Source organism: Scyliorhinus torazame, chromosome 9 (assembly GCF_047496885.1).
Source record: "Scyliorhinus torazame isolate Kashiwa2021f chromosome 9, sScyTor2.1, whole genome shotgun sequence".
NCBI classification, from domain to species: Eukaryota; Metazoa; Chordata; class Chondrichthyes; order Carcharhiniformes; family Scyliorhinidae; genus Scyliorhinus; species Scyliorhinus torazame.
This window is the reverse complement of record NC_092715.1, coordinates 151,788,564-151,932,742: the sequence shown is the minus strand read 5'-3', so window position 1 is coordinate 151,932,742 and position 144,179 is coordinate 151,788,564.

Sequence of the window (144,179 nt, the reverse complement as noted above, 5' to 3'; positions counted from 1 at the left end):
TGGTCTTTCGAGGAGATGATGGACAGCATGTGACGCAAGAGACTCTGTCTCAACAAAGAGACAGTGCAGCACCTGTGCCGTATCCTCGCGCACTTCGTTGCCTGTGGAGGAGGAGGACACCCGCTCCCTGTGGCCATTAGGTCACTGCAGCTCTGAACGTTTATGCCACTGGTTCATTCCAGGGCTCAATCGGGGACCTATGCGGCATTTCCCAAGCCCGCATGTGTATCTCTGAGGTCACAGATGCCATGTATGCCCAGGCATCTGGCTATATAAATTTGGAGCTGGACCACCAAGATGTCCAGGCTGCAGGATTCTCTACCATCGCTAGGATGCCCCATGTCCAGGAGTAATTGATGGCACGCAGGCCGTCTTGCACGCACCGGAGCATCAGGAAGTGCCCTTCATTAACTCACTGAATGTTCAACTCGTGTGAGACGACCGTCTCCAGATCATGCACATGTGTGCACGCTTCCCAGGGAGTGTGCATGACAGCTACATCCTGGGACACTCGGAGATCCCGGGCATCTTCGAGGACCACCCCAGGATGATGGTCAGGCTCTTGGGAGATAAAGGGTACCTGCTGAGGTCCTGTCTGATGATGCCAGTGCAGAGACCAGAGACCGAGGCCAAGCCATGGTATAACAAAGCCCATGTTGCCACCCATGCTGTCATTGAGCAGTGCATCGGACTGCTGAAAATGTGCTTCCACTGCCTGAACCATTCTGATGGTGCACTGGAGTACACCCTCCAGAGGGTCTCCTGCTTTGTGGTGGTCGGTTTGTGGTGGTCTGCTGTACCCTCCACAACCTGGCACAGCAGTGGGCGACATTTGGAGGAGGAGGTGAAGGAACATGCAACCTTGTCTGAGGAGGAGGGGGAGGAGCAGGGCCAGAAGGGGATGGTGGATGAGCCCACTGAGGAACTGCAGCAGGAGCCGAAGCATGAAGGACAGATGGTCACAAGGGATCGGCATACCCAGAGGACCCAAGTGGCCCTCATCCTCATCTGCTTCTCATAGAAGGAGGCTTTGTCTGTCAACTCATCCCCTCCCACCCCTATTTCCCCTATTTCCCCTCCTTTGCCCCATTTCCCTCCTTCCCCCCACCACAGGGATGGCGTCTGTGGTGGATGTCATGATATTCAAACACACACACCAACAGACAAATCAGAACACACAACACCACAACCAATCACAGAAAGAGATAAAAGCACAAACACGACACCTGGTGGTCAGTATTAGCTGGAGACAAGGACAAGGACAGACCTGCTACACGACACACTCAGGAAGACAGCACGTGCAGAGTATCCAGAACGAACTGTATAAAAGAGTTAAAATAAAATAGAGTTGTACCACATACAACTGTGTTGGCTCATCTGTGCACCAGAGCACCCAACACCACAGTGGAGGCTTTGTGGGTGAGGGCTTTGGCTCAACATGTCCAAGGCCTAAGGCATCTGAGCAGGTGCTGGCCAAGGCCCTGGACAGGACTGCCCTCTTAAAGGTAGCCATGTGCCAGAGCCACCTGGACATTGCAGTGGCGCTCCTGAGCATGGCCCAGTCACAGAGGGCTATGGCTGAGAGCGGCGGCGGGATTGTGCTAGCCGACGTGGCACAGACACAAAGCGAGGTGGCCCAGTCCCAGAGGGAGATGGCATAGTCACGGGCTGATGTGGCACAGACCCAGAAGGTGGTAGCACAGCCAATGGGTGGGGATGTGGCGCAGTCCCAGATGGACATGGTCCACTCCCTGTGGTCCATGGCCGAGCTCATGCAGACCCTAGCCGAGCCCAGAGCGGGCCTCGAGGAGTGGCAGTGCCAGGTGGTGGGGGAACCTCAGTGGATAGCTCTGCTCACACTCCCCTCCCATTGAGTAGCCAGGGGACCAGCGGGTTTTCTGATGGATCAGGAGGTGATGGGGCCCGTGCCAGTGATAGATGCCGGAAGACTGCAGAACCTCGGACCCCCCCCCCCCCCCACCCCACCACTGTCCCTTGCACATCTGGTGGGCAGCAGGCAGAACAGGGTGTTGTCACGCCACCTGGGACACCCAAGCAGCAGCCAGGCCCATCCAGACACGGGTCGCCCCAGAAGACACCCGGCAACGGGGATCTAGGTCGCAGGGCGGCAATCACAGCAGGCCACCTCCACTCCTGCTGTACCGTCTGGGGATCCACCTAAACGTAGCGATAGGGCCCATAAGACCAGAAAATTAGACACCAGTTAAGTTGGCATGGGTGCAGGGCACAAATTAGTGACAGGGTCTAGGGCATGTATCTGGATATATGTTTTCACATTAAACACCTGTGCACAATGTTACAACCTGGGGTGGACGCAAAGGGGACGCGACTTGGGGGGTGAATGGGTGAACGTTGGGGGTGGGCTTGGCTCAGGGACCACAGTTCAGCCAGCGCTCACCACTCCGGTGGTACCCCATCTCCATCGCACCCCCATCCCTCCATACCATGCCCACCTCTGCCACCTCAGGGTATTGATGGGAGGGTGTGATGGAATGGGCAGCTCACATGCAGGGTTCACCCAGGAGGATGCTGGAAGGTGCTACCTTCAGGGGTCAGACATTGTCAGATGATGCAGAGCACCAGAGCTCATTGCAAAGCAGGTTGTCATCATCCTCCATCCCATGGACCAGGCCCGCTGTTGCTGCCAACCCAGGGCCCACATCCCGTACTGCGGCAGGTATGTATCACCGAGGGAGTTGCACGCGAGGGGTTGACTGGGAAGAGGAGACAACCTCCCAGCCAGGGGTGCGCCACGAAGAGGCCGGGAATCGTCGAGTGTGCCAGGATGAAGGCGTCGTGCACACTACCCGGCAATCGGGCGCAGACATGTATAATATGCATTTAATGGTCACACACCAGTGGAACCCCTTTCAGTTGGTGTAGAGCGGCCTATCATCTGCAGGTGCTCATAGGGCCGATCAACCCCTGGACCCAGGACATCTCGGCGACAGCAACGAAGCTCGCTGCCCGGGCATCCTGGTGGACTCGGTCCACATTGAATTGGATGTTGTTTCTAACTTTTGGTTGGTTCTTAATTTGGCTCAGACACAGCAGTAAATGTTGCCCATTGTGTCTTTGCTTAATTTGCTCTGTTTTATAACCTTTGCTCTAGAGTCGCCAGGTATCTCTATGATATCACCACAAGGTTCAAGTTCAAGTACTGATCAATAACTCAATACACGAGTTAGTAAGTTTCAAATCAAAACACATTTATTATACACAGTCAATCACTACTCATGCATAAAACCCTATTTACTAGACTATCTCTAACACTATAGGCCTATACTTAGCTTTGGAACTGGCCCACCAGGTCAGGGGAACAAATGGCCTTTTGTTCGGGTTCTGAGCCTGCAGGCTTCAAAGTTGGTATGGACTAGTAGCTAGGAGCACCTATCTCGTAGCGTGCGTTGACTGGAGACTTACTTGGTTGATGCAGCAACTTAGGCAGGTCAAGTTCAAGGGTTGTTTCGAGCTGCTGAGAAGTACAAATTGAACTTGGGGACTCTATTTTATAGTCCCCAGGGGCTTCACACCCTTTTGGGCGGACCCCGTACCTGGTTCCAAGTGATTGGACTAAGTTCTGATCACTTGGATCGATTTCTCCAATACTGGAGTTGTTCCCTGATCGCTGGGCGGTCCCTAGGTGTCCGTTGGCCTTCCTTTGTCTTGGCTCCTGCTGGCGCCGAGGAGTCTGGCTTGGCCTTGTTTACCTTAACTGTTTCCAATTGTTCCCGGGGATCGCTCATTAATATGCAGATGGTTGTTAGTTTCAGTGCTGTCTGGGTTTCTGTAAGTTCTGATACACAGGAAACTTTGCACCTGCTTGTTTTGCCTGTGTTGACTGAATTTCCCTGTAGTCTTTGTGGGTCACCATTTTAAAGTCGGGAAGTGGCCAACCCAGGTGGCTACAATGTATTATGCCAACTGGCCATATAGGGCACCATGACGGCAAGAATGCACCTGTGCACCACGCGCTGTAAGGGCTGGAAGGGCTCTGTGGTGTAGAAATGCAGGACGAGCATTGCCTTGACGGCCACCGCTAGTGCGCGTCCTTCCCGCGGTACCAGGTGCACCATGATCTGGCAGCTATGTCACACTGTCTCCCTGCTCAGCCAGAATTTTTGACGGCATACCCAATCCAGCAAGTCCTCAAATGACAAACGTTGCCGGTACAGACGAGGCCTCATGTGGTGCATTTTTGGCACCTCCTCTTCCTTGGCCTGTTGGACGGATGGCTCCCCATCCTCACTGGCTGCCTCCTGTTACTTTGGGGCAGGCTTCGCTGCTGCAGCTTACTCCTCCTCGAGTAGCTCCAGCTCGTACAACTGCAGAGCAACACCCAGGGGTGCAGCGACTAGCAGGAAGGCCACCATGTCCCCCCCACCTCCCCCATCCCCGCAACCGTGGCCCTGGTGCCTTTCACTGTTGGGCTAGCAGTACATTCCACGGCCCCCATCCAGCGCACTCATGTCGGGACTGCTGTGGACCTTGCCCATGACTGAGCTGCGTAATTCTCCGCCGGTGAATGGCAGCTGGTTGGGTGGGTGGTATGGTGGAGGTGGGATGCGGGGATGGTGGGGTGGGAGAGTGGGAGCTGGCGTGCTTGGGTGGGAGCAATCATACGGCTGATGTCACTCTGCAGAACCAGGCACCAGGGTGGCACCGTGGCGCAGTGGTTATCACTGCTGCTTCATAACGCCAAGGATCCAGGTTCAATCTGTCCATGTGGAGTTTGCACATTCTTCCCCTATCTGCGAGGGTTTCACCCCCACAACCCAAAGATGTGCAGGTTAGGTGGATTAGACACGTTAAATTGCCCCTTAATTGGAAAAAAAAAGAATTGGGTACTTTTTTTTCTTTTTAAAAAAGAACTGGTGCCAAGGTGGGTGGTCAGTGTGATGTGCAACAAGATGGCTGCCTTTCAGGCCACGACAATGGTAGTCCATGCCTGGACACCGCCCCAGTCCCATGGGGAGTCACCCCGGTCCCAGGGCACGTCCCCTGGTCACTAATTGCTACGTCCCACTAGCCGGGCCTGTGTCCAACCCGGCAGCCCACGGTCACGCCTCTCCTTTTCCAACCTCCTCTCTTTCCCTTATCACCCACAGCGTCTGTTTCTCGATTTTCAAAAGCACAAGTGAAACTCGCTGTCAGGAATTCCCCCCAGTGTAGGTGGAGAATCGCGGAGGCTCTGGAGAATACTCGCTCAGGTCTGCGAATGATGTGCCAACAGCGTTTACTATAAGTGCGGAGTGGAATGCATTGATACTGCTATCGAGGCACCAGAGAATTGTGATTTGGCGTGAACCAGGCGCCAGCCACGATTTCGGTGTCAAAACTAATTTTCCGCTTAATCGCATTTCTTGATTCTGGTGTCGGCCGATGGAGAATCCCACCAAGGAGTGTCCAGCCCACCACACTCCCTTCGGCCCTCCCATCGACCCTCGAACTAAGCTACACTTTATTCTCATCACCGTATACAATCCGCTAAAGCAGCACACATGGATCAGCTAGGAAGAAAACAAAGATTCTATTTATTCACAATATTACACTCTCCCGAAGGGTCTCCTCCCTGATCTGCTCCCAGGCCAGGGTTTTTATACGCCAGGGTTATTTCGCCAGGGTTTCCCGGGCGTCCTAGCCCGGGAACAGCCATCGAGGGCCGAACATGAAGCAGCCGGTGGAGCATCTTGCTGGGCTGTAGGCGCTGCAACGGCAGGGATCATGGACACTGCTAGCTCAGGCAATGGCAAGATGTCCATCTCAACCTTGGAATCAATGTCCAGTGGATCCTGCTCCGGCATTTCAGTGTCCTCTACATCCGAGACCGGTTTCTCTACAGTAGGTGCGTCCGGGACCAATGGTGGCGACTGGGACAGAGGTGTCAGTTTGAGTTGGAGGCGGTTTTGGTTCAAAACCTCCTGAATTGGATCTAGCATCTCTTGGATGTGTCCTCTGAGTGATCCACGTGCCAGTTCAATTTGCGTCTTTGTGCCCATATTTGATATAAGACTGGTCCCGTCTGGGCTAACACGACGCCTGGTGCCCACATGGCTCCTTCTCCAAAATTCCAGACACATTAACAATGGACGTAATAGCATAAGGGCAAAAATCATCTGGGCAAACATCAACCTCTCGATCCTGGCCTCGGTAGATATTCCCACCAATGTCCGGGAGAACTAAACTTAAAAGTATTCAAAGGTACAGCCCATCAACCATTTGGCTGGAGTGACCCCTATCATGGCATGTGGCATTGCCCTGTAACAAAAAAGGAACCATGCATGCCGCCTCTCCCAAGACCCTGAGGTCTGCTTCTTCATCCTGTTTTTAAAACTTTGCACCGTGTGTTCTGCCAATATATTTGATGCGGGGGGCTTTGTGTACATGTCGTAAAGCTGACAGCCATGAATGCCCCAAACTCCGCACTTGTAAATGCTGTCCCATTATCAGAGACCAGCACCTCCTGTATCCCGTGCTTGCTGAATGATTACCGCAGACATGGTGGTTTGAGCTGTCGTGCATTGCATTTTGTACACCTCCATTCACTTGGAGTGGGCATCTACGATGATGAGGAACATCGCTCCCTGGACTGTTCCCGCAAAATCGATGTGGAGACAGGACCAAGGACGGCCCGGCCATTTCCATTTGTGGAAGGGTGCCGCAAGCAGCTTCTCGTGATCCTGTCACGGGGGGCAAGCTGGGTCGTCTTCTCAATATCCGTGTCTATTCCTGGCTACCATATGTAGCTGCGGGCCTGGATGTCCATTGTGGAGGTCTTGTAAGAGCAGCGTTCATCCATGCTCGGGAACCACTATGCACGTTCCCAACAATATGACACCAAAATGACTCGATGTTCAACGGGGGAATTTTATTCGGTGCAGGCGGCCTAGCGGGAAGAGGCAGACGGCACAAAGCATCAGCGTGAGGTATTGCGGATCCAGAACAGTGTTCTAAAACATATTGGTGTGTCGATAACAGAAGAGCCCACCGCTGGATACTGGCTGATAAATGCTTGGTCTTCTTTAAACAACCTCAACAGGAGCTTATGGTCGGTGTAGATGATGATCGGCCATCAGTAGGCGTACTGTTGGAATTTCTTAACTCCAAATACCACTGCCATGCCTTCTTTCTCAATCTGCGCGGAATTTTTCTCAGCGTCAGCCAATGTGCGTGACGTGAACACAATAGTGCACTCCAACCCATCATCCATTTGATGGGCAAGGATGGTCCCCACTCTATAGGAGAAGCATCACACGTTAACAACAGGGGCTTGGTTGGGTCGAAATGAGTTAATAGCCGGGACGATGACAGTTACTTCTTCAACATCACGAAAATTGTTTCCTGGGACTGGGGCCACTCCCAACATTGCCCTTTCTTTAGCAGACGGTGGACAGTGGCGAAGTTTGGAATAGATTTTACATAGTAATTGACTAGGCACAAAAACAAGCGCAATTCGGTTGGTCCGAATGGCACTGGAGCCTGATAAATGGCCTGTACTTTGTCCTCCATTGGGTGTGTCCCATGACGGTCTACCCGATAACCTAGGTAGGTAACCTCTGTTACATTGAATAAGCATTTTACCCTGTGGAGATGGACCCCTGCTTGCCCAAAACAGTGGAACATTTTCCAGATGGTCCGATGAACCTGTGATCAGGAAATTGTCGAGGTACACCCCCACTCTTGGGAATCATAGAATCATCGAATCTCTACAGTGCAGAAGGAGGCCATTCAGCTCATTGATTCTGCACCGACCCTTCGAATTAGCACTCTACCCATGTCCACCCCAATCTATTCCCAGACCCCATAACCTAACCGGCGCATCCCTGGACACTGAGGGGCAATTTAGCATGGCAAATCCACCTAACCTATCTTTGGACTGTGAGAGGCAACCGGAGCAAATGGAGGAAACCCACACAGACATGGGGAGAATGTACAAACTCCACACTGACAGTGACCCAAGGCTGGAATTGAACCTGGGTTCCTGGTGCTGTGAGGCAGCAGTGCTAACCACTGTGCCACCATGCCGACCAGAGTACTCATGGATTGTTTTCCATTAACAGTTGGAAGATTGCGCAAGCGGAGGAACCCCGAAGGGAAGTCAGGTATACTTGTATAGTCCTTGGTGTGTATTGATGGTAACAAACTTCCTTGAATCCGGGGCCAGAGGCAACTGCAGGTATGCATGGTTCATATCCAATTTGGAAACAGTGTGACAACCGCTGAGCTTGGTTTATTGGTCCTCTATGCGAGGGATAGAGTAGTGATCCAGGCGGGAGATGCGGTTGACCATCATTTTGTAATTTCCGCAGATTCGGACATGGCACGACTGCTGCCGCCCAGTCAGAAACTGGACAGGGCATATTATTTTCAATCCTTCAAGTCGGTTTAGCTCTGCATCCACTTTGAAACGTAGTGCGCAAGGAACAGGCCGGGCAAGGAAATATATTTGCTCGCCATTTTGGTCAATGCTGATGCGGGCCATCACCCCTCTGATGGTGCCTTACCCCTCTTGGAACATGGTGGGGAATCTGGCCAAGACACCATTGGATCCAAGTAGGTGCATTCGGCAAACTCTTTGCCAGTCCAATCGAAGATGGCGCAGCCAGTCAGGGCTGAATAAACCCGGGCCACTGCCGTTTACAACCACTAATGGGAGGTTTACCATTTGTTGACCGTACTCCACCATGACCATCGCTGTACCCGCTATTGCCAGTGGTTCCCCCGTGTAGATAGGATGGCGGGCACTGGTGCCCCGAAGAATCAGCATCTGGAGGCTGGAATGAATACAGTTGAAGGTCCAACGGCTGACCACTGATACTGCCACATCCATGTCTAACTCCATTTGGGTGGAATGTCCATTCACTTGTAATGATAGCTGGATGGGGGTGACCCGAGACAAACACACGCAATGCAGCCTGCGATGGGCCTCCAGTTCGTCGTCCACATAGCAGGCCTGGTCCCTTGGTGACAGTTGCACCTGGCATGATGACAGGATGGAGGGCTCTCTCTCGGCCAGCTAAACTCCCGTGGCCTACTGTTGGTGTTCACCGGTTGGAAACAATATTCCCGGTCACTGGGAGGGCATTCTGCGGCATTCCGGGCCTCGGCGGCTGCACTGGCCTGTGTCCCTGCGGTGGGTATCCCACTGCCGGGTTTCTGCTTCCATGGCAGGAGCTGGGCAGCATGCCGTAAGGTGACCAGGGTTCAACACCGCCATTTCTCAGAGCTTCTGGGCCCCTTTCTCCGTGCTTTCACGGGAGATGACCAGCTCTGCGATGCGTTGCAATGTCAGATGTTTTCTTTATGTGCTGGCATCACGGTTTCCATATACAAATCTGTCTTGCAGTGATTCGTTAAGCATGGCGCCAAATTCTTAGGTTTCTACTAATTTTTGGAGGCAAGCCATGAAGTCGCTGGTCGATTCCGACTGGGTCTGAGCAGCCGTGTGAAATCGGAACCTTCGGACGTTTAATGGCGGTTGCGGGTCTAGATGCCCCTTCACTAAGGCCACCAACGTGGTGAACAACCAGGTATCTGGAAGCCCCCCCCACAAGCCAAAAGCAACACCATTGTCTGCCGCATTTCCCCGTCGATCTCATTTGTGCGAAAAAAGTACTGCATACTTTTGACATACTGTCCACAGTCATTGCCCTCTGCCTGAAAAGGCTCAAGTTTACCAATATGTGGCATGTCAGCCATGGATGAGAGACTTCTCTAAGCCCAGGTGAAGTGGCTCCGGCATGTCGGATCTGGTGCCGGCAGCAGCTCCACTTTATTCTCGTCGCCAGTGTAGAATCCGCTAAAATAGCGCACATGGATCAGCCATGTAGATTCTATTTATTCACAATATTAAACTCTCCACTCCCTGAAGGGCCTGCTCCCTGACCTGCTCCCAGGCCTGGGTTTTTATACTGGAGAGCTGAGCTCTCAGTTGAGGGAGAAACCCCACCCCATCATTACCGGGGGAACTCATATTTAGAGGAGGTTACCTGAAATCTAATTGTCCTTATCTTATGACCTTCCTGAGGGTTATAACAACCCCAAAGATGCTATCTGCCCTTCCTTCCTTGCCACTTGCCCTCCAAAACCCAGCCCTCCACCCCGTGTCCCCCCTCACAATCTCTTGGATCACTTCCCGTTCTAAAGGCCTGGGACCTAGCTGTCTCCAGAACCCACTGCTCTTTATTTTGCTTCTTCTTGCAGTCCCCGCAGTACCCACAACTGAGCCAGACACTGCTGAGACTGCGATAGCCATCAGGTTGGCCAATATTCTCAAGAGTGGGACTTCCTGTCCACTGATGGGTGGGACTCCCACTCAGGTAGTTTAGCTTGCCAGCAGGATGTTACGGCTCCGGACTGGCTTTTCAGTGCATCAGATCCTGGCCAACATTCCTTCTGGAGGGGAGGGTGGTCCCCTCTTCTGTAAAATCCAGTCTCGGAAAAAGAGCTGAACCCCAAAGGTGAGGTGAGAGTGACTGTCTTTGTCATAAAGGCAGCATTTGACCCCCATAAAATTAAAGTCACTAAAAGTTCGGGAAAAACTCTCCACTAGTTAGGATTGTGTATAGCTCAAAGGAAGATGGTTGTGGTTGATGAAGGTCAACTTTTTCAGCCCCAGGACATCACTGCATGAGCTTCGCAGGACAGAGTGACAGGATCAATTACATTTAGCTGCTTCATCAATGACCTTCACTCCATCATAAGGTCAGGAGTGAGAATGTTCGCTGATGAACGCACTATATTCAGTTCCATGTGCAACTGCTCAGATTATGAAGCAGTTTGTGCCTGCACACAGCAAGACCTGAAAAACCCTGCTGCTTGGGCTGATAAGTGACAAGTAACATTCATGCATAGAAGTGCCAGATAATGGCCAAATGACCATTTCCAATAATAAATTGAACCACTTGCCCTTGGCACTCAATAGCATTGCCATCACTGAATTCCTCACTTAACATCTTGGGGTCACCATTGACCAGAAGTTTATTTGGACCAGCAACGTAAATATTGTGGTGACAAGAGCTGGCTAAGGGTTTTCTGCAGCAATTAACTCACAAACTGGACCCCTTTGAGCATGTTCACAATCAACAAGGCACAAGTCAGGAGTGTGATGGAATACTTCCACTTGCCTGAATGAGCTTTGCTCCGTCAACATTCATGAAACTCAATCCACCTAAGAAAAAAATAGCCCACTTGATTGGCATTCTAGTCACCACCACTTAAGCATTCACATACTTCATCATTGTGCTGCACTTTGTAGCATAAGATGCGCTGCAAGAACTCGCCAAAGCATTTTTGTCAGCACCTTTGAACCTGCTGCCTCTACTCGCAAGGAGGTCAAAGGTAGCAAATGCATGGGAAGACCTCCTCCTGCAAGTTTCCTGCCACGTCACACACCCTCTAGACTTGGAAATATGTCACTGTTCCTTCATGTTGTTGGGTGAAAATCCTGGAACTCTCTCCCTAACAGCAGTGTTGGAGTACATACACCACATGCAGTACAGCGGTTCATGAAGATTGTTCGCCACCACCTTCTCAAAACCAATTGGGGATGGTAATAAATGCTGGCAATGTTGCCCAAACTTCAGGAATTTGTTTTTTAAAAATCAGTTACATGCTATAAAATCATAATGGCTTCAGCGGGCTAAAAATGAAAGTGTGTCAAACAGGAGGAAATAGGCACTTTTTGAGATCACGGGCGTCATTCTCCGACCCCCCAGCGGGTCGGAGAATGGCCGTTGGCCGCCGTGAATCCCGCCCCCACCGGTTGCCGAAGTCTCCGAAGGGAGAAAAGTCGGCGGGGCGTTAATGGCGCCACTGCCGCGGAGAATGTCACGGGTCTGCGCAAGGCAGACGATTTTCGGCCTGCCGATATTCTCCCTTCCGGATGGGCCGAAGTCCCGTCGACGTGAATCAAACCTCCTTTCCATCGGCGTGACCCGGTGCTCCAGGCTCACGCCGACCAGCGTGGAGGTGAGTGACGGCCTGGGGGGTTGGCTCTGGGCAGGAAATGGCGTGGCCGCAGTCTGATTGCGTGAGGAGAGGTGTGTCTCGGGTTGTGTGTGTGTGTGTGCGGCGGGGGGTGGGGTGGTTAGAGTAGGCTGGGCTCCGGGGGAGTGCCGGGAGGGGGTCCGTGCCGGGGTGGAGGTTGGGGGGGGTCCGTGCCGGGGTGGAGGTTGGGGGTTGGGGGGGGGTCCGTGCTGGGGTGGAGGTTTGGGGGGGGGGGGTCCGTGCTGGGGTGGAGGTTGGGGGTTCGGGGGGGGTCCGTGCTGGGGTGGAGGTTGGGGGGGGGTCCGTGCTGGGGTGGAGGTTGGGGGGGGGTCCGTGCTGGGGTGGAGGTTGGGGGGGGGGGTCCGTGCTGGGGTGGAGGTTGGGGGGGGGTCCGTGCTGGGGTGGAGGTTGGGGGGGGGGGTCCGTGCCGAGGAGGGGGATGGGAGGGCAAGTGAGTTGGTCCACCTGGCCAGGTGCCAGCCTCCAACAGTTGGACCCATGCGGTCCATGCCACCTGGCTGGGGGGAGGAGGGGATATGGGCAATGATGACATGTCGTCGTTCCCCTCCCCCCCACCAGGCCGTCATGTTTTCAAATCATCCAGCGATGTTGGCCGCCGTGGTGGCAGCCGCTCATGTCTATGTTGCCCTGGATGAGGAGGAGGAGGAGGAGGAGGAGGAAGAGGAGCGTGCCAGAGAGGCGGCGCAGGCTGCCGCAGAGGGGCAGGTGGCAGCCGCCCAGGCTGGAGGGACACCTGACCGACAGGACGAGGAGGGGGAGGAGGACGTCGCGGCCCCACGGCAACGGAGGCACCCGAGGGCGCCCCGTGTGTACCGGCCCCGGCAGTCATACCAGGACCTCACGGACCGGGAATGCAGGAGGAGACTCCGGATGAGCCGGGAAACCGTGGCACACATCTGCCACCTGCTGGCACACCTGTCACTGCGTGGCACTGGCGGGGGACACCCTCTCCCCGTGTCCGTCAAGGTTACGGTGGCCCTGAACTTTTATGCAACGGGGTCATTCCAGGCACCGAGTGGGGACCTGTCCGGCATATCGCAGACATCGGTGCACCGGTGCATCCGGGCAGTGACAGATGCCCTATATGCCATGGCGCACCGCTACATCCGCTTCCCCGTGGACCGGGCCAGCCAAGATGCCCGGGCCGTGGGCTTCTCTGCCGTTGCCGGGTTCCCCATGGTCCAGGGCGCGATCGATGGGATGCACGTCGCCGTGCAGCCACCTGCAGATAACAGGGCCGTGTTCACTAATAAGAAGGGGACCTATTCGATGAACGTACAGGTGGCCTGCGACCACCGCATAATGATCCTGCACACCTGCGCCCGTCACCCAGGCAGTGTACACGACTCATTCGTGTTGTCGCGGTCATCCATCCCCAGCATGTAAGAGGGACGCCATCCCCGGCTGAGGGGCTGGTTGCTGGGCGACAGGGGCTACCCATTGCGATCGTGGCTGATGACGTCTATACGGAGGCCACGCAATGAGGCGGGGAACCGCTACAATGATGCCCATGTAGCGACAAGGGGAGTGATCGAGAGGTGCTTTGGTGTGCTGAAGATGCGTTTCAGGTGCCTGGACCTCTCTGCGGGCGCCCTCCAGTATCGGTCAGATAGGGTCGGCCGCATCATTGTGGTGTGCTGCGTCCTGCATAACATAGCCCAGCAGAGGGGCGATGTGCCGCAGGCAGAGGAGGGAGGAGTGGAGGAGCAGCAGGAAGAGGCCCAGTCCTCCCCAGATGAGGGGGATGGTGGCAATGGTCAGGGCAGACGGGGTAGACACAGGCGGGTGGCTGTCCACCGTTACCGGCTGGCCCAGCGGGCACGGGACAGACTGATAGACGCCCGCTTCACTGACTAGATGGGCGTGGGAATCGGGTAGTATGGCCACAGACCGCACACCATGGCAACAGCCGACCACCCACACCCCCCACCCATTCACCCACCCAGCACCCTCACCCCCCTCCCCAACCCCACCCACCCCACCCGCATGCACACCAGCCCCCCCATTGCCGATCCACCTGCAGCAGAACGGGCCGGGCTCACACAGTTGCGGGTGGACGCGTGTCTATTGCAGGCCATGGAGGATGATGACAACCCGCCCTGCGATGAGCTCCTGGCTCTACATCGTTGGACTATGTCTGACCCATGACCACAGTACCACCATCCACCCGGACCATCCCTGCATGCGGCTGTGACACTGCAGCGCACGGTCCCGTCCTCTGCCCGGGGGATGTTGATGGCGGCCCGGGGGAAGGGGGCAGACTCACCTGGGGCTGAGGTAAGACCACCCCTCACACACACACTTGCGCTCAACGTACATGACACCCCAGCACACTTTGGACAGAGCACAAAGGCAGCTTCGGTAGGTGTAACATTGACTTTAATAACCAAAGGAGTTCATGCACGTGCCCTAGCCCCTAAAACTCATCTGTGCCCTGCACCCGTGCCAACTTACTCAGTGTCTAATTGTTTGGCCTTACGGGCCCTTTGACTACATCTACGTGGTTCCCCAGACGGTACAGCAGAACTGGAGGTGGACTCCTGTGATTCCTGCCCTCTGACACTGGATCCCTTTGGCGGCCGTTTCCTGGGGCGTCCTGGCCTAGATGGGCCAGGCTGCGGCCCGGGCGACTGGGATGGCGAGCTGCCAGCCTGTCCTGCCCGTTGCCCACCCGATGCACCTGGGACGGAAGGGGGGGAGTCCGAGGTGTCGCGGTGTACCGGGACCTCCCCTACAGAGGGAGCCGGGACGGACCACACCGCCTCCTCCTCCCTCGGGGTGCCCGATGGCCCCCAGGCCTCTACATGGGTGGGGGATGCGAACGGACTGGCCATCCGACGCCCCCCCGACATCTGGCGCTGCCAGTCCTGGAGGCCCGTGCTGGTATCGACAGGGGTCTGCAGGTTTGCAACCATGGAGCCCAGGGGGTTGGCAAACCCTGTCTGTGACAGTGCGACGCCGGCTCGCACATGGCCACTGGCGCCGATGCCCTCAGCGATGGCCTGCAGAGACTGGGCCATGGCCTGCTGAGACTGGGCCATGGCCTGCAGAGACTGGGCTATGGCGTTGAGCGCCTCTGCCATCTGGCGCTGGCACTGGCTCATGGCCTCCTGTGAGAGGGCAGCCATTTCCTGGGCCACAGACGTCGCCTGCACGGAAGGCCCCAGGCCTCGCAAACCGTTCCCCATGTCTGACACCGTCGCACCCATTGCCTCCACCGCGGACGCCACCCGTGCGGTGTCAGCCTGGGTGGCACGCATGACCGGCACCACTCCCAGCTCCTGGACGCGGGTGGACTCCTCCACCTGCGACCGCAGCCGCCGCAAGCCGCCCGTCACCTTCTTCACTTGTCTCCGGGTCGGTGGTTGCATCGGATCTATGTGTGGGTGTGGTAACTGCAGGAACCCGGGATCCATCTGGGCGGCAGATGTTCGCTTGGGCTGGGCTGCCTTCCGACCGCCCGGTCCCTCTGCTGCTCCTACCTCCACCTGCTGTACCAGGACGGCTGTGTTGTGCGCACCAGTGAGTGTACCAGACGCCTCATCACTAAAGTGCCCAACCGTGGTGAGTGTTTCTGCGATGGTGGAGGGTGTTGGTGACAGCAGTGGCGTTGTGTCGTTCTCTTCGTCCCACTCTGAGTCCATGGCACTTTGGGATGGGAGTTCGTCTCCACCCATCCACTCTGAGTCACTGTCCGGTATTTCGTCTTCCTGGGTAGTGCTGTCCCGGGTAGGGGTGTCCTGGGTAGTGGTGTCCTGGGTAGTGGTGTCCTGGGTACTGGTGTCCTGGCTCGGATGTGACGGGGGCCTGTGGCTGCCCCCCTCGTCGCTGGGTGTTCGCTCCCGCACGTGACGGGGGTGTCGTCTCCCTGTTGCTCCAGGTCTCTCCGTCTCCTGTGGTGTGCGAGGGGCATCCTGCGGGCGTCGCATGCTGGAGGGTCCGGGTCTCTCCGTCTCCCGTGGTCTCCGAGGGGCATCCTGCGGGCGTCGCATGCTGGAGGGTCCGGGTCTCTCCGTCTCCCGTGGTCTCCGAGGGGCATCCTGCGGGCGTCGCATGCTGGAGGGTGCGGGTCTCTCCGTCTCCTGTGGTCTCCGAGGGGCATCCTGCGGGCGGTCTGCATCTGCGGGGATGGGTGCTTGGACGTTTGGTCCTGCGATACACAATGAAGCATGCATAGTTAGACATCAGGCAGTGAACAGGTGATACGGGGGAGGGGGATATAGGGGAGGGGAGATATGGGGATGGGCTGTCGGTGGCTCACTCGCTAGTACGCCCCCGACCTCTGCATCAGCAACCTCCCGGTCCTCAGGTCCGCCAGCCAGTTCCAGGGCCCTTTCCTCGTGTACGGTCAGTGGCCTCTCATCAGCGGGCCCTCCTCCAGTCCTCACATGCTCCCTATTGTTGTGTGCGCGCTTCTCCTGTGGGGGGGCGGGGGTGCAGGAGTAAAAGGCAACAGTGTTAGGCAGGTATATGAATGCACGCCATCGGTTGCGCGTGCATTGCAGAGGTTAAGGTTAGGGCTGGATTCACTTGGGGATATGGGGGATATGGGGGAGGGGGGATATGGGGAAGGGGGGATATGGGGGATATGGGGGAGGGGGGATATGGGGGAGGGGGGATATGGGGGATATGGGGGAGGGGGGATATGGGATAGGGGGGATATGGGGGATATGGGGCAGGGGGGATATGGGGGATATGGGGGAGGGGGGATATGGGGGATATGGGGGAGGGGGAATATGGGGGAGGGGGGATATGGGGGATATGGGGGAGGGGGGATATGGGGGATATGGGGGAGGGGGGATATGGGGGAGGGGGATATGAGGGATATGGGGAGGGGGATATGGGGGAGGGGGGATATGGGGAGGGGGGATATGGGGGATATGGGGGAGGGGAGATATGGGGGAGGGGGGATATGGGGGAGAGGGGATATGGGGGAGGGGGGATATGGGGGAGGGGGGATATGGGGGATGGGGGGATATGGGTAAGGGGGGATATGGGGGAGGGGGATATGGGGGAGGGGTGATATGGGGGATATGGGGAGGGGGGATATGGGGAGGGGGGATATGGGGGATATGGGGGAGGGGGGATATGGGGGAGGGGGGATATGGGGAGGGGGATATGGGGGATATGGGGGAGGAGGGATATGGGGGAGGGGGGATATGGGGGAGGGGGGATATGGGGGAGGGGGGATATGGGGGATATGGGGGATATGGGGAGGGGGATATGGGGGAGGGGGATATGGGGGATGGGGTGATATGGGGGATATGGGGAGGGGGGATATGGGGGAGGGGGCATATGGGGGATATGGGGAGGGGGATATGGGGAGGTGGGATATGGGGGATATGGGGGAGGGGGGATATGGGGGAGGGGGGATATGGGGGAGGGGGGATATGGGGGAGGGGGGATATGGGGAGGGGGGATATGGGGAGGGGGGATATGGGGGAGGGGGGATATGGGCAGGGGGGGATGTGGGGGAGGCTCACCCTGCCTGCTCTGACGAGGTCGTTCACCTTCTTGTGGCACTGGGTGCCTGTCCGTGGTGTCAGGGCCACAGCGGTGACGGCCTCTGCCACTTCCCTCCACAGACGCCGGCTGTGGCGTGGGGCAACTCTGCGGCCGTGCCCGGGATACAGGGCATCCCTCCTCTGCTCCACCGCGTCCAGGAGCGCCTCCACATCGCGTGACTCGAACCTCGGGGCTGAGCGACGGCCAGCCATCCAGTCGGGTGTTGCGGTCGGGTGTTCCGGTCGGGTGGGGGGGAGCAGCGCGGCCTTATGAGCCATCACGCGTGCAGCGCGTATGACGCTGCACGCCGTGAACCACTGCGCAAGCGCGGATCCCGTTACGTCGCTGCTAGCCCATTTTGGGCCGGAGACTATCGACCCATTTTTCCGACGTGACGCAAGTCGGATTTGCGCCGTTTTTTGCGCCGATCGGCGGACTTTGCGCCGATAACGGAGAATTTCGCCCCACAAAACTGACTGATAATTGATTTTCCACTTCAGACAAGAGACATTGTCTTGGCCTGTGAGTGAGATTGGCAATTTAGTGTGAATTTGTGTGAAACCATAGGGGCTCGTTCTTTGCAGTGAACTTGCTCGGATTATGAATTGAGTCACAACTTCCCAATTTCATTCCACAAAGGAACTTTTTTTTATTTTTACTTTTCAAGTTCCCTATTATCTTTTTTTTCACTTCAAGGCCAATGATGTCAAAGCTGGGAAATCGAATGCTTTCCCATTTCGGGCACCTGTGCCTCGATTTACACGCTATCCAATCTTATTCCTTCTTGAAATCCAACACAAACCTCCCTTTTGCTATTCACAGGTTAAGGTAAAATTGGGGTTCTGGAGTGAGCATCAGATATAGAAGTGTTGGGCAATAATTTGTTGAATAGTGCTTTCACCGTAAATGATCAAGAAAATTTCAGGAATGCAAACCCAAATTTCCAAATTGCGCTGCTAATAGATCAGACTCCCAGTTGAGAGCCCAATGTCAAAATATTACCATAAAGAGTAAATCTCCCTCAGTTAATTCCCAGCAATGTTCATCAAGCTTAACCTCCGAACAAGGCACTATTCAAGATGTTGCTGCACAAGATTAGGGCTCATGATATTAGGTGTAATATTACGGCCTGAATTATGCAGTAGCAGTTGCATTATCAGGATCAGGTACATTGAGGGTTAATCTGGGACTGAGTAAAGTAACGCCACGGGTGATGTAAGAAGTCACCTGACCTGGAGATTAGGTGGGCAGTGCGGAGCTAGGTAACAACATATAAGGACATGCTATGGAGGCCTCTCCATGTCTGTAAGGTCTGCTGTAAATATGCATGTAGTTCAGTAATGTTGATAAAAGATAACTTGGTAACTTTTGTTAACGGTGTCTAAGCAGCACACACCATGGGAAGTGATCACTCAAAAAAACAGTAGTGAAGACATTTGCCGTCATTACTAATCAGAAATTAACAGCAACTTCTGGAGCTTGCGCAGGCACAGTTATAACAGACAGTGAAAGAGGCCTGTTCCAATGTAACCTGGCAGATTTAATCCCATGGAAGGGAATGGGTAGGGTGCATCTTTTCAGGTCTCCTTGTGTCAATCGGAGGCTCACTCCTCCTACAGCTTTGCTTCCTCACATTCTCCCTCACACCACTTGCTGGTGCCTGTTAGCCTATCCCTAGAGAGAACCATAGAACGGTCATGGGGTGGAAAGGGGTCATTCAGCACATCATGTCTGCGCTGGCCAGAAAAGAGAGACTAGCTGGTCATTTCAATGCCATTTTCCAGCATCTGGCCCATAACCTGGCAGGGGTGAATTGCTGGAATTGTATAAACAATGGTTAGGCCACAGCTGGAGATTTGTGTACAGTTCTAGTCACCACATCACAGCAAGGACATAATTACACTGGAGAGAGTGCAGAGGAGATTTACAAGAATGTTGACAGGGATTAAAAATTGCAGCAATGAGGAGAGATTGGATAGGCTAGGGTCGTTTTCCTTAGAACAGAGGAGGTTAATGGAGGTGTACAAAATTATGAGGGGCTGAGAGGGTAGATAGGAATGATCTGCTTCCCCCAGCTGAGGGATCAATTATTAGGGGGATAGATTTAAGGTGATTGGTAGAAGGATTAGAGGGAACATGAGGAAAGCTTTTTCACCCAGAGTTTTGGGCATCTGGAATTCACTGTCTAAGTTGGTGCTTGAGGCTGGAACACTCATTCATTTAAAAGGAACCTGGATCTGCATCTGATGGAGGGCCCCATACTAATTGAAAGGCCTTCACCTGAAATATTAAAGCAAGGTGAACCAGCTAAGCAGACCCAACTCGCCACGGTGCAGTAAAATAGAAATCACTGACCTGCCATAAAACCCATGATGAAAATCAGGCCCATAGGGCTGGATTCTTCATTTCAGAGACTAAGCGTTGACGCTGGGACAGAATCGGTGGAGTTTTACAACAGTAAAATTGGCAGCGGTCCCGGACCAATTCTGAAACAGTTAGTGGGCTAGCACTGGCACCACTGGAACATGAGCGATTCCACTGAAAACGGTGTCCAATTTGCCGGGGTTGGGATTGGCACTTGAGAGGCCGACAAGTCACAGCTGCAAATTAGCAGCCCATTCCCCACACACATTCATTCCAACCACCAGATGGCATTGGTTGTGCTTGAGCACGCCCATCCATTCAATGGGTCAGCTGGGGCCAGAGGATACCTTGGGGGGTGGCCTGGGGGGATACCTATATGATCCATGGCACTAAGTTCACAGTGGGCAGTCAGCAGTGTGCACAGCTGCATGACTGCCTTGCCGGCTGCGGCAATGGTGTTCCGTGCCTGTTCACCCTGACCCCACGGGCCATCTTCTGGCCGCACCCCGCTACTCCCTCCAGCCCTGGCAGAAGCCCCCCAGCCAGTGGCACAACTATCAGTACACAATAGCATTGTTGGACACTTTCCGTAACCCAGCGCCTGTTTTCTGATTTTTAAAACCGCGAGTGAAACTTGCTATCGGTTATTATTTCCGGCAGAGGTGGAGCATCGCGGGAGCCCCTCAGAATACCAGGTCAGACCCGCTAATGATATGCCAACATCTTTTACTCTTACTTGCAGAGCACGGCATTCTGTCAGGCGTCCGATGCAGCCACGATTTTCGCCTCAAGCACGATTCGGCTTTCCCGGTTCTGGCGTCGGCCGACAGAGAATCCCGCCCCAGATGTCTGGTGTTTGGAAAAATGAGAGGTTTTCTCATTGAAACATGCACAGAGACTTTGACAGGGTGGATTCTGAGAGGATGTTTTCCCTTGGCTGGAGAGATTAGAAATTGGGGCATTGGGTAGGATTTTTAAATATTTTTCAAAGTGTCGGTCCCGACGAGAAAACAAAGATAATCCCACCGGCACCATCGGCAGGAAATGGCGCTGTATATTCAGCCTCTTTAACGAAAACGTTTCTCTCCCCCTCCCATTTGTTTGCCCCGGTAAAATCTAATCTCTGCAATCAGTGAGTCACTCCTTTAAAACGCCTCCCCAGCACTAGTTAAAAGTCCAGCCAGGAAGGCAGAACCACGTTTCATGGAGGGAACTCACCAAACGTCTAGATGGTGTCAAGCAGAAGTGTGACATCCACTACCTGTGATCGGGCAGATGTCCAACACGCAAGGTCACCTGGGAGGCAGTGACTGATATAGTGGGTGCCAGCCCTCTCCATCGGAGGATGGAGCTACAGAAAGAAGATGAATGATCTTTGTTATGCAGCCAAAGTAAGTCTTCCCCCTTCAAGAAGGAATTAGATATAATTCTTGGGGCTAAAGGGATCAAAAGATATGGTTGGAAAGCGGGATCAGGGTGTTGAACTTGATGATCATCCATGATCATTATGAATGGCGGAGCAGGTTCAAAGGGCCGAATGGCTTCCTCCTGCTTCTATTTTCTACGTTTCCATGTTTCTATGTCTCCTGTTGCATCCCTAACACACTCATCATCCATCATACCTCCAAGGTGTCCTCTCTCCCAGCCACCTCACAATGCCCTAACACTTGTCATGCTGTCTACCCCCTCCCACTCGCCATGATCCCCCCAGTCGCTATTCTGCTCCTCACATCCCCACTGCCACTCATCTCCCATGCTTGCCAGACTTCAACACTATCTGACCTGGCAGGACTCCCACCTACACTCTCCCAATCCGTCTCATTGCAGGACAAACTTGAGCACAACCAGTGTAAACCGGAACCGCTCGAGTCAGGCCTGAGCTAAAAACCTAACGTGCTGTAAAATAAATGTCTTCATTCAAGTAGTTTGGAAATCTCTACTCCAGCAGGCTGTGGGTGTTCAATTATTGAATCTGTTCAAGGCTCTTACATAAGAACATAAGAACTAGGAGCAGGAGTAGGCCATCTGACCCCTCGAGCCTGCTCCGTCATTCAATGAGATCATGGCTGATCTTTTGTGGACTCAGCTCCACTTTCCGGCCCGAATACCATAATCCTTTATTCATTTATTCTCCAAAAAACTATCTATCTTTATGTCTTTATCTTTATCTTGAAAATTAACTTGGAAAACTAACTTACTTGAAAACTCTTGTACATTAATGGTGGAATCTTAACAATTTAAAAAATAGTCACTGGTCAGAAGCATTTCCAGTTCCTGATCCCGTACTTGATGGCAACACTCCCACCAGCAAACTCTACCAGGAGGCAGCCTCCTAATTGGTCGCCTCCATGACAACCATACAATTGTAGAGAGTGGGTGGGTTGCTGAGGTTTCAGGCCCAATCAGAGGACTTACAGGATTGGAAGGAAAGCAGTCCCACTGGCGAATGTGGACACTCCCGCTACAGGAGGGGCTTGATGTTTGAACTTTTATCAAGTAAATGGTGACCACAGCTACCAGGTAACCCCCTTGGAGGTGAAACCCCTCAATGACCCATGGCCACAGTTTTAACTATTAATGCCTGAAAATCCAGTGCGGGAGGATGTGTAAGTGGCCTTCCATTCCCCCCCGGCCAGACACCAACAAACCAGCATTTAGCCTCAGTTGGGATGCCATACGCTGTTGAGAAAATGCAGGCAGTGTCCCCAATCTACACACAATTGGGCACTTACATATTCAAATTGTTGATAAACAACTGCTAGGCCGAAAGCCTTTGTCACTTCCACCTCACCTCTGTTGGGTATTCATATTTGTTCCTGGTTGGAACAAGATCACTTTAAGAGTCTAATCATGTGAAGTATTGATGATGTCATCGTCCATATGCTTTGCTAACTACTTTCTCAATAAATCCTGCGACCATCAAAGATCTATGCATCATTTAAGGGCAGCACGGTAGCACAAGTGAATAGCACTGTGGCTTCACAGCGCCAGGGTCCCAGGTTCGATTCCTCGCTGGGACACTGTCTGTGCGGCGTCTGCACAATCTCCCCGTGTCTGCGTGTGTTTCCTCCGGGTGCTCCGGTTTCCTCCCTCAGTCCAAAGACGTGCAGGTTAGGTGGATTGGCAATGATAAATTGCCCTTAGTGACCAAAAGGATTAGGAGGGGTTATTGGGTTACGGAGATAGGGTGGAAGTGAGGGCTTAAGTGGGTCGGTGCAGACTCGATGGGCCGAATAGCCTCCTTCTGCACTGTATGTGTGTAATGACTGAGGCCAGGCCTTTGAGATTGGCCAATTAGAATACGCGTTCTCTGATTAGTGGCCCAATCAGGGAACCCTTTTCTTTGTATATAACAGGGAGTGTCAGATCCTCTGCACTCCCGGTGTAGACAGCAGACTGAATGGTCATGGTTGTTCAGCTGTTGGATTTGTAAATAAAAGCAGTTCTGGTGACGGGACTTCTGCCTCCGTGGACTTATTACAGTGGCGACGAGGAAAACGGAACAACCCGAAGAAAGCTGCTCGTCACAGCTGCTGCATATTTTTAAAAAATCAATTTAGAGTACTCAGTTATTTTCTTTCCAATTAAGGGGCAATTTAGCGTCACCAATCCACCTAACCTGCACATCTTTGGGTTGTGGGGGTGAAACTTCGCAGACATGGGGAGAATGTGCAAACTCCACACGGACAGTGACCCAGGGCCGGGATTCGAACCCATGTCCACTGTGCCGCAGTCCCAGTGCTAACCACTGCACCACATGCTGCCCCTGCTGATGCATATTGAGGGTAAGCCACTGACAGGCAAAATGCCTTTATTCGGAAAGTTGAACTCTTTTGACCCTGCAGTGGAAGACTGGGCCCAATACGTAGAGCGGATGAAGTACTTCTTTAGAACAAACGATATAATTCCGGATGAAAAGCAATTGGTCATTCTGCTGACCGCGTGTGGGCCAGCAGCCTTTGCCATTATGCGCAGTCTCACTTTTCCGGAAGCACCGGACACGAAAACGTTCTAGGAATTGACGAACTTAGTAAAAGAGTACTATGACCCTAATCCACCTCTGATCCTGCGAAGGTACCGGTTTTATTCAGCATTCTGAGACGCTGGGTAGTCAGTTACAAACTTTTTAACAAAATTAAGGCGATTAGCAGAGGCTTGCGAATTTGGCCTGACGCTAAATGAGATGCTCCGAGATCATTTGGTATGTGGAATAAATAATTTAGCAATACAGAAACATCTGTTAGCAGCGGCCGAGCTGGATTGCAAAAATGCATTGCAGCTGGCTTTGTCCTTAGAAAAAGCGACAAGCGGAGCGCATGAGTTGCAGGGTACTCCGATACAGGTAGACACCCATACCAGTGAAACTGAGTTAAGGGACTACCACTGGGGGATAGGCAACTGCATAGCCACCCTCAGAAACAGATACTAAGTTAACTCCCACTCACAGAAGCCCTCCCTAGCAAGGGAAAATTAGGTCCAGACAGATGGCTGCCCCTGCAGCCTTTCACCGGGCAAAATATTATAGTTGTTGCCAGAGATCGGAGCCAGAAAGTAGAAAAAAAAGCCCAAAACCAAAATCTTGGAGAAGGTCACGTAGGCCGGGGTACAGGAGGATGCATACCCGAGAAACCTCACCTACCTCCGACGAGGAACAACTAAATTGTGTAACGGTGGTGAAATCAAAACCCATTAAATTATCCATTAGGTTGAATGGACGTCCCACACTGATGGAAGTCGACACTGGAGCAGCCGTATCAGTGATAGGGGAAACAGTATTCAATAAAATTCTCACTGGACTCCAACCCTTATTCCTAACCAGGACCTCAGCAAAACTGAGGACATACACAGGCGAGCCACTGAGAGTGTTGGGCACAACGCATGTAACTGTGGCTTATGGAGAGCTACTGGTTAGGCTGCCTTTAATGGTAGTGAAAGGTGTGGGGCCAAGCTTATTGGGACAAAACTGGCTAAAAGAGATGCAGCTGGATTGGGTAAACGTTTTCCAGCTGGAAAATGGCCGCCTGAGCGAAGCCCTGTGCAAATACCCAGAAGTTTCCGAGAACGGCCGGGAACAATAAAGGGAGCAAAGGCGACATTGCATATACATCCAGAGGCAGTCGCTAACTTCTACAAGGCCCGACCAGTACCCTTCGCATTTAGGCAGAAAGTCGATATGGAAATAAAACAATTAGAGCATGAGGGAATAATAAAAGCAGTCCAGTTTGCAGAGTAGGCGGCACCCGTGGTGCCTATCCTTAAACCGGACGGCTTGGTCCGCCTTTGTGGAGATTTCAAACAAACGATTAATCGCTACTCTCAACTGGACAAATATCCAATTCCCCGGATTGAGGATTTGTATGCAAAGCTGGCTGGAGGACTCCTATTCTCAAAGCTGGATATGAGCCACGCATATCTACAGCTGAAGCTGGACGAAGAGTCCCAAAAATTCTCAGCGATAAAAACCCTGAAGGGCCTTTTTCAGTATACAAGATTACCCTTCGGGGTATCGTCAGCTTGTGCGATATTGCAGAGGACAATGGAGAATATATTGCAAGGGCTACCACAAGCCGCTATTTGCCTGGACGACATCCTCATTACAGGAAAAACAAAGGCAGAACACCTGCAAAACCTGGAGGAAGTCCTCAGGAGGTTTTCAGCAGCAGTCGTGCGCCTAAAGAGAGAGAAATGTGTTTTCCAAGCACCTCAAGTAACCTATCTGGGGTACAAGGTTGTCAAATCAGGGCTACACCCTTTGGAGGATCAGGTGAGGGCGATTAAAGATGCCCCTGCCCCCACCACAATCCAGGAGTTAAGGGGCGAAATTCTCCGTTATCGGCGCGATGTCTGCCGACAGGCGCCCAAAATGATGCAAATCAGTCGGGCATCGCGCCGTCCCAAAGGTGCGGAATGCTCCGCATCTTTGGGGGCTGACCCCCAATCTTAAGGGGCTAGGCCCGCGCCGGACAAATTTCCGCCCCGCCAGCTGGCGGAAAAGGCCTTTGGTGCCCCGCCAGCTGGCGCGGAAATGACATCTCTGGGCGGCGCATGCGCGGGAGCGTTAGCAGCCGCTGACGGCATTCCCGCGCATGCGCAGTGGAGGGAGTCTCTTCCGCCTCCGCCATGTTGGAGACCGTGGCAAAGGCGGAAGGTAAAGAGTGCCCCCACAGCACAGGCCCGCCCGCGGATCGGTGGGCCCCGATTGCGGGCCAGGCCACCGTGGGGGCACCCCCTGGGGTCAGATCGCCCCACAACCCCCCCCAGTACCCCGGAGCCCGCCCGCGCCGCCTTGTCCCGCTGGTAAGGTAGGTGGTTTAATCTACGCCAGCGGGACAGGCATTTTAGCGGCGGGACTTCGGCCCATCCGGGCCGGAGAATCGCGGGGGGGGGCACGCCAACCGGCGCGATTCCCGCCCCCGCCGAATATCCGGTGGTGGAGAATTCGGCAACCGGCGGGGGAGGGATTCACGCCAGCCCCCGGCGATTCTCCGACCCGGCGGGGGGTCGGAGAATCTCGCCCCAGGTCTTTTTTAGGACTGGTGACATATTATGGAAAGTTCATACAGAACAGAGCTTCCATCTTGGACCCCCTACACCAATTACTAAAAAAGGGGCAAGCCTGGGAGTGTTCCGCCCGCCAAGACAGGGCTTTCAAGAAGATAAAAAAACAGCTTTCCTCAGAGAACGTCTTGGCACACTACGACCCCAGGAAAGAGTTGGTGCTCACGTGTGACATGTCTCCATAGGCGTTGGTGCAGTTTTGGCACAGAGGGCAAAACAGACAGGAACTACCTATAGCATTTACGTCCAGGACGCTGGCAGCAGCGGAACGAAAGTACGCACAAATCGAAAAGGAAGGACTGGCTGTGATCTTCGCGGTGAAGAAATTTCTCCAGTACTTGTGCAGGCGGATATTCACTATAATTACAGACCACAAGCCATTGCTGGGTTTGTTGAAAGAAGACAAAGCAATACCACCAATAGCTTCTGCCTGGATCCAACGCTGGGCCCTACTACTGGCGGCGTACCAGTATCAGCTGGAGCATTGGCCAAGAACCCAGATGACAAACGCCGATGCACTAAGCAGGCTGCCATTACCGAACGGCACACCATTAGTACCCAAAATAGAGGAAACGATAATGATGTTACATTTCCTGGACACCCTTCCAGTGGCCGCACAAAACATTCGTTTCTGGACCCAAAGAGACCCGGTTTTGTCAAAAATAAAACACATAGTGCTAACTGGGGAGGTGGAATTCCACCCTTACTGAAGCAGAAGAGAGCAGATCACCGTGGAAGACAGGCTCCTGCTATGGGGGGCTCGATTAATAGTTCCAAGTCAAGGCCGTCGAGCCATACTGGCTGAACTACATCATGGGCACCCTGGAGTCTCAAAAATGAAGATGCTGGCCAGAAGCTATGTCTGGTCGCCGGGCCTGGACACAGACATAGCGGCATTGGTAGGTCGGTGCCAAGAATGCCGACAAGGGCAGAAGGTGCCACCGGCAGCCCCGCCAGGTAGACCATGGTCGCGACTTCATGTCAATTTTTCCGGCCCGTTTATGGGTTCAGTGTTTTTTATAATAGTAGACGCCAATTCCAAATGGCTGGACGTCGACATAATGAACCCTGCAAATTCAGCAACTACCATTGAAAAACTCCGCACCTCGTTCACAACTCATGGTATCCCGGAGGTGTTAGTTTCAGATAATGGATCAGTTTTCACCAGCCAGGACTTCACAAAATTTATGAAGTCGAATGGCATTTGGCACATAAGGACGGCACCATACCACCCGGCATCGAATGGTTTGGTGGAAAGAGCTGTCCAGACCTTAAAAGTCAGGTTGAAGAAACATTCAGCAGCATCATTGAACACCAAACTGTTGCTATTTGACTACAGAACAACCCCACACGCCACAATGGGAATAGCACCGGCAGAGCTACTCATGGGCAGACGACTCCGAACCCGGCTGAGTCTACTATTCCCGAATTTATGTGGCAGAATAGAGCGACACCAAGAGGCCCAATCCAGGGGCCACGACAACACTCGCCGTGAAAGGCAGTTCAACACAGGTGAAAATGTATGGGTCAGAAATTATGCGACTGGCCCCACATGGGTAGCAGAAACAGTCAAGACCAGGACAGGACCTGTGTCGTATGAGATACGTTTGGGAAAACATGTAATAAAGAAACACCTGGACCAGGTGCGGGCCTCAGATTTGTTTCCTCCTCCAGAGCTGACTGAGTCCAGCATACCAAGGACCGTGGAGAGTCCTCCCCGACAAACTATTCATGCCCCTCTGACACCAGTGGTGAGGACATCGTTCTCAGATATGGACACCGTGGATGATGCCGCAGCTGTACCCCTGCCGCCGGAGGAAAGGGGCAAACCGCCCCTCAGGCGCTCACATCGGAAAAGAAGGGCGCCTAGTCGTTATACCCCCCCTATGTTGGAGGCCGAAGTGGAGGAGCCAGACCCGGCGCAAAAACGAAGCAGGAGACCCGTGAGTCACGAGGACCATGGGGGCCTCCTCGGACTTTGGGGGGGAGGGGTGTCATGACTTAGGCCTGGCCTTTGAGATTGGTCAATTAGAATACGAGTTCCCTGATTAGTGGCCCTATCAGGGAACCCCTTTCTGTGTATATAACAGGGAGTGTCAGATCCTCTGCACTCCCGGTGTAGACAGCAGGCTGAATGGTCATGGTTGTTCAGCTGTTGGGTTTGTAAATAAAAGGACTTCTGGGATGGGACTTCTGCCTCCGTGGACTTATTACAATGTTCAATGTTCTATGTTCTAAATCCCCAAGTTCCTTTGTGCCTTCACACTTAGGGCAGGATTTTTCAGCCCCAAAGTCAATGGATTTTTGGCTGGGCTATCAAATCTCCTGCAGCAGGTCCCACTATAATGGGACTGGAAAATATCGGCCTCAGTACATATGTAAGAAAAAACAACGGCTGATACTTGCGGAACCCAAGGGATATTGGCATTTATAAGTAGAGGCATTCCGTACAAAAACAGGGAGATTGTGCTGAATCTTCACAAAGCTCTGGCTAGGCTTTGAGGCCTTGCGGAACCTCACTGCCTACCATCCTCGAGCCTGAGAGGTTTGACAAAGAGTAATCCAGACTAGAAATGTTAGCTCCGTTCTCTCTCCACAGATGTTGTCAGACCTGCTGAGATTATCCAGTATTTTCTGTTTTTGTTTCAGATTCCAGCATTTGCATTAATTTGCTTTTATCTGGGGTTTAATTCAGCTCAGACCAGTGGTATTAATATCTATGTGGTGATCCACTGTAATAGGAGATGTAAGGTAGGACCTGCACTCCAGGTTCGCTGGTAGCTCCTGCCGGCTGGCTCCGCCCACGGAGAACTGTATAAATATGCATGACCTCCAAGGCTTTTGTACAGTCACCCTCACGGTCCAGGGCGTAGAATTTAGTAACTTCCGCCTCTATGTCCTTCCTAATCTCTGCGCTGCACTCCTGTTGGGCCTGGACTTCCAGTGCAACCTCCAGAGCCTCACCCTCAAATTCGGCGGGCCCTTACCCCCCTCTTACCGTTTGCGGCCTCACGACCCTCAAAGTTGATCCCCCCTCCCTTTTTGCCAATCTAACTGCAGATTGCAAGCCCGTTGCCACTAGGAGCAGACGGTACAGCACCCAGGACAAGACCTTCATCAGGTCCGAAGTCAAGCGGCTGCTTAAGGAGGGTATTATCGAGGCCAGCAACAGCCCCTGGAGAGCCCAAGTGGTCGTGGTTAAAACTGGGGAGAAACACAGGATGGTCGTGGACTACAGCCAGACCATCAATCGGTACACGCAGCTCGACGCTTACCCCCTCCCACGCATATCTTATATGGTCAATCAGATTGCGCAGTACCGGGTCTTCTCAACAATTGACCTGAAGTCCACCTACCACCAGCTCCCCATCCGGAAGTCGGACCGGCCATAAACTGCCTTAGAGGCGGACGGTCACCTCTACCACTTCCTTAGGGTCCCTTTCGGTGTCACAAATGGGGTCACGGTTTTCCAAAGAGAGATGGACTGAATCGTCGACCAGTACGGTTTGTGGGCCACCTTTCTGTACTTAGATAATGTCACCATCTGCGGCCAAGACCAGCAGGACCACGATGCCAACCTCAACATATTCCTCCGCTCTGCCACTCTTCTCAACCTGACCGACAACAAAGAGAAGTGTGTATTCAGCACGACCCAGTTAGCCATTCTCGGCTATATATAGTCCAAAACGGACTTCTCGGGCCCGACCCCGACCGCATGCGCCCCCTCATGGAACTTCCCCTCCCCCACTGCTCCAAGGCCCTCAAACGCTGCCTGGGGTTCTTTTCCAACTACGCTCAGTGGGTCTCAAACTATGCGGACAAGGCCCGCCCATTCATCCAGTCCACCCAATTCCCCCTCGCGGCCGAGGCACAACACGCTTTCGCCCGCATCAGAGCAGACATCGCCAAGGCCGGGATGCGCGCAGTGGACGAGTCACTGCCTTTCCAAGTAGAAAGCGACGCTTCAGACGTCGCCCTTGCTGCCACTCTAAACCAGGCAGGCAGACCCGTGGCATTCTTTTCCCGCAACCTTCATGCCTCTGAAATTCGACACACATCCGTCGAAAAGGAGGCCCAAGCTATCGTTGAAGCTGTGCGGCATTGGAGGCATTACCTGGCCGGTAAGAGATTCACTCTCCTTACGGACCAACGGTCGGTTGCCTTCATGTTCAATAATACGCAGCGGGGTAAGATCAAAAATGATAAAATCTTGCGGTGGGGAATCGAGCACTCCACCTAGAATTACAAGATCTTGTATCGCCCCGGTAAACTCAACGAGCCCCCAGGCGCCCTCTCCCGAGATACATGTGCCAGCGCACAAGTGGACCAACTCCGGGCCTTACACAACAACCTTTGTCACCCAGGGGTCACTCGATTGTACCATCTGGTCAAAGCTCGCAATCTGCCCTACTCCGTCGAGGAAGTAAGGACAGTCACCAGGGACTGCTAGGTCTGTGCGGAGTGCAAGCGCACTTCTACCGGCCAGACCGTGCGCGCCTGGTGAAAGCTTCCCGCACCTTTGAACGCCTCAGCGTGAATTTCAAAGGGCCCCTCCCCTCCAGCGACCGTAACACGTACATTCTCAATGTGGTCGATGAGTACTCCAGATTCCCCTTCGCCATCCCATGCCCCAATATGACGTCTGCCACCGTCATCAAGGCCCTCAGCACCATCTTTGCTCTGTTCAGTTTCCCAGCCTACATCCACAGTGACAGGGGATCCTCATTCATGAGCGATGAGCTGCGTCAGTTCCTGCTCAGCAGGAGTATAGCCTCCAGCAGGACGACCAGCTACAACCCCCGGGGAAACGGGCAAGTAGAACGGGAGAATGGGACGGTTTGGAGTGCCGTCCAGCTGGCCCTATGGTCCAGGAACCTCCCGGCTTCTCGCTGGCAGGAGGTCCTCCCTGACGCTCTACACTCCATCCGGTCACTATTGTGCACCACCACTAATAACACACTCCATGAGCGTGTTTTTACCTTCCCCAGGAAGTCCACATCCGGGGTGTTGCTCCCGACTTGGGCTCGCTGCTCCAGGACCGGTCCTTCTCCGTAGGCACGTCCGACTCCACAAGGCGGACCCCTTGGTGGACAGGGTTCACCTGCTCCACGCCAACCCTCAATATGCCTACGTTGAGTTCCCCGACGGCCGCCAAGATACTGTCTCACTCAGGGACCTGGCACCGTCAGGTTCCACCCCAACACCCCCCCCCCACCAATGCGCCCCCCACCGCACCGCCAATATTGACCCCACCAGAGCACCCCCCCCCTCCCCTTTTCCACACAAGAGGACGAAGAGGACTTCTGCACGCTCCCGGAGTTCCCCAATGACTGGCCAGCATCAGCACCGCCACCACCGCCATCGGTGCCACCTCCACCACCGCCAGCACCGACTTCGCCGCCACCGTTGCGCCGCTCCCAACGAAGCACAAAAGCCCCGGACCGGCTGAACCTTTGACGGACTCCGGACCGTCAACATGGACTTTTTTCCCCCTACCACTGTACATAATTGCACTAATTGTATATAGTTTCACGTCACCCCCGCCTGACTCATTTTTAACAGGGGGTGAATGTGGTGAACAACTGTAATAGGAGGTGAAAGGTAGTACCTGCACTACAGGTTCGCCGGTAGCTCCTGCCGGCTGGCTCTGCCCACGGAGAACTGTATAAATATGCATGACCTCCAGTGCCCTGCCATTTCGCCAGCTGCAGCAGGAGGCCACGCATCTGACTGTAATAAAGCCACAGTTGTACCCAACTTTAGTCTTTGTGCAATTGATCGTGCATCAATCTATCCTGCCTCAATACTAAATTAAATAAGTCTGTGTTTTATCCTATTTCCCAATCGGGCCAAGTCCATAAATCAACATTGTTTGGAGCCAACCAACAAGCTCTCTCATACTCCTTTTCCTGAGCCAGTTTTATTGGCAGTCTTTCTGTAGGACCTGGGGATGTTATGGGATGGTTATGGAATTTGGGCGTCATTGGCTAGGCCAGCATTTATTGCTCATCCCTAATTGCCATGGAGCAGGTGGTGGTGAGCTGTAGTCCTTGTGGTGTACGTTCACCCACAGTGTTGTTAGGGAAGGATTTTGACCCAGTGACAGTGAAGGGGCGACAATATATTTCCAAATCAGGATGGTGGGTGGCTTGGAGGGGAACTTCCAGGTGGTGGTGTTCCCATGTGTCTGCTGCTTTTGTTCTTCTAGATGATAGTGGTTGTGAGTTTGGAAGGTGTTGCCTAAGGAGTCTTGGTGAGTTGCTACAGTGCAGCCTGTAGATGGCACACACCGCTGCCACCATATGTCGGTGCTGGAGGAAGCTTTTGTTTGTGGAAGCTTTTGATCATTTGGCCGAACATCTGATTATGTGGTTCAGTGTCATATGTTGGTTTTTAATGTTCCATGAAATGTCGAGGTTCACGACGGCGTGAAACGGCCCCTATCCCGACCGATCCAGGGCCCGATAATGGGCTAGGAGCGGGGCCACGTCATTTACACATGCCAGGCCTTGTCGCCGCGTAAAGGTGGCGCCGCATACATGATGCGGCCGGCGCCGCATACCTGGTGTCACCCGCGCATGCGTGGTTGCTGTCCTCTCCGAGTCCGCCCCGCAAGAAGATAGCAGACGGATCTTGCGGGGTTGCGGAAGAAAGGAGGTCCTCCTTCAGAGAGGACGGCCCGATGATCGATGGGCACCGATCGCAGGCCACCCCACATTAGTGGTACCCCCCGGTGCAGGATCCCCCTTCCCCCCCCAGCAGGCCGCCCCCCCCCCCCCCCCAGCGTTCCCGCGCTGTTCCAGACGGCAGCGACCAGGTGTGGACGGTGCCGGGGGGAACCCGCCGTTTTGGGCTGGCCGCTCGGCCCATCCGGTCCTGAGAATAGCAGGAGTGCCGGAGAATCGCCATTTTGGGTGTCTCGGGCGATTCTCCGGCCTGCGGCCCGCGGAACTCGACGGGGCCGTTCCCGCCGCTTGGGAGAATCGCGAGAGGGCGTCGGACTGGCGGTTTTGGCGGCCCAGGCGATTCTCCCAACCGCCGCGGGAGTGGAGAATCGCGCCCACGATGTAAATAGAAGTTGTTGTTATTCTGCACTGAGGTAACTTAGAGCTATCATAAATACAGTTATTCCATTAAAGTGTTAACTTGGTTTAATCATGTACAGGATTTTTTTAAAGTTGGAATGTGATCTTAAGATGGGTAAAATGAATTTACCAGCAGAGACAGCACTATCTAAAAGATCTGCTATCGATTCATCATAAACGATCAGCACTGACATCAAATGGTGTAGTTCCGAATGAGTATTGATCCCAGGTCATTGAAGTACCCATAGCTTGCTTGTTAAATTGTGGAATCATGTTATGGTGGAAATAATAAACAGATCTAACCACAGATCTTCAAAATATTTCCCAAGAACTCACCCTTCCAATTTAGCTCACATGTTACCCCTTCCTTCTGATCATTCTCCGGTGCCTCTGCTGTGCCAACTCGATCAGAGTCTCCAACTCTGGGGAGAAATAAGGGACACTTCACTGGGGGTGGAAGAAGTTGCAGGGTAAAAAATAGTCAACACTCTAAGTAACAAAGTAAATATGGCACCATTGAGAAGTAACAGTGCAGTGGGATTAAATTTAAAAGCATATAAGAAAGCTAGCAACTCACCAAGATTTTGCAACAGCACCTTCCAAATGCACAGCCTCTACCACTTACAAAGACAAGGGCAACAGACCCATGGGACACCACCAATTATACGTTCCTCTCCTAACCACGCACTATCCTGACCTTCAACTATATTACCATCCCTACACAGTTGCTGAAATCCTGGAATTCCCTTCCTAAAAGCTCTGCTCTTGAGTAACTGATTGTCGAGATCCAGGAACTGGCGAGCAACATGGCCTTGAACAACAGGAAGACCTGCATCATCCTCCACCACCTGCAGTTTACCATCAGCAATGCAGAAGAGCTCAACAAGCTGCTGGGAAATGTCCCAGGCCCAGGGCAGGGACCTCCCCAACACCCAGGCCATGTTATACTGCTGAACAAAACCGGACATCCCAGCCAGGTTTACACTTGAAGGTGGAATATCAGAAAAATGTGAAAAGATCATAGCAATGTAAAAATTTTAAATAAAAAATATACCTCCTGAAACATAAAATCACAATCTTGCGGTACACCCCCCTGGGTTCTTCCCGGATCCCAAATCCCCTGCCGTAAGTCAGTGACACCCAGCACCTAGCTCTCATGGCCTGGAACCTGTCCCTGACTCTCAGGCCTGCCAGAAACATACCTAGATGGGACTGTGTGCCAATCTCCCACCCCAGTCTCTGGGTCTAACCCATGCACTCCATAATGCTTTGGGCCTCCAAGCCCAAACCTCAAGCCTCGGCCTTCTGCCATCCTTCAAGCCCTGTTCCCCACAAGCTCTCCCCACTCCCCTCCAGTCTTGCTCTCGCCCTCCTCCCAGCCTGTCTCTTCTGCCCCCTCCCCCAGTATTTTCTCTCTCTCTGTCCTTCTCTGTGGTTCTCTGTCTCTCTGCCTCCCTCTCTCTCTCCCTATCTGTGTCTCTGTTTCTGTGTTTCTCCCAGTAATATGTCTCTCTGCGCCTCTCTCCCCCTTTCTCTCCAGTCTCCACACTCCAAAACTTACCTTGCTCTTGGTGCAAGAGTAGTTGGTTAGGTAGGGGTGGGGGTAGGTGGAGGAGTGAGGGTGGGTGATTGATCATAGGAGGGGATGAGTGTAGAGCGTATGAGCAACTGAGAATTGTGGGGGATAAGAAGTGTGGGAGCTAGGAGGAGGTGAGGGGCTGGGCATTTCGGTTTAGGAGGTAGTTATCATGGAGTGTGTCGTGTTATTCACCCTGGGGTAACACGGACTCAAACAGGATGCAGATGAACTGTAAAGCATACACCAAACATAGACATTTGTGCAATATGATTTATTGAACTTCTGTAACAACGCACACAGCTGGCTGTGGGTTGACACTCTACTACTCTAAGTGGTCTAACTCTAACTTACTAGACCAGGCTAGCTCTGATCCATGTGTATAAGGTGCTGACTGATATATACACCCTGACTGTCACTACAGTTGTCACCAGTGGAAAGAGGCGGAGTGCTGATGCCTCGTGTATTTTATAGTTGGAAGCCCCCCTCTGGTGTTCTGCCTGGTGATTGGTTGTGTTCTTTCCTGTATGTTGATTGGCTAACCTGGGTGTCTGTCACTGCCTGTTTTTACCTCATGCTGTGCATGGGTGCATATTATGACCCCCCCCCCTTTTATTAAAAACATTTGTTGTTTGCTTAGAGCATATACGACATATTTACAGATATAACTATTTACAGCAAATGGCGAGTGAAGGCATATGTACATGTAAGGTGTCTAGCATGCAGATACAGAACAATATGTACCAAGGAAATATTTATAAGTCCAATCTCTGGGGCTGGCGTCGGATCCTTGTTGACCGCCTGCGAGGTGGAGGTGGGGACGACGGCGCCTTGACAGGCGGGATTGCAGCCAGATTGGTGGCCTCGTGGAGCGAGGTGTCCGGAAAAGGCATAACGACAGCTGGAAACATGAGATCCGGTGGTGGGCAGGCAAGTTTGCGTAGTGCCCTTCTGTTGTGCCTGACGATGGATCCACCAGCCGTGCGAACCACGAACGACCTGGGTGCAGCCTGTCGAACAACAACAGCTGGAGCTGACCAGCCTCCACCAGACAACTTGATGCAAACAGCATCTTCCGGAGAGAGCACAGGCAAATCAGTAGCATGAGCATCGTATGTCAGCTTTTGCCGGTTCCTGAGTTGCTGCACCTTTTGCAGCTTTGGGAGGTGATCCAGGTCAGGTAAATGAATGGCCGGAACAGTCGTCCACAGGTCACAATTCATAAGGAGTTGTGCCGGAGACATACCGGTGGACAGAGGGGTTGCCCTGTACGCCAACAGCGCAAGGTTAAAGTCAGAAGCTGAGTCCGCAGCCTTGCAGAGCAGTTGCTTCACGATATGGACCCCTTTTTCGACCTTCCTGTTAGATTGTGGGTAATGCGGGCTCGAGGTAATGTGCTTGAACTGGTATAGCTTCGCGAAGTTGGACCACTCTTGGCTGTAGAAGCAGGAACCGTTGTTGCTCATGACCGTGAGCAAAATACCATGCCTGGCAAATGTCTCCTGGCAGGCCTTGATGACAGTCCTTGATGTAAGGTCGGACAGTTTCACCACTTCGGGGTAACTCGAGAAGTAGTCAATTATAAGCACGTAGTCACGCCCATTGGCATGAAAAAGGTCGATTCCCACCTTAGTCCACGGAGAGGTCACAATCCCGTGTTGCTGGAGTGTTTCTTTGGGCTGAGCAGGCTGGAAATGCTGGCAAGTCACACAATTGAGGACCATGTTGGATATGTCCTCGTTGATGCCAGGCCAATAGACAGCCTACTGGGCCCTGCGCCTGCATTTCACGACACCGAGGTGTCCCTCGTGGATCTGTTTGAGCACTAATCTCTGGAGGGTGCGAGGAATAACAATACGATCCAGCTTGAGGAGGATCCCCTCGACAACTGTTAGATCATCCTGGACATTAAAGAACTGGGGGCATTGCCCTTTCTGCCAACCATTTGCAAGGTGATGTATGACCCGCTACAGAAGAGGGTCCTTGGCAGTCTCTTCTCGGATGTTGACGACTCGTTTGTCTGAGGCTGGGAGGTTGCTGGCACACAGTTGCACCAATGCCTCAAGTTGGCGGCTGAATTAGGCAGCACGATAGCATTGTGGATAGCACAATAGCCTCACAGCTCCAGGGTCCCAGGTTCGATTTTGGCTTGGGTCACTGTCTGTGTGGAGTCTGTACATCCTCCCCGTGTGTGCGTGGGTTTCCTCCGGGTGCTCCGGTTTCCTCCCACAGTCCAAAGATGTACAGATTAGGTGGATTGGCCATGATAAATTGCCCTTAGTGTCCAAAATTGCCCTTAGTGTTGGGTGAGGTTACTGGGTTATGGGGATAGAATGGAGGTGTTGACCTTGGGCAGGGTGCTCTTTCCAAGAGCCGGTGCAGACTCGATGGGCCGAATGGCCTCCTTCTGCACTGTAAATTCTATGAAGTCGCTCTGTTCAAAGGGCGAGGTGATGGCATGAGACAGGGCATCCGCAATGATTAGCTCCTTGCCCGGTGTGTAAACCAATTCGAAATCATACCTGCGGAGTCGAAGGAGAATGCGCTGAAGCCTGGGCATCATGTCATTCAAGTCCTTGTGAATGATATGGACTAGGGGGTCTGTGGTCAGTTTCTACTGTGAAGGTTGGTAGACCGTAGATGTAATCATGGAACTTTACAATACCGGTGAGGAGGCCCAGGCACTCTTTCTCTATCTGAGCATACCTCTGCTCAGTGGGAGTCATGGCCCTGGCCGCATAGACCACTGGAGCCCAGGACGAGGAGTCATCCTTCTAGAGGAGCACCGCACCAATGCCGTCCTGGCTGGCGTCTGTGGAGATTTTTGTCTCCCGCTCTGGGTCAAAAAACATTTGTACCGGAACAGTGGTGAGCTTTGCCTTTAACTCGAGCCACTCTGCTTGATGTATGGGTAGCCACTGAAAGGCAGTGGACTTTCACCAGGTACCTGAGAGCCGTGGTGTGTGATGCGAGATTGGGAATGAACTTTCCCAAGAAGTTAACCATACCCAGGAAGCGGAGTACCGCCTTTTTGTCTTCCGGGGTCTTCATGGTGTTGATGGCCTTGACTTTGTCCGAGTCCGGTTGCACACGCGGCTGGGATATTTGATCACCCAAAAACTTGATTGATGACATACCAAAGGAGCATTTGGCCTTGTTCAACTTGAGGTCGTTGGCATGTATGGTCTAAAGACCTGTTGGAGACGAGATATGTGTTCCTCTGGGGTCGTGGACCATATAATGACGTCATCAACATAAACCCACACACCCTCAATGCCCTTCAGCATCTGTTCCATGATCCTGTGAAAGATTTCAGAGGCTGAAACAATACCAAACGGCATGCGGTTGTAACAGTACCTTCCGAAAGGTGTATTAAACGTGCAGAGCTTCCTGCTGGACTCGTCCAGTTGTATCTGCCAGAAGCCACGTGATGCATCTAGCTTCGTGAAGAATTTGGCATGTGCCATCTCACTGATTAGCTCCTCCCGCTTTGGGATTGGGTAGTGTTCCCGCATTATGTTTTGGTTAAGATCCTTGGGATCTATACATATGCGCAGTTCTCCAGAGGGCTTCTTCACACAGACCATCGAGCTGACCCAGTCAGTCGGTTCCGTCACTTTAGAGATTATACCCTGGTCTTGGAGCTCCTGTAGCTGTGCCTTTAAACGGTCCTTCAGAGGAGCCGGCACCCGGCGTGGTGCATGGATCACAGGCGTGGCATCAGGCCTGAGTAAGATTTTGTAGCAGTACGGCAGCATGCCCATCCCACTGAACACATCCGGGTATTGTGACAGGATTTTGTCAATGTCAGCCTGAAGATTCGTATTGGCAGAGGACATGGCATGTACGCGCTGGACGAGATTGAGTAGCTTGCATGCATGGGCACCAAGCAGGGAAGCCTTGTCAGGCTTGATGATTTCGAATCGCAGTGTGGCTTTGATGGCCTTGTTGGAGACATGCAGGTGACAAGACCCGAATGCAGTAATGGCATTGCCATTATAATCAAGCAGCTGGCAGGCCGGCGGAAATTTTTTTGGCTGACTTTGGATGCGAGCAAGATCTGCTTGAGATATGAGATTGGCTGAAGCACCAGTGTCCAGCTTGAACCAGATGCTGCATTGGTTGACTTGTACGACAGCACGCCATTCGTCCGTAGAATCCACATTGAGGATGGGTAGGCATGTTGCTGAATTTGAGGAGGCCTTGTCATACGTGGTAATGATGCCCACACGATATGGGGACTCCAGGCAATCGTCCTCTGGATCCGTGGTGTTACCAGGTTCTGAATCCAGCAGCCCTTGCTGCACACTTCAAACTCGTTTGCGTTGGAACTGGGATCGCTGGCCCAAGATCGGAGGTGCAGACCTGCACAAGGCTGCATAGTGTCCAGGCTTCCCACAATTTAAACATCGCCTGCCTCTTGCAGGGCATTGCTACTTTAAGTGGGTGGTGCCGCAGTTCGGGCACATCATGACGTTGACGTCGTAACGCTCCGTGCTTCGTCGCACATGCGCAGTGCGGTCAGCCGCCGCTCGCACCAGCGCAGTGTGGTCTTCGGCCGCTTCGTTCTCCCGTCTGAGGTGCGCATGTGTGGGACCCCGGAAAAAACGCGCGAAATGGCCGCCTTCATCGATACTAAGGCGCCACATTCGGGCGATGGCCTGTACACTCTCTGCCTCATGGGACGCAAGTTGGTCCTGTTCTGCTGATTTAAGGCGGGAGTAGCGACTTTTCACCTGTTCATGCACTTTACACGTCTCGATGGCTGCTGGCGGGGTCATGTTTTTTATTTTTAGGAGCTGCTCCCGCAGGGCGGCGGAGTGGACCCCAAACACGATCTGATCCCTGATGAGGGAGTCAGCAGTGTCACCGTAGTTGCAGGATTGCGCTAATATGCGGAGATGAGGTAGAAAGGATTGGAAAGGCACATCCTTACCCTGAAGGCGTTGCTGGAAGACATGGCGCTCAAAGCTCTCGTTCGTTTCAACTTCACAGTGACTGTCGAATTTGTCTAACACGGCCTGCATCTTGGTCTTGTCCTCGCCGTCAGCAAAAGTGAAGAAATTGAAGATTTGGATAGCCTGGTCCCCCGCAGTCGATAGGAGCAGCGCAATTTTTCTGGCATCAGACTCATCCTCGTGGCCCAAGGCCTCAATGATTAGATTGAATTTCTGCTTGAAGACCCGTCAGTTGGCGCCAAGATTTCCGGAGATCTGGAGCTGTGGAGGCTCCTGGATCTTCTCCATGCCGCTGGAAGGCACTTGCTGGTCGTCACTGAATTATTCAAGGTAAATTACTGAGATGACGTAGACCCCTGGTACCATGTTGTGTTTTTCACCCTGGTGTAACACGGACTGCAACAGGATGCAGATGAACTGTAAAGCATACACCAAACGTAGGCGTTGGTTCAATACGATTTATTGAACTTCTGTAACAATGCACACAGCTGGCTGTGGGTTGACACTCTGCTACTCTGAGTGTACTAACTCTAACTTACTAGACCAGGCTAGCTCTGATCCATGTGTAGAAGGTGCTGACTGATATATACACCCTGACTGTCACTACAGTTGTCACCAGTGGAAAGAGGCGGAGTACTGACGCCTCGTGTGTTTTATAGTTGGAAGCCCCCCTCTGGTGTTCTGTCTGGTGATTGGTTGTGTTCTTTCCTGTATGTTGATTGGTGTCTGTCACTGCCTGTTTTTACCTCATGATGTGCATGGGTGCATATTATGACAGGGTGTATGGCGGGTTAGGATGGGGATAGGAGGCAGCAGCGGGTATTATGTGGGGGTATGGGGTGTGAATAGTCAGGCGCGGGGCATATGGAAAGGAGAGGTAATGTCAGGGGTTTAATGGGTATATTTCCATGACACCAGAAATTGAGAGGTGGATGTGTAGAGGCCGGCCCACAATAATTGCTTGTACTTGTACTAAAACCGCACTGCAGGGTCTTATTTAAATTTTCAGCAACTGCAGAGACTTATACATTTCTATCTCTGAGCACTTAAACAGCACTAGGCCCTTGCCATGAGCACAGTTGAAGCTAGCATATGGCATCATTCTGTCATTTGATCATCAATGATGTCAGCTGAAAGCTTGCAGGTAAATAAATGTCCCCTGTTTGATTGCTGTGTGAATTCATTTCAGGTCAGTTACTTCACTTGATCAATTTCAGGGGTGGGATTCTCCGACCCCCCCACCGGGTCGGAGAATCGCTGGGGGCTGGCGTGAATCCCGCCCCCGCCGGTTGCCAAATTCTCCGGCACCGGATATTCGGCGAGGGCGGGAATCGCGCCGCGCTGGTTGGCGGGCCCCCCCCCGGCGATTCTCCGGACCGCGATGGGCCGAAGTCCCGCCGCTGTCAACCCACGCCAGCCGGCGTAGATTGAACCACCTTTGGGACGGCGGGACATGGCGGCGCAGGCGGGCTCCGGGGTCCTGGGGGGGGCGCGGGGCGATCTGGGCCCGGGGGGTGCCCCCACGGTGGCCTGGCCCACGATCGGGGCCCACTGATCCGCGGGCGGGCCTGTGCCGTGGGGGCACTCTTTTCCTTCCGCCTTCGCCATGGTCTCCACCATGGCAGAGGCAGAAGAGACCCCCTCCACTGCGCATGCGCGGGGATGCCGTGAGCGGCCGCTGACGCTCCCGCGCATGCGCCGCCCGGCAAAGTCAGTTTCGCGCCAGCTGGCGGGGCACCAAAGGCCTTTCCCGCCAGCTGGCGGGGCGGAAATCAGTCCGGCGCGAGCCTAGCCCCTCAAGGTGAGGGCTCGGCCCCTCAAGATGCGGCGACTTCCACACCTTTGGGGCGGCGCGATGCCGGACTGATTTGCGCCATTTTTGGAGCCGGTCGGCGGACATGGCGCCGATATCGGAGAATCCCACCCCAGATGTCTGGGGCAAAATTCTCCCGAAACGGCGCGATGTCCGCTGACTGGCGCCCAAAACGGTGCCAATCAGACGGGCATCGCGCCGCCCCAAAGGTGCGGAATGCTCCGCATCTTTGGGGGCTGAGCCCCAACATTGAGGGGCTAGGCCGATGCCGGAGGAATTTCCGCCCCGCCAGCTGGCGGAAACGGCCTTTGTTGCCCCGCCAGCTGGCGCGGAAATTACATCTCCGGGCGGCGCATGCACGGGAGCGTCAGCGGCCGCTGACAGTTTCCCACGCATGGCAGTGGAGGGTGTCTCTTCCGCCTCCGCCATGATGGAGACCGTGGCGGAGGTGGAAGGGAAAGAGTGCCCCCATGGCACAGGCCCACCCGCGGATCGGTGGGCCCCGATCGCGGGCCAGGCCACCGTGGGGGCACCCCCTGGGGCCAGATCGCCCCGCGCCCCCCCAGGACCCCGGAGCCAGCCCACGCTGCCTTGTCCCGCCGTTCAAAAGTGGTTTAATCCACGCCGGTGGGACAGGCAATTTATCGGCGGGACTTCGGCCCATCCGGGCCGGAGAATCCAGCGGGGGGGCCCGCCAACCGGCGCGGCCCGATTCCCGCCCCCGCCGAATATCCGGTACCGGAGACTTCAGCAACCGGCGGGGGTGGGATTCACGGAAGCCCCCGGCGATTCTCCAACCCGGCGGGGGGTCGGAGAATGACGCCCCTGATGATGATTGAAAGTTTGCTTTGGAATGCAGAGTATCGTCTCCGAGTACAGAATTCTGCGCACAGAATTCTGTCAAAGGTTTCAGGTACGGAGAGTAATTAAAACAGAAAATGCTGGGAAAACTCAGCAGATCTGGCAGCATCTGTAGAGTGAGGAGCAGAATTACTGATTTGTGCCTTTATGACTCTTCAGAGTTCTGAAGAAGAATCACACGGACTCAAAATATTGACTGTTTTTGTCTCCACAGATGCTGCCAGGCCTACTGAGTTTTTCCATCATTTGTTCTTTTTCCTTCAGATTCCCAGCATCCGCAATATTTTGTTTTTATTTCAGATCTGTACCTGGGTCTGGGAATTGTTGTCACTCTGGTGTGAGTGCCAGGAGCTCATGGCCGCATGAGGGGAAAAGAAAAGCTTTCATTGGCATCATGCGGCATGATTTTACATCAGCGCTACTAACAATCATTGATACCAGCAATGAGATTTCATGAGCACAATGAGTGAGAGACAAGAAAGCCTCTATTTAAATGCACTGTTTATTTTTACTCACAGACACATATCAAAGAGAAGTTACATATTTCTGAATCACAGTTGAAGTGAATGAAACTTGACAGGTCTGATTTGGACTCTCTGAATCAGTACAACCATAAATCAACAATTGTCAACATTAATATGCACATTTTTAAAGATGTTATTCTGACCGCATTGCACTAGGACAGCCGATCTGCACCATTGTGTTAAGTCACATTTGTTATTCCATATTTCCTCTTTAGTTTACCTTCCTCATTCCTCCCTCAAGCAGACCGTAAGTTCTTGTTTAAACAGAGAGGGAGGAGGAGGAGTAGCGTAGCCTGGTCTGTGGTCACTCTGCAAGTTGGTTGCTGATTGACTGACAGAGAATGTAAAAGGTGGGTTTCAGTGTGTTCAAATGGATCCTGACTGCTGTGTTCACTGACAGCTGTGTTAATGACAATCCACAGCAATCGCCTACCATCTTTGACCTATCAAACCATTGAGGATGAACAACTTTGACAAGAAGTTCATGATCCTTGCACAATGTAGGAAGGAGCGAGGTAGTCACACGTCAGCTCCTGCAAATGGTCTCATAGTTGGAATAAATGATGGGAAATCAAGAGAGGATGTTGAGCACAATATTACACGTGTGTCATTTATTTTTCGATAGAGAATGTAAAATAAAGGCAGTGTTCAAAAGAATATACTTGTGCAGACGAAGGAGTCGATTCCACAATTGGGCAATTAATAATGGTGTAGAATGGGAGTGAGGGATGGTACACCTTTCATGTGATGCTATCAGTACAGATATTGTAAAATAAATTTCAGAATTCTTTCTGAAATTATAACCAATTTCCTTTGTAAATGTCAGTATGTGGTTGGCTGTCTTGAATAGATATTGCTTTTAATAGCTTGAACTGCAACCTTTTTCAAATCATCAAAAAAGGTGTCACATTTTTAAGAACAAAGCAAAAGGGCAGAACTCTGATATAGTATCTCATTAGGATGTAATGATCAAATTGAATTTCATGTTCTGAAGGTTTATGTGGAATCACAGTAATTTTATTCGAGTCCCAAGTCTCTCCTTTCATTTCGACTGACTTCAGCAGGAGGCTGGCAACTTGCCAGTAAAACCACACATTAGAAATGGCACCGTTTTCATATCTGATTGTATAAAATGACTACAGAAGAAATGCAGACCTGGCAAGTTTGTGGTTTCCTTATAAATTACTCTAACACTGTGTCCAATTGTATATATAATTTCAAATTTTCAATTTAAACTTGCTGCTGTGTCAGCTTTGCCTATTCTGATATGTCTAACGCATTTAAGTTAAAATGATGGGGATGGCATTTCATTACTTTGAAGATAATATTGTCAAATATATTTGCTGTAGGGCAAGAGCCCCCTCTTGCCATTGCGATCTCTCGGGTGTGCAGTAACTTCTCAATAGCCTGTTATTTTTTTTTGTTGCTCATACGCTTGCAGTAATATTTTTATAACTGTTTCAATTTTAGTGCAGTTGAACACAATCTAATATAATGTTAAATATATATAGAAAAGCAACCAAACTCGTATGAATGAGTGAAGCTGCTTTAGGAATTATTTTTCAGGATGCCAAGTTTAATTTTGCCTTCATAGTTTCTTCCATCTTCTTATTTTACCTGTATGCTTCTTTCTCTTTAACTGTGAGTAACCAAGTACAGCAAATGCTGCAAAAGCTCTTAATATTGTTAAAAAGAAACACTTAACTGTAAAATTGTACAGAATTCTGATGACAAGTGTAAATTTGTTACCAACATAGGTTTTCAAATGACCTGAAAATCTAATTAAGCAGGTCAATCAAGCTAACCTTGAATATACAGTTTAAATGTGATGCACTTACTACTCTTTAGTCAGCAGGTAAACCTGTTTGGATGCGTGTCGACCGCATCTTCAAGAATAGAGCACTGGAAGAGGTAGCTATTTCAACATGCTGACAGAATCACAGTTTTCAGGCAAGAAATGTTTTAACTATTTTCCATTGCAAGTCATTGGCCAAATTTCCTGCAAACAAATAACCTGACAGATAACTTGTTCTGCCAACCAAACTGTCGTGTTGGGTGTTCCGATACACAAACGAACCAACACGGTTGTAGATGGTACAACTCTGTTTTATTATTCTGTACAATAATAACTATTAACTTCTGGCTGTGGTTCGTATTTCACCAGCTAACCTGTGGACCCAGCCCTAGCACTATCTTAGTGAGGCACTCAGCACATGGTGTATGTCTGAGTGGCACGCTGTGAACTCTGTGCTCTGAGCTATCTGCTGGTAGAATCAACGAGAGCTGTGGTATTCCCTGTTTTATAGTGCGTGTGCTCTCACTGGTGATTGGCTGTGATGTTGTGTGTGTGTTGGTTGGTCCATCTACCTGTCCATCAGTGTGTGTGTGTGATTGCACCATGATATGTTAATATGGATATCATGACATCCCCCTTTTTACACGGATATGTGCCTACATGGTAATAAATATTGGTGTGTACTGAGTGTATGTGTGTGCAATATTTACAACATGCACATGAGGCTAAACTATATACAGAGGAAGGTGTCAGGTGCAACAGAGCAACGAGGTTGTACCACAAACAAAACAAGTGCAATCATCAAATATCGAAAGAGAACTCCTGGAATGACAAGAAACACGTTAACATTATTGCACAACAATTCAGTGAGTCCAATGTGCAAACAGGCTCATAAGTCCAGTCTATTAGGTGGGCAACGAATTCGGGTTGACCGCCTCAAGGGTGGGTCAGGATCCACCGGCTGAGGAATGGGCCTGGCCACGGGCAAGAGAGGAATAGGCAGAGTGGCAGGAAGTTCCACGAAGTCGACATCAGGGACAACAGGAGGGCGTGGCACCAGTGCATGATCACATAGCGAGCGTGGAAGCAGCCAAAGCGCCCGCCGATTACACCGGTGAATGGAGCCATCAGGCATGCGAACCAGGAACGAGCGGGGAGCCACGCGGCAGAGAACGTCGGCGGTTGCCGACCGGCCACCCTCCGGTAGGTGTATGTGGACATTGTCTCCAGGCGCCAGGGAAGGAAGATCAGTTGCCCAAGTGTCATGTGCCACCTTCTGCTGAGCACGCTGCTGTCGCATCCTTTGCAGTACTGGAGCATGGTTGGGTTTAAGAACATGAATGGATGGCACAGTGGTCCTGAGGGTGCGACCCATCAACAGCTGGGCTGGTGAGAGGCCTCTGGACAGTGAGGCCGAGCGATAGGCCAGCAGGGCTAAACATAAGTCAGATCCGGCATCAGCAGCCTTGCAGAGGAGCCGCTTCACAATATGGACGCCCTTTTCCGCCTTGCCATTCGACTGGGGATGCAAAGGGCTGGACGTCACGTGCGTGAAGCCGTATGAAGCGGCAAAAGAAGACCATTCTTGGCTCGCAGAACAGGGCCCGTTGTCAGACATGACGGTGAGCGGAATTCCATGGCGAGCGAAGGTTTCTTTGCATGCTCTGATGACAGCTGGTGATGTCAAGTCGTGCAGGGTTATGACGTCCGGATAATTGGAAAAATAGTAAATTATAATGACGTAGTCCCTGCCGAGCGCATGAAAGAGGTCCACACCCACCTTTGCCCAGGGGGACGTTACCAACTCATGGGGCTGAAGTGTCTCAGGGGGTTGAGCCGGCTGAAACCTTTGGCAGGTGGGGCAGTTGAGCACCATGTTGGCGATGTCGTCGCTGATGCCCGGCAAGTACACAGCTTCTCTGGCCCTCCGCCTGCACTTTTCAACCCCGAGATGGCCTTCGTGCAATTGTTCGAGGACAAGCACAGTGCATGCTGTGTGGGATCACAATCCGGTCCAACTTTAGGCGGACACCATCAATGACAGCCAAGTCATCCCGGACATTGTAGAATTGTGGGCACTGCCCCTTGAGCCACCCTTACGTCATGTGGCGCATCACACGTTGTAGAAGGGGGTCAGCCGCAGTCTCACGGCGAATGTGGGCCAGACATGCTTCAGTAGCCGGCAGATTGGCCGATGTGAAGGCTACTTGTGCGTCGACCTGACAAACGAACCCCTCCGATTCGGGCAGTGTGTTCACTGTTCTGGACAGGGCATCCGCGATGATGAGGTCCTCTCCCGGGGTGTAGACAAGTTGGAAGTCGTACCTCCGGAGCATGAGCAGATGCGCTGGAGGCGAGGGGTCATCTCGTTGAGGTCCTTCTGAATGATGCCGACCAGGGGGCGATGATCGGTCTCCACAGTGAACTGCGGAAGACCATACACATAGTCATGGAATTTGTCGATGCCGGTCAACAAACCCAGGCACTCCTTTTCAATCTGTGCATAGCGCTGTTCTGTGGGGTCATAGCCCGCGAGGCATAGGCGACCGGGGCCCATGATGCAGTGTCGTCCCGTTGCAGGAGTACCGCCCCAATGCCGGACTGGCTGGCATTAGTCAAGATCTTTCTGTCCCGAGTACTGTTGAAGAATGCCAATACCGGGGCGGTGGTGAGCTTGATCTTGAGCTCCTCCCATTCCTTCTGGTGTGCGGGCAGCCACTGGAATTCCGTTGTCTTCTTGACCAGGTGGCGAAGAGCCATTGTGTGCGAGGCAAGGTTGGGAATAAACTTCCCCAGGAAGTTCACCATCCCGAGAAAGCGTAGCACTGCCTTCTTGTCTGCCGGCTGCGGCATAGCCGCAATAGATGCCACTTTGTCGGCATCCGGACGCACCCCGACCGGGATATGTGGTCCCCCAGAAACTTTAGCTCAGTTTGGCCAAAAGAGCACTTGGCTCGGTTGAGGCGCAGGCCATGATCTCGTATCCGTGCAAAGAACGCTGGAGACGACTGATGTGCTCCTGTGGTGTGGTGGACCAGATGATGATGTCGTCAACATAGACGCGCACCCCTTCGATGCCCTTCATCATCTGTTCCATGATGCGATGAAACACCTCGGATGCCGAGATGATGCCAAACGGCATCCTATTGTAGCAGTATCTGCCAAAGGGAGTGCTGAAAGTGCACAGCTTCCCGCTGGACTGATCCTGTTGAATCTGCCAAAAACCCTTTGATGCATCAAGCTTGGTGAAAATTTTAGCCCGGGCAATTTCACTCATGATTTCTTCCCATTTGGGTATGGGATAGTGTTCCCTCATGATGTTATTGTTCAGGTCTTTCGGGTCGATGCAGATCCGGAGTTCGCCAGAGGGCTTTTTTACGCACACCATGGAGCTGACCCATGGCGTGGGCTCCGTGACCCGGGAAAGCACTCCTTGGTCCTGCAGATGCTGCAGCTGCTGCTTGAGGCGGTCCTTGAGTGGTGCTGGAACTCTACGAGTTGCGTGAATGACCGGGGTGGCATCCGGTTTGAGCCGTATTCTGTAAGTGTAGGGCAGTGTGGCCATGCCCTCGAAGACCTCCTGGTTGTGGGCGAGGAGCGAGTGGAGCTGTGCCCTAAAGTCTGCATCCGGGAAATCGGACGTGCCTTCTGGAAACAGAGTGTGTACCCGCTTAACGAGGTGGAGGATCTTGCACGCCTGTGCGCCTAACAGAGAGTCCTTCGAGGATCCAACTATCTCAAAAAACAGTGTGGCTGTGTATGAATTGTGTGCAACCTCGAGCTGGCAAGACCCCATGGCCGGGATAACGTTCCCGTTGTAATCAACCAGCTGACAGTGGGATGGCCGAATCGGTGGTTTGACCTTCAAGGTGTGGAAGGCTGACCATGCAATGAGATTGGCAGAGGCACCAGTGTCTAAGCGGAATGTGATTGGTGATCGGTTGACCGTTCAGGTGGCACACCATTCATCGCCCGGATTAATGCTGTGCACTGGCATCAGCTGGTGGGTCCTACTTGGGGACATCCGGTTCCTGTCTATTACCGCAACGCGGAAGGGTTCCCGGTCGTCGGTATGACCGGTCTGCACGTCGTCAGAGTATGACTCGGTGTATGGGGGCTGTCGCGCTTTGGCTGGACATTGCCGCTTTAAGTGTGCGGATCCACAGTTGCCGCACGTCGTGATGTCATGGCGTTTGTTGTGCCACCGCGCATATGTGGTGCGGTCCTGCGTAGAGCGCGCCTGCGCATCACGTCCCTCTGCGTCGACGTCCCCTCTTTTGGCACGTACAAGCGCGGGAGGCCTCAGAAAGCACGCAAAATGGCCGCCCTTGTCCGGGCCGGGAGGAACTCGATCGACTGGACCCGCTCGGCCTCGTAGGACCCATGCCGTGCCAATTCGGCCGCCTGGAATTGGGAGTACCGGCTGGTCGCGTTTTCATGGAGGACGCAGGTTTCGATGGCGGTGGCTAGGGTGAGACGCTTTATTTTGAGGAGCTGCTGGTGTAGGGTGTCCGAGGTGACCCCAAAAACTATCTGATCCCGAATCATGGAGTCGGAGGTGGCCTCATAGCCGCAGGACTGCGCGAGGATACGGAGGTGTGTCAAATAAGATTGAAAAGGCTCATCCTTACCCTGCAGGCGCTGCTGGAAGAGGTACCTCTCGAAGCTCTCATTAACTTCCACGCTGAAGTGTTCCTCAAATTTTAGAAGGACTGTCTTGTACTTCGGCTTGTCCTCGCCTTCCACGAATGCCAGGGAGTTGTAGATGTGGATGGCGTGTTGCCCTGCTGTGGAGAGGAGGAGGGCGATCTTCCTGATGTCCGATACATTCTCCCTGTCTGTGGCTTCTAGCAAGAGCTGGAAGAGCTGTTTAAACAGCTTCCAGTTGACGCCAAGATTTCCAGCGATTTGGAGCAGCTGCGGCGGGCTGATGGTGTCCATGGTGCAGGATGGCGGATCTCTGAAGAGGTGCAGGTAGGTCTCACAGTCGCTGGCGAGTTTCCAGACCTGGTATCATGTCGTTTTGGGTGTTCCGATACACAAATGAACCAACACGGTTGTAGATGGTACAACTCTGTTTTATTATTCTGTACAATAATAACTATTAACTTCTGGCTGTGGTTCGTACTTCACAAGCTAACCTGTGGACCCAGCTCTAGCACTATCTTAGTGAGGCACTCAGCACATGGTGTATGTCTGAGTGGCACGCTATGAGCTCTGTGCTCTGAGCTATCTGGCGGTAGAATCAACGGGAACTGTGGTGTTCCCTGTTTTATAGTGCGTGTGCTCTCACTGGTGATTGGCTGTGATGTTGTGTGTGTGTTGGTTGGTCCAACTACCTGTCCATCAGTGTGTGTGTGTGATTGCACCATGATATGTTAATATGGATATCATGACACAAACTGCACAATGTTGTTATGTCACCACACTCCACATTTCAGAACAACCAACAAATCAACCAATAACCTCACTTCAGATTTCTTGTAACCCAATACTCCACATTGTAGAACAACTAATACTCCACACTCCAGGCAATCAATATTCCACATACCAGACTTCCTACAGCCAGAACTCCAAAATACAGACATCTTGGAACTAATATTTCATGCTATAATTCCAAACATCTAAGTGAATTATATTCACTGAACAGCCCTCATTCATCGCTTTATTTAGCTCTTCAAATAATTCCCGAAGGCCGGTGAGTAATGATCTATTGTTTTGAATTTCATGCTGATTATTCCATTAAGTCAGAAAGTCTCTTTAGATGAGTACTGATAGCATCCTTTATAACCCTCTGAAACATTATCCCCACTTACGCTTTAATTGACATAACGTTGTCTTCCAAAGGCCTTTTGATAACGTAGCCTGAGATTCACTTGCAAATTAAAGTCAATGGGTTGGATTCTCCTTTTCAGAGACTAAGTGCTGACACCGAAAAAGAATCAGTGGTGCTCCACGACCACGGATGCGGCGCTGGTCCTGGAGCAATTCAAGCACCGACACCACGTGGAACTAGAGCAATTCCAATGGAAAACGGTCCTGGGGTCGGGATTGGCACTTGGGAGGCTGACAAGCTGCAGCCGCATATTAGCACTCCACTCCCCACGCAAATTCATTCCAGCCAACAAGATGGCAACCCGAAGAATGGCACCATTTCACAGATGCGGAGCTCGAGACCCTGCTGGATTCCATAGAGGAGAGGCAGGGGACCCTGTACCCCGGGATGGGAAGGAAGCTGCCGCCCGGTGCAGTACACCAGGGCACCCCTCCCCACCCCCACCCCTCAACCTGGAGGGCGACTGAACCCCTCCCGCCAGCAGTCTGCTCGCACCTCACCCGGCACCACATGGCAGCACCCATACTGCCCACCATGGCTAGCTGCCATGTTCACAAAGGCCACCAGTTGCCCCACTCCCTATGCTGCTGGCACCCGACTGCCTAACACTGTGCATTTTCAATCTCCACCACCCCCCCGCACACTTCCCCCTCCCCCCAGCCAGGAGAAGTGGCGCACAATCACAGGGAGAGAGAGAATGCTGGAGGGGGCCCGCAGGACCAGTGACCCCCCCACCCTCCACCACCATCGAGGAGTGATTGGCACTGGACCTGGCTGGTGGGCCCAGTGAGACGGCAGTCGCCTATATGGAGGACGGCATCGGGGAACCAAGTGAGCCCCCGCTGAGTAGTGGTGTGACTATGGCACGTGTGGCACAACCCCCACAAGTTCCCAGTATCACCCACCACCCTACCAGTCCACCACTTCCACACCACCCCACCTCCCACACACCACCCCAACACTAGCACCTCACCACCTCTACACCACTTCACCACCCCACCTTCTCCACACCACCCCTCCACCACCCCAACCCACGATCCAATCTTGCATCATGTGTTGTGTCTTGCAGGATCATCTGGCGAGGAGACAGGCCTCTCTGGTGTCCCCAAGCTCGGCCACAACCACAGGACACGTCGAGCGACGAGGCAGCACCAAACAGCGACGCCAGCCCCAAAACACCAGCAGCGACATCCAGGACACCATTCCAGCGTGGACACCGACTTTCCATCATAGCTGACTCCAGCACCATCCACCATCCCAGAGATATTCACCTTGGTTGAGTACTTTAGTGAAAAGGTTCTTGGGGCATTATCTCATGTGCATCACACGTACAGCAGTACATCCGGTGTAGGTAGGTACCCCCAAAGTAGCAGATAGTCAGAGGGTGGCCCAACCCAAGGGACTAGCCGCCATCCAGATGGGTCTTGGGCTTCTGGAAAGGGAAGTCCCATCGATGCTGGAGGCACAGACACAGAGCCATGGACTACATGAAGGGTTGTCAGCAACCATCCAGCACCTGCCGATGCGTTGGAGGCATCCAGCCACCTGCAGGGGTGGAGGGTAGTGCATGCCATGCAGGCCAACGCCGCATAGGTGGCGTCTGCAGTTGAGGCCTTGAGGACTAAGGTATCGACCATGGGTCAGGATGTGCAAGGCCTGGGCCACACTGTGCGGGTGGTGGCTGAGGCACAGGACAGGGCTGCCCTGTCACAGTTGGATATATACCAGGGCCACCTCGACATTGCAGCTGCGCTCCAGAGCTTGACCCAGTCATAACGGGACTTGGCAGCAGCCGTCAACACATTCACGGATCCCATGGCAAAAAAGCTCAGGGCGACCATCACCTTGATGGCCACCGGGAGCGGGTGTCCTCCCCATACCCCGGTGGTTCCAGGTGTGCTATGATACAGCAGATATGCTGTACGGTCCCCAAATCAGCCAGAGTCGTCGACGGCATGACCAGTCCAGCAGGTCATTGAATGACAGGCACTACCGGTCCACATGAGGCCTAATGCAGCATTTCCTTCCCACCACCTCCTCGGCCTGTTGGGGGACTGGCTCTGCAACCTCACTGTCTGGCTCCTGTTCCTCTGGGCCAAGTTCCGCTGCTGCAGGGTGCTTCCCAAATAGCTCCTACTCGTACAGCCTCAGCGCCTCCCCCAGGGTTGCGGCGGCAAGGCAGGTGGCAATCATTCCTGGTTGGATTTCAAAATCCATCGTCTGCAGGGAGTGAAAGGCAGACTGTTAGCATGATGTGTACCCCGTGCCCAACTAAGTCTAATGGGCTACATGGTGACCCGGCCTGCTCTGCAGCCCACCCCATACCTTCACATGTCCCCCACGCACCCCTCCTCCTCCATCCCCACATTCACCCCTGGCCGCTCCCCTGGCACTTGGGTGGGCCGCATGATGCCCGCTAGCTTGAGAGTGGGGGGTGTTTGGTGGGGTGGAGGTGAGGGAGAGGGAGGGGTAGTGGTGGGGGATTGGGTTGGGTGCACCATACGGTCGGTGTCGCTCTACACAACCACGGGCCATGATGGGCAGTCACTGAGGTGCACAGCAGGATGGCTGCCTTGCAGGCTGCTGCAATGTCGCACCCCTGGGAACATGTCCGACCTCCGCTCTCTCCCTCAGCAGCCACTACACCTATTTCCCGATTTTTAAAACCACAAGTGAACCTCGCCATCGGTAATTCCTCCTGGTGGAGGATCACTGGAGCCCCGTCGAATACAGGGACAGGCCTGTTAATGATATGCCAAACAGCATTTACTGTACGTGTGGCATAGAATGCATTCACGACGCTGTCGAGCCAGCAGAGCATGGCATTCACTCGGGTACCTGGTGCTGGTCTCGATTTTCGGCTGATGCACAATTCTCCGCCAAATCATGTTTCCCAATTCCGGCATTGGCCGACGGAGAATCCCACCCAATGCCTATTAAAAAGGATTACATTAGTAAGGTGGATTAGTAACTGGTTAATTCTAAGAAAATAGCGAACAGATCACAATGATGGATGATATATTGAAGGGATTCTCCAGTGATCCTTGTAAAGATTTAATAGAACTTAACGTAACTTGTAACTTCACTGATGAGTGGCAAATTAAGGTAATACAGACAAATACAAGCAAATGATTATACTGGAAATACAAATGAAAGATTTACAGAGTCCTTTATGTGAGATAGAATTTGCAAAAAGTAAAGTTGAAAAAGACGAAAGGAAAGTCTTACTCAATTCTTGGAGCAGCAATTCAAGCGTCACCCACCCACCATCACCATTTTCTGCCTGACTGAATTTGCTTCCACCTTCAACACTTTTCCTTTAACTTAAATCACTTCCTCCAGATAGAAATAACCATTAAGGTAGCCCTAATGAGTCTTCACTTTTCTTGTCGTTTGTAGGACACATTAAAAACACTTTGTTGACATGTTGAACATTCTTTGTTCAATATGACTCAAATCTCATTCCGGATTTCTTTTTCCATGGTATCATTAACTGTGTAAGGGGTGTTACCTATTTTTGTCCTGATTTAGAGAATTTTATTAACTTTTTTTCAAATTTCCACCTGTCTTTCACCTTCCCATAATCCATCTCATTCTTCCAATTTCTCTCTGGACTTCTTTCTTCCTCTGTGGATGGGCTTTCCATTGGCATCTATTACAAACCCACTGACTCCCTGAGCTAAGTGATTTATACCATTTCCCATCCTGTCTCCTGTATCGATTACATTTCCTTCTCGTTTCTCCAACTGTTCTCATGAAGTTATTTTTCACATCAAGATTTCTAAAATGGTTTCCTTCCTCAGCCAAACGGTCTCCAATATGGCGATGGAGATATTTCCTGCAGCTGTGCCCAACTCTCTTACCTCGATCACATTACCATGATCGGGTTTGCCTTCTCATTTTTCACCATACTAACTTCCACAATTCTACCATTTCCAACAATAACCCACTGTCAAAACCAGCTTACCCTTGTCTCCACTTACTTTTTAAAAGTGACTGTCCCCCCCCCCACCCAAGATGCATGCACTTTCCCTTATCCAACAATCCTAACACCTGTTTTCAGTTCCTGAAGTATTCATCTAACCTGTCGAACTGCCTTCTCCCACGCCACTGCACAGGACCCCAAATAATCCTTTTTGTGATTTACAACTATGCCTCCAATCTGTATCAACTGTTCATTTAATACTGTTTCGGGGGAGATGGTGACACTGGACTAGTAATACAGAGGCCGATGCTCATGCTCTGGGAACATTGGTTCAAATCCCACCATGGCAGCTGGTGAAATTTAAATTTAATTCACAAAAAAAATTCTGGAATTGAACGTGGTGACCATTATTGTTGTTAAAACCCATCTGGTTCACTAGCTTCTCTTAGAGAAATAAATATGCCATCCTTACTTGGTCTGGCCTACCTCTAATGTCAGACCCACAGTAGAATGGCTGATTCTTAACTGCTCTTTGAAATGGCCTAACAAGCCACTCAGTTCAAGGGCAATCAGGAATGGGCAATATTTGATGTCCTCATCCCATGGAAGATGTTTTAAAAACAGACAGACGGACCCAGGCCAGAAGTTTCAGGACTCTTTCATCCAAAGAGTCATCCTCTCTGGCCCAACAGTCCCTATGCCATTTCACACTTTAATGAGCATTAATTAGCAGAAGGTAGGGATTCTTGGACAATTTCTGGCCGATGTGATTGCCTGGAAACTCTCCGATAATTCCAGGAACAGTCCTGCAGTGGCCAGACAAGGCACTGTAGATAGCTTCCTGGAACAAAGTGCTTTTGCTGCAGTCACATGCCCCCGCAAACCTGGGTCGGAGGCCACGCATGCGCACGGCGGTGGCCTCCAGCGGCCACGCCATGCTCCATGGCAGACTCGGACCGCGGAGCTAGACCCAAACCGACCCTCAAGCTCCGCACAAATATTCCCCAGCCGTATAAAAGCCCCCCCCCCCGGCCTCCGATCGGCCCGCCCCCGACCAGCGTGGCCATGGACTGAGTCCGCAGCCGCCACGCGAGTATCCCAACCGGCTGGAGCACATTAGTTCCACGCCTTCGGGACTTCAGCTGGTGGAGGAGGAGAATGGCTGAGCGGACCTCTGGCAATGGCACCAGGTGGGTCCCAGGCAGCACGGCTTACTCCCCGAGTACACCGTTTTTCGGGGCCTGCAGAATCAGGGAATCGGCGGCGGTCCCAATTTCTTGCGGGAATATGGATTCTCCACCCCCACGCCTGCCGCAATTTTGGTGCGAGGGTGCGAAGAATCCAGCCCCATTAGCTGGCTGGCGAGCCAGAGAACCCTGCTGCAGCGGGATGGAGAATTACACCCCTGGTGACTGTAGTTATTGGGCAGCTAAGGGCCAAAGAATGTGGGTGTTTGCTATGAATTATTTATTAATTTCAATTGTGCTGCGGCTCCGGGTCAAGTGGAGCTGGAATTGCCCACGCCCTAGCCCAGGGGCCAGAACACACTATGTATAGCATGATATGGAACAAGCTCGGAACACATGTTGATCTGCCATCAATCAACACAAGACGAGTAGTGAAAGAAACTGAGGCTTTAATAAGCTAAACAGAAAGCCCCCTGGCCTCTGATCCCAAACTGGGGCAGGGCCAGAGGTCGGCCATCTTTATACTGAGCCCGTGGGGAGGCGGAGCCATCAGGCAGTGGTTTACCACAATACATGTAATACAGTAACAGTTTACCAGAATACATATAATATACTAACAGTGGTTTACCACACATGTGCAGCAGGATATTTGGTAATCCCCCTCCCTTTGTCCACATTCTGAACTTGCTGCTTTGTGACTTCCTGGGGATAAACTGCAATGCCTGTTATCTATTATTGTCTTCCCTCGACACTACTTCCTAACCTTCCTAATGTAGCAAATTCCTCCTGATGGTACGAATGTAAGAAAATAAGAAATAGGAGCAAGAAAAGGAAATTCAAGCATTCATGCCTGTTCCGTCATTCAATGCGATCATCTCGGATCATCTAACCTCAGTTCCACCTTTACACTATAAAAGTATCCCTTCATTCCTGAGTACCACAAAAAAATATCAATCCCTGTCTTAAATATCCTCAATTAGGATAATAAACATACACAGCTCACTGGGGTAGGAGATTCCCTGAGTGGAAACATTTTCCTTTATCCAAGTCCTAATTGGCCAATCCCTTATCTTGAGACTTTGACTGTAATAGCATGAAGTATCAGTGAGGACTTAAATCACAATGACAATATTGAATTCTTTACCCGTCAGTCTGGCCTCAATAAGACTCGAGATGGATTTGTAGGTATAATATTATTCACTTTTAACCAACTTGCAAGGCTGACTAGCTCCACATTCTGAACTTGTTGCCTTGTGACTTCCTGGGGATAAACTGCAATGCCTGTTATCTATTATTGTCTTCCCTCGACACTACTTCCTAACCTTCCAAAGAGATTCAGAACACACAAACGGTCTCCTGGAGCTCCAGAACCGAGTGAGATCGGAGACAAAGAAATCTCTGCAAACCTCATTCAAATGACATCAGGTTTCACATACAAGATTCTCATAGGTCATCCTATACACCTCCTGACCTGGCCATAAATCCTGATTGGCTCATTTCGCATTCCTTAACCCTGGGCCTCTTGTTACCCAGCATCCTTTTCCCCCCTCCTTGCCATGCTTTCTGAATCCCTTTGTCCTTTGTTTGTGAACTCACTACTATCAGATTGGCTCACATCTACATTATTGTAACTAATACTTGAACTAGCTATTTTATATCACATTCATTTGTTCAATTCCTCAATAGATTATCATAGACATTTACAGTGCAGAAGGAGGCCATTTGGCCCATCGAGTCCGCACCAGCTCCCGGAAAGAGCACCCCACCCAAGGCCAACATCTCCACCCCATCCCCATAACCCAGTAACCCCACCAAACACTAAAGGGCAATTTTGGACACTAAGGGCAATTTAGCATGGCCAATCCACCTAACAGGCACATCTTTGGACTGTGGGAGGAAACCGGAGCACCCGGAGGAAACCCACGCACACACGGGGAGGATGTGCAGACTCCGCACAGACAGTGACCCAAGCCGGAATCGAACCTGGGACCCTGGAGCTGTGAAGCAATTGTGCTATCCACAATGCTACCGTGCTGCCCTTTTTTTTTTCACCCATGCTAACCCCCTGAGAGTGGTTGGGCATTCCACATTACACTCGTGCTAGCCCCCTGGGAGTGGTTGGGCATTCCACATTGCACCCGTGCTAGCCCCCTGGGAGTGGTTGGGCATTCCACATTATACCCATGCTAGCCCCCTGGGAGTGGTTGGGCATTCCACATTATACCCGTGCTAGCCCCCTGGGAGTGGTTGGGCATTCCACATTATACCCATGCTATCCCCCTGGGAGTGGTTGGGCATTCCACATTACACCTATGCTAGCCCCCTGGGAGTGGATGTGTATTCCACATTGCACTCGTGCCAGCACCCTGGGAGTGGTTGGGTATTCCACATTACACTCGTGCTAGCCCCTTGGGAGTGGTTTTGTTTTGGTAAATCTGGACTTCACCTACATATCCTTCCTGATGTGTGGTGCCAAGATCAACGACATTGCTTAAAGGCCAATATCGTACATAGACCACACTGTATGCACACAAGGGGTTAATGTAAAGACACTACAACTGAGCAATCACTAGAGGGCAGCATTAGAGATGTATAAATAAGCAGACGGAAGCGAGGATCACTCTCTTCACAGGAACAGTAGCTAGTGACCAGACACATACAGACAACTCAGCACATGTGTAAATTATCATAAGTACTTCTTAGTTAATCTTGTTCATGTAACATCTAGTTTAAACATTGGAGAGAACGAACTTACAGTTAATTCATCAACATTACTCAATAAAGTATTTGCTCTAATTGAAAGACTACGAGTGTTAATCAACATGGAGTTAAGGATCATTCTGGAAGACGCAAGTGAGTAACTTATATTGCACAAAGCAATACAACATTACTATCAGAAATAGTAATATAATATGGTACCAGGCGTGACTTCAAGAAAGCTTATTAGATAGATGAGATAGAACTAGAAAGAAAAAAAAAGAAAATTCGTACCGGTTTTCGACTTTGGAAAACTTTGCAACGTTCGGATGCCTCGAAGAACAAGTGGCTCAATGGACCAAGTTCAAGCTCCACGTCTACTCCAAACTAATGGTAATCTAAATCTAATTGGAAACTTTTTAAACAGCAATTCCATATCTTTCTGGAGGTACATGATTTGAACACCGCTTCTGAAGTTAGAAAAATAGCTCTGCTTTTATCCTTTGCAGGACATCAGGCTGTAGAAATATACAACTCTTTCACTTACACTGAAAGAGAGGGCAAGAGCAAACTTGATGTGATAATTAGAAAATTTGAAACCCATTGCAAAACGCAGAAAAATGAAATCTCGGAGAGATTCAGGTTCACCAGACGCAAAAACATGGAGAATCATTCAGCAGCTTTGTCACAGATTTAAAATCACTAGCACAAGCCTGAAACTTTGCTGCTTTAAGATATTCAATGCTCAGAGGCCAAATCGTAAAGGGAATATGTGATCAGGAACTCAGAGAATCTTTATTAAAAAGGAAAGATTTAATGCTGGAAATCACGATTGAAAAGTGCATATCGCAAGAAAGAAAATAATCAGTATCTTGAGTTTTCACAAAGAAAGAACGCTGAAAAAGTTCTCCACGAGGCTGTGGAAGTTAAAATGGTGTCGGAGCACATTTTAAATGGCATTCATCCTGCCCGAGGGCAGAGCGCACATGCGCACATCCACAAAAGACGCAAACCGGCCAAATTTCATTCTGCGCATGCGCAGGAAGCCAAAATCGGGCATGCGCAGTTGAGAAAAACTACGCTGATCGAAGATCGCTTTACGCATGCGTAAGAAGCTGCGCATGCGCGTTTGAATAAAGATCGCAACCAGTCCAAAGACCGATATGCGCATGCGCAAGAAGATGCGCATGCGCAATTGAAAAATCGCACTCGGATTGAAAATGGATTTGTGTATGCGCAAGATTATGCGCACGCGCAGTTGGAAAAAAATCGCACAACGTCCGATGTTCGAATTGCGCATGCGCAATCAACGATTACGCATGACGTCACGAGCGTCATGATGTCAGAAGACTCAGACCACACGCACTTAAAGGGAAAATGCCCGCAAATCACAAACAAGACTCTTAAAGGTACAACAATCAAATTTTTAACCTCAAAAGGCACAACATTGCCTGAACTTCACCCAGCAGTGAAAATAACTTTCGCAGCACCCTGGAACAAGCAGTTTGCAACATCCAAAGTGAAGAGCAAATTAACAGATCCAAAACTAAAGAAGATGATTTGTTGATTAAAAGTGAAGAGCACAAAAACAAATCGAAAATCACAGAGGATGATTTGTTTATCAAAGAATACTACTCAGACATGGCTGAGTTATTTGGATATGATGATCATAGCATCAGCAACACGGTTGCAAAGCTCAATACAACTCTACTCATGGCAAATGAATCCAATACCATGGTGCATTGGCAGATCGTTGATACATTGGATGACAACAACCTGTCAAATAGCCAAGAAGAAAACAACGTCACACAGAGAGTACTGACCGACTCCGTTGAGAGAGCGCTGATCGACTCCACAGAGAGAACACTGCACGACTCTACACAGAGAACGATGAAAGACTCCACAGAGAGAGCGACGCAAGCCTCCACAGAGAGCTCATTGACAGGCTCCAGAATGGAAGCAATTAAAGACTCCAGAGCGACAACCATACATGAATAAGACTATGAAGGTCTATCCACCTTATTTCAACAACCAGAAGAAAATCTACCCAGCTCATTTAAGCAACAACAAGAACACTATGCAGATCTATCTACCTTATTTGAGCAACCTGAATCAGACTATGAAAGTCTACCCAGCTCATTTGAACAACAAAAAGACGACTATAAAGCCTATCTACCTTATTTGATGCACAACAAGAAGACAATGAATGTCTAAACACTGGGGCCGGGATTCTCCGAGCCCGCGACGGGTTACCGCTGCGCCCATCGGGGGCCGCTGAAATGGGCCCCCGCGGCGATTCTCCGAGGGCGACGTGTCCCGCCGGTGTGGTTCAAACCTGGTACCACCGGGCGAGAGCTCGGACCCGCGGCCGCTGTGGACGTCCTGGTGGAGGGCGGGATTTCTGACTCCAGCGGGGACCTGCACCGGGTCCAGGCCCGCGATTGGAGCTTCCAAACGGCAGATGGCTGCTATCTGGAGGGGGTCTACCTCCTTTCACGCGGGCCAGCTGTTAGGTCCCTGAATGTTGCTCCGTGCCGGCGCAGGGACGGCAACCACGCGCATGTGCCAGCACGGCAACGGCCGTGGCTCACATGTGGGGACCCGTGCCGGCCATGCAGGGCCGCCTTTCAGCGCCGGAGCAACACGCAGCACACCGGCGTCGTGCTAGCCTCCTAAAAACCGGTGAATTGCTGGGCCAGGAGGCCCATTGACGCCAGGGTACACCACTCCAGTGTTTACGCCGGAGTCAACATTTGGCCGGGATTCCAGAGAATCCCGGCCTGCATGTACGAATAGTGACACAGTGATCACAATCAGCATACACTATGTGCAAGATCACAGCGAGACTGACAGATCTCAGCTCGTCTGTACAGAAGAACTCAACAATCAAAGTAAAATTACTCTTGTGTCCAGTGAGACCGCATCAATTAAAACCTCATCTACTCTTGACAACCTACAAGTAACTGAAATCTTGACGACGTTGACTCCAGAAGAGGAACACCAAGAGATCAAAGATGAAGAAAATCAACCAGAAATGACTCCAGAAGAGGAGCACCAAGGAATCAAAGAGAAATCAAATCAACCTCAAATGACTGATGTCACCATGATCAATGCAACATCAGATCATTCTCACAAACCTCAAGTTGAAAGGCTCAATGAACCATCAGATACCGCAAAGGACACTGATACAAATAACTTTGAGAATGACTCAAATTATCCACAAGGAACAGTCATTGAGCACAGCAAGAACAACAACAAAAGCAACAACACGAAGCACAACAAAAACAATAACAAAAACAACAACAAAAACAACAAAGACAACGACAGAAACAACAAAAACAACAACAATGAAACAATGACCTGTACAACATGGTACAACTCTGTACATGAAGGACAATGTAACAGCACAGTCCAAAACAATGGCAAGTGTACAAACATAACAAGGCATGACAACGAATCTCACAAATTCATATTTGCTCCAAAACAAACAAGCAAACCAGTTTTCAAAGCTGATGACATACAGAATCGATACCGCAAGCACAGAAAAAAGTTCAGGTTAGACATCAAAGATGACGTACAGAATCGATACTGCAAGCACAGGAAAAAGTCCCGGTCAGACAATAAAAGTGATTCGAAAATCACCACTTCAACGACAGAAGAAGAAAGAAACTCAACTGACTAAATTTATAAAGATTGGACTCATAAATATTAATTGGCTTTGTATAAGTATCAATATCATCATAACTTGTACAGATATATATATCATAATTTATCTACCTGTTCTGTACAATTTTCTTTAACATAGTACAGAAAATATGTAAAAAGAAAAAAAGGGGGGATGTAGTGATCTGCATATCTGTATGCACACATGGAGTTAATGTAAAGACATTACAACTATGCAATCACTAGAGGGCAGCACTAGAGATAAATAAGCAGACAGAAGCCAGGATCACTGTCTTCACAAGAACATCAGCTAGAGACCAGACACAGACAGACAGCTCAGCACAGGTGTAAATTATCATAAGTACTACTCAGTTAATCTTGTTCATGTAACATCTAGTTTAAGCATTGGAGAGGGAAAAAAACTCACAGTTAATTCATCAACATTACTCAATAAAGTATTCGCTCTTATTGGAAGACTACAAGTGTTAATCAAACATCGAATTAAGGATCATTCTGGAAGACGCAAGTGAGTAACTTATATTGCACAAAGCAATACATTACTATAAGAAATTGTAATATAATACACACCAGGTAAAGATAGCAGGTTTCCTTCCCTAAATGACATTTGTGAACTCGGTGTTTTCACAACAACCTGATAACTTCATAATCCCTTTTATTTACCAGTTTTATGTTTCCATATATTTCTTCATTTAAAAAAAAAAAATTTAGAGTACCCAATTCATTTTTTCCAATTAATGGCCAATTTAACATGGCCAATCCACCTACCCTATGCATCTTTGGGTTGTGGGGGCGAAACCCAAGCAGACATGGGGAGAATGTGCAAACTCCACACGGACAGTGACCCAAAGCCGGGATCGAACCTGGGTCCTTGGCACTGTGAGGCAGCAGTACTAAACACTGTGCCACTGTGCTGCCCTAGTCTTGGATACTGGATGTAATTCTAGTCCCCATAGAGTCCTACAGCACAGAGAAGATCCTTTGGCCCATCGTGGCTTCGCAGGTCAAAAACAACCACCTTTCTAATCCCATCTTCCAGCACTTGGTCCATAACCTTGTATGCCTTGGCATCACAAGTGCACATCTAAATACTTTGTAAATATTATGAGGGTCGCTGCCTCCACTATCCTTTCAGGCAGCAAGTTCTAACCCACCACCCTCTGGGCAAAAAAAGTATTTCCTCACCATCCCCTCTAAACATCTTGCCCCTTCCCTTAAATCCATGCCCCCTTGTCATTGATCCATTCACCAAGGGGAAAAGTTTCTTCCTGGCTATCTATGCCCCTCATAATTTTATACATCTCAATCATGTCCACCCTCAGTCACCTCTGCTCCAAAGAAAACAACCCAAGCCTATCCAATCTCACTTCATAGCTAAAACTCTCCAGTCCAGGCAATATCCTTCCTGGTAAATCTCCTCTGCACCCTTTCCAGTTCTATCACATCCCTTCTGTTATGTGGATTCCACAACTGCACGTAATACCCTAGCTGTGGCCGAACTAGTTTTATACAGTTCCAGCATAACCTACCTGCTCTTAAACTCTATGCCTCGGCAAAAAAGGCAAGTTGTTGCTAACTTGCTGTTGTCTCTTAATTTGGCTCTGTTTAATTATGTTTGCTCACGAGTCACCAGGTATCTTCCGATACCGCCACAAGGTTCAAAACCTAATACTGATCAAAGACTCGATACACCAGTTAGTAAGTTCAAAAGCAATGCTCATTTATTTACACACAGTCAAATCTACTCATGCATAAAACTCTACAACCTAAACTATCACTATTACTAAAAGCCTATACTTAGCTTCAGGTGCCCACTCAGTCAAAGGAACAATGGCCGTTGCTCGGTTCTGAGGCTGCTGGGTTGAGCTGTTTACAGGATAGCAACTAGGAGCGTCTATCTCGTAGCGTGCGTTGACTTGGAACTTACTTGGTCTGGTGTAGCTTTGGCGGGTCTCTACTCGCTGAGAGCCAAGGCCAAGAGAGCGATTCTCTCTTGGGGAATCCTTTTTGCACCCAAAAGGGCTTCGCGCTCTTTTGGGCGGGCCTTGAACTTGGCCCCAATTAATTGGGCCGTTTCCCAATCGTCCTTATTGATTTTCCTCCTATAGAGGAGTGGTTTCCCTGGTTTCTGGGCATATCCTAGGTGGCCGTTGGTTTGCTTTGTTTTAGTCTCCTCTGGTGCCAGGATACCTGTCTTAGCATTGTTTACCTAAATGTTGCCTTTTGTTCCCGAGGATGGCTCATTAGTATGTAGATGGTTCTGCAGTACCGGTCCTGTCTGAGAGCTACAGCTCTAATCAACAGACAGACCTCACACCTACTTGCTTTTTCGGTATTATGCAATTTTCCCTGCATTCTTTGCAAGTATCCATTTTGTAATCAGAACGTGGCCATCCCAGATGGCTGCACACCCTCCTTGTGATCCTCCACGCGAAGCGTGAAGGATCACATTACTGCGTCGTCTTCGTCCTCTGACCAAACGGGGCACCCATAATCAGGCTATACTCTGCTCTATCCTATGAAACACAATTTTACCTAAATCATTTCAATACATACATTGTTATAAAACTCTACGGGGCACTATGACATTAATGCATGCATTACAGAAAAATAAAAAACTGGAACCTCCAACTATCCTCAATAAACTATCCTCATCCAAACAATCAGAAATAAGCTACAACATTTTAAATGTACAAAATAGCAGCACACAAATTTCTCTGGCCTGGCAGTCAGACACAGAGGTTTACATTTCTTTAGTGAACAGAATACATGTAAAGAGAAACGGATGCACTTTAATTCATGTCAAGGGGTTTGGGGGTTTGGTGAAATCCGAAAATAGGGGACCTAATCCTGTATACCGGGGTGCGAGAGCGGTAGGCTCTCTTTCGCCATTTCCTGACTCTAAGTGTCTGCACAACGCTGCAAAGTATCGCCAGTACTAAGAGGGCTTCTACTACATACGATAGTGAGTACCAAGTGATAAACTTATCACACCAGGTCGGGGTATTGTTAGCTGTCATGGGGCTAGCTATCTCAGGATTCTGTGTATTACAGGGGTGGGAATCATTCACGCTTGTGTAGTAGGGGTCAGGGGGGTAGCGTCCGTGCGCAACTGAAGGGATCCCACTAAGATCCAGGTGAAAAAGATGGAGGTCGCCTTCATCTTTCCGTCTTTCTGTCTTCTTTTTGTCTTCCTCTGGGGTTCCTGAGGTTCGGAGTTCTGTGAACACAAGCATAATATCTGTTATTATCTTGCTTCAGATCTCGTATGCCTGCCTGTCTGTCTGTCCTTTGTTGTCAATTTTCCTTTATAATTGGTCACCATCTGTGACTCCCTCATTTTAAAAAAAAAGTATTTGGGACAAGACATCCGAGAAAAATACTGACATAGTGCGAGCTGTCTCGCAGCCTGTGCGATCTACCATCCTAGTGTTTGAGGATGTAAATAGCATACGGAAGCAACCTAAGGGTTGCCAAAACTAAACAAAAGAATTTTGAACTGGAAGTGCCAAAATGGGATGCGTATGGGCTGCGGCGGGTAAGAAATGGGGGGAATCCCCGGGTAGGACGGGAATCAATGCTGTTTGTGCTCTACCCGAGAGTAGCTGACCAGAGGGGGGGGTCCTCAGGCAGGGCGGGAACCAGTGCCGTTTCTCCACTGCCTGAGCAACCTGCAAGAACGGGTAAGAATGTGGTCGTCGTGGAGGTTTCCTCTCGATTCAGGAGAGTAACTATGAGTAGTGTCTGTTGACAAACTAGTTCCTCTGAATGGTTGTCTGGGGACAAACTTGTTCCTCTAACAGGCATTGGGCGTCAAAGGAGTGGTGATGTGGGGCCGTGAACACTTTCGAGTTTACGAACAACACTTAACATTAACACTAATGAACAAACATACAACAAACATGGTGCAGGTTCCATCAGAAAGTACACCATATCTCTCCATCGGTTCCTTTTTTCTCCATCATCTGGACACCTCACTGCTCAATAGCAAACAGGGTCACAAAGGGATTTGTTTAGTGTGAGTCAGACTCTGTGTCATCATCTTCTCCCGGCTGCCAAACTCTTGACTGTAGTAACAGTGCTAAAGCTGCCTGGGGCGAATTGGGGTCCATCTCATCATTCCGGATGAGCCTGAACGAATTGCCTCGGTGCCAGAATCATGTGTCGAGGTTAGAGCTATTAGGTTTCAATCCATAATCGTCGGGCGGTGGGTCTGGGTCAGGGGCTTTGATATATGTAATCTCGAAGGGGTCAGTGGAATCATGCTCGGAATCGCTGGGAGTGGGGCCTGGTACAGAGGTATAGTCATAACGTGGTGTGCTGTGGTTATCGTCATCGTGATCGCTATCACTGTCGCTGTCGCTGCTGGTTGAAGAAAGGGAGAGGCGGAGTCATGCCTCTGGGGGTGGAGTTGAAGCCGTGTCTGAGGGCGGGCTGGACTGGGTGGGCATACTTTCCTCCTGTGAGCATGGCGGGGGTTCGAGCTGCCTTTGCCATTTTCCATACACACTTGTTAACTGGGTCAAAAGAAAGGTTATGGGAGCTCATGAAATCGATCCCAAGGATATGTTCTGCTGTCTGGGGCAGATCAACCAAAACTACGGGGTGCTTAGTTGTCATGTTACCTATTTGTATTGCTACAGGGGCTGTGATGTGTCCCTGTTGTAAATGGCCTGTAAAGCCGCTGAGTGTGATGGTGTCTGTTGTGGGCCACGTGTCTCGCTGAAACATCGTGGAGGAATTGAGTGTGGTGCGGGATCATCCTGTGTCCCAAAGAAATTCTACGGGTTGTCCCCGAACGTTGCCTGCTACTATCGGTCTACCGGACTTGTCCCAAAGGGTGTCGCAGACCCAAGTTGGGGAGCCCGAACACCGTAAGTCAGTGCTGTTCATGTCTGCATTCTCTGAACGGGCGCTAACGCTATGGATCGGCTTTGCCCTATTCCTGTTTAGGGTGCCTGTCTGTTGGCTTCTCTGTTGCTTTTGGGGCGCATTGCACTCTCGTGCAAAGTGTCCTAGTTGTCCACAGTGTAACGTTCTTGAGCTTTGGGCTGGGGTGGGCTGTTCCTGCCCTCATTTACCCATGTGGGGTTCTGGTGTGCTTTAACTGGATTCATGTCTGCCTGCTCTTCATCTGGTTTTATAAATGCGGTTTTGCTTTGGACTGATTGCTCCCAAGAGCGGGACAACCTTTTCAAAACCCATTTTTCATTGTGGGCCTCAGCTGAGGGGTCGTAATTTGCGCAAGCTTTCTGTCCTGTGTCTGTCGCGTGAGAGACTAGTATTCGAGTCCATTTGGCCATATTATCTGGGGACAAATGGGCGCGGGCTAACTCTCTGAAAACTGCTGTGAAATGTATCCACAAGCGTCCAGCAAACGCTGTGGGGTGCTCTGTCTTCTTTTGCCTGCACTTATTTCGGCCTTCTACGGGGTCTCCTCTGTTGTAGCCGATCGCATCAAGGATCGCTGTGTGCATCTCTTGGAGTGTGCCTCCTCCTACATTCTGTGAGTCGGGAAGGGCTGCCACGACTGAAGGGTCGAGGCTTAAAACCGTGAGCTTCACTTGCTCCTTCTCGTGCAGGCCGTACATGGTAGTCTGCTGTTTGACTTTCGCAAAAAATTGGTGGGGGTCTGATGTGGGAAGGAACGGTGTAATTTTTCCACACGCGTCCCGTAATTAGGTCACGGTTAACGGGGTTGTGTAAAGGAAATCTGCTTCTCCTTCTGCTGCGGCCCTGCGGTGTGTGGTTACAGGGTTCATGGGGGTGTGTTCTGCCTGTTCGGTTGGGGGTTGGGACGCTTTCCTTTTCTGGGGTTTTTCCTGCGTACATGTCCGTACGTATGTATGGGCAGTCTCGTTCAATTCCTGCCAGTCGGGGCCGTTTTCCTGATCTAATTGTGGTCCAAATGTGCTTTGAAACCGATTTTGAACGGAAATCAGAGATTGCAATTCTACAATTTGCTTCCGGCACTTTGCGTGGTCTACGAAGCTCTGCCTTTGTTCCGTCATGGAAGTATGGTGTGCTCGTAGTGTTGCTTTCAAATCATTGCACTGTTTCTGCAATTTCTCAACTTGTTGCTCGGCCTCTTGTCTTACCAAGACCTCACGTTGCGTGTCCTGGTAGGCCTTATCGTATTGCGTTTGGAAACTACTCAAATGCGTGAGACTAGATGGTGTGCCCTCTTGGCCTCATCCACCTCTCTGTCCCTTGCTGCTAACTGCTCTTTTAAATCTCTATTCTCCTTCTCTACTTCGCTCACGTCTACCTCACTACTTCTGTCTCTCTCCTCTATCTCTCTATTGAGTGTCCTAACGACCTCCTCTGTGTCTCGCAATTGTGCCAAACAGGACACGAATGCCATCGGCTTGCGAGATTTCCCTAAGCTCTTCTTGTGGATCTCTGACAGGTTCTCCCACCAAGTATGTCCTATACTCCCGGGACCTGTTTCGTCATTGGCGCAGAATTCACTCCAAAGGGGCCATCCTTTCCCTTTGAGATAATTCCTGATCTCATCTTCCCAAACGGGACACTGTCCTGCTCTACTGGTCGCTGCGATCTCGAATTCCTGGGGGTTCATAAGGCATTCCATTGCCTTCATTGCCATTTTCTCTATCTAGGTTCTCTACTGAATTTGGAACAGGGGGTGATAAAGTGATGATGTAAACACGGGTACAGCTTACGCTAATTTCCGGCCTACAAAACCCCCGACAGTTTTACGCAACAAAATCTTTCGGGTTTACCTTATATCCCTGTTAGTACGCATGCATTAACACACTTCCGAATCTCGGAGGCTTGATCAGTACTGCTCTTACGCTTGTGGTTTTTCTGTTTCCAATTGGAATCTCAATTCAAATTTGGGTTCTCTTGGAGTGGTGAGGCCCCTTCTAAGTTGAGTCCAGTCAGATGTCGCCAGTAAATGTTGCTAACTTGCTCTTGTTTCTTAATTTTGCTCTGTTTAATTACGTTTGCTCAAGAGTCGCCAGGTATCTTCCGATACCACCACAAGGTTCAAAACCGAATACTGACCAAAGACTCGATACACCAGTTAGTAAGTTAAAAAGCAATGCTCATTTATTTACACACAGTCAAATCTACTTGTGGTGAATGTAAATACAGTTAATTCACCAGTTATGTTCTATGTTTGTAAATACAGTTAATTCACCAGTTATGTTCTATGTTATTAACCCTGTGGGTTTTATCTGTGGGCCATTGTATGGCTTCACCCACAGGGAGAGATGTTGGAGGATGTTGGAGCATGTACGGGCTCAGCCCATGGCTCCGCCCCTTTGAAGGAGTATAAGAGTAGCTGGCCTGTGAGACTGTCCTCGGTATGTACCAGTCGCAGGCAGGCAAAGTTGATAGTTAATTAAAACCACTGTTTTACTCCGGCATGAGTCCTTGAGTGAATTGATGGTCGCATCAATTTAATTAACTATCTGAACAAAAACGATGATGGAGTCAGCCCTCAAACCTGACAGACTGGAGCTCGATCCGCAGGTCGCGGAGGTGAAGGAAATTTTTTCACACTGGCTGCGGTGTTTCAAGGCCTACCTTGCCACGTCATCGACGCAATCCGTCACGAACGAACAAAAATTGAGTCTCCTACACGCACGGGTGAGTCACCGCATTTCTGTGCAACTCGAAGAGGCCACCTCATATACCGCCGCTCTCGCAATCCTCGAGCACATCTACGTGCGGCCTGTGAACGAGGTCTATGCGCGACATATTCTCACTACTCGACGCCAGCGCACCGGGAAGTCACTCGACAACTATCTGCGCGACCTCAAAGCCCTCTCGCGCAACTGCAACAATCAGGCCGTTACGGCCACTCAGCACATGGAGCACGCCGCCCGAGACGTCTACGTTGCGGGGGTCAGATCAAATTACGTGCGGCAGCGACTGCTTGAGAAAGGGGCCCAGGACCTGGACGAGACGGTGAAACTGGCGACTTCACTGGAGGTTGCTTTCCAGAGCCACACTGCATTTCCGGCCGAACACTCGACCCCCTCGTGGGCTCCCGACCAGAGACTACCCCAGGCCTGTGCTGCGTGCCCACCCGCTCATCATGGGGGGTTGCCTTGTTATTTTTGCGGCCAGCCTCAACACCCTCGACAGCACTGCCCGGCCCACAACGCGCACTGCAACAGTTGCGGCTGAAAAGGGCAATTCGCCAAGGTCTGCCTCACCAAGCCTAAGCACACAAACTCTCAGACCCGGACTACCGACTCTCAGTCCCGCAGACCTTACAGTGTGGCAGCGTGCCTGCCGACTCCCACCCCGCACAGCACGTGCGACTCACGGGGGCCGCCATTTTGGCCATCCTCCCCCACACGGCCGGCCACGTGCGATCCATGGGGGCCGCCATCTTGGACGCCATCTTCCTCGACGCCCATCACGCTTGCTCAACAGGGGCCACCATCTTGGACGACATCTGCTACGCCGCTCGACGCATACGACCTGCTCGGACAGTCACCGAGGGGCCGCCCCAGCACAGCCGACCACGCCACCGGTTACCCTCAACTCAGCGCAGTCACCTTGGACCAGTCGCGACCCAAGCCCTCAAGAGCTCAATGATGGCCGTCCGGGTTAACTGGCACGAGACACCTTGCCTGTTCGACTCCGGGAGCACCGAGAGTTTCATCCACCCAGATCTGGTAAGCCACTGCTCGCTCCCAATATTCCTGGCGCAACAAACAATTTCCCTCGCCTCCGGGTCGCACTCGGTACAAATCCGAGGGTGCACTACGGTAACCTTAGCAGTACAGGGCCCGGAGTACACTAATTTCCAGCTGTACATGCTCCCAGACCTCTGCGCCCCCCTCCTTTTAGGGCTCGATTTTCAATGTAATCTCAAGAGCCTGACGCTTAGCTTTGGCGGACCCCTGCCCCCACTCACTGTGTGCAGCCTAGCCACTCTGAAAGTCGACCCTCCTTCCCTCTTCGCTAATCTCACCGCTGATTGCAAGCCAGTAGCCACTCGCAGCAGGCGATATAGCATGCAGGGCAGAATATTTATTAGGTCTGAGGTCCTGCGCCTCTTGCGGGACGGAGTCATAGAGGCCAGCAATAGCCCCTGGAGAGCTCAGGTGGTGGTCGTCAAGACCGGGGAGAAGCTCCGGATGGTGGTTGATTACAGCCAGACCATTAACCGGTTTACGCAACTTGATGCGTACCCACTTCCCCGGATTGCAGACATGGTAAATCAGATCGCGCACTACCGCGTGTTCTCCACGGTGTATCTGAAGTCTGCATACCACCAGCTCCCAATCCGCCCGGAGGACAGCCACTGCACAGCGTTTGAGGCAGACGGCCACCTTTTTCATTTCCTCCGTGTCCCTTTTGGCGTCACAAACAGGGTTTTGGTGTTCCAATGAGCAATGGACGGAATGGTGGACCAGTACGGGCTGTGGGCCACGTTTCCGTACTTGGACAACGTTACCATCTACGGCCGTGATCAGCAGGACCATGACGCCAACCTCCACCGATTTCTCCAAACCGCCCAAAAACTTGATCTCACCTATAATAAGGAGAAATGCGTTTTCCGCAGCCACCAGGCTAGCCATCCTCGGCTACGTTGTGGAAAACGGAGTCCTAGGGCCCGACCCTAACCGTATGCGCCCCCTCCTGCAACTCCCTCTCCCTCACTGTCCCAAGGCCCTCAAGAGGTGCCTTGGATTTTTTTCCTACTACGCTCAGTGGGTCCCCCAGTATGCGGACAAAGCCCGCCCACTATTTAAGGCCACCCTTTTCCCTCTGGCAGCCAGGCCTTCAACTGCATCAAGGCGGACATCGCCAAAGCCGCGATGCGCGCGGTGGACGAGTCCGTCCACTTTCAGGTGAAGAGTGACGCATCAGAGGTCGCTCTCGCCGCCACTCTCAATCAAGCAGGCAGACCGGTTGCGTTTTCTTCCCACACCCTCACCGCCTCTGAACTTCGACACTCCTCAGTCGAAAAAGAGGCTCAAGCCATCGTGGAAGCCATGCGGCACTGGAGGCACTACCTCACTGGTAGGAGGTTTACCTTCGTCACCGACCAACGATTGGTAGCCTTCATGTTTGACAATACGCAGCGGGGCAAAATCAAGAACGATAAGATCTTGAGGTGGAGAATCGAACACTCCACCTATAATTACGATATAGTATATCGTCTTGGGAAGCTCAACGAGTCCCCAGATGCCCTGTCCCACGGCACATGCGCAAGTTCGCAAGAGGGCCGACTACGGGCTATCCACGACGACCTCTGCCACCTGGGGATCACCCGGTTCGCCCATTATATCAAGGCCCGCAACCTGCCCTACTCCACCAAGAAGGTCAAAGCTGTAACCAGGGACTGCCAAACCTGTGCGGAGTGTAAACCGCACTTCGATCGACCAGACAAGGCCCACCTGGGGAAGGCGTCCCGGCCCTTTGAACGCCTCAGTATCGATTTCAAAGGGCCCCTCCCCTCGAATAATCGCAATACCTACTTTCTCAATATTATTGATGAGTCCTCCCGTTTCCCGTTTGCCATCCCGTGCCCCGATATGACCACCCCCAATGTTATCAGACTCCTGCACAGTGTCTTCACCCTGTTTGGTTTCCCCAACTACGTCCACCAGCGACAGGGGCTCGTCGTTCATGAGCGACGAATTGTGTCAGTACCTGCTCAGTAAAGGCATCGCCTCGAGCAGGACTACCAGTTACAACCCCCGGGGAAACGGACAGGTGGAGAGGGAGAACGTGATGGTCTGGAAGATCGTCCTACTGACCCTACGGTCCAGGAATCTCCCGGTTTCCCACTGGCAGGAAGTCCTCCCCGATGAGCTCCATGCTATTAGGTCCTTCCTTTGCACAGCCATAAACCAGACGCCTCATGACGGCTTGTTTATTTTCCCCAGGGGGACTACCTCAGGGGCCTCGCTCCCACCCTGGCTGATGACACCAGGTCCGGTTCTCCTCCGGAAACACGTTCGGACCCATAAGACCGATCCCCTGGTAGAGAGGGTCCAGCTCCTGCACTCAAACCCGCACTACGCATATGTTGAGCACCCCGATGGTCGACAGGATACTGTCTCCCTCTAAGACCTTGCGCCCGCAGGCTCCGCCACCACTACATCCACAGTACCCCCCGCGCTGTACCCCGCTCTTTCACCCATGCCTATTTGGCTCCCGCGCTTCCTTCCACCCGGCACACCAATCTGCAGGAATGAAGCTCAGGAAGAGCCCGGAGTCCACTCCAGCCACCTGAAGCGCTGCAACACCAGTGCTTCGGCGGTCGCAGCGTACGATCCGGGCGCCGGACCAGCTGAACTTGTGACCCATCACCCCCGCCGGACTTTATTTTTTTAAAGGGGGTGAATGTGGTGAATGTAAATACAGTTAATTCACCAGTTATGTTCTACATTATTAACCCTGTGGGTTTCATCTGTGGGCCATTGTATGGCTTCACCCACAGGGGGAGATGTTGGAGCATGTACGGGCTCAGCCCATGGCTCCGCCCCTTTGAAGGAGTATAAGAGTAGCCTGTGGGACTGTCCTCAGTGTGTACCAGTCGCAGGCAGGCAAAGTTGATAGTTAATTAAAACCACTGTTTTACTCCGACATGAGTCCTTGAGTGAATAGATGGTCGCATCACTACTCATGCATAAAACACTACAACCTAAACTATCACTATTACTAAAAGCCTATACTTAGCTTCGGGTGCCCACTCAGTCAGAGGAACAATGGCCGTTGCTCGGTTCTGAGGCTGCTGGGTTGAGCTGTTTATAGGATAGCAACTAGGAACGTCTATCTCATAGCGTTCGTTGACTTGGAACTTACTTGGTCTGGTGTAGCTTTGGCGGGTCTCTACTCACTGAGAGCCAAGGCCAAGAGAGCGATTCTCTCTTGGGGAATCCTTTTTACACCCAAAAGGGCTTTGCGTGCTTTTGTGCGGGCCTTGAACTTAGCCCCAATTAATTGGGCCGTTTCCCAATCGTCCTTATCGATTTTCCTCCAATAGAGGGGTGGGTTCCCTGGTTGCTGGGCGTGTCCTAGGTGGCCGTTGGTTTGCTTTGTTTTAGTCTCCTCTGGCGCCGGGATTGTTTGCCTAATTGTTGCCTTTTGTTCCCGGGGATGGCTCATTAGTATGTAGATGATTCTGCAGTACTGGTCCTGTCTGAGAGCTACAGCTCTAATCAACAGACAGGCCTTGCACCTGCTTGCTTTTTCGGTATTATCCAATTTTCCCTGCATGCTTTGCAAGTGTCCATTTTGTAATCAGGACGTGGCCATCCCAGGTGGCTGCAAGTATGCCATATACCTTCTTAACACTGTATCAACCTGCTCTGCATCTGGTGTACATGCACATGAAATTCTCTCTGATCCTCGATGCTTCCCAGGGTCCTGTCGTTTATCATTAATTCCCTTGTCTTCTTTGTCCTGCCCAAGTGCATCACCTCACACTTATCCAGATTGAATTCCATTTGCCACTGATCAGCCCATCTGACCAACCCATCTGTATCCTCCTGTAATCTAAGGCTATCATACTCCATTTGGACCTTTAAAGAATAGAAACTATGGCTGTGTTCTGCAGGTGGCCTGCAGGAAAATGGATGCACAGACAATGATCCTTGGAACTGGGGGGATCACTTTCAATTTCTGCACTTGCGGTTGGCCATAAGCAATTGATGTGTTTGCCCATCCATCAGTCACATGTTGGACGCCAACTTGGGATTGCAGAATAACTGACATTACTATTGCAGCCAGAGGCAAAATAAGTTCAGTGCAGCAGTGAATTTGGCTGACACAGACAAGGCTGTACTAGTTCTGCCTAAAGTGGGCTATTGATCCAACTGCAGGAGATGTTACTGCCTTCCTGGGGAATGTAGCCTCATTATTCAGGTTAAGAATTCCTGTGAGCTCTGCTCTCCTGACTGCTTGCTCTGCCGCTTCAGCTCTTTGTGGTGCATCTTGCTCCTTCAGCTCGAGCCACAATGGAGCTCCTTGCAGGAAACTCCATAAAAGCAAAAGTGAGTTGCCAGAAGCCACATCTAGTCAACCACGAGGACAGCGACAGTGCTGACAGAAGTTCAAAGTATTCAAAACTACGCGGCCTTGCCAGTCAAAAGTCAAAATATTGTAGCAATTCAGCTAAGTGCAGCAGATCATTCCTTTATATATAGTTGAAAATTACATCCTATTGGTTTATCGAATTGTTTTGGGTCATTAAACCAGTGTAGGGTCTTGATTTACTTAATAATATTGGGTTCCTGCCAATGTTCAAACTTAAAGATCGCACTGGGCCTGCTTCTGAAACCATTTCTGCACAAGCTTTAAAAAATACATTTCATCCCATCAACCGGGAACGCCCAGCAAAAATCAATGGACGTTTGCAGGTGTGCCAATTTTCCAGCCCATCCACCTTCAATGAAAATAGAGCAGTGAAACAAAAATCATCCCCATAGTCTTTTGCAATCATTTTCACTATAAGTCTTACAATTCACAAGTATATCTCTCCATATTTGTTGCTGCCATGAAGAATATAAATAATTTACTAGTTCCTTAGCTCCTGGAAAAGTTTCATTACATAAACATAGATTTCATTCATATTCTGCCATGGCAGAAAATGTTTTCAAAAGTTTCACTGATGATTCATCTATATCAAGATCACTGGAACTACACAAATAATCTAATGCTGTTCAAAACAGGAGAAAGGGGATAATAAGAACTACAACATTTCATTGCATTTTGAGGAAGTAATGTCCCAAGTGAGTCATGGAAAGCCTTGTGAAGCCGTGTGCCCAGGTTTCCAAAAGCCCTTCAACAAAATTGATACAACATTACAGCATATGGAATCACAGAATAATACAGCAGAGAAGGAGGCCTTTTGACCCATCTTATTTGGACTGGCTCTTTGAAATCCGTACAACCAACCCAGTCCCCTGCTCTTTCAAATACTGTACTTTATTGAACAAAATAATCTGTTCTGTGAGGCTCCTAAACAAATGGGTGGGAATTCCTCCAATCCACTTATTGCATCTAGACTCATCACTGTGCCAACATGCACGTGGGCATAACTAGGATGGTAAATTGGTGAAAGACTCTCATTACCGTGGAATGGATAAGCTGCCAGTGTAGGTCTTGCTTTTCTTTGGAAGCTCACCCAATCACCGGAGAGCTTGCACACATGGCACAAATATTTTCGGGCCATTACAAGACTTAAATTATGAAAAAGGGCTGAGAGCCTTTATGATGGGAGGTGCACTGGCACCATCTTATTAAAGGAATTTGCCTCACCTCTCCTAATGACCACCATGGAAAGCAACAAGCTTATGGCATCAATCAGAATGCAATGCGATCTTGAAGACATCACTGCCATTTTCCAATTTCACATTCCAGCTAATGACCTGTCTTAACCTTGCAAACCAGAACACGGTGTTAAACGGAATGCAGAACAACCCACCAGTGCTAATTAAAGGGGCCATGGAGTAATTATAGATTAGGCCGCTGATGAAATTGTGTGTGTACTTGGAGGTCACTTCTACTTGGTTGCTGTTCGAATACTATACATATAATAGTGTTAGTGTACGTTTTTGATTATATAAAGTATTGCGATGAAACAAGGGGCGGGATTCTCCCCTACCCGGCGGGGCAGGTGCCGGTGCCGAGGTGTGGCGTGAACCACTCCGTTGTTGGGACGCCCGGAAGATGCGGAATCCTCCGCACTTTCAGGGGCTAGGCCGGCGCCGGCAGGGTTGGCGTCATGCTAGCCGGCGCCAAAGGGCTTGGCGCCATGCCAACCAGAGCCGAAGGGCCTCCGCTTGCCGGCGCTAATTGATGCATGCGCGGGAACGCCAGCGTGTGCTGGGGTCATCCCAGCGCATGCGCAGGGGGGTTCTTCTCCGCGCCAGCCATCAGCGGCCAGCGCATAGGGAAAGAATGCCTCCACGGCACAGGCCCGCCTGCGGATCGGTGGGCCCCGATCACGGGCCAGGCCACCGTGCGGGCCCTCCCCAGGGCCAGATCACCCTGCGCCCCCCCGAGGATTCCGCAGGCTGCCCACAGAGCCACGTCCCGCTGGTACGGACCTGGTGTATTTTCCGCCAGTGGGACCCGCCAAAAACGAGCGGCCACCCGGCCCATTGCGGGCCAGAGATTCGCTGGGGGGGGGGCCGCTGCCAACGGCCCCCGACCAGCGAGGCGCAATTCCCGCCCCCGCTGAAAAACCGGCACCGGAGAATCCGGTAGCCGGTGTCGGGGCAGCGGGGCAGGATTCACGCCGCCCCCGCCGATTCTGCGGCCCGGTGGGGGGGGTCAGAGAACCCCGCCCCAAGTTGTTTCCAGACATGGAGCGCTGAGTTGGGGTTTCTCTAAGATTTAACAAGACTGGTAGAATAAAGAGAAGCCACACAATGCAGGGCATATTGCGAGAAATGGGAGAAGGGGTAGGAGGGCTTTCAGAAGGAGGCCAAATCTGGTCATTAGGGAGTAATCCTCATTCCTCAATTGCAATGATAATCAGTGATTCGAATGTCTACAGTTCACAAAATAAGTATTGAGTAAAATCTGTCAATCGTCACCGTTGTCATGATATTCAGGTGAACATCACAGCACATACATACACACATAATGATGGACAGATCAACGGACCAATTAACACACAAAACACGACAGCCAATCACGGACAAGAGCATACATAGTACAAAGCAGGGAACACGACACTTCCTGGGCACTCAAGCAGGAGAGGGCTCAGGGCACAGACCTCATTGCCAGCCACTCAGAGGTTCACCATGTGCTGAATACCAGAGTTTAATATGTTAATAGTTCATTGAAATAAAACTGCGTTGTACCATTCGCAACCGTGTTGGTTCGTCTGTGTATCAGAGTACCCAACACATCAACCGTCACAACTGCAGCCTCAAAATATGCAAGGATAACATTACCCACAGCTGCCAAGGTGACTGTCGTGTCTCTCAGGCTTCTGCTTGGAATATATGAAACAAGCTGAAACATAGTTTTCAGTGCGCTGCTGGATACGGGAGATCACAGAAGCCTTCCATACAAAATATACACCTTAATCTAATTTCCTTGTGCCAAAGACAAGCAGCCACAATAGGTAAAAGGTTTTGCACAGATTGAGAGACTTCCCCATGGTGCAGGGTGTCATTGAAAACATATAAACTGTTTTGCATGCGCCTCATCTGAACATAACCATATTCGCCAACGAAAGGGGAGCCCATTCCTCAATGTGGAGCTGTGTGTGACCATGGGCAGCTTATCACACAGGTGAGTGCCTGTACCTTGCCAACAATCACAACTATTTATTTCCTTTGGTAGTTCTCTGCATTTGTACCACAGCAGTCAAAGGTTGACTATTGAGCTACAAGGGTTATCTTGGCTCACGATTCTAGTCAGAAACGTACACACATGTGCACAGAAAGTCTGCAATGAGAGCCATGCTGCCACAAGAAACATGATAGAACACAGAATCAGCATCCTCAAGCTGACTGGGTTACTCAGAAGAAGCCCTGCAGTTCTGAAATGAGTTGCTTTCAAGATTTATTTGTGGTAGCATGTTGCATGCTGTACAACACGACCATTATGAGGGAACTGTCCTTGCTGCCACTTATTATGGGAGACTCGAAGGAGCAGGAACATGAAAAAAAGGGAGAATGCAAGAGAAAATGGATGAAGGGAAAGGGAGGCCACAACATAAACAATCTCTTTTGGCACTGCATGTATTGATTATTCCAAAGCGATATCAGTAAACTGAACAACACTTCCTCATTCACAATCAGTTCCACATTAGTTACTTTGCTTTGTCACTGACCAAAATATCATCCCCCTTCTGACAACACAAAGAAAAACAGAAAATTCAAAATCAAAGTTCCCCCACCCTGCTTTAAATAACACACAGAATGAAATGAATCACCCTTACGCATTCCTCTGGTGCATGTCCTCCACATGTCGTTGTGTTTAAGCGCTCTTACATGGTGTTTCCCCAGTGGCTGCAAGGTTGCTGCTGGCCACCAATGCAGATAGCATTTTGTCTATATTTTTTAAAGAAACAATTTCTAAAGTTGGATTTTAATTTGCAATTTCAGGTGTTTGTTTTATTTTTGGGTTGTCTGAAGAAAGATAACTTTGAGCAGCTCAGGGTCTAGAAAGCCCAGTTTTGGACTACAGCATCTTGACCTTGGTGGCAGGAGTTTGGCTTGCTGACAGGCAACAGCAAGACCAGTGGTAAAAGGGGAGGGTGGATGAGAGGAACAATGCTGGGCGGGATTCTCCATTTCTGAGGCTAAGTATTAACGCCAACGCAGAATTCGTGGACTTTCCCGACAAAAATACTGGTGCCGCACCTGGACCGATTCCGCTACTATTAAGGGTCTAGCACCAGTGCTGCGTGGAACACAATCAATTCCAATGAGAAAGGTTCAGGATTCGCCGGGTCCGTGCTTGACACTCGGGAGGCTAACAAGCTGCAGCCGCACATACACATTACAATCCCCACACACATTTAACCCAGCCAACAAGAGGGCACTGGTTGTGCTGGAGCGTGACCATACAACTGATGGGTCGGCTGGGGCCAGAGGCCACCCAGGGGGGTGCCCTGGGGGGACACCTATATGACCCATGGCACAAAGGTTAAAGTGGGTTATTAGCGGTGGGTGCAGCTGCATGGCTGCCTCGCCGGCTGCGGTAATGGTGTTCCTTGCCTGTCCACCCCGACCCCACAGCCCACTTCCTGGCCATCTCCCGCTACTCCCCCCCGGCCCTGGCAGAAGCCCCGCTAGCCTGCGACACAACTGTCAGCACACTATGGCGATGTTGGACACTTTCCGTGCCCCCTTTCTCTCCCTCAGCAGCCGCCACGCAGGTTTCACGTTCTTTAAAAGGTCAAGTGCAAGTCAACTGCACCATTGGGTACTTGGCCCATCGCAGGCGGAGAATCACGGAGGTCCTGGAGAATACCGGCTCGGGCCCGCTAATGATCTGCAAATGGTGTCAATTGTACGTGCATTCCAGAATGCATTGACGCCGCTGTGGAGGTGCTGGAGCATTGCGATTTGTAGTCAAATTGACACCTGCCGCGATTTTGGTGTCTGCTAACGGATAATCCTGCCCGCTGTCTTCATGTTCCTTGGATTCACAGCCATTGCCCTAGCATGGCACCTCAGTGATCCTATTTATCTGTTGGATGGTAGATTGTAACTCCCTGAAAACCCTTTGCAGTTGTGGTATTCAGAATCATGCCACCTCACCCATCTGTCACCCTACCCACCTGCCACCCTACCTGACTGTCACCTCACCCACGTACCACCTTACCCACTTACCTCACCCACTCAACCCACTTGCGCACTTACCTCTTTTACCTCCCATCCTATCCATTTATTCAATGATCCATTCAGCTATTGATTAACATGGCCATTTGCTTACCATACTGTCATGAGAATGTCACTTTAAGAAATGTTTGGCCGCACATGTTACTGCAGTGATGTCAGAGTGTGGGTGGGGCAGAGCTCTGGTTCTGCTTTTAGTTTCACTTTGAGAAACGCTTGGGTGTGTCTGTCTTTTTGGATTCGTTTTTCAGTGTGTTGCAGCTGAAGTCAGCCAAAGCAGCTGTACTGTTGATCTCTCTGCCATGAAGGACTATCTCTTAATCATTTGGTGAATTCAGACTTATAAATGTTTTCAGTATTGAATGTAAACTCTGATGTGCTTCTGTTTAAAGCTTGTTAAGTCTTTTGGATGTTAAATGGACAGCTTAAAGGATTACTTAGTGTTGTATTCTTTGGGGGTTACCTTTGAATTAATGGTTGCTAAGATATTCACTGTTTGTTTTAAAAAGATTAACTTGCGTTCATAGAATAAAGATTGTTTTGTTTAAAAAAAATACTTTTCCATTTCTGCTGTACCACACCTGTAGAGTGGGCCGTGAGCTCCCCATACCACAATCTATTAAAAGTTGTGGGTCAGGTGAACTCCATGATACACTTTGGGGTTCTCTAAACCCAGACCATAACAATATGATAACTAGTGCATGCCTTATCTTTTCCCCAAAGCAACAGTGCTGCAATGGATTTCTTTGACAGAGTTTGAACTCTTCATTTCATTTGAAGCCAGGCTCAGATAACCCTGCAAGAAATGCGAGGCATGGAAAAGTTTGGGGGCAGCTACAATCTAACGATAATTGCCGCTTCACGGAAATCGAGACCAGTTTGTTTCTACCTATACTGTCCTATCGCTTCATAACTTTGAAAACATTTATCAAATTGACCTTTTGGATGCGATTCTCCAGAAAGATTTCTAAGTGTTGTAGCGAGCGGGAATTGCCGCGAGCTTTCCGCCGCTCGGCCCAGCGTGGCCAGCAACAACTTTTAATATTAATTGGTCTACTTAACGAGATCTCATGGGCTTCTCACCGCAAATGAAGGCTTGCCAGCTGATTCGCTGGCACTGCGCTCACCAGTCCCCCGCTAACATGGTTAGCGGGCTGGTTTAGCTCAGTGGGCAAGACAGCTGGTTTGTAATGCAGAACAAGGCCAGCAGCACGGGTTCAATTCCCGTACCAGCTTACCCGAACTGCCGCCAGAATGTGGCGACTAGGGTTTTTTCACAGTAACTTCATACTTGTGACAATAAAAGATTATTATTATTATTATTATTAACACTGTTGAGCAGCAGTTAAGTTGCACTTGCTCAGCCATCCCCAGCCAGCTCACAATAATGGCGCCGAGGAGACCAGCCCCAGGTTTCGGGGACACAGATCTGTGGAGGCTGCTAGAAGCCGCGGAGGCCAGGAGGGATGTACTGTTTTCCCGAGGGTCCAGGAGGGTCGGCCATAGGGTAGTCAGTGCCGCCTGGGACCAGGTGGTGGTGGCTGTGCGTTCGGGGAGTGTGACCAGGAGGACTGGCCTCCAATGCAGGAAAAATGACAATGACCTACACCTAGTAGACACCGAGTAGACATCCACACCCCCCACTCCATCCCAAAAGACCGTTCCACCCCCATGGGAGCACCCACCGCCTTTCCCCTTCAACCCCCCAACCTTTCTTCCACCCCCTCCCCCTTCAACCCCTCCCTTCCTTCACACACTCCCTCCCACAACTGTGAACCACGCATGTAGCTAATGTTGCCCCCCTCTGTGCATGTGCCACCTACAAGTGAGCCAGGGCCCTCCCACCTCAGAGCCCCCAGAGGACACCCACCAGGGGCATCATAGGCCACAAGACGTAGAAAGCAGCTGGCTGCCTTCATCTCAGATGTGTATCCTGGGAACACACCTAGACGTAGTGGTAGAGCGATGGGGGCACATCGAAGATCGCTGAGAGCACTGGGGGAGGGGGCGGGGTGGGGGGATAGGTAGGGGTGAGGTGGCTGGGGGTGGGGGCAGGTGGGGAATTGTAAAGCACAATAAACACCTTTATGCAGAACTAGTATAATGCCTCTGTCACTTTCTGCAAGGCGGGCTGATCTCCGAACCCTTGGTCCATCTCTCTAGGCCGCTCCCCCTCCCTGTGACACTCACCCACTCTCTGGCCTTGGAGATGTCCCATCCCCTTTGTGTTCGGATGTTGGTTGCTGCGTGTGTGGTATTGCCTCCCGCAGTATTCGAGAACAGTCTCCATGCACCAAGGTGCGATTGGGATGCTAGGCAATGACTCCCACATGCTACATGGCCCGCCCACCGATGGGGGTCCACATGGGTTGTGTGAAGTACTCACTTGACCATGATAGCCAATTCCCTATTAGCAATAGCCTTCAGCTGCATGGCCAGAGGCCTCGGCAGTCGGCGGGGGTTATGGGTGGTCGGTGGTGCAGACAGGCAGGGACAAGGGTTGCCACAGGAACTGTACACACGATCCAGGGGTTGGCATGGTGGTGGTGCGTATGGTTGCCCTCCGGATTGCCCCCCAGCACCTCCCCACCCTCCCATGGCAGCCCACTCCTGTGGAGGGTCCCCCACCCCCAGCCGAGGTCCCCCACTAAGCACTGTGGTGGCAAGTCCAGCGCCCCCGGGCTCTTTGCCTGTGAGTAAAGATGGCTACTCACCTCCGCGGAACCCCACAGATGCTCTTCTGCCAGGTTCATGTTTTTCAAAAGGAGTACTAATCAGCACCAGCGTGAGCACTTGCTTGGGAGGCCGCTGAATTATGGGAGGCCGTTGGATTTGGGAGGCTCTCATTAATTGTATGGAAACATGGGGCAGGATTCTCCGAACCCCGCTGGGCACCGAAAATTCGGCGGGGGCGGGAATCACACCGTGCTGGTCGGCGGGCCCCCCCCCGGCAATTCTCCAGCCCGCGATGGGCCGAAGTCCCGCTGCTGTCATGAAAGTCCCACCGGCGTGAATCAAACCACCTACCTTACCAGCGGGACTGGCGGCGCGGGCGGGCTCTGGGGTCCTGGGGGGGGGTGCGGGGCGATCTGACCCCAGGGGGTGCCCCCACGGTGGCCTGGCCCTCGATCGGGGCCCACCAATCCGCAGGCGGGCCTGTGCCGTGGGGGCACTCTTTTCCTTCCTCCTCGGTCATAGCCTCCGCGATGGCCGATGCGGAAGTGACCCCCCCGCGCGTGCACGGGGATGACGTCAGCAGCCGCTGACGCTCCCGCGCATGCGTGGACCTCCGCCCGCCGGCGGAATCCCTTCGGCCCCGGCTGGCATGGAGCCAAAGGCCTTTCCCGCCAGCCGGCGGCCGCCAACCACTCCGGCGCAGGCCTAGCTCCTCAAGGTGAGGGCTTGGCCCCTAAAGGTGTGGAGAAATCCACACCTTTGGGGCGGCCCGACGTAGGAGTGTTCCCGCCACTCCATCCCGCCAGGACCTCCCGCCCCGCCGGGTAGGGGAGAATCCCGGCCATGGCGTTTAAGTGGTGATAATTTGTTTAAGTGAGTGTAAGTGGTGATATTTGTTTCTCGCCACGGAGGGCTTCAGTTTTTACCTGTAGGAGCGGGCCGGTTGCATCACAAACTGTTTGGCGCCTGGCGCGGTTCTCATTTTCTGCCTCTCCTGCTGTTCACCGGCCTCGTTTTGCGAGAGCTTACCGAGGCCGGAGAATTGCACCCATAATCTCCTCTGTCCTAACAAAAGACATTTGAAATATTGCTTGTCTCTGCCAATGCCTCATCCATGCCTTTGTCACCTCCAGACTTGGATATTGCAGTGCTCTCTTAGCCAATCTCCCATCTTCTCTACTACATAACCTTCATCAGCTCATCATAAATCTGTTGTCCAAATACAATCATGGACCAAGACCCATCACAACCATCATTGTAGGAGGTGATGGGAAGAATAAGAGCGTATCCATGAGTTGAGTGATGATAAAGCAGAGTGCCTCCAAGACGGTATCGCAAGCATGTAAGCAAAGTTAAATCAGTTTAACAATCAGATTTACTGACAATGATTACCAACAATCATCTCCAGAACCTGCAATTATCTCCACTATAAGAATCACTGCTTCTATTCTGCAGGTGGCTCCCAACTTTTACTTTGAGCTTAAATACCATATGAACATAACTCTAACGATACACTGCACCTCCAAATTCTTGTTGTGGGGCACTTCCAATCTGACCCAGTTCTATGTTCCTCAGTTTTAAAATTCTAAAAAAAGCAGCTCTTTAATGTTAGCGTACAGCCTTTGCCAAGAAGTTGGTTCCCAGTATTCCCTTCTCTGCTGTCCCATGGCGCTCCCATCCAATCCTCCAGGAAAGCCACCGAAATGTTGTGATGAGTTGACCTCGCAGAAAAGTGGGCCTTGGAACAGGTAGGTTCCCTGTGGCAGGTTCTCTCGGGCAATGGATCCCAGTAGTATTATGGCGGGACTGTCTTATCCAGCCCATAATGACCAGCGCAATCTTGCAGTATTTCTTACAATCTGTTAGGAACATCTATTTATTTATTAAGTTTGTGTGTTTTTAAAGTACTGAACAGAACTACCTCTCAATGTCAAATCATGTAAAGACATTTTGAATGTTTTACATTCATTCAATTCCATTAAGTAATGTAATAAAATTATATGCGCATATTTTGAATTACAAGAAAGGTTTTGATTTCCCTTTGAGATTTTATGTGGTCATTTGATTTATTTTTATCATGTCTTTATTCAGCGTCTTCTCTCTGATGCCAGTGAATCACTCTCATTTAATATACAGATTTTGGATTTGCAGCATGTGCTTTTTCATCATCCTCTATTCAACTTCTACAGTCTCTACAATGTTCTGTCACATGGGAGGCATCTTTTATCTTATAGGAACAACTGCCATTAATATAAGCATGTAGAACATGGCTTGCCTTGTGCCAAATGAAACCAAAAAATTTTCCCTTCAACATATTGCGATTGCAATTCTTCCCTTCAGTATTTATTCAGAATACTGCAGTAATACAAAATGTTATACAAATAGGTTTCTTGCACACATTGAACTAAGCAGCAGTGCTGGAAAACCTATTAGTGTTGCATCATGTTATAGTGCAGTTTAAACATTTATTTTTAATTGAAAATTCTGTCAAGTATGAAAAAGAATGTCACTAAAAATAATACCTTAAGTCTATCAGTGCTAATAAAACTTGGTTTGAGTGTAACATATTGCATTGCTGGCATAAAGGTTTCAAAATATAAGTATATGCACAGTTGTTTAAATTAATTCAATCCTTCAACTCATAACTAGTCAAGTTGCTGAGTTTGATTCCCCGACGGTCATCAATTACCATGTGATGCATTTAAAGTATGCATTCTGGTTTAACACTGCTCCAAATACCCTCAATGCCTCAATTCCATTTATTCGTCAATTGGGCAGTAACATCACGAAAATTGAAAGTAGCTTCCCGATAAAACCATAAAAACTTGGAAGATGAATGGAAGATGCAATTTAATACTGAGAAATGTTTCTGCACACCTGTGCTAGAAATGACAAATCTATCAAAATGAAGGTTTATGTCCAGTACATCACCATTTTAAAGTGTCACACCACAAAAGTCCCATTTCTAAAGCAACAAGCATCCAAAGGGAGAGCCTCAGGTGTGCTTTGTCATATTAGGCAGGCAGCAGCTCACCACTGTTTAAAGAAGCTCACTGACTTCCAATTCAGCGTGGCCTCACAGGTTGTCACTTTCCTGAGAAACGAAGAGAGCTAGAATCCACATTTGCAGATTGGGAGGGTTCCCACAAGGACAAGGAACAACTGAAAAATCACATATTTGAAAACCCCATTAAACACCACCTCCCAATTTCATTAATGGAAAATTTCAATAAACACTCCCTGGTGCACGATGCCAATGACCTTATCTCACATATTAATGCTCATGGCATTGGTTGCTGGCTTGACATCTTTCTCATGCAACAGTCCACCATCCATTATAACTCAGAACCATTCAACAGGGATGACTGATTTCTCAGAAGTATGTCCACAGTCATGAATTATGAATGTCACAACAACAAGAAGGATTTGGATTTATATAACACCTTTAACATAGATAAATGTCTCACGGTGCTTCATTAAGACATAATTATAAAAAGGAATACCAAACCAAATAAGAAGATATCAGGAATTTAAATTGCAAAATACATTCTGATTTCCTTTTGAAATTTTATATCGGCATTTGATCTATTTTTAACATGTCTGTCTTCTCTCTCACACCAGGGAATCACTCTAACTTAACGTACAGATTGGAGATTTGTAGCATGTTGCTTTTTTATTATCCTCTATAAAACTTCTACTGCTTTTCCAATGTTCCATTGCATGGCAGACTCTAATCTTACATAAATTACTGCCTTTAAAGCTTGCCCATAGAATTGGATCTTAAAGGTGGAGATACTGAGGGGTTTTCAGACACAATTACAAAGTCCGCAGTCTCGGTTGCTGATGGCACAACTGCCTATGATGGTACAAAATGTATGGGGGAGAATGCACAATAGGCCCAAGACAGTGGTGAGGTCGAGCAGAGGAAGTTACAGAGATAGGTGGGGTGGGCATGGACCCGCTGGAATGTAAGTACAACATGGCAATTTTAAAGTAAATGAGCAAGTACAGAGAATGATCCCATCTGAGAATAATGGGACGGGGAGGGAGAGTGTTTCTCCCGACAGGAAACATACCATATCTTCCAGCCCGGCTTCATGAATTAGGCATCCGGAGTTTTAGCGCCATATTTCATGGTGGGACGGGTTTAGAATGGTGCAGAAAGAGGCCTTTCAGCCCATTGACTGATTACACGCATCCCACCATCATATTTCGGTGTCATATTTAAATGGCACCGAACATCACCAACCCAATGAATCTCCAACAGCACTCTGTGCTGGAGGATGGGCCTCCTCAATGACACTTAAGCTGATACACCCACCTGATGCTCCCCTCCATCCACTGCTGTGGTGTTCTAGGGTCCAGGGTTGCTCGTGGCCTTCATCCAGAACTCCGGAGACAGCCCCAGACGTTGTTCAGGTAAGTCCCGACTTCTGCACGCCACGTTGTTCCAGATGTGTCCTGGACCGGCATGTTTTCCCGCTGGCGTCACGGAGAACAGGGCATGGGGGGGAAGATTCCGGTCGAGCCGCCATTTCATCCCAATATCAGGATACAAATCAATTTCATGCCAGCCTCCAGCAGGATTCCTGATCTGCCATGGTGGGCACCTGCAAAAGATCCCATGGCAAATTCGGCATTATATCAATTTTTTGTGTCTCCGACCAAATTCTCCCTCCCACCCGCCGTTGAACCTGCCAGTGCAGGGATGGGAGAATTCTACCCAATGAATGAGCGGGAATTGATGTGGAATAGGACATAGGTAGCAAAGGTAGCAGGTGGGAGGTTGAAAGGATACTTTTGAAAAGGATGAGCCTGTAGATGAAAAAGGCTGAGGGTTTTTTTAGCAGATGTGTTGGTGTTGATTCATTATCATTCAATTAGTTACCACATCAGGATAAATTCATCCCAAGAGTTAGCAGACTCTTGAATAATAGGCTAGGACCATGTTCTGGCATGTGCATTCCAATAGACGTCATGATCTGAAATGGGAATGCTGACTAATCTATCCTCTCCATGATCTGAAAATGATCATTTATTCTGGCGTCACCTACTCCATAATGAAATGCTAACATATTTTGAACCATGTCATCAAATCTGCTTGAAGGCTGCTAAAATATGTGGTAATTGTTATAACCTGCCTGCTTACCATTGGCTGGGGACTAATGACAATCCCACAATCCTGTGGGAGTATGAGCTTCCCCAATGAGGGGGGCGGAGAAACCATTACTAAAATGCAAGTATAAATAAAGCTGGCCAGTTTAGGAACCAGCAGGAAGGAGTGTGCAGCAAGGGAAGTTGCTGCTGCTGTTATATATATAGAACATAGAACATAGAACAATACAGCGCAGTACAGGCCGTTCGGCCCACGATGTTGCACCGAAACAAAAGCCATCTAACCTACACTATGCCATGATCATCCATATGTTTATCCAATAAACTTTTAAATGCCCTCAATGTTGGCGAGTTCACTACTGTAGCAGGTAGGGCATTCCACGGCCTCACTACTCTTTGCGTAAAGAACCTACCTCTGACCTCTGTCCTATATCTATTACCCCTCAGTTTAAAGTTATGTCCCCTCGTGCCAGCCATTTCCATCCGCGGGAGAAGGCTCTCACTGTCCACCCTATCCAACCCCCTGATAATTTTGTATGCCTCTATTAAGTCTCCTCTTAACCTTCTTCTCTCCAACGAAAACAACCTCAAGTCCATCAGCCTTTCCTCATAAGATTTTCCCTCCATACCAGGCAACATCCTGGTAAATCTCCTCTGCACCCGCTCCAAAGCCTCCGCGTCCTTCCTATAATGCGGTGACCAGAACTGTACGCAACACTCCAAATGCGGCCGTACCAGAGTTCTGTACAGCTGCAACATGACCTCCCGACTCCGGAACTCAATCCCTCTACCAATAAAGGCCAACACTCCATAGGCCTTCTTCACAACCCTATCAACCTGGGTGGCAACTTTCAGGGATCTATGTACATGGACACCTAGATCCCTCTGCTCATCCACACTTTCAAGAACTTTACCATTAGCCAAATATTCCGCATTCCTGTTATTCCTTCCAAAGTGAATCACCTCACACTTCTTTACATTAAACTCCATTTGCCACCTCTCAGCCCAGCTCTGCAGCTTATCTATATCCCTCTGTAACCTGCTACATCCTTCCACACTATCGACAACACCACCGACTTTAGTATCGTCTGCAAATTTACTCACCCACCCTTCTGCGCCTTCCTCTAGGTCATTGATAAAAATGACAAACAGCAACGGCCCCAGAACAGATCCTTGTGGTACTCCACTTGTGACTGTACTCCATTCTGAACATTTCCCATCAACCACCACCCTCTGTCTTCTTTCAGCTAGCCAATTTCTGATCCACATCTCTAAATCGCCCTCAATCCCCAGCCTCCGTATTTTCTGCAATAGCCTACCGTGGGGAACCTTATCAAACGCTTTGCTGAAATCCATATACACCACATCAACTGCTCTACCCTCATCTACCTGTTCAGTCACCTTCTCAAAGAACTCAATAAGGTTTGTGAGGCATGACCTACCCTTCACAAAGCCATGCTGACTATCCCTGATCATATTATTCCTATCTAGATGATTATAAATCTTGTCTCTTATAATCCCCTCCAAGACTTTACCCACTACAGACGTGAGGCTCACCGGTCTATAGTTGCCGGGGTTGTCTCTGCTCCCCTTTTTGAACAAAGGGACCACATTTGCTGTCCTCCAGTCCTCTGGCACTATTCCTGTAGCCAATGATGACATAAAAATCAAAGCCAAAGGTCCAGCAATCTCTTCCCTGGCCTCCCAGAGAATCCTAGGATAAATCCCATCAGGTCCGGGGGACTTATCTATTTTAAGCCTGTCCAGAATTGCCAACACCTCTTCCCTACGTACCTCAATGCCATCTATTCTATTAGCCTGGGGCTCAGCATTCTCCTCCACAACATTATCTTTTTCCTGAGTGAATACTGACGAAAAATATTCATTTAGTATCTCGCCTATCTCTTCAGACTCCACACACAATTTCCCATCCCTGTCCTTGACTGGTCCTACTCTTTCCCTAGTCATTCGCTTATTCCTGACATACCTATAGAAAGCTTTTGGGTTTTCCTTGATCCTTCCTGCCAAATACTTCTCATGTCCCCTCCTTGCTCGTCTTAGCTCTCTCTTTAGATCCTTCCTCGCTACCTTGTAACTATCCATCGCCCCAACTGAAACTTCACACCTCATCTTCACATAGGCCTCCTTCTTCCTCTTAACAAGAGATTCCACTTCCTTGGTAAACCACGGTTCCCTCGCTCGACGCCTTCCTCCCTGCCTGACCGGTACATACTTATCAAGAACACGCAGTAGCTGATCCTTGAACAAGCCCCACTTATCCAGTGTGCCCAACACTTGCAGCCTACTTCTCCACCTTATCCCCCCCAAGTCACGTCTAATGGCATCATAATTGCCCTTCCCCCAGCTATAACTCTTGCACTGCGGTGTATACTTATCCCTTTCCATCATTAACGTAAACGTCACCGAATTGTGATCACTGTCCCCAAAGTGCTCTCCTACCTCCAAATCCAACACCTGGCCTGGTTCATTACCCAAAACCAAATCCAACGTGGCCTCGCCTATTGTTGGCCTGTCAACATATTGTTTCAGGAAACCCTCCTGCACACACTGTACAAAAAACGACCCATCTATTGTACTCGAACTATATCTTTTCCAGTCAATATTTGGAAAGTTAAAGTCTCCCATAATAACTACCCTGTTACTTTCGCTCTTATCCAGAATCATCTTCGCCATCCTTTCCTCTACAGCCTTAGAACTATTAGGAGGCCTATAAAAAACTCCCAACAGGGTGACCTCTCCTTTCCTGTTTCTAACTTCAGCCCATACTACCTCGGGAGATGAGTCCCCATCTAGCATCCTCTCCGCCACCGTAATACTGCTCTTGACTAGCAGCGCCACACCTCCCCCTCTTTTGCCTCCTTCTCTGAGCTTACTAAAACACCTAAACCCCGGAACCTGCAACATCCATTCCTGTCCCTGCTCTATCCATGTCTCCGAAATGGCCACAACATCGAAGTCCCAGGTACCAACCCATGCTGCCAGTTCCCCTACCTTGTTTCGTATACTCCTGGCATTGAAGTAGACACACTTCAAACCACCTACCTGAACACTGGCCCCCTCCTGCGACGTCAAATCTGTGCTCCTGACCTCTATACTCTCATTCTCCCTTACCCTAAAACTACAATCCAGGTTCCCATGCCCCTGCTGCATTAGTTTAAACCCCCCCAAAGAGCACTAACAAATTTCCCCCCCAGGATATTTGTGCCCCTCAGGTTCAGATGTAGACCATCCTGTCTGTAGAGGTCCCACCTTCCCCAGAAAGAGCCCCAGTTATCCAGAAATCTGAATCCCTCCCGCCTGCACCATCCCTGTAGCCACGTGTTTAAATGCTCTCTCTCCCTATTCCTCATCTCACTATCACGTGGCACGGGCAACAACCCAGAGATAACAACTCTGTTTGTTCTAGTTCTGAGCTTCCATCCTAGCTCCCTGAAAGCCTGCCTGACATCCTTGTCCCCTTTCCTACCTATGTCGTTAGTGCCAATGTGGACCACGACTTGGGGCTGCTCCCCCTCCCCCCTAAGGACCCGGAAAACACGATCCGAGACATCACGTACCCTTGCACCTGGGAGGCAACATACCAAACGTGAGTCTCTTATGCTCCCACAAAATCGCCTATCTGTGCCCCTGACTATAGAGTCCCCAATTACTAATGCTCTGCTCCTCTCCCCCCTTCCCTTCTGAGCAACAGGGACAGACTCCGTGCCAGAGGCCCGTACCCCATGGCTTACCCCTGGTAAGTCGTCCCCCCCACAAGTATCCAAAGCGGTATACTTGTTTCTCAGGGGAACGACCGCAGGGGATCCCTGCACTGACTGCTTTTTCCCAGTCCCTCTTACAGTTACCCACCTATCTCCAATCTTTGGTGTAACTAATTCCCTGAAGCTGCTATCTATGACCCCTTCTGCCTCCCGATTGATCCGAAGTTCTTCCAACTCCAGCTCCAGTTCCCTAACTCAGTCTTGGAGGAGCTGGAGGTGGCAGCACTTCCTGCAGGTAAAATCAGCAGGGACACTAACTGCATCCCTCACCTCAAACATCCTGCAGGAGGAACATTGCACTCCCTTCCCTGCCATTCCTCTAACTTTCTACCAAGATCTGGCTAACAACTAAATTAAATTTTTTTTAAAAAATAATAACAATGTAATAAAATATGGTACTGACCTCAGACCAATGGGTTTTATTATTAGGTTAGAGGAAGAGGGCGGGTGGGAGACACTACACGTGTAGTGTCTCGGGTTTCCTCTCCACCAGAATTTATTGGTGAGGGTCTTCCCAGACGTCCGCGGGTCGACTTCCTGTTCCCGCCTAAAACACTAATTTAAAAAAAAAAATTCTCAGCTCCTGCTGAAATTGACTAACCAGCCAGCTCCACTCCCGCCGAAATCGACTGGCCTGCCCCTGCAAAGACAAGTGGACAGGACAAGGACAGACTTACCTCCCAGCAGCCACTTCCGCACTGCTCCCGCTGAAACTGACTCACCAGCTGTTCTCCCGCCGAAATCGACTGGCCTGTCCCTGCAAAGACAAGTGCTTTTAAAGGACAGACTTACCTCCCAGCAGCCACTTCCGCACTGCTCCCGCTGAAACTGACTCACCAGCTGTTCTCCCGCCGAAATCGACTGGCCTGCCCCTGCAAAGACAAGTGCTTTTAAAGGACAGACTTACCTCCCAGCAGCCACTTCCGCACTGCTCCCGCTGAAACTGACTCACCAGCTGTTCTCCCGCCGAAATCGACTGGCCTGCCCCTGCAAAGACAAGTGCTTTTAAAGGACAGACTTACCTCCCAGCAGCCACTTCCGCACTGCTCCCGCTGAAACTGACTCACCAGCTGTTCTCCCGCCGAAATCGACTGTTATGTTATTGCAAATCTATATGTTATTGCAAATAAATGTTATTACTTTGTATCCTTAAAACTCATGCTGGATTCTTCGTGGCCCTTACAAAAGTAATTGAGGTTTTTTTTACACAGTCAAGAAAGAATCAACTTCTATATTGGGGTGGCATGATGGCACAGTGGTTAGCACTGCTGCCTCACAGCTCCAGGGACCTGGGTTTGATTCTGACCTCAGGTGACTGTGTGGAGTTTGCACTTTCTCCCCGTGTCTGCGTGGGTTTCCTCCGGGTGCTTTGGTTTCCGCCCACAGTCCGAAGATGTGCAGTTAAGGTGAATTGGCCATTCTAAATTTCTCCTTAGTGTCCAAATGTTAAGTGGGGTCACAGGGATAGGGCGGGGGTTTGGGCCCAAGTAGAGTTCTCTGTTGGAGCAGGGGCTGGTGCAGACTTGATGGGTTGAATGGTCTCCTTCCGCACTGTAGGGATTCTATTAAACAAATGGTCCCAGTGCATCACTGTCAGAACATTAAGGAGTACTCGGTTTATAGGGTAAAATATTGTGCTTATTAAACTGATGTTATTCACAGTTTAAACAATGAACTGAAAACTTTGAAACCACCAATAATATATGAACACCACAACCAGCAATGTGTATATCCATTCTTTTTTAAACTTTAAGTAAGATTAAAATGAATGCACAGTGGAAAGTTCACCCTAGCCATGTACTGGTTGTAAACTTTCCAAAAACAGCACCACAGCTTGTTGCCAAAAAATATTCTCAGTACTGGAGGGATTTGGGTTCTTTACTGAGAACCCAGAGCAAGAAAATTCTTGTCAAGGAATAATCTTATGGAAAAAAAAGGACAATCACTAATTTGGAATGCAAACTTAACAAGTTTTATTGGACAACAAAGAAACAATACAGAACATTCCATGAGTCAAGACATGGCACGATTCAGAAGTTCAACACATGCTGGTCTGTCTTCCCATGGATCCTTGGACTTCTGGGGTCTTTTCTTCTTGGTTTCTTGAACCTGGTCTCTTGACTCATGACATCCTTCAAGATTTCAACTTAATAAACTTAACTCTAACATATATACATTGCAGCTTTGAGACTTCAACTTTAGTTGCCCAATCTAACCTTACTGCTGTAGCATTCAGTCCACCTTAACTGTTGAAGCTGCACGTTGATACACGATCAATGACCACTAAAGCGAGGTTGTAGTCCAACTGAAGGCTTTAATGAACTAGATGTTTCCCCCAGCAGCTCAGGTACAGAATGAGGGCTGCTGGGGCGGCACGGGTTCTTATACCCTGCCTATCAGGGCAGAGCCATCATACACTCTAACCAATAGCAAGCATACAGTTTCCACCAATGGTGCTTTAACCTATCAGGTACCGTAATACCTATAATACCACATTCACCCCCTGTTAAAAAAAGAGTCCGGCGGGGGTGGTGGCCAGAAACTACAAAACATAACAACATGGTATAATTAGTTACGGAGGTACCGTAATACCTCCGTACAGTGTTTAGTAACTATTTACAAGTCTGGTAACTATGTAGATTTGATGGTTTATATTTACAGAATACAGTTAAAATGAAGCAATCAGTCGATCGGGGGCCCTGGTCGTCCTCTGTGATCGTCGGAGCTTCGGTGGTGACTCCGGTGGAGGCTCGGGCGTCTGTGTCTCTGGGAGCGTGGCTTCGATCTCCATGGCAGATTCGTCACCCCTAGACGGCGCTGGTGGGGAAAACGGCTGACCTGGGAAGGGAGCGCCTGCGGGGGGTGTCGGTGGGTGGGGGGGCCTAGACGGGGGCGGCGGAAGGACCGATCCTCCTGTAAGGTGCTGCGGTGGAGGGAAGGGTGGGACTGGTGGCTGGAATATGCGTGGGTTTCCGGCGGGCGCCAGGTCCCGTAGGGAAACAGTATCTTGTCGGCCATCGGGTTACGCCACGTAGGCGTACTGGGGGTTAGCATGGAGCAGATGGACCCTCTCGACCAATGGGTCCGACTTGTGCGCCCGCACGTGTCTTCGGAGCAGGATGGGTCCGGGTGCTGCCAGCCAGGTCGGGAGCAAGGTCCCAGAGGAGGACTTCTAAGGGAAGACAAGGAGACGTTCGTGAGGTGTCTGATTGGTGGTCGTACAAAGCAGTGACCGGATGGAGTGGAGGGCATCCGAGAGGACTTCTTGCCAGAGGGAGACTGGGAGGGTCCTGGACCGTAGGGCCAGTAGGACGGTCTTCCAGACCGTTCCGTTCTCCCTCTCTACCTGTCCGTTACCTCGCGGGTTGTAACTAGTCGTCCTGCTCGAGGCGATGCCCTTGCTGAGCAGGAATTGACGCAGTTCGTCGCTCATAAAGGAGGACCCCCTATCACTGTGTATGTAAACGGGGAACCCGAACAGTGCAAAGATGCTATTGAGGGCCTTGATGATGGTGGAGGCGGTCATGTCGGGGCAGGGGATGGCGAATGGGAACCGGGAGTACTCGTCAATCACGTTCAGGAAGTATGTGTTGCGGTCGGTGGAGGGAGGGGGCCTTTGAAGTCCATACTGAGGCGTTCAAAGGGACGGGAAGCGCTTTCTCTGGCCGGTAGAAGTGCGGTTTGCACTCCGCGCAGATTTGGCAGTCCCTGGTGGCTGTCCTGACCTCCTCGATGGAGTAGGGCACGTTGCGGGTCTTGACAAAATGGAAAAAGCGAGTGACCCCCGGGTGGCAGAGATTCTCGTGGAGGGCTCGGAGGCGGTCCACTTGTGCGGTGGCACATGTGCCGCGGGACAGGGCATCAGGAGGCTCGTTTAGCTTCCCGGGACGATACAAGATCTCGTAGTTGTAGGTGGAGAGTTCGTTCAGGGTCGGGGTCTATATCTCTATTTCGCACTACGTAGCCGAGAATGGCTAGACGGTCGGTGCTAAACACGCATTTATCCTGGTTGTATGTAAGGTTAAGGATTTTAGCAGTCTGGAGAAATTTTCGGAGGTTGGTATCGTGGTCCTGCTGGTTGTGGCCGCAGATGGTGACATTATCGAGATACGGGAATGTTGCCCGTAAACCGTACCGGTCAACCATTCGGTCCATCTCGCGCTGGAAGACCGAGACCCCGTTGGTGACACCAAAGGGAACCCTTAAGAAGTGATAGAGCCGCCCATCTGCCTCGAAGGCAGTGTATTTGCGGTCACTAGTGCAGATGGGGAGCTGGTGGTAGGCGGACTTGAGATCCACCATGGAGAAGACCTTATAATGCACGATCCTGTTTACCAGGTGAGATATGCGGGGGAGAGGGTGCGCGTCCAGCTGCGTAAACCTGTTGATGGTCTGACTGTAGTTGATGACCATCCTATTCTTCTCCCCGGTGTTTACCACCACTACTTGAGCTCTCCAGGGGCTGTTGCTGGCTTCAATAACCCCTTCCCTCAGTAGCCTTTGGACCTCTGACCTAATAAACATCCGGTCCTGGGCACTGTAGCGTCTGCTCCTGGTGGCGACGGGTTTGCAATCCGGGGTGAGGTTCGCAAACAGGGAAGGCGGGTCGATCTTAAGGGTCGCGAGGCCGCAGACAGTCAGGGGGTGTATAGAGCCACCGAATTGGAAGGTCAGACTTTGAAGGTTACACTGGAAGTCTAAACCCAGGAGTGTAGCCGCGCAGAGGTGGGGAAGGACGTAGAGACGGAAATTTTTGAACTCCCTTCCCTGGACTGTGAGGTTTGCTATACAAAACCCCTTTATCTCCACTAAGTGTGAAGCGAAGGCCAGTGAGATTTTTTGATTAACGGGATGGATGAGGAGAGAACAGCGCCTTACCGTGTCAGGGTGTATAAAGCTCTCCGTGCTCGCAGAGTCGATTAGGCAGGACGTCTCGTGCCCGTTGATGAATACGGTCGTTGTAGCAGTTGAGAGTGTTCGAGGCCGAGACTGATCCAGAGTCACCGAGGCCAATCGCAGCAGTTGAGAGTTCTGTTCAGGCAGTGTGTGGTCAGCCGAGCTGGGGTCCTGGGGGTTCATCCAAGATGGCGTCTCCCATTGGTCGCACATGGCTGGGGTTGCACAAAATGGCGGCGCCCATCCCTCCAACGTGGCGTCCGCTGAACAAGATGGTGGCGCCCGGGGTCCGCACATGGCCCTGGGATATGGAGGTGGTGGTGGCCGCTGGCCGCACGGGGCCCGTGGAGAAGTCTGTGGTTGCGGTCCGCATTCGCCGCTGGAGACCGTGGCCACCGCTCAGGCCTGGCATACCCCCACGAAATGGCCCTTTTTGCCACATCCCTTGCAGGTGGATGCGCGGGCCGGGCAGCGCTGGCGGTGGTGCTTGGCCTGCCCACAAAAGTAGCAGCGGGGCCCCTCGGGGTTGCCAGGCCGCCTTGCAGCGCAGGCCTGTAGGGGAATAGGGGAAGTCTCGGGGTCGGCCACGGAGGGGTTCCATGCTGCCCAGGGGGAACGTAAGCGCGGTCGGGAACGTAAGCGCGGGCGTTCCTGGAGGCGATGTCCAGGGAGCCTGCAAGGGCCCGTGCCTCCCTGAGACCCAAGGTGTCCTTTTCTAACAGGCGCTGGCGGATTTGTGACGATAGCATACCTCCCATGAAAGCGTCCCGGACTTTCGCTTGCCGAAACTTGCGGGCAGCCGCAGCTTCTGCCCAACACCAGGAGTGCACGGTAGAATTCCTCCAGCAATTCCCCAGGGGTTTGTCGCCTTGTTGCAAGCATGTGACGGGCGTAGACCTGGTTTACCGGACGAATATAGTGTCCTTTTAGCAGCGCTATTGCTGCATCGAAGTCTTCCGCTTCCTCAATGAGGGTGTAAATCTCCGGGCTCACACTGGAGTGCAGGACGTGCAGTTTCTGCTCTCCCGTGGGTGCGTTTTCAGCCGTCTCGAGATACCCTTTAAAGCGCGCCAGCCAGTGCTTAAAGATTGCCTCTGAATTCGCCGCGTGGGGGCTGAGTTGCAGACACTCCGGCTTGATTCGGAGCTTCTTAAAAACTAGCTTATTAAATTGGTACACGATCAATGACCACTAAAGCGAGGTTGTAGTCCAACTGAAGGCTTTAATAAGCTAGATGTTTCCCCCAGCAGCTCAGGTACAGAATGAGGGCTGCTGGGGCGGCACGGGTTCTTATACCCCGCCTATCTTATACCACACACGTTTCACAGCTACTTGTTGAATGTTTCTCCCTCTCTCTCTCTTTCAAGTGACTCACTTTACAATTGCTGCTGAGTGTTTTTCTCTTTTCGCTCTCTCTCTCTCAAGTTGAAAGCAGCTTCTTAATAAAGACTATCCACTTTCTCGTATCCACTTTCTTTAGCCCTAATACTGGATTCTAATACTGATCTCTATACTAGATTTTTACAGCAATCCTCAACCTGTGACAATTATTTTGTCACTTCTAGGTTCTCACAGCAACCTTCAACTCATGACAATTACCTGACAACTGACAATGTCCTCGACAGAAACTAACTTCGTAGCAAGTGCCCACTCTGTCCCGACAAAATACCTAACAGTGTCCTGTGACTAATAATGCCTGTTGGCTAGTTCAAAGATCAGTTTCAATTTTTGACCAATGTGAAGAGTGCTTCTGGCTTCTCTGCAACAAACAAATCTTAAGTTGTACTTTTTAGTCTCTAGGCCCTGATACATCAAACCCTCAGGTCATCGTTTAGCCATTGCAACCTTGGTTTCTGTTTATTGCTAATGCTAAACTCACTGAAGTCCACATGTGCAAATGTATCCTGATGTGTTAAGTAAGTTGGTTCAACGTTGACTGCAACTGGATGCAGTGAAGCGAGAAACAGGCTTCTGACACAGGAGATGGTCCAACACTGTTTTATTGAACTTGCTGATTGCTGTACATAGTCTGCTGTGAGTTGACACTCTATCAATCTAACTGATAACCTCCTACTGGCTTGACCAGACTAACTCTCTACCTCATGGTGATAGTGCTCACTGGCTTGTGCACGCTTACTATCTCAACAGCTGTGTCCTGTAGAGAGAAAGAGAGTCTTAATGCCCTGTGTGCTTTATAGTGGTGGTGTCCTGCCTGGTGATTGGTTGTTATGTGTCGTGTGTGTCCATTGGTTATCCTGTGTGTCAATCACTGCCAGTCTGCATCTCATTATGTACATGAGTGGATATTATGACATCTCCCCTTTTTGAAGTAAATTTTGGAACGTGGCGATATATATACATGCATGATTATATACAAGTGGTGAGTGAATGAACATATGTACATGGGAAGGTGTCTATCGTGCAGATACAGAGCAAACTGAACAAAATTTACAAGATTTAAGTCTATAGATTCAGTCTTTGTGGCGGGCGATGAATTCTTGTCGATCGCCTCAGAGGTGGAGGGGGGGACGCCGGCACTTGGATAGGCGGGATTGCTGCCATGTCGGTGGCCTCATGGAGAGGCGGGATCGCTGCCAGAACGGTGGCCTCGTGGTGCGAGATGTCCGGAGGAGGCATGATGACATGCGGAGACGTGCGGTCAGGTGGTGGGCAGGGAACTTTTCGTAACGTCCTCCTGTTGCGCCGTAGAATGGAGCCATAAGCCATTTAGACAACAAAGGATCTTGGGGCTGCCTGTCTGACGACAATAACTGTGGCTGACCAACCTCCCTCAGGCAACTGGACGCAAACAACATCGTCTGGAGCCAACGCAGGTAGATCCTTGGCATGAGCATCATACGTAATCTTCTGCTGGTCCCTGGATCGCTGCACTTTCTGCAGCACCGTGAGGCGGTCAAGGTCTGGAACATGGATGGCTGGAACAGTTGTCCTCAGGTTGCGGTTCATGAGCAGCTGCACCGGAGACAAACCAGTCGACAGAGGGGTTGCCCTGTATGCCAACAGCGCCAGGTTGAAGTCCGAGGCTGAGTTTGCAGCCTTGCACAGCAACCACTTGACAATATGGACCCCTTTTTCAGCCTTCCCGTTTGATTGCGGGTAATGGGGACTGGATGTGATGTGACTGAAGTGGTAGGATCGTGCAAAGTCAGACCACGCTTGGCTGTAGAAACATGGGCCATTGTCACTCATTAATTTGAGTGGTATGCCGTGCCTGGCAAATGTCTCTTTGAAGGCTTTAATCACTGACTTGGACGTGAGGTCCGACAGTTTCACCACTTCTGGGTAGCTGGAAAAGTAGTCAACCAAGAGCACGTAATTACGCCCATTGCGTGAAAGAGGTCTATCCCCACCTTGGACCACGGAGAAGTCACGATCTTGTGCTGTTGCAGTGTTTCCTTGGGCTGAGCTGGTTGAAGCTTCTGGCATGTTGTGCAGTTGAGGACCGTGTTGGCAATATCCTGGCTGATGCCAGGCCAGTAGACTGCCTGCCGAGCTCTGTGTCAACATTTTTCGATCCCAAGGTGACCCTCATGGATCTGTCCGAGCACCATGGCTTGCATGCTTTGGGGAATGACGATTCTATCTAGTTTAAGAAGGATCCCCTCGACAACCGTTAACTCGTCCTTAACGCTGAAGAACTGGGGGCACTGCCCCTTTTGCCAGCCATGGGCAAGGTGTTGCATCACGCGCTGCAGTAGAGGATCTTTGGCAGTTTCTTCACCTATCTGAACAACTCGTTCATCAGTGGCTGGGAGGTTGCTGGCACACAACTCCACCTGGTGTGTAGACGAGTTCGAAGTCATATCGGCGGAGACGAAGCAGAATTTGCTGCAGCCAAGGTGTCATGTCATTTAAATCCTTCTGGATTATGTGGACTAAAGGCCTGTGGTCTGTTTCCACTGTGAACTTCGTCAGACCGTATACGTAGTCATTGTTATGGGCGAGGTGTTTTCAGAACCTCAAAATGTATCATGGAGTTCAACCAACCTCTCCCTTTAATGGATTGCTGCTTTTGAAGCACACGGCTTGTTCCCCAGGTGTGATATTACAATTATGGACACGTGGTTTTTAACACAGAACAATGTTTATTCCATGAACTCAACTTAACCTGTTAAATAAACATTGGACCCCTTAACACCCCTTACTTCAAAGATAACCCCAAAAATAATACAACACTAAATAATCCCTCAAAATGTTCCTTCAAACATCCAAAAGGCTTCAAACCTTCAAAACAGTAACACACCAGGTCACAGTTAATATATATTTTCTGTTGGATGGCAGAGATATATCAGCTTGGTTGACTTCGGCTCCAGCACCTTGCTTTTCTTCCTGCAGCTCTCTGGAAACACACAGACACCCACAAGCAGTTTTCTCAAACTGAAACCAAAAGCAGAAGTGAGCTCAGCACCCCCCCCCCCCCCCCCCACTTTGCTATCACTTCAGTAATATGATCAGCTTCATCTGTTAAAGGTACATTGCTTAAACATCCATTTCTTAAAGGTACTCTCACATGACATCATGAAACTTGACTATTCCTGTCTGGAGACCCAGACACTCCTTTTCGATCTGGGCATACAGTTGTTCGGTCGGAGTCATAGCCCTGGAGGCATATGCCACTGGAGCCCAGGACGAGGAATCGTCTCACTGGAGGAGCACCGCCCCAATGCTGTCCTGGCTTGCGTCTGTGGATATCTTGGTAATCTTGGTTGTGTCAAAGAACGCCAGTACTGGGGCTGTGGTGAGCTTTGCCTTCAGCTCACGCCACTCCGCTTGATGTGCGGGAAGCCACTGGAACACAGTCGACTTTTTAACGAGATGCCGGAGGGCCGTGGTGTGGGATGCCATGTTGGGAATTAATTTTCTGAGAAAATTTACCATCCCGAGGAAGCGGAGGACCGCCTTTTTGTCTTCTGGTGTCTTCATGGCATTGATTGCCAGCACCTTGTCGGCGTCAGGTTGCACACCTTGCTGTGAAATGTGGTCACCTAAAAACTTGACAGCGGACCACCCACACGAGCATTTAGCCTTGTTGACCTGGAGGCCATTTTCATGAATCCTCTGAAAAACCTGTTTGAGGTGAACATTGTGATCCTCGGGCGTCGTGGACCAGATGATCACGTCGGCCACATAGACTCGCACCCCCTCGATGCCCTCCATCATTTGCTCCATTATGCGATGAAATACTTCGGAAGCTGATATGATACCAAAAGGCATGCGGATGTAGCAGTACCTGCCGACTGGAGTGTTAAAAGTGCACAGCTTCCGACTGGACTCGTCCAGTTGAATTTACCAGAAGCCACGGGAGGCGTCCAACTTGGTAAAGAATTTGGCGTGAGCCATCTCACAGGTCAATTCTTCACACTTCGGGATCGGGTAATGCTCTAGCATGACGTTGCGAGTCAGATCTTTGGAATCTATGCAAATGCGGAGTTCGTCAGAGGGTTTCTTGATGCAGACCATGGAGCTGACCCAGTCTGTGGGTTCCGTGACCTTTGAGATGATGCCCTGGTCTTGGAGCTCTCATAGCTGCGTTTTCAGACGATCCTTGAGATGACTGGGGTGGCATTCGGCTTGAGCAATATCTTGTCGCGATATGGAAGCATGCCCATCCCATTGTGTGAGAATGTCGTCTATCTCAGCCTGGAGATTCGCATTGGGCGAGGCCGTCGTCGGTGTCGAGGACATGGCATGAACTCGCTGTACCAGATTTAGGAGTTTGCATGCGCGAGCACCGAGCAGGGATGCCTTGTCAGGCCGGACGATCTTGAATCTGAACATCGCCCTGATTGCCTTGTGAGAGACACCTAGCTGACACGACCCACTGGCAGCTATGGCATTACCATTGTAGTCAAGGAGCTGGCAGGCTGGTGGAAGAATGCTAGGTTGGTGTCGGATGCTGTCGAGGTCCGACTGTGATACGAGGTTCGCAGACGCGCCAGTGTCCAATTTAAATCAGATGTGAGACTGGTTGACCATGGTGATGGCACACCACTCGTCATCAGGATCCACACTGAGGACCGAAAGGCGGTTGGCAGGCCCGGTGGAGACCAACTCGCGTGTGGTGATGATGCCCACCCTATATGGAGACTCGAGGCAGTCAGCATCGGGGTCCGTTGGGCTGTCTGGATCAGAATCCTGCATGCCTTGTCGTACGCAGCGGACACGTCTGCGCTGCAGCTGAGATCGCTGGCTGTTGTTCGGTGGAGAGGAACTGCAGAAGGCCGCGTAGTGGCCAGGCCTTCCACACTGTAGACATCGCCTGCCTTTGGCTGGACATTGCCGCTTTAAATGGGCGGAGCCACAGCGTCATGACACTGGCATCAGCACGTTCTGTGCGCCATCGCGCATGCGCAGTGCGGTCGGCAGACTTTCGCGCATGCGCCTCAGGGTCTTCAGTCTCATCGTCCACCCGGTCGTGGCGCGCATGCGTGGGGACACAAGAAAAGCGCGCGAAGCGGCCACTCTCCTCGATGCTCAGGCCTTGCATTTTCGCTATGGCCTGCACCCTTTCTGCCTCGTGGGAGGCCAGTTTTGCAGTTTCTGCCGCCCTGATGCAGGAGTAGCGATTTCTGGCATGCTCATGGACAACGCACGTTTCGATGGCGACGGAGAGGGTCAACTGTTTGATTTTGAGGAGCTGCTCCCGCAGGGAGTCGGACTGGACCCCAAAAACGATCTGATCCCAGATCATGGAATCAGTCGTCGAGTCATAATTACATGACTGCGCTAGGATGCAGAGATGGGTCAAGAAGGACTGAAAAGGTTCATCCTTACCCTGAAGCCTCTGTTGGAAGATGTACTGTTCAAAGCTCTCATTCACCTCAATGTCACAGTGGCTATCGGATTTCAGCAGAACTGTCTTGAACTTTGTCTTGTCTTCGCCATCGGCAAATGTAAGCGAGTTATAGATGTGGATGGCGTGATCCCCCACAGTCGACAGGAACGGCGAGATCTTGCTGGCATCCGATGCTGCCTCAAGGCCGGAAGCCTCGATGTACAGGAGGAACTTTTGTTTGAAGACTTTCCAGTTGGCGCCGAAGTTGTCGGAGATCCGGAGTTGCGAAGGAGGCTGGATCTTCTCCATGCCGCTGGATGGCTGCTTGCTGGTCATTGCAGATGCACTCAAGGTAGGTTTGTTAGGATTAATAGCACTCTGGTGTGTTAAGTAAGTTGGTTCAACGTTGACTGCAACTGGATGCAGTGAAACTAGAAACAGGCTTCTGACACAGGAGATGGTCCAACACTGTTTTATTGAACTTCCTGATTGCTGTACATAGTCTGCTGTGAGTTGACACTCCATCAATCTAACTGATAACCTCCTACTGGCTTGACCAGACTAACTCTCTACCTCATGGTGATAGTGCTCACTGGCTTGTGCACTCTTACTATCTCAGTAGCTGTGTCCTGTAGAGAGAAAGAGAGTCTTAATGCCCTGTGTGCTTTATTGTGGTGTCCTGTCTGGTGATTGGTTGTTATGTGTCATGTGTGTTCATTGGTTATCCTGTGTGTCAATCACTGCCTGTCTTTATCTCATTATATACATGCGTGCATATTATGACATATCCTAGCTGTAATTCCACATTATTTCTTCAAGCTACAGTCCAGTACTTTGGCACTTAAAGAAATACCAACTTAAAGACTTCTTAACAACATTCCAATAATACAAAAAATAAGGCTTATGTACAGTGCAATTTGATAGTTTAAGCCTCATTAATTATACAAATGTGCCAATGAGGTGAAATCTAACAGTACTGAAAACTAAACAGCTTTGCACTTCCCTCAGCAGGCACAGATATAGCACAAATCATTGTACTCTGTTCTAAAAAATGAACAAAAGCAAAGAGTATTTCACAGCAACACTAGACGGGAGCAGTTAGCTTCAGTATGTTGTACTGATGATTCATTCAGCCCAGAGGATTACCCAAACAGACATTTCTGAGAAAACATTGCAGAAGATTGTTGTTACTACTGCGCTCAGGGGCCATAGATTCTGCTTGCTTTTCTGAAATGCTTGCATAATTACTGCACTTACTGTTGTTGTCACATTCCTACTGTTACAGATATTTTCAAAGCCTCTGTGGTTCAGGTTATGTTTTCTGTTAAAATTCTGAGTTTTTACAGGTGTTCAGTGAGAGATACATCAAAATTTTACTCACTGATGCATAAATGTCGACTCCTTGTTTGCTATTTACATTGCATTTAGAACACCCTATGAAATACAAGAAAACAAAGAGTAAATGCTTTGAACGAACAATAATTATTTAGGTCAATTACTGGAGGCATAAAATAAAAATGATTTCAAAAGAGAAGCAGATCGTATTGTTATGGATACTGATTTGTTTCTGTAGATAGAGGGAATCTGCATGTGTTTGTTTTTCTGTTTTAATCATTCATTCTTTTCAAACATTGCAAAGACCGAAGAAAACATTTAGATTTACAAACAATACAATGGGGATAAACAATAGGGATCTGAATATCCCACTCTCAAATTTGTTCAGGTCTTTTTCCTCAAATTGGCTTTGAACCCTTTTATTGCTACCTATAATCATTTTTCAACCCCAGTCTTTTATGCAATCTAAACTCTGGACACAATGTTAAAACCAATATACTCTCTCCACCAATCTTCTTTATACTTATATTTGCATTTTCTTTTCCTCACAATTTCAAGTCACTGTTTCTCGCTGTCAGTATCTTTACACTTGCTACTTTTTCTCTTTTATCCTTGGATTCCTTTTCTCTCTTTCCTGATGAACTCCGTGAAGTCCATCGTCCATCAGCAGCAGTATCAGCATCATCAGCCAACTGTCATAAGAGTTGCTGTCACTGCCCTTTACATCTCTTTCAAGCAGAGACTTTGCTCCTGACGTTATGTTCCAGATTCTGTGTGCCACCCTTTCATTGACTTCTTCTGTACTGTAATGGTTCCACGGCTTGCTTATTGTAGATGCGCTTGGCTAATTTGAGGAATAACTCATCTGCCTTTGGGTGACATTTCCATCATCTCCGGTTCCACTCTCACCCCCAAGGCTTGTACTACCCAAAGTTGCTGGCACTTTCTGAAGGTGGTAATGTTATTTGATGGCTGCCAAGCACTCAGTGTTGGCTATTACAGTTAGCACCAGCTACTCTCATTTTGGTTGCAGGTTTTAACATCTGACCTGACACTATTAAACCTCATGGATTTCATTTATTGCCCTTGTATATGGGCTGGTCTTTATATCTTGATCATCCTGATTTACATCTCAGAGCACAATTAACTGAATGCGGGGTGGACACACAGCCAGAGTTAGCCAGGGTTACAGGGGAATAATAACCAATACACAACAAACTGATGCCTAAACTGCTTAAATAATCTATAATATAAATGTTGAGGTTTAGTAACACATAATGAATGGTCCGTCCAGTAAAATATTGCAATCCTCGCCTGCCATTCAGCAAAAAGTTCCAGCTTTCATTTCCATGCAGTTCCAATTGATTCATCTCAATTAGGTTAGTCATATGAGTTCTTTACCAGGCCAATAGAGGGTGCAGCACAGCAGAGTTTGGCATTTTACCTTTGGTCTGAGGCATTATAGGGTGTTGGGGGGGGGGGCAGATCATTGCCCTGAGCAAAACATCCTTCTTGTCAGCTGAACAAGGCTGTTATGGAAATAGCTCCAGTTCAGGTGCATTCTGCAATCTCTGGAAAAAGGAAGAGGTGGAAATATACATTAACTGAAATATAAAACCAGAAATAGGTAGTAAAATTATTACAGAGTGCAATTACTGGAAAAGGTCAAATTAGTACCAAGTTGAAACAATACATATGGTTATGTATAATTTTAATATTTTAAAGGTTGAATTTTGCTTGATTTTTGTCAAAGAATGACAAAGCTTTTAATTTTCTCTCACTTGTTTTTCAAAGCGTTGTCCATTTTAATTTAAACATCCCAATCACCTTTTTACAGCTGAGATTTTTCAAACCAGTCTTAATAATAATTATATATTATTGTACAATTTTTATTTTTGTAAATTACCCATTGCTGTCCACCACTGCTGTCACAAACCTGACCAAAAAGATGATGCTCAATTGAACATAAAAAACAGTTCTCTGTAAACCTCAATTAACCATGATGTCTTATGACAGTCAGCATTTACAAGGTATAATTACACTATCACATCTGACATTTCAAGACTAAAGATAATTTAAACGACCTCTGCTTCAAGGGCTCTGTGCAAGCACTAATAATAACATCAATTAGCTTGGCACCATTACAATATAATGAGACTTCACTTAACTGAGCCATTAGCTGCAGCAAAACTCTTCATTTAACACTGTTAATTTCCCTACTACTCAAACTCAACACTTTGTTAAATTTGATGAAAGAATGGTACTTTGCATGGTAACAGGTAACAAATACAGTTTGTCAATAAATAAAGGTTAACAAAGTACGTTAATGATGGTCATTTTCTTTCCTATCATTAATAATTCTATTGACGAATCAATGTATGGCACCATCATTTCTGGATGAAATTTCTCTTGAAATTAAGTCTGAGGTTTGAAATCCAGCCCGGTACTTGTTTCTTCACAACACCTTGGCCAAGGTTCCAGCTGGTTTCACCATCGCAAGTATCTATCCCTAACTCGACAGTCTATAAATAATAGCTGACAGAATTTTTGTTTCTTTTTATTCATTCATTCACAGGTTATGGGAATCTTTGGCAAGGCCTGCATTTATTACCCATCCCTAATTGTCCTTCAGATGGTGATGGTGAGCCTAAATTGCTGGAACCTGTGTCATGGAGGTATTTTCACAGTGCTGTTCGGTAGGGAACTCCAAGATTTTGACCCAGCTAAGAAGAAAGAACTAGAAAGACTTCCAAGTCAGGGTATTGAGTGATTTGGTGGATAACTTGAAGGTGGCAACATTTGTATGTGTTTAGCTTGTCTTTCTAGGAAGTACAGGTCACAAGATTGGGGAAAGCTACCCATGAAGCTTTGGCGAGATGCTGCAGTGCACATTGAACTGGCGGCAGAGGAATGAATGTTTAAAGGAATGGATAGGGTGCAAATCAAGTGCTTTGTCCTGGATGGTGTCAAGCTTCTTCGATATTGTTGGAACTTCAGTCATTCGGGCAAGTGGAGAGTATTGTATCACGCTCCTGACTTAATTGTGTATTGTAGGCGGTGAACAAACTTTGGAGAGTGAGGAGGTGAGTCACTTGCCACAGAATTCCCACCCTCTGACCTGTTCTTGTTGCCACAGTATTTATATGGCTGGTCTAGTTTCCGAAACATGGGAAACCCCATGACGTTGACGGTGGGTGATTCCGTTTTGAATGTCAAAGGTAGATGCTTAAATTCTCTCTTGTTGGAGATGGTCATTATCTGGCGGTAATTGGTCAGATTGGATTTGTGATGAAATACTCTCCACTTTCTTGGATAAGTGCAGCTCCAACAATATTCAAGAAGCAATCCATCCAGCATGCAGGACAAAGCAATCCATTTGATCGGCCTGTTATTGTGGATTTATCACAAAAAGGGGCTGGTTTATCACAGTGGGCTAAACAGCTGACTTGTAATGCAGAACAAGACAAGCAGCGCGGGTTCAATTCCCGTACCGGCCTCCTCGAACAGGTGCCGGAATGTAGTGACTAGGGGCTTTTCACAGTAACTTCATTGAAGGCTACTTGTGACAATAAGCGATTATTATTATTATCTTGGGATTTGTTGGCTTTTGCTCCAGAAGAGATCATGCCGGAGACAATTGTCTTTACTTCAGAAACATTCATTTACATGCTGGCTACTTACAAAGATTAAATAAGAGCAAGACTGTGGTAGCACAGCCTTAGTGGCCATCTCGGGGCCTATCACACGGGAGTGCGCTATCACCGGCCAATGGGGAGAAAGCACGGGTCCTGGAAACAGGGTCCCAGGCAGAGTGGATCCTGGAGCCAGAGACCTATTGAGTGACCCTGTGCCTGTGTATAGTTTACCTTGACTTGTTACCAATAAACCCTTGTTCTGTTATACTAGAGGTCTGACTAATATTGCCTTGAGCCATCATATTGACAACGAGTGTAAACTGGATTGATTGCAAGGGCACAGTGAGTTCAGAATTCGAGGGAAGAGGGAGAAGCCTCCAAAACGAACAGATAAATCAAAAAGCATCGACAACATCATAAACGAGTGAGTAAAAATGGCTTTGATTGGGAAGTTTGACCCATTCAACCATAGAATCATAGAAAAATTCAGCAAAGCAGGAGGCCATTCAGCCCATCCTGTCCATGCCAGCCCAACGACACCCAGGTGCTCTTTCTAATCCCACCTTCCTGCACCCGGTCCATAGCCCTGTAGTTTAGAACAGTTAAGGTGCAGGTCCAGGTACCTTTTAAAAGAGTTTAGAGTCTCTGCCTCCACCACCAACTTGGGCAGCGAATTCCAGACACACACTACCCTCTCTGTAAAAAGCTTTCCCACATGTCCCCTCATGACACATTCTGCCACTTATCTTGAATCAATGTCCTCTGGTTCTAGAATCCTCCACCAGGGGAAACAATTTTATTCTGTCGTCTCTATCCCTCCCCCTCATAAGTTTGTACACCTCAATTAAGTCACCCCTCAGGCTTCTTTGTTCCAAGGAAAATAACCCCAACCTATCTAATATCTCCTCGTAGCTACACTTCTGTAGCCCTGGCAACATTCTTGTAAACCTCCTCTGCACTCTCTACAGAGCAATTATATCGTTCCTGTAATGTGGTGACCAGAACTGCACAAAATACTCCAGTTGTGGCCTCACCAGTGTCTTATACAATTCCAACATCCTTACCTTTATATTCTATACCTCTGCTAATTCCATATGCTTTCTTAACGTCCATGTCTACTTGAATTGCTGCCTTTATGGGACCTGTGTACTTGTGCGTCAAACCTCTCACTTCATCTACCCCTCTTAGTATGTTCCCATTTATTGGGCTGGATTCTCCATCGGCGGGATCCTCCGTTTTGATGACAGCACACTCACGCCCGCGAATTTCCCGATGGCATGGGGGTGCCCACAATGGGAAACCCCATTGGTTGGCTGCTGGGTACGGAGCACGCCGCACCCGAAAACGGGTGCAGTGGAACGGAGAATTTCGCCCATTGTATTCTCCCTATTGTGTACTCATTGTTTGACCTCCTTAAATACATGACCTCACACTTCCCTGTGTTAAATTCCATCTGCCACTTTATCGTCCACTCCACCAATCCATCTATATCATTCTGGAGATTATAGCTATCCTCCACACTGTCCACCACTCAGCCAATCTGTGTGCAATCTGAAAATTTCCCAATCATGCTCCCCACGTTCATGTCCAAATCATTAATATATAACACAAGCAGGAAGGGGTCTCAAAACCGAGCCCTGTGGAACACCACTTGAAGCAACTTTCCAATTGCAAGGGCTGCCATCGACCATGACCCTTTGTTTCCTGTTACTAAGCCAAATTTTTATCCAGTTTGCCACATTGCCCTGTATCCCATGGGCTTTCACTTTCTTGACCAATCTGTCATTGGGGCTTTGTCAAACACCTTGCTAAAATCCATGTACACAACATCCATTGCACTACTTTCATCAACTCTTTTTGCCACTTCTCAAAGAATTCAATCAAATTTGTGAGGCAATACTTTCCTTTAACAAATCCAAGCTGACTATTCCTGACTAGTCTATGCCTTTCTATGTGACAATTAATCCTATCTCTCAGGATTGATTCTAGCAATTTGCTCACTACTGACGCAAGACTAACTGGCCTATAATCATTCGCCGTTTCCTTTGATCCCTTTTTAAACAATGGGACCACATTTGCATTTCTCCAGTCCACCAGTGCCTCCCCTGTATCTAGTGAGGATTGAAAAATCATTCTCAGAGCATCTGCTATCTCCTCCCTGACCTCCTTCAGTAGCCTCGGAAACAATCCCTGGCAACTTAGCAACCTTCAAGGATTTCAATCCTTCAAGTACTTCCTGTCTCTTGATATGATTATCCCATCAATATCTCATAATGGTCCTCCTGCACTCTATATCTGCATCATCCATTTCATTTGGAAACAGAGTGACAAAATATTAATTTAAAACCCTCCCACAGCTTGCGCATCTTCCTCATCTCTGATAGATCCCACTTTTTCCTTAACTAACCATTTACCATTAATATATTAGTGAAACATCTTTGGGTTTTCTTTAACTTTTGTTTTAGAAATTTAGAGTACCCAATTCTTTTTTTCCAATTAAGGGGCAATTTTAGCTTGGTCAATTCACCTACCCAGCACATCTTTTTGGGTTGTGGGGGTGAAACCCACGCAGACACAGGGAGAATGTGCAAACTCCACATGGACAGTAACCTGGGGCCAGGATCGAACAGGGGTCCTCGGCGCCCTGAGTCAGCTGTGCTAACCACTGCACCACTGTGCTGCCCCTGAGTTTTCGTTAACTTTACTTTCTAATCTTTTTCATGCCCTCGCTTTGATTTCCTTATATACTTTTTGACTTCATCCCTGCACCTCCTATGCTCATCTAGGCTGTCTGTAGTGTTTAATTCTTTGTGTCTACCATACGTGTTCTTTTTCTGTTTGACCTTCCCCTGTATTCTTCTACCAAGGCGGTCTAGATTTGGTGTACCACTTTTATTTTTGGAGGAGACATGTCTATTTTGCACCTTTAGGATCTCTCCTTTTGGTGCTTCCCACTGGTTTTCCATTGATTTATCCTGGCCAGTCCACCTCAGCCAAGTTCCTTATCATTTCTGCAAAATTTGCTTTCCCCCAGTCAAAAATCTTTACTCTTGCTTTACCTTTGTCCTTTTCCATGGTAATACTGAATCTAACTGAATTGTGATCACTACCCCGATATGGTCGCCAACTGTCATTTCACCCACTTGGCGTTTTTCGCTCCCCAAGACGAGGTCTAGAATTCCATCTCCTCTCATTGGGTTTGTCACTAATTGGTTGAAAACATTTTCCTGGACACACTGCATTCTCCCTCAGTTCCCTTTATATTGTTTGAATCCCAATTTATATTAAAGTCTTCTACCTCTTGTTCTTACAGGCAGAGATTTGCCTAAATATTTGATCTTCTCTCTCCCTTTCACAATTTGGCTGTCTATAATGTGCTCCCAGTAATGTGACTTCCCCTTTTCTATTTCTAAGTTCAACCCACAAAGCCTCGTTTGTTAACCCGTTTCGTATATCATTCTTTCTCACAACTGGAATTGATTATTTAACCATTAGTGCGAGTCCCCCTCCTTTTTAATCCCCCATTCTATCCTGCCTGAAAACTCTGTATCCAGGGATATTGAGCTGCCAATTTTCCCCCTCCTTCAGCCAGGTTTCCGACCAGGGTACCTGGCTGGGGCCAGTATATTGAGCGGTTCTCCTTTACAGCAAACAAAATAATTGGCCACCAACCTACAACCTTATAAGAAACTTGACTCCCCGTAGGGTTCCAGCACCAAGTTATTCAACCAGTTGGTTACACTGGTCAGGGAGTATTTCAACCGCAGAGCTTCAATCATGCCACAGCGATACAAGTTTAATTTGGCTGTCAGGGACCCAGGAGAGATGATCTCCACCTTATTGTCCAGACTCCGTCAAATGGTCGAGCATTTTGAGTTTGGCACAGCACCCAGTGACATGCTGCATGATTGTTTAGTATGCGGTATTGACAACATAACTGTGCAAAAGGAGCTTCTAGTTGAAATGAAGATTACCCGCATCAGGGTGACCAAGGTCGATCAGGCAACTGAGTACGCCAAGAGGGGCGTGTCAGAGCTTCGAAGTGTACAAGAGGGCAAGGTGAACCATCTGTGACCTCCTGAAGGTTGTGGGCTAACTGGATGCCATTCTAGTAACAGGAACAGCTCATGAAGAGCATCTTGCAAGCCTAGGACAGGTGCTGAGAAGATTTAGAGATTTGTGAATCTGACTGAATCACGGGAAATGCATTTTTCACCCTCTTGAGGTCACTTATGGCTGCAAGGCACGCTGCCAGGTTGACAAGCACAGAAGAAGTTCAGCCACAATCCCAGGAACAGGATTGTAGCCAGTGGCCAGGAAAGAAAATAGGTCATCAGCCCAGGAGTCAAGATGACTGCTGTCATTGTGGGGTCGACCACCCCCAAGAAAACTGCTGCTGCAGAGAACGTATTTGCTTTTGGTGCAACAGAAAGGGCCATATCCAGCATGTTGCCATCCCGGCAGGGTGTGCCAAATCAAAACAAAAGCGAGTCATGACTCCAATGAACAAAGTGGAGAATAATTCAGGTGAAGAGCCTGAAACATACAGACTAAACATGGTGAAGTTAAGGAAAGCAGCCCAAATGGAAATATTCCTCACAAAAAATGGAAGATCATTACAGATGGAGATTGACACTAGGATGTTGACGAAGGTTGTTGGTGAACAAACGTTCAAACACCTGCGCCAAATCAAGCTAAACTGGTTGGAGATCTTCAAAAGTTTGGATTGTCTTTTCCAGGAAGTCTTATGTAAATATAAAGATATATTCCAGAATGAGTTAGATTGAATAAGGGAGTATAGGCCAAGCTTAAAATTAACCCTGATTCCACACCAAAGTTTTTCAGGGTATGACCAGTCCCTTATGCCTTACAACAAAAAGTGGAAGCTGAGCTTAAACACCTGGAGCAACTGAGAATTGTCAGACCCGTGTAGTTTTCTGAATGGACATACTCCATCGTCCCTGTGCTAAAACCGGATTGCTCAGTTAGAATATGTAGGGATTACAAACTTACAATAAACTAGGCAGGCCAGGTCGACAAATATCTAATTCCACGAATTGAAGACCTTCATATAAAGTTGGTGGGGCCTCACATACACCAAACTCAGCCTCAGTCAATCTATTTTCAGTTAGACATGGATGAAGATTCCTGAAAGTTTGCAACAATTAACAAGCATAAAAATCTGTTCCAGGACACCAGGTTAGCCTTTTGCATCTCTTCATCCTGTGCGATATTCCAGCGCACAATGGAGAATCTTCCCCAAGGCATCCTGAAGGTTGTGGGCTAACTGGATGCCGTTCTAGTAACAGGAACATCTCATGAAGAGCATCTTGCAAGCCTAGGACAGGTGCTGAGAAGACTTAGAGATTTGTGAATCTGACTGAATCACGGGAAATGCATTTTTCACCCTCTTGAGATCACTTATTTAGGGTTCAAAGCGGACTCAAAAGGCCTTCACCCACTCGAAGACAAGGTGAGAGCCTTAAGAGAAGTTTCAGCAACTAAGAACATGCCAAACTTAAATTCCTTCCTGAGAATGGTAAACTACTATGGTCATTTAATCCCCAACCGAGCAATGTTGTAGGCGCCACTACTCTTGCTCTTAAGGAAATACCAGCATTCGTATTGGAAGGGACCACAGAAGCAGGCTTTCCAGCACGTCAAGCAGGTCTTACTGTCATTGAATCTATTGTTTTATTTCAAGCCGGGAAAGCCTCATCTTAACTTGCGATGCATTGCCATAAGAAATGCGCAGACCCATCCCATAAAATGGAAGATGGCTCAGAGAGGCCAATTACTTTCACCTCCAGAACTACGTCCGATGCCAAACAGAAGTACGCACAGATCGAGAAAGAAAGCCTTACTGTAATCTACAGCATCAAGAAATTTCACCAGTATATCTATGGCCGATGCTTCACAATAATAACAGACCACAAGCCTCTGTTGGGACTGTTGGGAAGACAAGCCGATACCTCCAATCGCCCTGCCAGGGTACAACGTGGCTCTTGTTGCTGGCAGCTTACGATAACATCTTTCAGCACAGGCTCCTGTGCTCCTGTGATGGAGCCAGAACAGAGGTGTTCTAGGTCTGAGGAGGCTCTGTCGACGACCAAGGGAGGAATTGGAGATGGGACTGCCCCTGATGTAGTGGTCGCATCTCAGAGACAATCTTCTAAGCTGACAATGTTGCTACCTGTGATGAACGGTTACTGCCTTATCATCATGTAAGGTGATGTCCCCTTTAAGACCAGGCTGGGAACCCTGGGGACTCCGCCTCTGGCTCCGCCCATCTGGGAGCCATACATAAAGGCCTGCCTCATGGTCTGTATAGCAGTCAGCTCTCGTCCAAATCTGTAGCATGGTTATTAGCCTAATAAAGCCTTCTTTACTGTTTAATCTCTAAGCATCATTATTGAGGGTACCTCACTACCTTTGAATTCGAGGAGACCGTTGGGGGACTAAGGCGGTTTACAAGACCCAGAAAATCCCCCGACAATTAATATTGTGATGAACTGTTATGGACTCTTTCCCTTTGTGTTTCTCAGCCATTTTATTCTATATAGTTGCTATTCATAACCTGTTCTGTAAATGTGGTTTTAAGGGACGTAAGGGCGGAGGGATGAGATAATGCAGCCCCTTCAAGGGGCGAGCCCTCATGATCCACGTGACCAGTTTAGGACCTATCGCATGGGAGCACGTAAACCCCGACCGTTGGAAAAAAGCACGGGCCCCTGGGAGCGGGGTCCCGGGCAGAGTAGACCTTGGAGCTAGAGAGTGAAGACCTGTTTCGAGACACTGTGCCTGTGGATACTTTACCTTGAATTGGTACCAATAAACCTCTGTTCTGTTAAACTGGAAGTCTCCCTAGAATTGCCTCAAGCCACCAAAAAGACATAGCCGGAGTTAGAGTGGCATGGTAACACAGTGGTTATCACTGTTTCTTCACAGCGCCAGGATCCCGGGTTCGATTCTCGGCTTGGGTCACTGTTTGTGCGGAGTCTGCACATTCTCCCCGTGTTTGCATGGGTTTCCTCCGGGTGCTCCGGTTTCCTCCCACAAGTCCTGAAAAGATGTGCTCTTAGGTGAATTGAACATTCTGGGTTCTCCTTCGGTGTACCTGAACAGGCGCCGGAGTGTTGCGACTGGGAGATTTTTACAATAACTTCATTGCAGTGTTAATGTAAGCCTACTTGTGACATTAATAAAGATTATTATTATCATTCCCTGACATGCTTCACAACCATTTCCTCTCAGTGACTGACATCACTGTAACAAAGCTCATTATGCTCATGCTCAGTTGCTATCAGTAGAGTTAACCCTTTACTCTACAATCAGCACCGATTCAACGCCTTAAGCATTGATTCAACGCCTTAAGCTGGGTCACAATCTTACTTCCTTCCTCATGGCACTGTTAATGGCACTATTACCTACACCAGATGGCATGCAGTGGTTTTAGAAGGCCACCATCTTCTCAAGAGCAAATAGGGAAGGTAACAAATGCTGTTTTTGCCAATGTCATCCAAATTCCATTTAAGAATAAACATTAGAGCAGCGGTGTTACTGAGTCAGTCTTGGGAATGGACATACTCCTACACTCAGGGTACATTCTTGCTACCCAAAGTGTTTCTCCTAACTTGTGTATAACTAGGGTTACAGGGATAGAGTGGAGGTGCAGACTGTGGTGATATACATCACTGTAAGTACACAAAGGGTTAATGTACATACACTACACCTAGCTAGACACTAGAGGGAACACCAGAGACATGACACACAGACAGTCAACCAATAGGTCAGTAAAATAGGACACGACCAATGGGCAGTCACAATACACACAGAGGTGACACTACCACAGGAGGGCATTACACCAACCCATATAAAAGGACACATCACACATGCTCAGTCTCTTTCCAGTGGAGACACTCAGTGAGTACAGACACAGGGTTGATTGAACATCACTCCCACCACGTGGATTGTAGCAGACTGGTTCGTCAGTCTGAGTAGCTATAGCAGGATTAACAGTGGCGTCGAATCCAAGTAGGAGAATTGTTAATAGTTTAATAAACGTGTTAAAGCTATCTCCAAGTCTGGACCTTCCTTTGTTAGAGTGCACATCAAGGAAGCAGCTAATGCTACGACAAGAGCATAACAAAACATGGTCCAGGAGTGAACTGTTAAATCCATATAGTTGCAACTCAGCGAACAGTGACAACCAGCAACAACAGCCAAGCAAGATGATGTTCGGGATTCCAGTTCCACAACCACTCAGGTACCAAGGCAATCTCAGTGAAAAGTGGCATTGGTTCAGGCAGAGATTCGAGATCTACCTGGTAGCGTCCGACTTAGATGGCGTGGCGGATGCAGAGAAAATAAAGCTTCTACTTACCATCGCAGGTCCAGAAGCAGCTGAAATCTTCCAAACCTTCAAATACTCAAAGGGGCAAAACAAGAGCGACTTCCAGGCAGTCCTGGGCAAATTCCAAGAATTCTGCGAGGAACATACAAAAAGAAAAGGTAAAAGAGGCTCCATAACTCACCACGAGGTAGGCTTGCAGCAACGAACGGCAGTTTTGAATTGCAGCCATCTTGGAAAAGGCGCTGCACATGCGCAGTTGCGCAAAGAGCGCACAGAACGGGAAGGTCCATTTGCGCATGCGCTAGAAGCCGCGCATGCGCAATTGCGAAAAAGGCCCCAAGTAAAGGAACAGCGATCTGCACATGCACAATCGCTTCCTACGCTCTACGTCACAAACGTCATGACGTCAGAGGCTCTGGACCACGCCCACTTAAAGGGGAAATGTCCCAAAACACACAAAAAAAATGTAAAGACTCCAGATTCTTTCACCTGGAACGACAGCACAATGCCTGAAATTCGACCAGTAGCTGAAAGTAACCTCAGCAGAATCCTGCAACAAGCAGTTAGCACTGCCCAAACAGATGATACAGTCCTTGAAGACTATGACTCAGACCTTGAATTCTTCTTTGGACATCGCGAGCCCAATGCCAGCTCCGACACAAAACATGATGATATGGTCTTGGAAGACAACGACTCAGATGAAGCCTTCACCTTGGGAGGCTACCCCATTACAATATCCAAGCCGCAACAAGCTGTGTTCTACAGTGAAGAATCCGACACAGACGCGGATGTGTTCTTCGGATTTGAGGATCTTCAGCCCAGCATATATGACATCCCGACTCGTGAGTACAGGATTATGCTGCGGCCTGACACCAAGAGACAGAGAGCGGTACAAGACCACAGAGAGCGGCCTGCTGCCACACAGAGAGTGGTCCACGCACCACAAAGGGCCCAAGCCTCCACAGCGAGCTTGCGGACAGAATCCACGATAGAAGCAACGCAAGACTCCAGAGCGCAGTCCTTGCATGAACAAGAAGTGATGATAGTTTCCACAGAGAGACCAATGCACGATTCCACACAAGGGACGCTGCAAGACTCCACAGAGGGAGTGACACAAGCCTCCACAGCGAGCTCGTGGACAGCCTCCACGATAGAAGCAACGCAAGACTCCAGAGTGCAGTGCTTGCATGAACAAGACCATGAGAATCTAGCAACCTCCTCTGAGCAACCAGCAGTAGACAATGCAAGTCTGCCATGCTCAAGTGAACAACAGAAAGACTATGACAGTCTGCAACGCTCAAGTGTACAGCAAGCAGACTATGACAGTCTACCACGCTCCAGTGAACAAGAAGAAGACTCTGACAGTCTACTACGCTCAGGTGTACAACAAGCAGACTATGACAATCCACCCAGATTATTTGAGCCACCAGAAGAAGACTCTGACAGTCTACCCAGCTCAAGTGAATGACAAGAACACACTGAGGCTCTACCCACTGTATGTGAGACAAGTGACGACAGCATCCCACTTCCCATACCAGATGTGCAACGTGACAGACCTCAGCTAGTGTGTACCGCGGCACTCGACAAGCATTGTGAGACTACTGGTGACTCCGGTGACACCACGTTACTTCAAACCTCATTCGCTCGAGCCTCTCCACAAGCAAATGCATTCCTGACTGTTTTGGCTCTGGACGGGGAGCATCACAAAACTTCAGAAGATTCAAGTGAACCTGAAATGACTCCGGACTGGGAGCGTCAAGAAACCACAGCTGATTCAGGTGAACCAGAACGGGCTCCAGACAGGGAGCATCGACAAACCAAAACTGACTCAGGTGAAACATACCAGACTCCAGACGAGGAGCATCGACAAGCCAAAGCTGATTCAAGTAAGCTGGACATGACTCCAGACGGGAGCACCGCAAACTCAGTGACGGCACGCTCAAGGAGACAGCAGATGCCACAAAGCACGCTGACACAAGTAACTGTGTGAAGGACTCGTATTATCCACAGAGTGTGGTCCTTGAGCGCAGCAAACACGGCAACAAAACCAACCACCACAACAACAACATCAAAGACAATAGCAAGAAGCGTACCAAAGGCAACGACGTTGACAACAAGCACGACAAAAACAACACCAAAGGAACTACGACTGGTACGACATGGTACAACTCCGCAAATGAGGACACTGTTACTGCTCAGCTCAGTACAATGACATGCCATGGCAGGCCGATGCATCTTACCAATTCACGTTTGCTGCACTACCAACAGGCAACCTGGCTTTCAGGACAGATGCCATCAAGAATTACCACCACAAGCATCGAAAGAAAAAAAAAAGAGTCCAAATCCGACAACAAAGTGATTTGACCACTTCTTGGTTCCTTCAGCACAGGGACACTGATGGCGTTTACAACACAATGCCACCATCAACATCAACTCACCAACCAAACAAGAAAGCCACGCGACCATAATAATTGATGAACTTTGGACTCATGCATATGATTTGGACTTATTGTTTAATGATCACTGTTATCCTAACTTGTACAGAGTATCACTCATCTACCTAGTTTGTTCAATTTTCTTTAACACTGTACAGAAAATATGTAACACGAATAAAGGGAGGATGTGGTGATATACATCACTGTAAGTACACAAAGGGTTAATGTACATACATTACACCTAGCTAGACACTAGAGGGAACACCAGAGACATGACACACAGACAGTCAACCAATAGGTCAGTAAGATAGGACACGACTAATGGGCAGTCACAATACACACAGAGGTGACACTACCACAAGAGGGCATTACACCAACCCATATAAAAGGACACATCACACATGCTCAGTCTCTCTCCAGTGGAGACACTCAGTGAGTACAGACACAGGGTTGATTGAACATTACTCCCACCACGTGGATTGTAGCAGACTGGTTCATCGGTCTGAGTAGCTATAGCAGGATTAACAGAAGCGTTGAATCCAAGTAGGAGAATTGTTAATAGTTTAATAAATGTGTTAAAGCTATCTCCAGGTCTGAACCTTCCTTTGTCATAGTGCACATCAAGGAAGCAACTTATGCTACGACAAGAGCATAACAAAACATGGACTTAGGTAGGGTGCTCTTTCCAAGGGCCGGTGTAGATTTGATGAGCCAAATGGCCTCCTTCTGCACTGTAAATTCTATGATTCTATGAACTGATTCATCAGCTGAGGGAGGGTGTAAGGTGGTAATCAGCTGGAGGTTTGGTTGATCATGTTTGACTGGATGCCACGAGACTTCCAGAGTCAATATTGTGGGTCACTCCATTTCAGCTGTGCACTACTGCCAGTGCAACAGGGCAAAGAGACATGGCTATCGATGCTCTGGGACATTTGCTGAGATTTATGATTCCATGATAAGGCATGATCAGGCTACTCAGATCACGGTTCTAGTAGCATAACCATTATACTATCATACCTCATAACCCACTGTACATCAGTTTCCGTGTTTACTGTTTTACTTCTTGTCTCCTAGTTTATTAATGTATTTGAATATGCCTCTATTATGTTAAAAATTGAAAATAAAAACAGATATACTCAAATTATATAGCAAGTAAGTCAACATCTGAAAAAGAAAGAAATGTTAATATTTTGGGCATGACACTTCAGCAGAAATCTTTGCATTTCATATCGCAGACATATACTTCTCCAATGCAAAAATTGTACCCATTCAACTTGCCCTTCCTTCAAAGCAATTGGTGCAATGTAACCACTTGGGAGTACATTTTCAATGAAAAAAATAGAAAGACTGGCAATTATATAGTGCCTTTCATGTTAACAAGATATCTCCAGAAATTTACAACCATTGCAATACTTTTGAAGTCCTGTTGTAATGCATGGAATACTTTGAGCATAGAAAGCTCCGACAAACAGCAATATGATAGTGACCATATAACCTAACTTTATGACGTTTATTGAGGGATAATAGTGCAACAGTGTTGTCCAGCACCACCACAGTCAGGGGGGGGGGGGGAGCCGTTCCGCTGGCAGAGGGGGCTTTGGCAGGGGCTGGAGGGACTGGTGGGGGTGTTCCAGGGGAGGCAAGGGAGGTTACAAGTGGGTGTTATCTGACAGGTAGGCGCCATGTTTTACGGCACGGCCGCCGCAGATCGCCGCTGTGCTCATACGTAGCCAAGGACCCGGCCATTCTGCGTCCGTATCGACAGGTAAAGCCAAGCGTGGCGCGGCCGCTAGCCCCCCACCGGGCGGAGCATCGTGGAGAAGAGGCAGGCCACGTTGTACACCAGCCCGGGAAGGAGGCTGCCAGCTGCCGCTGCTCGCAGTGCCTGGGCACAGGTGACAGAGGCTGTAACCGTCACGAGTAACACTATCTGGACCAGCCAGCAGTGCCGTAAAAAACTGCATGACCTCATCAGGGCGGCCAGGGTGAGTAGCTGCACTGTGCCCCTGTCACTAAACTCCATCCCACACACACATGGCCCAGTCACAGCGGGCCGTGGCCAATGTGGCACAGACTCAGGGGGAGGTAGCCCAGTCTCAAAGTGAGATGGTGCAGTCACTGGCTGATGGGGCACAGACCCAGAAGGTGGTGGCATAGTCACAGCACGATGTGGTGCAGTCCCAAATGGAGGTGGTCCACTGCCTGTGCTCCGTAGTCGTGAGAATGCAGACCCAGGTCTAGACGGCAGCAGGCCTCCAGGACTGGCAGCAGCAGGTGGAGGGGAAGCCTCAGGGGATAGCTCTGCTCACACCCCCATTCCATGGAGTAGCTTGGGGGCCACCGGCACGCTGAAGGAGGAGGAGGTGATGGGGCCTGTGCAAGCGATTCCTGTCAAAAGTGATTCTCCGCCCGATCGCCGAATGCGATTTCGGTGTCGGCAAGCGGAGAATCCCGCCCTTAGTTTAGTCTCAGGAGTGGAGAATCTTGCCTATTATACTTTAGAAATGAGACACATAATGCTGGATTCACCGTTGCCCGCCGTCGATATCGTATTCTAAACTACAGCCTGTGGCAACTTAATGCAATAAACGATGGTGAAGTTCGAGACGGCAGGTTTAAAGTATCGGGTAACATAGATAATGGGCACGTTTTCTAACAGCGGTTTAAGCTCTATGTTTCAGCATTTGGCCTGCAGGTGCAGCCTGATGAGAGGCACATTGCTTTGCTGCTCACGGTGGCGGGTCCACAAACAATTGAAATCTACAATACGTTTGCTTTTGATAATGAAGAGGAGAGCAAGAGATACAATCAAGTAATAGAGTACTTCGATCGGCATTGCTCTTCGGAATAAAATGAGACATTTGAAAGATATATTTTTTGTGCGCATATCCAGAAACCTGGCGAATCTTTCGACAGTTTTGTCACTGACTTGAGGCTGAAAGCCCAGTCCTGCAATTTCAGTAATCTGAAATCTTCAATGATCCACGACCAAATAGTATTGGGCATATCGAATAACAAGCTCCGTGAGAGATTGCTGTGGGAAGAAGACCTGAAATTGGAAAATGCGATTAAGATTTGCCATGTGACTGAGTTGGCTGCACAGCAAATCAGCACACTCCGCTCGATACATTTTGGCACCAACATGGAAGAAGAACACCAATACAAGACGTCTCCGCAGACAGACCACAAACTACTGCTTCAATGGCGCAGGCCAGCGACCAGAAGGGTCTCAACAAAGCCAAACGAAAACAGAGAAGTAGTCATAAAATCGCTCTCAAAAAAGACAGGAGGACCGCTCACAGCATCAGTCCCAAAGTCAAAACAAATGCAAAACAAAAAAGAGGAAGAGAAGGAGAGTGGGGGATACCGTGAGTCTCACCGAGGACACTAAGCAGGAAGACCTCGGCAATGTGGCCGACAGGCCGGAGACCACACCACAACACAGTAGCAGAAAAAAGCATCACGAGGGCACACAACAACGCAGCAGTAAGAAGCATCGCAAAAACACATAGCAACACAGCAGAAAGGAGCATCACGAAAGCACATAATAGCACAGCAATAAGGAGTATCGTGAAAACACACAATAATGCAGCAGCAGAAAAAAGTATAGAGTAAAGAAACGGAAGAAACTGAAGTTGCAGGAATGGCGGAATACCGGGTTTCAAGGTGCATCACCTCAAAAGGCTAAGCCACAAATACCAGCACTGAAACCAGCCTTCAAGGACGCTGACAAAACGTCAGGCGACCAATGGGCTGATCCCGTCGGAGGTGCACAATGAGCTGTGCACAAAGAACATGTGTAGGAAACATACCATGTCAATTAAAGCACAGTTAAATCAATATATCGTGTAAATGAAAGCTCAGTTAAATCTGCACATACACATGCCACATTTAAAGATGATACAAATAATGTTTCTGTACATGACAAAGGATGTTTTTGTTTACAAATTTTAACATGTCCAAAGGAAGGGACATGGTGATATGTTTGTGAACCATATTGCATGCAGGTAGCAATGCGACCTCCAACCAGCTGGTGGCATCAGACCTTGGTCACGTGATGTGGCAGATTCATCAGTTGGTAGTAAGGTATACACCAGGACAGTCGCACATCAGGTAGTTCCAGAGCAACTAAGTCTGCATAAGCATTCTGTATGTTACCCATCCACGTGTTAATCAATAAAGCATCATTCTAAGTAAGTCACCAGCAGTTCTGTGAGAATCATTGCAACGGCAAGACAACAGAATACAGCAGCTAGATACTCTCTTGCAGGAGATGGTCATTGCTTGGCACTTGTGTGGCACGAATGTAACTTGCCATTTGTCAGCCCAAGCCTGTATATTGCCCAGGTCTTGCTGTTATTGGACATAGATTGCTTCATTATCTGAGGAATCACAAATGGTGCTGAACATTGTGCAGTCATCTGCGAATACTGCCACTTCTGACCTATGATGAAGCAGCTGAAGATGGTCGGGCCTCAAATACTACCCTGAGGAAGACCTGCAGTGATGCCTGGAGCTGAGATGATTGACCTCCAACCACCACAATCATCTTCCTTTGTACCAGGTATGACTCCAACCAGTGGCGAGTTTTCCCCCTGATTCCCATTGACTGCAGTTTAACTAGAGCTCCTTAATGCCATACTCGGTCAAATGCTGCCTCAATGTCAAGTGCAGTCACTCTAACCTCACCTCTGGGATTCAGCTCTTTCGTCCATGTTTGAACCAAGTCTGTAATGAATCAAGAGCTGAGTGATCAGGTGGACCCCAAACTAAGCATCCGTGAACAGGTTATTGCTGAATAAGTGCCACTTGATAGCCCTGCTGAATCTCATAGATTATCATAGAATTTACAGTGCAGAAGGAGGCCATTCGGCCCATCGAGTCTGCACCGGCTCTTGGAAAGAGCACCCTACCCAAGGTCAACACCTCCACCCTATCCCCATAACCCAGTAACCCCACCCAACACTAAGGGCAATTTTGGACACTAAGGGCAATTTATCATGGCCAATCCACCTAACCCGCACATCTTTGGACTGTGGGAGGAAACCGGAGCACCCGGAGGAAACCCACGCACACACGGGGAGGATGTGCAGACTCCGCACAGACAGTGACCCAAGGCAGAATCGAACCTGGGACCCTGGAGCTGTGAAGCAATTGTGCTATCCACAATGCTACCGTGCTGCCATTTCTTCCATCACTTTGCTGATGATGGACAGTAGACTGAAAGGCAGTAATTGGCTGGCTTGGATTTGTCCTCTTTCTTGTGCACAGGACACACCTGGGAAATTATCCACATTGCCGGGTAAATGCCAGTGTCGTAGCTGTCCTGGAACAGCTTGGCTAGGGGTGTGGCAAGTTCTGAAGCACAAGTCTTCAGTACTATTGCCGTAATATTATCAGGACCTATAGCCTTTGCAGTATCCAATGTCTTCATCTGCTTCTTGATATCACGTGGAATGAATCGTATTGGCTGAAGACTGATATCTGTAATGCTGACGACCTCCGGAGGAGACTGAGATGGATCATCCATTCTGCACTTCTGGCTGAAGATTGTTGCGAATGCTTCAGTCGTGTCTTTTGCACATATGTGATGGGATCCTCCATCATTGAGGATAAGGATATTTGTGGAGCCTCCTCCTCCAGTCAGTTGTATAATTGTCCACCACCATTCACGACTGAATGTGGTAGGACTGCAGAGCTTAGTTCTGATGTGTTTGTTGCGGAATCGCTTAGCTCTGTCTCTTTTTTGCTGCTTAAGCTGTTTGGCACACAAGTAGTCCTGTGTTGTAGCTTCACCAGGTTCATACCTCATTTTTTGGTATGCCTGGTGTTGCTCCTTGCATGCCCTCCTCCACTCTTCATTGATCCAGGTTTGATCCATGGGCTTGGTGGTAATGGCAGAGGGGGGGATATGCCGGGCCATGAGGTTGCAGATTGTGGTTGAGTACAATTTTGCTGCTGCTGATGGCCACAGCACCTCATGGATGCCCAGACTTGAGTTGCTAGATCTGTTCGAAGTCTATCCCATTTAGCACGGTGGTAGTGCCACACAACACATTAGAGGGTATCCTCAATGTGAAGTCGGCACTTTGTCTCCACAAGGACTGTGCAGTGGTCACTTCTACCGATACTGTCATGCATTTGCATTTGCAGCAGGCAGGTAGGTGATGATAAGGTCTATAGTACGTTTTTCCCTCTTGTTCGTTCCCTCACCACCTGCTGCAGTCCCGGTCATTAATGTCGCAATGTACTTATCCACTTTAAAGTGAATTGCATGTTAAATACTTCTGTAATAAACTTGTAAATAAGTTGGTAAAGTATAGCTTCTTTTGTAGTTTACTGCATGCAGTATAAGAACCCACCTCCCTTGTATTTTATGAAAGTAGGATGATACCATTTTTGAAGAGACGCCTGGACGCTTTTAATATGCAGGAAGTTATAACTTGGCCAACAAATTAATTAACAGGCTATCAGGGAAAAGATAATCTCTTAATAGCCGCTTTCCTTGGGAGACATGGGGAGGGATTCTCCGCACCCCCCTCCCACCCGCCCCCCACCCGCCCCGTCCCCCGGGGGAGGGGGGAGGGGGTGCGGCGCAAATCCCAGCCGCCACCCCGACGCTGGCTGCCGTATTCTCCGGCAGCATTTTTCGGGCGGAGGCGGGATTCACGCCACGCTGGTCGGGGGCTGTTGGCAGCGGCCCATCCCGGCAATTCTCCGGGCGCCGATGGGCTGAGCGGCCATCCGTTTTTGACCAGTCCCGCCGGCGTGAATCACTCAACTCACGTACCGGCGGGACCTGGCAGGTAAGTCGGCGGAGGCGGTCCTCGGGGGCGAGCCGTGGGGGATCTGACCCCGGGAGGACCCTACAGGGGCCAGCGCGGAGAAGAGAACCCTCCGCGCATGCACCAAAATACGCCGGCCGGTCTGCGCATGCACGGAACCATGCCGGCGGTCCCACGCATGTGCGAGATCACACCGGCCCTTTACCACATGCGCAAACTCGCGTCGTCCCTTTGGCGCATCTGGAGCGGCGCCAACCCCTCCAGTGCCCACCTAGCCCCCGAAAGTGCGGAGAATTCCGCACTTTCGGGGGCTGTTGTCGCCGGAGTGGTTGGCGCCAGTTCTCCGGTCGGCGTGGGGACTTAGCCCCCAGAAGGGAGAATCCCGGCCATGGTTCACTTTCTCAGACCCAAAATAAATGTTTGTGTGAAGTTGCTGCCTTGAACTCAGGTGAAGGTGATTATTAAGGAAGTGCTCCTGATCTTGAGTAGTCCATATTTGAGGCGAGAGTTATAATCCACTTCAGGGAGTTGTAATTAAGAGAGGACAAGGGGCTGGTTTCTTGCACCCGCCCGCCGCCTGTAGCGATGTTCCCGATGCGGCGGAGAATCCAGCGTCCGGGGTAAAAACGGGATTGGCAGTGGAATCAGGGTTCTTGCCTGTGCGCCAGTGAGAGGATGCAAACGGATCTTAAGGGCCAATTTGCATCCAGTTAATGAGCTAGGCACCAGATTCTCCGTGTCTTCGTGATTCTCCAGTCCTCCAGGCTGGGAGTCACGTGGGTGTGGATTACAATAGGTATGGACAAACGTGGCCCTGACGCGGTGGACCTCGCCGTGGGTTAAGGGGGTAACCTCTTAAGGGAGTTGCCATAAAGTCCTCCCGAGGGTCACGCTTTCCTCCCCAACAATGCTGAACATGCCCACCCCACCCCACCAGACTCCCATGACTTCCCTCAGAGACCCCCTAAGTGAAGAGACTCCTCAGAGACCCCACAATAGGAGGGCTACTCACAAATACCCCTTGAATAATAATAATTATAATAATAATCTTTGTCGCAAGTAGGCTTACATTAACACTGCAACAAAGTTACTGTGAAAATCCCCTGGTCATAGGGGAACTCCTCAGAAACCCTTGAATATGGGGCCCTCTGAGATCCCTGGAATAGAGGGATCCCCCGAGACCCCCTGAATAGGGTAAACTTCCACGGAGACCCCCTGCTCTGGGGGACCACCTGAGACCCCATGATTAGGGCGACCCCACCAGAGACCCCTACGGGGCTGGTTTAACACACTGGGCTAAATAGCTGGCTTTTAAAGCAGACGAAGGCAGGCCTGCAGCACGGTTCAATTCCCATACCAGCCTCCCCGAACAGGCGCCGGAATGTGGCGACTAGGGGCGTTTCACAGTAACTTCATTGAAGCCTACTAGTGACAATAAGCGATTTTCATTTTTTTTTAACTAAAGGAACCCCCTTCTCCCACAGTGCAGGTCTTGACGTGTTCATTCTTGTGCTGCCACAGCCTGAATCCCAAATGCCCATTCCCCAAGTCGGGGCCTCATCCTGCAGCTGCCTCGAAGCCATCCCCGCCTTACTTCTGCTTCACTCGCCCATTGCTCCCTCACCATCACCACCACTACTAACCCCCCCCCCCCCCCTCCCTGCCCCCATCCCGCAAGAGTGAAGTGTTGTTGGCAACTGAGCCTGTGAAAGAATCCTTGGTGCTGGGAATGCTGTACGAGGCAGGCGAAGGAACCTCGAATCCCAAGGGAAGGGTGACTCGCCAGCTTCAGAACTTTTATGTAACATTGTGAAAGACATTGGCATGATGGCCCTTTGATTCAAAGGGGGCCGGGGTGAGGTTCCTGGCGAGGAGCTCTTTTAATGAGTATTAAGGAAATTCAAAAATATGCGAAATAATTCCCCAGTTGCAGGTTGGGAAATGCAGCATGCCGTTGGAGTCTGTATGGCACTATCGTAAACAGTTTTTCCGAAGTTGTAAAATCAATTCTTTTGTTCGCGCGATATTTTCTGCTCCCACCCAGGGGTCATGGAGAAGGGCAGAAAAATCCCGGCTAATGATGACCAGAAGAGAATTTGCAACTCTTCTTTTGGTTGCATTCACTCTCTCTCTCCACTCTGCCTCCAGTTCACTTAGTCTCAAAGAGGTATTAGGGCCAAATGGTCTATCAGTATCAATTCCAGGACAAAAAACATTAAATTAGTGATTCATTACCATTACACCATCCTCTCAGAAGTCAAAAAGAGAATGAGAGCTTCTTCACTTAAATGCTGCAGAAGCAATAGCATTTTCTTCGGGTTTATGGCTTGAGATTTTCCTTCTGTCAAAAAATAAGCCAATTCCAATTGTGCATGCTCTGCATAGCAACATGGGTCACATGACTAATATTGAATGACTTAAATCCAAATTAAATTTAGCAATCAATAATGTATCTGAAACAAAAGACAATGATATTTAATCTCCTAATTGGAAAAAGTGGAAAAGGTTGATTAATCACCAATAGCACAAGACTGGGGCTATAGTAAAACCAACTGTGTACATGGGTTAATTTGATTTTCGAGAGAGAAGACCTAACAGTATTAATTGAGGACCAGTACCTGACGTTTTAAAGCTTGAATCAAAAATAATAAAACTGTAAAGAACTCATAGGGTTGGAAAGCAATACCCCAAACCTAATAGGATTCAAATGACCGTGATAATGCAATTTCACGATTACAAAGATTGCCAGAAGGCTCTTGATATGGAGCCAGGCTGGAAGGAGAAATTAAGATGGATGGCAACTGGGTAATAACTTCTTCAGACATTTCACCACATTTACAGAAGTGGAGGAGAAAATCTGACAAGGTTAAAAAAATGCTTTGAAACCCTGGCCTTAAATTTCTCTGGTACAGTAAATGATTTGCCTCCCTTTTTCCCTGAGCCTGGTGAAAGTGATGAATTTTATTCATCGAAAAGCCCCCAAAAAAAGGCAAACAGAATAGGAAAGAACCTAGAAGTAGAACAATTGTTGGACAGCCTAAATTTGCTTTTATATATGAGGTTAATAAATATAAAAGTGAACATGACTTGTGCTGTAATCGAGCTTTGATGTAATGGGCATGCTTAACATATGGAAATACTGCTATGTATAAGCAATGTTAGTGAGCTGAACTGTACCCTAATCCCTCTTCTGCATTACTATATCCACTATTGCACCTGTCACTGTCAGAGCTGTTCAATATATAATTACAATAGAAGAAAACAAAAACAAAGTTGCTATATAAATCAAGACCTTTTTTATCCTTTAGAAACAAATCAAACTACCATTAAAAAGTGCTTGTGGAGCACTATTGATTGTAATGAACAAAAACAGGAGGGCCTTTCTCAATCAAAGGTTTCACACTTGTGCTTCAGTCGTCCAGAAAAATCCTATGATGCCAGCCGGGCTTCCTCAGAGCACCTTTGTTCTCTGTCTTTACCAATATTTCTCTGTATAACATTTGGGGCAGGAGCTATAATATGGCTTTCCTCTATTCAAATGTGACGTTTGAAGACAGCAGTTGACACAGAAATCAAGCTGGTGCCAAACAAAAAAAGAAGAAAGAAACACATACATTTATGTAGTGCCTTTCATGACCTCAGATCATCCAAAGTGCATTGCAATGAATTAATTACTTTCAAAGTGCAGTGAATTTTGTAATGCAGGAAATGTGGCCCTCGATTTGTGCACAGCGAGCTCTCACAGACAGCAATGTAATAACGATAGGATAATCTGATTTCCAGTGAAGCTGAGAGGGGATAAATGTTGGCCGGGACACAAGGGAGAAGTCTTCTACGTTTTTCAAAGTAATGCCTGTCGTGTTAAGTACACTGGTCTAACATTGGCTGCAACTGGATGCAGCTGAGATCAGAAATATACTCCAGACCTTGAAGTTTTCAGTCAGGTTTATTGAATGAATAGCACAGTTAGCACAGTTCTCTGTGAGTTCGACTCTCTGCTAACGTAAGTGTGGTTACTCTGTCTGACTGAACCAGACTAGCTCTTAGCCATGTGGTGAAGGTGTGGAATTGTAACAACACCCTTGACTGACTCTCTAGATGTTCATCAGTGGAAAGAGGCGGAGTGTGAGTGCCTCGTGTCTTTTATAGTCAGATCCCACCCCTGAGTGTCCTGCCTGCTTATTGGTCATGCCCTGTTCTCTGTGTCCATTAGCTGCTTGTCTGTATATCATTATGTGTGTGCCTGCATATCATGACATCTCTCCTTTTTTTTAATGTTTGGATGACATATGTGAATGTATTTACAAGAATAGGCCAATATTAACATATATACATGCAGTGGATGTGAACATATGTACATGTGAAAACAGCTGTCTAATGCGAGAACACAGAACATAGCAAACAGAACAAATGTTCATAAGTCCAGTCTCAGTGGCTTGCGTCTGATCCTTGTGACCGTCAGAGAGGTGGAGGTGGGGATGACAGCGCCTTGATGGGCGGGATTGAAGCCCGACTGGTGGCCTCGTGAGTCAAGGTATCAGGAGGTGGCAAAACAACAGTCGGAAACGGAGAAGAATGTGGTTGCGGGCAGGCAATTTTGCGCAGTGCCCGTCTGTTTCGTCGCACAACAGAACCATCAGCACAACATACGAGCGGGGGGCAGCCTGTCGAACAACGACAGCTGGAGCTGACCAGCCTCCATCAGGGACCTTGACCCGAACAGTGTCTGACGGGGATAACATGGGCAAATCGGTGGCATGAGCATCATAGCCCTGCTTTTGCCGGTCTCGGAGTTGCTGCACCTTCTGCAGCACCGGGAGGTGATCCAGGTTGGGCAAGTGTATGGCTGGAAGTGTTGTTCGCAAGTCCCTGTTCATCAGGAGTTGAGCCGGCGACATGCCAGTGGACAGTGGGGTCGCTCTGTATGCAAGCAGCGCAAGGTGAATGTCAGATGCAGAATCCGCGGGCTTGCAGATGAGCTGCTTCACTATGTGCACCTCTCTCAACTTTTCCGTTTGACTGCGGATAGTGTGGGCTGGAAGTGACGTGTTTGAACTGATACGACTGGGCAAACAGAGACCACTCGTGGCTGTTGAAGCACGGGTCATTGTCACTGACAGTGAGTGGGATACCACGCCTGGAGAACGTCTCCTTGCAGGCCTTGATGACAGTCCGAGATGTGAGGTCTGAGAGCTTCACGACTTCAGGGTAATTGGAAAAGTAATCAATGATAAACACGTAATCACGACCATTTGAATGAAAGAGGTCGATGCCAACCTTGGACCACGGAGACGTTTCGATTTCATGCTGCTGAAGTGACTACTTACTCTGCACTGGCTGGAAGCATTGACAGGTCGCACAGTTAAGGACCATGGGCGTCATTCTCCGACCCCCCAGCGGGTCGGAGAATGGCCGTTGGCCGCCGTGAATCCCGCCCTCGCCGGTTGTCGAAGTCTCCGAAGGGAGAAAAGTCGGCGGGGCGTTAATGGCGCCGCAGATGTCGGAGAATGGCACAGGTGTGCGCAAGGCAGCCGATTTTGGGCCTGCCGATATTCTCCCGTCCGGATGGGCCGAAGTCCCGTCGACGTGATGACCGGTCACGTCGACGTAAACCAAACCTCCTTTTAATCGGCGTCAACCTGTGCTCCAGGTTGACGCCGACCAGCGTGGAGGTGAGTGACGGCCTGGGGTGTTGGCCGCTGGGCAGGCGATGGCGTGGCCGCAGTCTGAATGTGTGGGGAGAGGTGTGTCTCAGGTTGTGTGTGTGTGTGTGCGGCGGGGGGGGAGGGGGGTGGTTAGAGTGGGCTGGGCTCCAGGGGAGTGCCGGGAGGAGGGTCAGTGCCGGGGAGGAGGATGGGGGTGGGGGGTCCGTGCCGGGGAGGGGGATGGGGGGTCCGTGCCAGGGAGGGGGATGGGGGGCCCGTGCCAGGGAGGGGGATGGGGGGCCCGTGCCAGGGAGGGGGATGGGGGGTCCGTGCCAGGGAGGGGGATGGGGGGCCCGTGCCAGGGAGGGGGATGGGGGGCCCGTGCCAGGGAGGGGGATGGGGGGTCCGTGCTGGGGGGGGTGGATGTGGGGCCCGTGCCGGGGAGGAGGATGGGGGGTCCGTGCCGGGGAGGGGGATGGGGTTCCGTGCCGGGGAGGGGGATGGGGGGCCGGTGCCAGGGAGGAGGATGGGGGGTCCGTGCCGGGGAGGGGGAGGTGGGGTCTGTGCCGGGGAGGGGGATGGGGGGCCCGTGCCGGGGAGGAGGATGGGGGGGTCCGTGCCGGGGAGGGGGATGGGGAGGCGTGCCGGGGAGGGGGATGGGGGGTCCGTGCCGGGGAGGAGGATGGGGGGGCCCATGCCGGGGAGGAGGATGGGGGGTCCGTGCCGGGGAGGGGGATGGGGGGCCCGTGCCAGGGAGGAGGATGGGGGGTCCGTGCCGGGGAGGGGGATGGGGGGTCCATGCCGGGGAGGGGGGGGGCCTGTGCCGGGGAGGGAGATGGGGGGGGTCCGTGCCAGGGAGAGGGATGGGGGGCCCGTGCCGGGGAGGGGGATGGGGGATCCGTGCCGGGGAGGGAGATGGGGGGCCCGTGCCGGGGAGGAGGATGGGGGTGGGGTCCGTGCCGGGGAGGGAGATGGGGGGCCCATGCCGGGGAGGAGGATGGGTGGTCCGTGCCGGGAAGGGGGATGGGGGGGCCCGTGCCGGGGAGGGGAATAGAGGGGTCCGTGCCAGTGAGGGGGATGGGGGGCCCGTGCAGGGGAGGAGGATGGGGGGTCCATGCCGGGGAGGGGGATGGGGGGTCCGTGCCGGGGAGGGGGATGGGGGGCCCGTGCCGGGGATGAGGATGGGGGGTCCATGCCGGGGAGGGGGATGGGGGGTCCGTGCCGGGGAGGGGGATGGGGGGCCCGTGCCGGGGAGGAGGATGGGGGGTCCGTGCCGTGGAGGGGGATGGGGTGGTCCGTGCCGGGGAGGGGGATGGGGGTCCGTGCCGGGGAGGGGGATGGGGGGGGCCCGTGCCGGGGAGGGGGAGGGGGGTCCGTGCCGGGTAGGGGGATGGGGGGTCCGTGCCGGGGAGGGGGATGTGGGGCCCGTGCCGGGGAGGAGGATGTGGGGTCCGTGCCGGGGAGGGGGAGGTGGGGTCTGTGCCGGGGAGGGGGATGGGGGGCCCGTGCCGGGGAGGAGGATGGGGGGGGGTCCGTGCCGGGGAGGGGGATGGGGGGGGGGGCCGTGCCGGGGAGGGGAATGGGGGTCCATGCCGGAGGGGGGGGGGTGGGGGGGTCCGTGCCAGGGAGGAGGATGGGGGGTCCGTGCCGGGGAGGGGGATGGGGGGTCCGTGCCGGGGAGGAGGATGGGGGGGGCCGTGCCAGGGAGGGGGATGTGGTGTACGTGCCGGGGAGGAGGATGGGGAGTCCGTGCCGGGGAGGGGGGTGGGGGGTCCGTGCCGGGGAGGGGGTAAGGAAGCCCGTGCCGGCGAGGAGGATGGGGGGCCCGTGCCGGGGAGGAGGATGGGGTCCGTGCCGTGGAGGGGAATGGGGGGTCCGTGCCGGGGAGGGGGATGGGGGGGGGTCCGTGCCGGGGAGGGGGATGGGGGGTCCGTGCCGGGGAGGGGGATGGGGGGTCCGTGCCGGGAAGGGGGATGGGGGGGCCCGGTGCCGGGGATGAGGATGGGGGGTCCATGCCGGGGAGGGGGATGGGGGTTCGTGCCGGGGAGGGGGATGGGGGGCCCCTGCCAGGGAGGGGGATGTGGGGCCCGTGCCGGGGAGGAGGATGGGGGGTCCGTGCCTGGGAGGGGGATGGGGGGCCCGTGCCGAGGAGGAGGATGGGGGGTCCGTGCCGAGGAGGGGGATGGGGGGGGGGGGGGTGCCGGGGAAGGGGATGAGGGGGGGTCCATGCCGGGGAGGAGAATGGGGTTTCCGTGCCGGGGATGGGGATGGGGGGTCCGTGGCGGGGGGGGGGATGGGGGGCCCGTGCTGGGGAGGAGGATGGGGGGTCCGTCCCGGGGAGGGGGAGGGGGGGGGGTCCATGCCGGGGAGGGGGATGGGGGACCCGTGCCGGAGGGGGATGGTGGGCCCGTGCCGGGGAGTGGGATGGGGGGTCCATGCCGGGGAGGCGGATGGGGGGCCCGTGCCGGGGAGGAGGGTGGGGGGTCCGTGCCGGGGAGAAGGATGGGGGGTCCGTGCCGAGGAGGAGGATGGGGGGTCCGTGCCGGGGAGGGGGATGGGGGGGGGGTGTCCATGCCGGGGAAGGGGATGAGGGGGGGTCCATGCCGGGGAGGAGGATGGGGGTTCCGTGCCGGGGAGGGGGATGGGGTGTCCGTGGCGGGGGGGGATGGGGGGCCCGTGCTGGGGAGGAGGATGGGGGGTCCGTGCCGGGGAGGATGATGGGGGTCCGTGCCGGGGAGTGGGATGGGGGGGGGGCCGTGCAGAGGAGGGGAATGGGGGGATCCGTGCTGGGGAGTGGGATGGGGGGCCCGTGCCGGGGAGGGGGATGGGGGGTCCGTGCCGGGGAGGGGGATGGGGGGCCCGTTCCGGGGAGGAGGATGGGGAGTCCGTGCCGGGGAGGGGGGTGGGGGGTCCGTGCCGGGGAGGAGGATGGGAGGCCCGTGCCGGGGAGGGGGATGGGGGGTCCGTGCCGGGAAGGGGGATGGGGGGGCCCGGTGCCGGGGAGGAGGATGGGGGGTCCATGCCGGGGAGGGGGATGGGGGTTCGTGCCGGGGAGGGGGATGGGGGGCCCCTGCCAGGGAGGGGGATGGGGGGCCCGTGCCCGGGAGGAGGATGGGGGGTCCGTGCCTGGGAGGGGGAGTTGGGGTCCGTGCCGGGGAGGGGGATGGGGGGCCCGTGCCGAGGAGGAGGATGGGGGGTCCGTGCCGGGGAGGGGGATGGGGGGGAGGGTGTCCATGCCGGGGAAGGGGATGAGGGGGGGTCCATGCCGTGGAGGAGGATGGGGGTTCCGTGCCGGGGAGGGGGATGGGGTGTCCGTGGCGGGGGGGATGGGGGGCCCGTGCTGGGGAGGAGGATGGGGGGTCCGTGCCGGGGAGGGGGATGGGGGGCCCGTGCCGGGGAGGGGGATGTGAGGGCAAGTGAGTTGGTCCACCTGGCCAGGTGCCAGCCTCCAACAGTTGGACCCATGCGGTCCATGCCACCTGGCTGGGGGGAGGAGGGGATATGGGCAATGATGACATGTCGTCGTGCCCAACCCCCCCCCACCAGGCCGTCATGTTTTCAGACCATCCAGCGATGTTGGCCGCCGTGGCGGCAGCCGCTAATGTCTATGTTGCCCTGGATGAGGAGGGGGAGCGTGCCAGAGAGGCAGCGCAGGCTCCCGCAGAGGGACAGGCGGCAGCCGCCCAGGCTGGAGGGACACCTGACCGACAGGACGAGGAGGGGGAGGAGGACGTCGCGGCCCCACGGCAACGGAGGCACCCGAGGGCGCCCCGTGTGTACCGGCCCCGGCAGTCATACCAGGACCTCACAGACCGGGAATGCAGGAGGAGACTCCGGATGAGGCGGGAAACCGTGGCACACATCTGCCACCTGCTGGCACACCTGTCACCGCGTGGCACTGGCGGGGGACACTCTCTCCCCGTGTCCGTCAAGGTTACGGTGGCCCTGAACTTATATTCTACGGGTTCATTCCAGGCACCGAGTGGGGACCTGTCCGGCATATCGCAGACATCGGTGCATCGGTGCATCCGGGCAGTGACAGATGCCCTATATGCCATGGCGCACCGCTACATCCGCTTCCCTGTGGACCGGGCCAGCCAAGATGCCCGGGCCGTGGGCTTCTTTGCCGTGGCCGGGTTCCCCATGGTCCAGGGCACGATTGATGGGATGCACGTCGCCGTGCAGCCACCTGCAGATAACAGGGCCGTGTTCACCAATAGGAAGGGGACCTATCGATGAACGTACAGGTGGTCTGCGACCACCGCATGATGATCCTGCACATCTGCGCCCGTTACCCAGGCAGTGTACACGACTCATACGTGTTGTCGCGGTCATCCATCCCCGGCATGTACGAGGAACGCCATCCCCGGCTGAGGGGCTGGTTGCTGGGCTACCCATTGCGATCGTGGCTGATGGCGCCTATACGGAGGCCACGCAATGAGGCGGAGAACCGCTACAATGATGCCCATGTAGCGACAAGGGGAGTGATAGAGAGGTGCTTTGGCGTGCTGAAGATGCGTTTCAGCTGCCTGGACCTCTCTGGGGGCGCCCTCCAGTATCGGTCAGATAGGGTCGGCCGCATCATTGTGGTGTGCTGCGTCCTGCACAACATAGCCCAGCAGAGGGGCGATGTGCCGCAGGCAGAGGAGGACGGAGTGGAGGAGCAGCAGGAAGAGGCGCAGTCCTCCCCAGATGAGGGGGATGGGGGCAATGGTCAGGGCAGATGGGCTAGACACAGGCGGGTGGCTGTCCACCGTTACCGGCTGGCCCAGCGGGCACGGGACAGACTGATAGCCGCCCGCTTCACTGACTAGATGGGTGTGGGAATCGGGTAGTATGGCCACAGACCGCACACCATGGCAACAGCCGACCACCCAAACCCCCCACCCATCCACCCACCCAGCACCCTCACCCCCCTCCCCAATCCCACCCACCCCACCCGCATGCACACCACCCCCCCATTGCCGATCCACCTGCGGCACAATGGCCGGGCTCACACAGTTGCGGGTGGACGCGTGTCTATCGCAGGCCATGGAGGATGATGACAACCCGCCCTGCGATGAGCTCCTGGCTCCACATCGTTGGACTATGTCTGACCCATGGCCACAGTACCACCATCCACCCGGACCATCCCTGCATGCGGCTGTGACACTGCAGCGCACGGTCCCGTCCTCTGCCCGGGGGGATGTTGATGGCAGCCCAGGGGGAAGGGGGCAGACTCACCTGGGCTGAGGTAAGACCACCCCTCACACACACACTTGCGCTCAATGTACATGACACCCCCGCACGCTTTGGACAGAGCACAAAGGCAGCTTCTGTAGGTGTAACATTGACTTTAATAACCAAAGGAGTTCATGCACGTGCCCTAGCCCCTAAAACTCATCTGTGTCCTGCACTCAGTGTCTAATTGTTTGGCCTTACGGGCCCTTTGGCTACGTCTACGTGGTTCCCCAGATGGTACAGCAGAACTGGAGGTGGACTCCTGTGATTCCTGCCCTCTGACACGGGATCCCTTTGGCGGCTGTTTCCTGGGGCGTCCTGGCCTAGATGGGCCAGGCTGCGGCCCGGGCGACTGGGATGGCGAGCTGCCAGCCTGTCCTGCCCGTTGCCCACCCGATGCACCTGGGACGGAAGGGGGGAGTCCGAGGTGTCGCAGTGTTCCGGGACCTCCCCTACAGAGGGACACGGGACGGACCACACCACCTCCTCCTCCCTTGGGGTGCCCAATGGCCCCCAGGCCTCTACATGGGTGGGGGATGCGAACGGACTGGCCATCCGACGCCCCCCCGACATCTGGCGCTGCCAGTCCTGGAGGCCTGTGCTGGTATCGACAAGGGTCTGCAGGTTTGCAGCCATGGAGCCCAGGGGGTTGGCAAACCCTGTCTGTGACTGTGCGACGCCGGCTCCCACACGGCCACTGACACCGATGCCCTCAGCGATGGCCTGCTGAGACTGGGCCATGGACTGCAGAGACTGGGCTATGGCCTGCTGAGACTGGGCTATGGCCTGCTGAGACTGGGCCATGGCCTGCAGAGACTGGGCCATGGTATTGAGCGCCTCTGCCATCTGGCGCTGGCACTGGCTCATGGCCTCCTGTGAGAGGGCAGCCATGTCCTGGGCCACTGACGCCGCCTGCACGGAAAGTCCCAGGCCTCGCAAACCGCTCCCCATGTCTGACACCGTCGCACCCATTGCCTCCACCGCGGACACCACCCGTGCTGTGTCGGCCTGGGTGGCACGTATGACCGGCACCACTCCCAGCTCCTGGACTCGGGTGGACTCCTCCACCTGCGACTGCAGCCGCCGCAAGCTGCCCGTCACCCTCTTCGCTCGTCTCTGGGTCGGTGGTTGCATCGGATCTATGTGTGGGTGTGGTAACTCCAGGAACCCGGGATCCATCTGGGCGGCAGATGTTCGCTTGGGCTGGGCTGCCCTCCGACCGCCCGGCGCCTCTGCTGCTCCTACCTCCACCTGCTGTACCGGGACGGCTGTGTTGTGCGCACCAGTGAGTGTACCAGACGCCTCATCACTAAAGTGCCCAACCGAGGTGAGTGTTTCTACGATGGTGGAGGGTGTTGGTGACAGCAGTGGCGTTGTGTCGTGCTCTTCGTCCCACTCTGAGTCCATGGCACTTTGGGGTGGGGGTTCGTCTCCACCCATCCACTCTGTGTCACTGTCCGGTATTTCGTCTTCGTGGGTAGTGCTGTCCCGGGTAGGGGTGTCCTGGGTAGGGGTGTCCTGGCTCGGCTGTGACGGGGGCCTGTGGCTGCCCCTCTCGTCGCTGGGTGGCACACGCCTGCGTCGTCGCACCCGCACGTGACGGGGGCGTCGTCTCCCTGTTGCTCCAGGTCTCTCCGTCTCCCGTGGTCTCCAAGGGACATCCTGCGGGCGTCGCATGCCGGAGGGACCGGGTCTCTCCGTCTCCCGTGGCCTCCGAGGGGCATCCTGCGGGCGGTCTGCATCTGCGGGGATGGGTGCCTCGACGTTTGCTCCTGCGATACACAATGAAGCATGCATGGTTAGACACGCAGGCAGTGATCAGGTGGTATGGGGGAGGGGGATATAGGGGAGGGGGGATATGCGGACGGGCTGTCGGTGGCTCACTTGCTAGTACGCCCCCGACCTCTGCATCAGCAACCTCCCTGTCCTCAGGTCCGCCAGCCAGTTCCAGGGCCCTTTCCTCGTGTTCGGTCAGTGGCCTCTCATCAGCGGGGCCTCCTCCTGTCCTCACATGCTCCCTTGTGTTGTGTGCGCGTTTCTCCTGTGGCGGGGGTGGGACGCGGGGGGGGTGCGTGGTGGCAGGGGTAAAAGGCAACATTGTTGGACAGGTATATGAATGCACGCCATCGGTTGCGTGTGTATTGCAGAGGTTAAGGTTAGGGCTGGATTCACTTGGGGATATGGGGGAGGGGGGATATGGGGGATATGGGGGAGGGGGGATATGGGGGAGGGGGGGATATGGGGGATATGGGGAGGGGGATATGGGGAGGGGGGATATGGGGGAGGGGGGATATGGGGGATATGCGGTAGGGGGGATATGGGGGATATGGGGAGGGGGGATATGGGGGAGGGGGATATGGGGGAGGGGGGATATGGGGGAGGGGGGATATGGGGGAGAGGGGATATGGGGGATGGGGGATATGGATATCGGGCAGGGGGCGGGGGGAGGCTCACCCTGCCTGCTCTGACGAGGTCGTTCACCTTCTTGTGGCACTGGGTGCCTGTCCGTGGTGTCAGGGCCACAGCGGTGACGGCCTCTGCCACCTCCCTCCACAGACGCCGGCTGTGGCGTGGGGCAACTCTGCGGCCGTGCTCGGGATACAGGGCCTCTCTCCTCTGCTCCACTGCGTCGAGGAGCGCCTCCACATCCCGTGACTGGAACCTCGGGGCTGAGCGACGGCCAGCCATCCAGTCGGGTGTTCCGGCCGGGTGTTCCGGTTGGGTGGGGGGGAGCAGCGCGTCGTTATGAGCCGTCACGCCGTGCGGCGTGTATGACGCCGCACGGCGTGAACCACGTGAGCAAGCGCGGATACCGTCACGTCGCTGCTAGCCCATTTCGAGCCGGAGACTTCGCGACGATTTTTGCGGCATGACGCAAGTCGGATTTGCGCCGTTTTTTGCGCCGATCGGCGGACTTTGCGCCGATAACGGAGAATTTTGCCCCTCGTTCATGATGTCCTGGCTGATCCCGGGCCAGTAACAGCCTACCTGGCTCTGCGTCTGCACCTTTCCACACCCAGGTGGCCCTCATGGATTGGACGGAGCACCAAGCTCTGGAGACTGTGTGGAATTACAATCCAGTCCAGTTTGAGGAGGATACCATCAACCTACGTCAGGTCGTCCTTTACATTGAAAAATTGAGGGCACGGCCCTTTTTGCCAGCCATTGGCTAGGTGTTGCATAACACGCTGCAAGTGGGGGTCTTTGTCTGTCCCCTCACGGATACGAATCACCTTCTCATCAGATGCCAGGAGGGTGCTAGCACACAGCTGCACCTGTGACTCAACCTGTGACTCAATTTGCCGGATGACATTCAGTGGTTCACTAGGCACGGTGATGGAGCGGGACAGTGTATCGGCAATGATAAGCTCCTTGCCAGGCGTGTAGACCAGGTCAAAGTCGTACCTTCTGAGTTTGAGGAGGATGCGCTGCAACCGAGGTGTCATGTCATAAAGGTCCTTGTGGATAATGTGGACCAGAGGCCTATGATCCGTCTCGACTGAGAATGTCGGCAGGCCACAGACATAGTCGTGAAACTTGAGAATGCCAGTGAGAAGGCCCAGGTATTCCTTCTCTATTTGTGCATACCTTTGTTCGGTGGGCGTCATCGCCCTTGGTGAGTAGGCAACCGGTGCCCAGGATGAAGTGTCATCGCGTTGCAGCAGGACCGCACCAATGCGATTTTGGCTCGCATCTGTCGAGATTTTCATTTCCCTGTCTGGGTCGAAAAATGCCAATACGGGTGCAGTGGTGAGCTTGGCTTTCAGCTCCTGATGGGCCGCCTTCCACTCGAAGGCAGTGGACTTCTTCACTAGGTTTTGTAGGGCCGTGGTGTGTGAGGCCACGTTGGGGATGAACTTGCCCAGAAAATTGACTATGCCCAGGAAGCGCAATACCACCTTCTTGTCTTCCGGGACATTCATGGCTGCGACGGCCTTGACCTTGTCTGTGTCGGGGCTGACGCCCTGCTGAGAGATCTGGTCTCGTAGGAACTTGAGTGCCGACATGCCAGTTGAGACGAGTAGATGGCAGGACCCCAGAGCCGTGCTGGCATTACCGTTTTAGTCCAGGAGCTGGCAGGCTGCTGGAAGGACCTTGGGGGGCTTCTTGATGCGTTTGAAGTCTGCTGTGAGAGGAGTTGGCAGAAGCACCTGTGTCCAGCTTGAACTGGATGGAGCAGCGGTTGACCTGCATCACCACACGCCAATCGTCCTCCGAATCCACAGCGAGGATGGACTGAATGTGAGATGAGTTAGGTGTGGCATGTTCACGTGTGGTAATGATTCCCACTCGGTAAGCGGACTCCAGGCACTTGTCCTCTGGATCTGTTGTACTGCCAGGATCAGAATCCTGTAATCGTCGTTGCACATTCTGGAATCGCCATCCTCGGAATTGGGGGCGCTGGCCTCTGACTGGTGGTGCAGACCTGCACAAGGCTGCATAGTGTCCAGGCTTCCCGCAGTTTAAACATCGCCTCCCTCTTGCAGGGCAGTGTCCCTTTAAGTGGGCGTTGCCACAGTTCGGGCACGTCATGGCGTCGGCATCGTGACGCGGTGTACGTCATCGCACATGCGCAGTGCGGTCGGCAGACGTCTGCACCTGCGCAGTGTGGGTGTTGGCCACTTTGTTGTCCCGTTCGCATCGCGCAGGCGTGGGGCTCTGGGAAAAGCGCGTGAAATGCACGGGAGATGGCCGCTGTCTTCAATGCTGAGGCGCTGCATCCGGGAGATGGCCTGCACACTCACTGCCTCGTGGGAGGCAAGTTTCTCATTTTCAGCCGATTTGTATTGGGAATACCAATTTTTTGCGTGCTCATGCACCGTACATGTTTCAATCGCGACTGGCAGGGTCATATGCTTGATTTTTAAGAGCTGCTCTCTCAGAGGATTAGAGTGAACTCCAAACACAATTTGGTTTTCTGATCATGGAGTCAGCAATATCACCAAAGTTGCAGGACAGCGCTAGCAGGCGGAGGCTAGTTAAGAAGGCATTGAAAGATTCATCTTTACCTTGAAGACGTTGTTTGAATATGTGGCGCTCGAAGATTTCATTGGTGTCCACTTCACAGTGACTATCGAACTTGTCCATGATGGTCTGAAACTTTGTCTCGTCCTGGCCTTCGGTGAAGTTAAACGAGTTGAAGAGTTCGATGGCTTGATCACCCGCTGTTGAGAGGTGAAACGTTATCTTTCTTGCATCAGCCGCACCTTCGAGGTCTGAAGCTTCGATGTACAGCAGAAACTTTTGCTTGAATATCCGTCAGTTGGCACTGAGATTGCCGGAGGTCCTGAGCTGGTGAGAAGCCTGAATCTTCTCCATGGTGCTGGGACACATTTGCTGACACTGAGGTAAGCCACCTTAAATTAGTAGTCTCCTGGTATCATGTTGTGTTAGGTACACTGGTATAACACTGGCTGCAACTGGATACAGCTGAGATCAGAAAGATACTCCAGACCTTGAAGATAGTTCAATCAGGTTTATTGAACAAATAGCACAGTTAGCACAGTTCTCTGTGAGTTCGACTCTCTGCTAACTTAAGTGTGGTTACCCTGTCTGACTGAACCAGACTAGCTCTTAGCCACGTGGTGGAGGTGTGAGATTGTAACAACACCCTTGACTGACTCTCTAGATGTTCATCAGTGGAAAGAGGCGGAGTGTGAGTGCCTCGTGTCTTTTATAGTCAGATCCCACCCCTGAGTGTCCTGCCTGCTTATTGGTCATGTCCTGTTCTCTGTGTCCATTAGCTGCTTGTCTGTATATCATTATGTGTGTGTCTGCATATCATGACAATGCCATGGGATCTTCATATCAGCCTGAGTGAGTAAATCTCAACATTTCATTGAAATGACGAAATAGTAACATGGAAAATAAGAGCAGGAGTATATCATTTGGCCCCTCAAGCCTGCTCCGCCATTCAAATAAACGTGGTTGAGCCTCGATCTCAATGTCATATTCCAGCTCTCTCCCCAAACGCAAAGAGTAGTGAGGCCATGGAATGCCTTACCTGCTACAGTAGTGAACTCGCCAACATTGAGGGCATTTAAAAGTTTATTGGATAAACATATGGATGATAATGGCATAGTGTAGGTTAGATGGCTTTTGTTTCGGTGCAACATCGTGGGCCGAAGGGCCTGTACTGCGCTGTATTGTTCTATGTTCTATATTCTAAACCTCTATGACACCTTTAGAGTCTAGAAACCTATTTCCTTCTTCAATATGTTCAATGACTTGGTCTCTACAGTGTTCTGTTGTAGAGAATTCCACACATTCACCACCCTCTGAATGAAAACGTTTCCCCTAAATGGCCTACCCAGTGGGCTGGATTCGTCGTTCCTGAGACTAAGTGTTGACGCCAATGCAGAATTCATGGGGCGGGATTCTCTAATAATGGGGCTATGTCCCCACGCCGACGTGAAAAGCGGCGCAAGCCACTCCGGCGTCAACGGTCCCCGAAAGTGAGGAATTCTGACCTTCCTAGGGGGCTAGGTTGGCGGCGGAGTAGTCCCCGCAGCTCCAGCTGGCGCAAAACGACCGGTGCGAGTTCGTGCTTACACGGAACGGCCGGCGTATTTCCGCGCATTCGCGGGGGTTCCCTTCCCGCGCCAGCCCCCGGGCAATATGGCGGAGCCCTACAGGGTCTCGGCGTGAAGTAAAATAGGCCCCCACAGAACCAGCCCGCCCGCCAATCAGTCGGCCCCGATCGCGGGCCAGCCACCATGGGGACCCCCCGCCCCCAGGGTCGGAACCCCCCCTGCTCCCCCCCTCCAGGACGGCCCCCGCAGACTCATCTTCCAGGTCCCGCGTGG